At 42.2% G+C, this 144,179-nt stretch overlaps 3 protein-coding genes across 4 annotated transcripts in view; 2 read left to right on the top strand and 1 right to left on the bottom strand.

Moving 5' to 3' along the window:
- Window positions 1-4,315, top strand: part of PPP2R5E (protein phosphatase 2 regulatory subunit B'epsilon) — a 74,257-nt gene extending 69,942 nt beyond the window's left edge. For both annotated transcript variants that reach the window (XM_069856879.1, XM_069856877.1), the window contains exon 14: window positions 2,133-4,315. In XM_069856879.1, coding sequence (XP_069712980.1) covers window positions 2,133-2,232 — 100 coding nt within the window. In that variant the 3' untranslated portion in view covers window positions 2,233-4,315. The remainder of the gene's footprint in view (window positions 1-2,132) is intronic.
- Window positions 4,316-27,738: 23,423 nt separating this feature from the next.
- On the top strand, window positions 27,739-30,035 carry GPHB5 (glycoprotein hormone subunit beta 5). Its single transcript, XM_069857105.1, has 2 exons — window positions 27,739-27,942; window positions 29,793-30,035. Exons 1-2 carry the CDS (start codon window positions 27,739-27,741, stop codon window positions 29,979-29,981), a joined length of 393 nt encoding a protein of 130 aa, XP_069713206.1. The 3' UTR covers window positions 29,982-30,035.
- A 5,728-nt stretch (window positions 30,036-35,763) lies between these two features.
- On the bottom strand, window positions 35,764-100,353 carry RHOJ (ras homolog family member J). The gene is made up of 5 exons (XM_069858986.1): window positions 99,572-100,353; window positions 53,120-53,178; window positions 47,082-47,246; window positions 45,674-45,769; window positions 35,764-44,708 (listed from the first exon to the last, which is right to left on the bottom strand). The coding sequence occupies exons 1-5, from the start codon at window positions 99,747-99,749 to the stop codon at window positions 44,565-44,567; spliced, it is 642 nt and encodes a 213-aa protein (XP_069715087.1). The 5' UTR covers window positions 99,750-100,353; the 3' UTR covers window positions 35,764-44,564.
- Between the last annotated feature and the right edge of the window lie 43,826 nt (window positions 100,354-144,179).

Below are 144,179 nucleotides of genomic sequence, written 5' to 3'. Positions count from 1 at the left end.
AAGCAGAGGCATCTCTTAACCTTTTCATTTCTTATTCAGAGGTCCTGCTGTATCCAAGTCTTTTAGCTTGCAGAATCTATTAGATACACCACTCATAATCGTTAGTTCTACTTTTTGTTTTTTTCTCCTATGTTACTTAATTTTCTAGTCCTACTGGAACATCTTTTCTCTAAAGTTTCAGGTTATTGAAAGCGCAAGGTGAAAAAAATGAGGAAGCTTCAGGAACTCTGTTGGGCAGTTTGCCACTTCATTTAAGTCATACCTATTCTGTGACTCAGGGTCCCCCAGCGGACCGTGTGCCATTAGCCCTTGTTAGGTTACTGTAATCTCTACAGGCTCTTGGAGGCTGTATTTTTTCAGTTGTGTGACTGGAGTTGCATAGTCCTTTTGTTCTGCCTAGTTGCAAAATACGAAGTGTTAGACAGAAAAAAAACTTACAATATTAATGAACTAACCTGCTGCTTTTAGAGACTTGGATATATATTTAAGCTAAGATGCTAGATGAATTCTAGAAAGACCTTGATAAGTAAGACTGGATGTGCTAGTGCAGTCAAGACACATTTTCCTAGCAGAAAAGGCAGAGAAATAGAGGACTGGTCATCTAATCCAGCCACTCACTGAGGGACCTCAATGACTTAAATGAATTTGTGATTCCTTGTTGGCCCTTAGAACGAGGAGCTCTGCTCTTACCAGGACCATACACTGTAGGGGTGTGTCCCATGTCTAGGTAATGATGAGGTTTATTGACTGAACTGCACAAAGTATTTTTCTTGCACCTGCTGACACTGTATCTCCCATCACAGCTGGTGCTAACATTTTCAGCATTTTTATTTACTACTTAGCATTTTAAAAGTTATTTTCCTTAATGTTTACAGAAAATCTTGAGCATCTTAATAAACCCACATTTCAAAAGGGTAGTTTTGATATTACTTAAAGCTTGAAGAGAAACTTACTCAATATTAATGACTATGATAGGTCAAATAGGTAAGTTGGATGAGCTGATCGTCCTCTAACAGTCTTTTAGGTAAGCAGGCATATATTTCATAATGATTACAAAATAAATATCCGGTAAGTAGCCTGAAAATGTCAGGCTATTTCACTTATTCTTATATTGAATTTTAAATTCTTTCTACTGACAGCGAGCTCTTTATTTTTAAACTGCTCTTCAGGGATTTGTCTGAAAGTTGTTTGTGTTTTTTAATATTTTTAAAATATTCTGAGGGAAATTAAAATTTCAAATGAGTGAGCCAGATGTTGGTGCTTTGACCAAATAAAGATGTGTAGGAGTGTTTGTAATCTACTGAAATATTTTTCAAGAATTCCGTATCTCTTTAATGATTGGATTTCTATTTCATCTGAAGCTACAGGGTGATGTGATAGAAACTGAAAGCATTTTGTACCTTGCAGTATCTAGGAGATTTATTCAAAGTAAGATATAGCAGAGACAGGAAATTTGGAAAGCAAATAATGCAGATAAAGTAAATGTTATGTTAGGTGTTTAATTATATCACATTGGCTGTTAAAATCTGTTGGTAAGACAAATGCTATGTAGATCCTGTGGGAATTGGGTAAGGAAAAGTAGTAAATCATTGAACAAAAGTGGCACATTTTGTAGCTTGAACTGTCCCTTGGTTGGCTAATACCTAAGCTATGTGAAGGTCACCAGTCAGTGGAAGAAAAGTGATTCTGAAAGAGTAAGGGAACACTTGTTCTAGAAAGTGGCTGATACAAGATTAAAAGAAACCTTGCTTCAAAAAATAAAGTTGAAAACAATTAAAGGCAAGCTAGTCCTGAAATTAAATTTTATAATCATGATATATTTGTTCAATAATAAGTCCACTGCTTTTTTTTCTTCTCCACTACAAGCCAGTGTCCAGAAACACTGTCACTTTGTTGGCTTATGTTTTATGTTCTTTCCATACTGCTTCGTTTAGTGATATTTATGTAGGTAACAAAAAGCAAAAAATAAATAAAAAAATTCACAGTATGAAATATATGTTAGGAAGAAAAGAAACTTGCAGTTTTGTTCAATGAAATCAGTGCTGCTAATTATGTTAACTATGTATTTTTTTTAACATAAATATTCCACAGCCTTCTTTCCTGCTAACACCTTGTTTTATTTTGTCTGTCAGTGAGAAGAAGAAAGAGAAGGAGCGTGAAGAACTGTGGAAAAAACTGGAGGATTTGGAATTAAAGAGAGGTCTTAGACGTGATGGAATAATTCCAACTTAACAAAAACACAAAACAGCATTATTAACCTGTGGAGTCACACATTTATGTAGTAGAAGATGGAGCAACAGTTTTCTGTATTGTGCAACTTTACAGTAGATTTCACATTTGTTTCATTATTACAACAGCACTGTATATACCTGTCTCTAAGTAAAGGAAAAAAATAAGGACTTTCATCCAAAGTTTGGACAGCAGATGGACTTCTCAGAACTTTGCAAACATAATCGTTATTTTAACCCTTCTTTAAAACCAGTCTTCAAAGATCTGTTGATGAAAATTGCGATGTCAAATTCCATTGTCAGGACCTGTTCCTTATTTATCGTTAGCAGAGAGTATAATACAACTTTCAAATGTGAACAATCTTAAAATTTAGCTTGTCTTTCTGCTAAACTGTTAAGTGTATTTATAGTAAAAGAGAAAAAAGACTGTCATTTCCTTATGAGTTTGTGTAACATCCTCCTTCTCTGGATAACTTTACTGTAATTTGACTTCTTTTCCTTTTGCACATCTTCATGAGTTGAATGTCCATTCAGATCAGGGCCATGAAAAACGTAGGTCCTGAATAAAAGTTTTGTTTACTGGTGTGAGCATTTTTTTAGTACCAGGCTGTCTCTGGTGCTTCCTTGATTTGAACATTAGGAATGAAAAGACAAGTAGGTGATAAACATAGTAGGAAAGGGAGCTTTGGATTAATGCATTTATTTGTTGCAAATCCAAATTAGTGTCCACAATCCTTTAAAAATGGGCAATGGTATCACCCTGGACTTCAGTATCTAACCAGTATTAGTGATACAACATTGGTCACACATACTGGAGTTGTTTTAGAAGTACTAATTGCTAAATTATTGCAGTATGTTTTTATTGGACCATTTCAAAAGATTAAAGAAAAACGCTAAACAGCGCAAGCATGAAATTGATCTCCAGTGGTCGTGGATCTAATTGGAAATTGAGTTGAGGTAGCAGTTTGGACTGTTTGGAGTTGTTGCCTTACTTTATAATATGTATTTATAAAGTGTTCCAGCAAAAGAGGATGTAGCCTCTAAGAAACATATTATAGTGTTTTTGTGGTTCTAGTACTCTTACTCGTCACAGTACCAGCCCTATGATCTTAGCTGGAAAGGATTCTGGATAATATACTTCTGCATTCTCATCTGGATGCTCATTCCTAACTACTGTATTTGTTACCAAAAGTGGTTCTACAAATGCTACTGAAAAAAAAATATGGAAATCCTAATGTTCTGAGTATTAATAATAAAGTTTAAAATGCTTTTATATCAAAGGTGCATTGTGACCAAATTGTTTAAAACAAAAGAAAAAATACAAAAACAAAGAAGAGGGCTGTATTGTAAGTATACATTATTGGCTATCTGCTTTGTATTTGGAAGTGGAATCTTACATCTTTGGTAGGTAAAATGCTGATAAGACTTATGTACAGTATATATTTAGCTAATGCAGTTGCATTATTATATACCGAAAGGTATGTGTTTCGGGATTTTTCTTCAGGATGCTTTTGAACTGTTATAGACATATGACAACAGTGAATTGATAATCCGAAACCATCAATCCAGCAGTATTTACAGTATAAAACAGAGTTGGTGTTCATGAGTCTTTGTGATAGTTGCAAACATGAATTTATGACCTGTTGCCATTGATAGAAATACAGTATAAATACAAGCTTGTATATTTTTCTTCCTACCATTTAAACATACAGTAGAATTTGAAGTTTTCTTGTTTTCAGGCACAGAAAAGCGGTAAAAAGTAATTCCCTCCTAGACTACTGACTGTTTCAGGATTATCGGGTCAGTTTGTACTCCTTGGTCTGTGCACACAAATGTTGTAAACTCAGCGATTTTGTAAAAACTTGACACTGTTAATTCTGGAAAAAAAAAAAGAAAAGATGGAACTAGTCATATGCAACACCAAACAGAACATGGTTTAATGGGATTAATATGAGCTTCTTTTAAGAACACTGACTGGGACGCAATGTAAATTAGGCAGTTACTGTCATAGTTGAAACATTTTATTTTAAAGTGCTGAAGCAAAGATGCAAGCTGAAATACTGAAGATTAAATGAATTTATAACAAACCCATGTCCCTTGGCCCTTTGATTTTGACAGTCTTTTATTTCTGTTACCAAAACAAATGTTTGCTAGTGTGATTTCTGTGTGAAATGATCATGCTTTACAAGAGAGTGGACTTAAACTCATACTTAAAGACTATGTTCAATTGTGTATAACTGAGATGGAATGGAGGAAAAAGGGTTAATATTTTCCACCTGGTGGAGTAAAACACAACAATGTGAAATCAGAAAAAGCACCTTGTCCTGTACTTAGAGTTTAGGTGAGTGTTGTTTGTTCATAACTATTTTTGGTTTTGACATGATGTTCTGGTATTGATCATACAAAACTGAGGAGAACCTGATGGGTTGCAATATTTTGTTACCTCTGATGTTACCTCTGTTGTGGGGGTAGCAGGCAGTATCTAGAGTTTATAGATGATTTATCACTTCCGAGAAAGAATGTTTCTTTAAAGCGAATAAGACGATGTGGTATTAGTCACTTGACTCTAAAAGGATGACACGACACTAGGTTGCACTGTGCGATGTACATGAAGAAGCACTTGCCGCAATGATACAACTGTACCCCCAGGATCCACCGTTTGGTGCAATCCAAATGCAGTGTCCTGCCACTCTGCAGAGCTCCCATGGGTGTCAGTTGGAGTTGTAGGCAAAGAAGGCAGCAACGAATGGGCCCAAGTGTGATCAGTGTGTCTATTTAATTTGCGTTTGTTTGCTTCTTGAGTTAACTACCTTTATTTGTGTAAATGTCTTTATTAACTGCTTGTACAGCAGTTGCTGAGTGGTCGCTGGCGTCCTGTACCATATTGGTTTCAGGAGAAAGGATTGAATGCTCTCTGGTAAAAGGAAAGAGCTGCATTTTCAGTACTAGGGCATTGCATCAGGTCATGGGGATATAACAACTGTAGAAGTAAAGTTCCTCTCGTATACTTCAAATTGAGCGCACATTGCTTTTTTCATCTTGCAACTCTCCCTTATAGTTTTCCTTTCATTGCCTTTAAAGGGTTTTGTCTTTCTTCCTAAGCTTTGGATGCTTTAAATAGAAGTATTCTAATGCCATTGGAGCCTTGGCTAGCAGGGTTACAGTAAATATAATCTTGCTTTTGTTAGCATAAATAAAAGGATTTAATTTATTAGTTTATCTCCTCCTATATATGGGAAAATCGAGGGTGTTTGAGCCAAGAATTGCTTGAGTAAGAAATATAACAGCTGTACTTACATTATAGATGTGGAAGTACAGCCTCAGGCTCTCTAACTCTATGGAAAGGAAGAATATATTAGGAGCGTTAAAGAATTCTTTATTGTTTTGTGAGGAGTGGGAAAGACCGGATCCTTTTCCTCTCACATAAAACGGAGATACCTTGCTTTTAGATCTGTCTCGGAAGGCAAAGATGACCTTTTCTCTTAACTGTGTAACGATATCCTCCTAAAGCAGTTGCCCTACAAGACAAAGGTGACAATGCGCAAGATTGAAGAATGTTTTTATTTCCACACATCTTTTTTTTTGGTTTTGCTCACTTGCTTCCTTTAGCGGCTCTGCAGTGAGCCATGAATTAATTTTTCTAGTGGGTGTGTGCAGCAGGTTTTGTATAGCCCATTTGTTTTTTTTTGTTTCGAAGTCTATGAAACAGTATCTTCTATGGCACTAAGTTTGAAAACTTTTATCCTAGTGTTGCTTCCCATCCACAGAAGCATACGCTTCTATCGTGACCTCTCTGGATACAAGTTTTTGTTATTTGGATCACTCACTGTAAATATGTTGTATTCATAACCTCATGCGACGATGAGGAGTTTTCAAATATAAATAGTACCGATACATTTCTTGTTGTTGTCCTATTTTTGATTGTAGTATAGCGAATGGCCTGTCATGCTTTTTGTTTAAAGGTTAGCATTAGATTCATAGATCTTAATATTTTAGCATTTCATTGTTTAAGCAGGAGAGGGCAGCAAAAGTTCATTTTTCCCCATAGGAATGCTCTGGTCCATTACTGTTTTTAAACTTAGATGCATTTAACTCTCTGTGGGTAGGGGGAGGGAAAAATGAAACATTTTTTTATATATATTGAAAGGTGCATATGAAAATATATAGACTGGTCCAACCAGACTGTGAAAATGTCTTCTACTCTACATTGAAGTAATAATAAAAGAAAATCACCTTCCACCTCTGGATAAAATACAAGCAGGTCTTAAGTTCTTGGATTCAAATGTCATTCTTTGGAAATAGTTTACTTTCTTAAAAATGGTATCAAAGAAACTCAAACTCAGTGGTGCTCCCAGCTATAAATGTGTAATCCTCCTCTTTTGCACATGCTCAAGAGGCTCTGTACTGTGGGTGCATCTAAATAAAGAAGCAATGAAGTGTTTTCCAGGTGCTTGGCTTTTTTTTCCACCTCCTTCCATCTAGACTTCATGTAGCTATTCAACAGTGAACTTCCAGTGATCATGTACCCGTTTGTGTGTATGAACTGTAAGGATGCCTTTTTGAGGAAAAAACCCACCCAAATGATGAGGTGGTAGCTTAAGTTTCTGCTTGGATTACTGCAGTGAACGCTCAAGTTTCATTAAGTTTACTTTTTAGAAATCCTTATGTGATAATGAGCATCTTGATGCTGCACGCAACCGTCCTGGTAAAGGAGGTAAAGAGCAGAGGATACAGAAGAGACATTAGATCCACACTGCTCTTCATAAACTCTTCAGTCCTTACAGTCCACAGCTGTTGAAGGAACTTGTTCTTTTATAGCATCACTCTACTGTTCAGCCTTGTGCTGCTTTGCCTTGAAGTCTGGAAGTGAGGACAAAGGCTTGAGATGGTTAAGTGTGTGGGAAACTCCTCTGGAGAGAACTGTGGATAGAGCCTGGTGAGGGTTAATGCTGATAAATGGCTTTAGCAGAAGTGCAGCAGGTACAGATGCTGCAATAATACTGGAGACAAAATATATTCAACATCTACTTTGATTTTAAAGTAGCGGTTGCCTCAGCAATTTATTTCAGTATCCGAATTCTTAAAAATGCTTTCCCTTTTTATTTTCCCAAATTAAATTTTCAGCAGTTGGATCTTGTGTGCCTTTGTTAGAAGAGCTAATTATCACACATCTCTCTAAATATTTGTAAGTGATCTGAATGTTGTCTTACAAATAGCACGTCTCTACTTTTCATAGTGCAAGGCAAGTATCTTCCAAAGAAGTTAACAAAAAAAAAGAGAAGATGCAGTAAGTTGGCCTTTAGGGCACAATTTGTCTTCAGAACCTGCAGCTTAGAAAACAACCTCTAAAGGACTGGTATTAAATTAGTTCCCTACTGTTTGTAATGATAGTTGCTTCGCTAGTTTTTCATCTTTGTCCTTCCTTCATAGGAATGTTTTGGATTCTCTTATTGTAAGAGCGGAGCTCCTAGTTTATCTTGCATGAAGTTTAGACCCCATCCCAAGTATGTATTCAAATATTGTTTCAATGTACAGTAAGGCAATATCTTGAGAATCAAACTGGAAACTGATACAATGTCTTGCCTTGTGAGTTTGGAGCTATCTATGGTTTTAAAGATAAAATGCTGAAGCCAAAGCCAATGTTCTCAATTTGTTAGTAAAAACCTTGGAAGGAAATGTAGTAACCTGCTGTGAGTAGTGACAGCAGACTTCTGGAAGTCTCCACCATGTGAGAAATAGTCATACTGAAAATTTATCTTACTATTTTTATGGTTTTTTTTTCTTGTTTTTTGGGGTTTTTTTTTTTGGTTTGGGAAGATCTTCCAAGGAGAGAACAAGAGAGGGATATTCTATATAGCTTCTGAAAATCCTGTTTCTGAAACTCTTACTTTATCACCACCCGGGGCAAGTTTTTGCTTGCGTACAGAGTCTCTACGCTTCACCAACAGAGAAAGTGGCAACCCAAGAGGCAGGATTTATGGAGAGTATGGCGAGTGGAGCTGTGCGCCAGGGGTACGTACAGCAACTGCAGCCAAAGCAGAATGAAGCTTGAGCATAATTACCTTGGCTGCAGAGAAGGAAAGGTGCTGTGTTTGTACAGGGATGTGTGCAGACCTCCAGCAATGACAGGCAGAGGTTACCTGCAAACCTCTCTTCTGAACTGCGTGGGCTTGGGTTGAATTTGAATCTTCACCTTCTGGGGAAGCAGATGTTGTGGTCTAGCTGTCTTATCAAACTGGTCAAACAGTCCAGGTCAACTTGGGCATCTTTTAATTGTGTCAAATGCACTGAGTGGGACTATAGATGGAGTTCATCAGTCATTCCTAAGACTATGTGATGACTGCCATGCATTTCTAGATATTACTTTGGCTTGGTAGATAACGTACATAAGTAGAAAATTGCTGTATGCTTAACTATCTTGAACTAAGATGGGCATCTCCATTAGACAGTCTTCATTTCAGGCTTCTTAGAGGCAGCAGGGTAAAGTCTGCGGTTCACAGGTGGTCAAGTAAACTGAAACTTGGCAAAACACACTCTTGATTTTTGGAGCAAGGAAATGTGGATTTCAGACAGTGGTAATTACTTTATTAGCCCACAGACTATTTCACAAATACAAAGGGGTATTACCGCTATGTGCTGTCTGTGACACTCGGCGGACAGTAATTGTTCATATGGTGAGTGATTATATACCAGATTTTGAAGGTCTATTCTGGCCAGACAAAAATTACCCTGAGGGATACAAAGGGAAGAAAATTTCCTACTAGTGAGGTGCCCCGTGCCACCCCCCTTCCTCTTTGTGCTGCTGAGTGATGCCAGCTTCGAGCACCAGGCTCTGCAAACACAAGCATGAAGACTTGCAGTGGGTTGAACATAAGCAAAATATTTTGTTCTATTCAATAAATTATAGTGAGGGGACAGGGCTGGTGATGAGGGACCAGTGGGTATTTTAGCCTTATCCAAGCAAATGCCCTTCTTTGTGTTCAGCTAAAGAACTGAGGGGTTTTTCAGAGGACCTGTGGAGCCTTGTTCTCACCAGACCTCACAAGGAAGCTCTGCTTGAGCAGAAACTGTGCTGTAAGGCTTTTTTTTTTTTTTCTTTTATTCAGATGCAATTCTGTTTCTGTGATGATTGAATCTCTCTCAAGATTTCCAATATGAATCATTAAATGGCTTCAAGCTCCACCAGGGGAGGTTCAGGCTGGACATTAGGAAAAAATTTTTCATGGAAAGGGTCATAGGGCACTGGCAGAGGCTGCCCAGGGAGGTGGTTGATTCACCTTCCCTGGAGGGGTTTAAGGGACGGTGGACGAAGCGCTGAGGGACATGGTTTAGTGTTTGACAGGAATGGTTGGACTCGATGATCCGGTGGGTCTCTTCCAACCCGGTGATTCTATGATTCTATGATGGTTACATTGCTTTTGCTGCAGCCCAGGATACGGTTGGCTTTCTGGCCTGGGAGTGCAATCTGCCAGCTTATGTTGAGCTTCTCATCCATCATCACCCCCAAGTCCTTCTCTTCAGGGCTCCTCCCAACCCATTCTCTGCCTGGCATTGCCCTGACCTGGCGATGTGTGTGCAAGTCAGGACCTTGCACTTGGTGTTGTTGAACTTCATGAGGTTTGCACAGGCCCTCCTCTCACGCTTCTCCAGGTCCCTCATAGATGAAGGGAACAACATCCCGTCTTGTTGCTTGGGAGGCAGGGAGGAAAGTTCTGCTGTCTGGGACAGATAGCATGTGAAAGTCTCTGTGGTGTCTGCTCTTCTCATTCTCTTTGCTGTATTGGGTGTATCTCTTCATTCACCTCAATCCAGCACAGCAACACTTCATAATGAGAGCTGCTTTCAGGTTAGAAACCTGGCCACGAGTGGCCTCGAGCTGGAGCCAGAGGCTCGTGTATTCCACTGTGGTCCTGAAGAAGCAGAACAAGTGAACGGCTAAAGGCGTTCTTGCCCTCTCCAGAACAACGTTCTTCCATTGTCTGTAGCTGGGCCCTGGTCTTGTTAAACCAATATGACCTGGGGAAGAGAGAGTGCCAGCCGTTTCCAAACATTTGGCTACCCCAAATCACACCTACTGCTGAACAAAGGATGAGGGTCACCCATAGCATGGTAGCAGAGTTTTTTCCTCCTCTCTAGCAGCTTTTTCTTTTTTTTTTTTCCCTGTGCTGGTGATGCAAAATGCAAGACAACAAGAAGAGCCATCAACCAGAGTACAAGTGAGGTCACTGAGAAGATCGGGGGTTAATCCATTAATCCATTGCAAAGGACAGGGTAGAGTGGAACATAACTCTGCTGAGCATGGAGAGCTTTAACAGGCCACGGCAACAGCGGCATGAAAGATGCGACCACTCCAGCAGAAGGAAGGAGTGAAGCACACACATGCGCTGCCAAGGTCTTTTGGTCACCACTGAGTCAGTCCCACTGGAGGTGCGATTGGCAGATCCCACGGACAAATTCGAACCGGACCGTGATCTCTGGACTTTGGCAGGGTGGCAAAGCTGAAGCCTGGCCTGAGAGCAGGCGCTGTGGCTCAAATTCCTCGCTGTGCAAGCACGACTCAGCAATACCCATCACGGTGCTATACTGGGCACTGGCATCTCCACAGGGTTAAGTTCCGGCCAAAGCATTCCCCCACCTCGGATAAAATGTCTTTGTATTTCTGCAGAACACTATTCAAAGCACTGGCTGATGGCACTGCCGAAGCTTTCCTGAAGAGTTTCCCAAGCTGTGGGTGAGAACCAGAGGCACAATGGAGAACAGGTTGTGACCTGAATAGCACGTTGTTGAGTCGTTTCATAAAGTCATTAGAAGAAACTTCACGCTCCTGCTAGAGCTTTTGCAGTTCTTTTTCCACGTGCCTTCCTCAATCTGGAATCTGCCCTCACCCTTGGGGCAGGAGACGAGGCTTTAGGGGGGTCAGAGACAGTGGGAAAGCCTCATGCCAGGGGGCGGAGGGCTGGTTACTTCTGTCAGGGCTAGAACTTATTCCATAAAAGGTTGTGATCCCTGTAGCCCCTCTTCACGTGCTTTGACTGCCCCAAGAGGAGTTACAGGCTGCAAGAGATGTTTGGCAAGCTGAATTCAGAGAGCAGAAAGCACAGATCGAACAAGTGGCTGAGCAATTGAATGGGTAAAGTCGCTCCCTGCCACAAATTGCAGCCGCTGTCTGACGAGCGGATTAAAATGACATGTCCCCAAAATGCTGGCAGAGAACGGTGGACAAGTTGTTATTTCCAACCAACGTCCTTCCTGGAATCACGCATGTTTCGTGAAACAGTTAATGGAACCTGCTGTCCAAGCGTTCTGACCCGGTATCGTCACAGTACAGTTTATTATACAACAGCGGCATTACAAGGCCATGATTGTGGATTATTAGTCCTGTTACAATTATTACAATATCACACAGGGTAAGGTTTGAGAAGCAAAAGTGTCATGGGAGACAGTACTTAAGGGCAAGGAAGCCCATGAGGGCTGGGAGCTGTTCCAAAAGGAAATCCTAGCGGCTCAGGAGAAAGCTTGGTTGAACAGAGAGATCTTGAGTGATATCAAGAAGAAGAGAAACATCTATGGGCTCTGGAAGAGGGGACAGGCCTCTTGGGAAGACTACAGGAGGGAAGTGAGATTGTGTAGAGAAAAATCAGAAGGGCTAAGGCTCAACTAGAAATCGGATTGGCAAAGTCTGTGAAGGATAACAAAAAATCTTTCTATAAATATATGAATAATAAAAGGAGGACTAGAGAGACCATACAGTCCCTGTTGGATGCAGAAGGAATAACAGTGACAGGGGATGAGGAAAAGGCTGAGGTACTTAATGCCTTCTTTGCCTCAGTCTTTAATTGTAAAGAAAGTCGTTCCATCTGTGTACAAACCCAGGAGCTAGAGGAGCAAAATGAGGCTCCTGTGATCCAAGAGGAGGTGGTCAGAGCCTTGCTTGCCCAGCTAGACACCCACAAGTCTATGAGGCCGGATGGGATTCATCCAAGAGTATTGAAGGAGCTGGCGGATGTGCTGGCCAAACCCCTTTCCATCATCTTCCAACAGTCCTGGAAGACTGGGGAAGTCCCACTGGACTGGAGGCTGGCTGATGTTGTGCCCATCTACAAGAAGGGTCGTGGGGAGGATCCAGGGAACTACAGGCCTGTCAGTCTGACCTCAGTGCCAGGGAAAGTCATGGAGCAGGAGATCTTGGGTGCTATCATGAAGCACATGCAAGAGAACTGGGTGATCAGGCCCAGTCAACACGGGTTCACAAAAGGCAGGTCTTGCCAAACTAACCTGATCGCCTTCTATGACAAAGTGACTCAGCTGCTGGACGAGGGAAAGGCTGTGGATGTATCTTCCTGGACTTCAGTAAAGCCTTTGACACAGTTTCTCACAGCGTTCTGCTTGAGAAACTGTCACCTCTGGCCTGGACAGGTGCACACTCTCCTCCTTCTCCTTCTCCTTCTCCTTCTCCTTCTCCTTCTCCTTCTCCTTCTCCTTCTCCTTCTCCCTCTCCCTCTCCCTCTCCCTCTCCCTCTCCCTCTCCCTCTCCCTCCCCTTCCCCTTCCCCTTCCCCTTCCCCTTCCCCTTCCCCTTCCCCTTCCCCTTCCCCTTCCCCTTCCCTCCCTAGGCAACGCTCATTCCTTATTGCAGCCCCAAACAACATGCCTCTTACCTGGAGCTCATACAGACTCCAGTTGTTTTGTTTGAGCCTGCTCCTCCTGCCTTCCAGAGCTGATGCCCTCATTGCCCATCCTTTTGTGGGATCCCTGGTAGATCAAGCTGTGCCTCTCACCTGGCTTTTCTCTCCTTTGCTAACATGAGTATGTGAAAGTCCTGGACATACTTGGTAAGTCAGTAATGATCCAAAATCATTGCTCAGAGAGAAGGTTATATAGAAAAGTTGTGTGTGTTAACCTGGAACAGAGTTTGTCCCCCTACAGATGGGGATTATGTTTTTATCTCAAAAATAAATCCATGTTTTTCTATCCACAGCTAAAATTTTTTTAAAAAAGAACATTTGATTTTTTTCACCTTGGGTGCACTCATACTCTCTTGAATGATGGAGGTCTTCCCTCTTCTAACTACAGAAACATGATGAAACAGATTAAGTACAGCTCTTCTGTAAACTGCAGGACTTAATTCTCTTCCTGCCAGAGTCAATGCTGGAAGTCCTGTTGCAGTTGCCAAAAATAAAATAAAGACGTGCGAGTAGATTGGACAAATCTGCTGTGTATATATGGGAAACCGGTCAGTACTAACAGGAGTGATGTGGACTCATTTCCTCTTCCTGCAGCAAATTTATTCTATTAATATCATCTACTATTGTGTATATATTATCCAGGTGACCTCTAGAAAGCTTTTTATGGATATAAGCTTCAAAGACAATGTGCGATCTCAAGCTGCTTCCTTCCTGTTTTGCAATGATGCATGCATCAGCTCCAGAGAAAACTTGAATAAATGTGTGCTGCATTATTTGTGAACAGTACGTGAGCAGACAGGTAACCTCTTATGCACGTACAGTAGAATCCAACACCTTGATGTTAAGTAGAGGCAGTTTTTCTGGACACGATCTCTGCATACAAAAGATCTGGTTATAAACAGGGCATCATTGTTCAAAAGATTATATTCTGCTACTGGGGAAATAGAAAATAATTCTTTTGCTTTCAGTAGCAGGAGATTGCTCTTTGCTGGTGCAGTTGTCATTTCGCGAGCAGTGTTACTAACATACTGTCTTATCTGCTCTGAGACTCTCTATTATTGTTACATACCTAAAAAAAAACCCTGCTTATCTAGTCTCTGATATAAAAAAAAATGGAAATTAAGCAATGTAAATGCATTTTCTTTCTTTGTTTGGAATGCATACAGGAGAGGTATTTTATACAGACTGCAGTAAACATTAGTGTGACGCTGAGAGGAAAGGTACATATTGTTGTTTTGGCACCTGCAATGGAAGTGGACTGACATTTTGTAGACCATAGAAGAAGGTACCTTGCATGAAGTGCGCTGATGTGATCCACACCTGCAGAGGAGAAGGAACTCTGGGGAAAAATATGGGTCTGGAATGAAGTTTTGTATTTGGGTGTACGACAATGAGGTAAAAACGAAGACCAGGCAAAACCTGTTCCAACATTTATCTTACTTCAGAGATGATCAGAAGTTTAAGAAATTAGAGAAATGAGTAATTTTCGAACATGTCAAATCTGTCTATACCTGGGAAAAGACTTTACTCAAATCCTTCCAGCGTATCAGGATATGGTTGTCATAGCTGTGTCAAAGGCTGAGTCCGGATCTCTCGCTCTGACTGTGCTGTTCTGGTGGTTGGACACTATAGTTTTGTATCTCAAGGCAGCAGTTCCTTAGGTATATGGATGAAAACATCAGTGACGCAAGTTTAGTGCATCTGACATAGAATCATAGAATCACCAGGTTGGAAAAGACCCACTGGATCATCGAGTCCAACCATTCCCATCAATCACTAAACCATGTCCCTCAGCACGTCGTCCACCTGTCCCTTAAACTCCTCCAGGAATGGTGACGTAACCACCTCCCTGGGCAGCCTCTGCCAGTGCCCAATGACCCTTTCCGTGAAGAATTTTTTCGTGATGTCCGGCCTGAACTTTCCCTGATGGAGCTTGAGGCCATCTCCTCTTGTTCTGTCCCCTGTCGCTTGGGAGAACAGGCCAGCACCCTCCTCTCCACAACCTCCTTTCAGGTAGTTGTAGAGAGCAATGAGGTCTCCCCTCAGCCTCCTCTTCTCCAGGCTAAACACCCCCAGCTCTCTCAGCCGTTCCTCATAAGGCCTGTTCTCCAGCCCCCTCACCAGCCTCGTTGCTCTTCTCTGGACTCACTCCAGAGCCTCAACATGTAATGCCACGTGATAGGAATTTGGAGGGAAGGGCACCCTGAATTGTTACCTATTGCGTATCTCCATAGGTGTGCAACCCCCTTAATCTGGCCTCGGAGTGGGGTTTAGAGAAGTTGAAGTGCTGAAGACAGGTTTCCTTGGTTTTCTTCATAGTAGCTGATATGAGGCTGTGTTTTGGATTTGTACTGTAAACGGTCTTGATAATGCAGTAATGTTTTAGGTTTTGCTGAACAGGGCTTACGTACAGTCAAGGGCTTTTCTACCCCTCCCCCCACCCCACTAGCGAGTAGGCTGGGGGAGCACAAGAAGCTGGGAGGGGACAACTGGGACAGTTGACCCCAACTGACCAAAGGGACATTCCACACCATATGACAGCCTGTTCTGCCTATAAATCTAAGGGAAGAAGAAGGAAGAGGGGGACACTAGGAGTGATGGTGTTTGTTTGTCTTCCCAAGTGAGTGTTATGTATGATGGAGTTATGCTTTCCTGGAGATGGCTGAATGAATTAATTACTTGTTTTGTTTTGCTTGCATATGCAGCTTTTGCTTTACCTAGTAATTACCTATTAATCTGTCTTTATCTCAACCCCTGAGTGAGCAAGTGGCTATATAGTGCTCGGTTGCCGACTGAGGTTAAACCATGGCTACAGAGTAACAGAAGGAGTGGGGAGCTGTATTTAGCGCCTCCAACCATTTCCTACGCCCATGTGTGAAACAGGTTTGGCAAAGGAGAGATTCCGAATAAAACAATCTCTAGATGAAATGCTACAAGCCTTGTTCAGGCACATATAAAGATTCAGTGCCCAATGGCTTTAGTGACAGAAACATCTTGATGATGGTGATAATAAGGCCAGACCCCAAAACAGGGATTCTTGCACCTTGGTTTGAAGTTTCTGCATCTCTGTGGTGTGGAGAATCCTCATTCCAGAGTTGCTCTTGGGTCAGGCGGGGAGACTGAGTGGGCAAAACCTTCGCTGCTCATCTTAGAGTCACTACCTGTTCCTTATGTATTAGAAGGGGGTTTGGGAAACCCTTGCCTTAAACAGAAACCCTGCACAGATGCAGTTCTGCACATGCAATCAAAGAAATAAAATGGCACAGGAGAACAGAGGAGCCAATTTAAATCAATCTGTCAACGCTGTGGCTCCTTGGATTAAAAAAAAAAAGGTACTTTCTCAGTTGAAAAAGCCTGTGCAACTGTGATGTACAGAAGCTGCCATTGTTGCTGATGTCTTTACAGATATGTTGTTAGTTCCATCACAGTTCTCTGAGTCTCTGAGCTAGGCAGTGTGTCACCCAAAGCTGAAAATTGGTAACTGTTGCCCTGTGGCCCTTGGTTTTTTACTAGTACCTGTGTACTAGTGTACTAGTACTGTGTACTAGTACCTTTTCAGCACCCTGAGGCCAGTCTCTGTGGGGTGGATTTTATAAGACGGGTGCAGGCCAGCATTGCTTTTCCCTTTCAGTGTCAGTGGAGGTTTAGCCATTGCTGGACTCCTGAAAATTTAAGCTATGACGTTGAGCAACACTAAGGCCAAGGGTTCAGAAATTCAGTTTCATACAACCAGATCCTGCAGGATATCTGATCTCTTTGTACAGTCATCATTGGCATTAATTAAGGAGGCAAACCTTAACTTTAGTTTCCTAGCCTAATGTTTAAGGTCAAACTTAACATTTTATTGTCTTTTCAGCTTGATCTGTGAGTAATTTGTAATGCATTTTCCTTACAAAGCAACATCTGCACGTGGTATTCTTTACATATTGAAGGAGTTCAGAGCCTTGTAGTATATCAAGTTGGGTGGGAATCCCTGGGGTCCAGTTTGGCACACTATTCTGAAAATATACCTTTTAGCTGTTTCACTGGTGGGTTTCAACTCAAACAGCTGACTGAGGGTTTTAACAGCTGGGTTTCAGCATCTGTTTGCCACATGCCACTTGCCAGTAAAGAAAGAAATTATTATACTGGGCCATTATTTACATGTTTGACCTTTGAGCATGAGAGGACAAAGCAGACATTGTCAGAATCAAATATAGTATGAAGCCCTGTGAAGTATGAAACGTATCTTGTTAGACTGTCAGATCTTTATAAATTAATCTCATTTTATTTTTTTATCAGGATTTGTCTATCTAATCTAATTAAAGTAGACATGCCATGGGCAGGGACACCTCCCACTGGATCAGGTTACCCAAGCCCCATCCAACCTGGCCTTGAATATCTCCAGGGATGGGGCAGCCACAACTACCCTTGGCAACATGTTCTAGTGCCTCCCTTCTCCCATGGTGAAGAAATTCTTCCTAATGTCTAGTCTAAATCTGCCCCTCTCCAGTTTATACCCATTCCCCCTTGTCCTACCACCACAAGCCTTTATGAATAGTCCCTCTCCAGCTTTCCTGTAGCCCCTTTCAGGTACTGGGAGGTCGCTATGAGATCTCCTCTGAGCCGTCTCTTCTCCAGGCTGAACAAGTCCAACTCTCTCAGCATGTCCTCATATGGAAGGTGCTCCAGCCCTCGCATCATGTTTGTAGTCCTCCTCTGGACCTGTTCCAACAGCTCCATATCCTTCTTGTGTTGAGGATTCCAGAACTGGACACAGTACTCCAGGTGAGGTCTCACAAGAGAGGAATAGAGGAGCACCTCTACCACCTCAATCCCCACCCTTGCCCTGCTGGCCACGCTTCTTTTGATGCAGCCCAGGACACGATTGGCCTTCTGGGCTGTGAGTGCACATTGCTGGCTCATGTTGAGCTTCTCATTGACCAGCACCCCAAGTCCTTCTCTTTTTGTGGTACTCTTACTGCTAATCTGTATCAATTAATATATATGCAGAAAACTACAGTCTCTAACCTCAGTGTTGACTGAGATCTACATTTCCCCAGAGGGTAAAGAGAGTTCAGACTGAAAGATTTGGTTCTGCTGCTGAAACTTCTTACTTGTTACTGTCTGGGTCTCTGCAGTGCTGAGGTTTGGTTTGGCCAAGGGCCCCTCTGGGGTTTGGGACTCTTGCCATATTTGTTTTCCTGGCTGGATTTTGATTAGTTCAATATTTCTATGAATTTATTCTGACAGGATTCACAGGAAGAGATGGTAGCTTTGTTTCAGGAGATGTAATTTCCAGGTTTGTTTAATTTGCAAACTTCACTTATCACCAATGCAATGCTGGGAATAGACCATTAGCACTGGTGGTGATGCGTGTTGAAATGAGGTGTCTTTTTTCCAGTACGTTGGACATGAACAATAGGGAAATAAATCAGTCAAGATAATGTATCTTTGAACTTATGCAGTTTTGATTGAGAAGCTTCATCTTCAACTTCTGAACCGAGTTGGGAGGATTAATGGAGCTATGTCATAACCCACAAATTTGTCATAAAAGCCTGAGTTGTCCTTTCAAAAGACCATTAGATGAAAATCGTGGAAGGCAAAAGTGATTTGAGTTAAACTGGTTATTGTCAGTCACATACGGTGTGCAAAACATCTAGTTTTATTGGAGAATCTTTTTTTTACTTTGCAACAACCTCAGAGCAGATCTCCAGGCAATTACCTGATGTACAGTAAGAGAGCCCAGTTATCAGCCACGTCAATGTTTACCCAACTCCATTGGATTTGGAGTCTTGAATTACACTTGTCTGAATGGGATCAGCATCAACACTATCAATGGACAGTTCAACAGGCAAAAGAATGTGGCCGTAGTGGAGAACGGGGTAAAGGTATAGAAGCTTTCAAAAGTGGCTGTGAACACTGAGAAGCACCTTATCAGTAGAGTGTAATATACACAGCCACTTAATTAATACAGGTTCGATTAAGGTAAAAACAATGTGCAAGACTAAATTACTGCAGTGTTTAAAGCTTCCATTCCAGATCTTTAAGAATATGAAGTGAAACAGAGTACTAAGCAGAGTAAATGTCTACTTTTCTGTTGCTTGTAGCATTTCTGTACAGGTCGTCTAAAAACAAAGTGTATTGCATATGAGTCTATCAGTTTATCCGCCTTATTTATTTTTATTTCTGTCAATCTCCTTGTCTGTTTATAGCAAGTTTGACAGTATGATAATGTGTAGTATTTTTCAGGTATTGAGAGCATTGTGGATACATGCCCATGTCACTGCCCTTCTGAGCAAAAACTGCAGTACTGCTGCAAACCCTACCAGACATCAGGGATCCCCTGTGTCAGTGTTGATGCAGATGTCCATAGGACCACCGATGTCATGTCTCAGTGATCACAGAGAAACCCCTTTTTGTTAAAAAAGGCTTAATATCAGTTAATATTTCCCCCGCTGCACTGTAGAGACACATCAATAATTGTTTACATCAATAGTTGCTTTGGCTCCTTGGGTATCCTCTTTGGCACTAGTTCTGCAGGTGCTGCGCAGGCTGTTTTCCTGGTTGACTTTCTCCTAAGACAGGGTGAAGCGTTTTATGGAGAGGAATACTAACCTTGGAAGCTCCCATATAGAGGGTGCCATTTATCTTCACCCTCAGCCATGCATTGTCTTGCCTTGTAGATGTCAGAAGGGCTCAAAACTTGGCAGGAATCTATGAGTTACTCAAGGACTTCATGCCAAGGAAAAAAAATCTATGCTCTCCTGGAAAGTTTGGACATCTCTGTATTGAGGATGAGTTTTGGTTTCCTTGCAACAGCAATGCTAGTAAAGCAGCTGGAGCAGCTATGATGTTACTGCAGTGAGTGCAGTGCTGTTTCACAGCAATTCAGATCTCCTGGGCCTGATTTTGCAGGTCTGTTCATTGGTCTGTTCTGCCACCCCTAACACAGGTAACCCTACAAGCAGCAAGAAGTAATTATCTTCTCTGTAAGACAGGTCATCCCCCCAAGTACTAAGTGTGGCATGATTTACTTCCACAGCAGCCTCAACAAATCCTCTTTTCTGACTTCATTCTTCTCACCCCAAGGCTCACCCAGCCGGTGCCAGTTCGTGTTGTGTTAAGCTCAGGAAGCAAAATGAGCTGAAAGGCTTTTAAAGAAGGGGGAGTGTCTTTGCCTGCCTGAGACCTTCAACTAGGGCTGGTGCTCTGTTGTTAGTAGGGAGAGTCTGTGTTTGTCTAACTACCATCTGAGAAGACATTTCCTGAAGGCAGCATTGTGCTTTCTGTACTTACAGTTAGTAATATTTCTGTCAGAGGGTTTCTATGAGCTTTACTCGCTTCCTATGATTTTAATTTACAGATCAATCATGCCTCCTCTCAAGGTTAAACCTACCTTGTCCCTTTGCAAATGAATTCTTCACATTCTTCAGAAATTTAGCAAATGATAGAAAGTCACAGTCCAAGGCAAATACACAGCAGCTGCGGGGACAGATTATTGAATCTTAAAGTACTTGTTTGTAATGCTGTTGTCAGGATGCAAAATTTATCTTTCTTTCAGAACCACCAGCAAAGATCAATCAACCTATGAAGACAAAGGCTCATAGTAACTTGTAGAAGGAAAAGTGATTCTAGTGCAAATTACATCTAGCATACACAGTGTCACCTCCTACCTGGTAGGTTTACAACTCACTCTGTTCTCACCTGAATCCTAACATCTCTTGGATGCCCACTCCTGTGAACTTGGCCAGCAAATCCATACCACCTTATTTCTTCAACCATTTTTCCTTCTCTCTTACTTTTGAACCTACTCTCACCTTACCTGCAGTGCAATAGGTATCTCGCATTCAAGCCTTTGCTTGTCTGATTTGTTACCAGTTTCTTCTTGGCCTGCCAGCTGCCTACATGATTTGCTGCAATACTTACTCGACACTGTTATTTCCCTTGGACTCTCTCATAAGACAGTAATTTCTCATGACCACTACAGTTCAAATTCTAGTGCATTAACTCCCCATTCCTTATTTTACCTCCTTGCTTATTTCTGCAGTCTTCCTTCTCCAAACTCTGTTTGCACAGTATTGTTAGCTCAGCAATCCAAAGTTCTCTCCACTCCACTTCTGCTGGAAAGACACAGAAACCTAGGGCAAACCTAGTAATACTAGGTTGAAAGAAAAAACCCTACCCTAGGATGTTTTCAATCTGAATCCAGAAGTTTGACACCTGCTATGAAAACCAATATCTTTTCATTGAAAATATAATGGGTTTGTTTTATTATTTTATTTTAAAAGAGTGCTTAGAACTACTATAATCACTGTCATAAACACTGCTTCGCCTGTGCATGAGTTCTCGCCTCCCCTTCTCCAATATTTGTTTCTCTCTCTTTCTGAGTCGTGAATTAACCAGGACACAGAGAGGTTACACATAGTACCTGGAATATCTTGAGATCTGTTGAAATATAAATACTAGGAAAAATAAATGTTTGAAGTTGAGCAGCTGATCACTGAAAGACAAAGATGCAATTAAAAATTCCCTAAATGGTTGAGAATTTGGGTGTTCATGTTAGTTAATCTGTTAGGGTAATTTTAGTTTAGGTATTCTATGTGATGTTGAAGAGAACAGTGCCTGGTATTGCTTTGTTTCCCATGCACAACAACCCTGTGCAGTGCTACAGACTAGGAGAAGTCTATCTAGAAAGCTGCCTGGAGGAGAAGGACCTGGGGGTGTTGGTTGACAGCTGACTGAACATGAGCCAGCAGTGGCCCAGGTGGCCAAGAAGGCCAATGGCATCTTGGCTTGGATCAGAAACGGTGTGACCAGCAGGTCCAGGGAGGTTATTCTCCCTCTGTACTCGGCACTGGGGAGACCGCTCCTCGAATCCTGTGTTCAGTTCTGGGCCCCTCACCAGAAGAAGGAGGTTGAGGCTCTGGAGCGAGTCCAGAGAAGAGCAACAAAGCTAGTGAAGGGGCTGGAGAACAGGCCTTATGGGGAACGGCTGAGAGAGCTGGGGGTGTTTAGCCTGGAGAAGAGGAGGCTGAGGGGAGACCTCATTGCTCTCTACAACTACCTGAAAGGAGGTTGTGGAGAGGAGGGAGCTGGCCTCTTCTCCCAAGTGACAGGGGACAGGATGAGAGGGAATGGCCTCAAGCTCTGCCAGGGGAGGTTTAGGCTGGACATTAGGAAAAAATTCTTCACGGAAAGGGTCATTGGGCACTGGAACAGGTTGCCCAGGGAGGTGGTTGAGTCACCTTCCCTGGAGGTGTTTAAGGGACAGGTGGACGAGGTGCTAAGGGGAATGGTTTAGTGTTTGATAGGAACGGTTGGACTCGATGATCTGGTGGGTCTCTTCCAACCTGGTTGCTCTGTGATTCTGTGTGATTCTGTGATTCTGTGAAAGACATCGTGAAGCTGCATTCAGAAGGCAGTGAAGAGCCTATACATGTCCAAGGCCTCTTGCAGCTATGGATTTCCCCATATTTTAGGCTGAGAGCCCAGAGGTCTTTTGAACAAGTGAGCTGTTTTTCAGAAAGCCTCTTAGAGGGCAAGGCTTGTATATTAGGACCTCTGCCAATGACAGGTCAGTAAGGGGCCAGTTCAGGAGCAAAGCATCCTCCCTACATATAGCGGATATAGTAATCTTCACAGATATAGTCATCTTTAGAAGTTTTATCTGTATGTCACCTTTTATTTCAAATAAATTTAAAAGATCCAGGGAAAGAAAAACCACACTGCTTTTAAATTTCCAATGCACACCATGTGTACATGTAGGTGGTATTTTTATTAATTAACTTAAATTAAAAAAATAAACCCCACAAAACAATAAGCCAACAAAACTCTGCCTGGGGAAAAGCCAACACATGCTTTTCATGAGACGTGATGCAAATCTTTCGGAAGTTAGTGTCTCTCCCATGAATAGACAGGATTTTCAGAAAGTACATGCCTGCAATTTGTCTTTTGTTTTACTTTATTAGGTTATTAAGTAGAAATGGAGACAAGAGAACAGGATCTTGGATAGCTGAAGTCAGGGAATCCAGACTGAATTACACAAACTGAAAGTCCAGCACCTGTTTTTCTAATCCATAGAAGAAAAGGGATCTGTCAAAGCTGGCTGATCTGCCTTCTGGCATGTATTTCCTGTACCCGTCTCTAATCATGGGCTGATTTTTACTGGCACATTTCCAGAATCAAATAAAGGGAACTTATGACCAATATTTTAACTTTAACTTGCTTTCTCTGCAAGTCAGAAACTTTTAAAGTGCATCTTTTTCAAAAGCCTTTGAAGGTTTCTTTCCACCTTTATTCTTGGTCAGTGAAAATCACAGCTAGGAAGTTTTAGGGTTTTTTTTGAGGCAAATTGCTGATATTTTTAGAACAGTGGCAAGACTTTGGCTGTTCCTCTTGATCTCCCTGTCATTTGAATTGACTTTGAAAGTCCTGCTTTTCCCTGTTGGTTTGAATGGGAGAAAGACACGTCCAGGTCATGCCTGGTGATTACATCTATGGAGATAATTACAATACCTCCATTCTGCATTCCTCCTCAAATGTCCCACCTGATAGGTCTTCACTTGAAGCTGGAGTCTTCTGCTGCTAGCAAGACAGAATAATAATGAGCAAGAATACCAAGAAAGATCTTAAACATCCCCTTCCTTCCAAATTCAGGACATTTTTCAATTTTTTAGTATTTGGTGAAAAATGCTGTTCCTTTTTTCTTTATTCTGCCCTACCTTTTGCAAAAAGAAAAACAAAAAAAAACCCCAAAAACCAAGACAACCAACCAAAACCAACAAACTCCTTTTTTAAATTTTTTTTTTTTTAAGTTTGGTTTGGTTTTCTGTGAAATGATCTTATCTTCTGAAGGAGTGTCATGTTGGCAATATGGCAATAGTACTTAATGTCTGCTGCTTTTCTGTGTTTCAGGAGCTGTTTGTGAATGTCTGGAAGCTGAGGTTGGACAGAGGGTCTCCTCACACCTGGAGAGTCATGGCTTGAGAATTCCTAGTGTTTCAGTGCCAAAGAAAAGTCTTTGTGTGGCTGAGAAAGCCTGAGTCCTGACATGGACCTCCTGTGCTGCTGCATTAGGAGTACCTGGCTATGAGGAGTAACTGTGGGAAGGGAAAAGGTGGAAGCAGGAGAGTAGCTAGGATGGTCTGGTTTGTGTACACACCAACATGTCGTGTAAGCTTAGGTGACAGTGGCTCTTTGGTTAAACAAAGCATCCCAGGATGTTATTGTGAGGTTTGCTCGATTGTGGACAGTTGATTCCCTCTTTCACTTCTTCCAATCACTGTTGGATGATTTAGACAGAAAAGGCAAATCTTGAGGATGAATAACTAGTCTTTTACATTCTAGCTTCTGCGCCAGAGTAATTTACTGAAAAGGGAAATCGCAGGGCCACACAGTAGCCAGGAAAACAGCCAAGCAGTGTCTGCTCCATGCTGATCAGTAAAGTACGGCAAGTGCTCTTTGGGTTCCCAGGAGGTGTTACCATTGCTATGAGTCCTCCTGCTGCTCTTGACCTTAGAAGTAAAACAAGGACCTCGAACCATGTTCACCCTGAGACCTGTTCAACCTGAAAAAGGGAGAGCACCTATGTAACTTGCTTTGTTTGGTCCTGGATGCTTTGATATCACATTTCCTCGATGTCTGTTTGGTGTTTTCCGTAGCTCATACTGCAGAAGGCCTAAATGCAACCCATCAGGTGTATTTACTTGATACTTGTAAGGCAAATTAGCAAACTTGCAGCAATAACTTTCATATTTGATAAGAGACGCATTTTCAACAGATGCTGTTATGTTTTGTTTTCTATTCTTGGGCGCTGTTGCTGTGGTCACTGCTAACAGCGTCACCCCAAGGGGTCCATAATCACCGACACTAGCCCTGCCTTTTCTGGATGTGTTGGGTAATGGAGCAGTGAGGGCTTGGGAGTCACTGTGCAGGCTGGTGGCTGGGAAGGGATGTGATTTTCCCGAAGTTGCTGCAGGAACTTACACTTCTCTCACCTGCTTGTCCTTTAAAAACACACTACCCAGCAAGTTTTTTGTAGTACCAAGATTCCTTGGCTTCTGTCTACCCTATGAATAGCTAAAATTATTTTTTGCATGGCGAAGGCAATGGACATGATTTCCAAATTTCCTTTGCACAGTGATGCTTGCTTGTGTGACAGCTTAACTGGCTTGTCAAGAGAACATTTGCTTTTCTTGCAAACTCACATCTCCTCCCCCTATCCCTTGCCCTTGCTTGTACAGAGGAGTTGAATAAAGAAAAGGTTTAAGCAGTTGACAAAAATTCAGGGGTTTGTTTGCATAAATAATTGAAAAGTCTCGCTTCAGGGTGTTTACTCAAGGCTTCTTAAATGGGGAGTAATGATTATTTCAAAGCCAATCTCCAACCTCCTCACAAAGATATCACAATTCCACTTTGGAAAAGATCTATTTTGCTCCAGTGAATGCTCATTATTTCACTCACCAAGCTATTCCTTTTGTTCCAGGGCTCATGTTATGAAACAGTGCTATTGTCATGGTTCAAACCCAGCCAGCCCCTATGCACCATACAGGCACTCCCTCATTTCCCTCAGTGGGATGGGGGAGAGAATCAAAAGAGTAAAAGGGAGAAAACTCATGGATTGAGTCAAAGAGTTTTATAGGTAAAGCAAAACAAGGAATTAATTCACTCCTCCTCGTCAGCAGGCAGGTGTTCAGCCACCTCCAGGAAAGCAGGGCTCTGTTGTGGCTACTTGGGAACACAAATGCTATCACTCTAAATGTCCCCCTCTTACTTCTTTCTCCTCCATCCCCCCAGCTTTATATACTAAGCATGATGTCACATGGTGTGGAATATCCCTTTCGTCAGTTGGGGTCACCTGTCCCAGACGTGTCACCTCCCAGCTTCTTTCCCCTTATCCCCCGCCTGCTCAATGATGGGGTGGGATGGAGAGCAGAAAGAGCCTTGACTCTGTATAAGCCCTGTTCAGCAGTAACTACAACGTCCCTGTATTAATCAACACTGTTTCCAGCACAAATCCAAAATTAAGCCCCATACCAGCTACTACGAAGAAAATTAATTATAACCCAGCCAAAACCAGCACAGAAAAGGATTCCTTTACAGTCAATGACTTTGATGCCTTGAGTGGTTCAAGTCAGGATCTGCCTCTGTCTTGTCTTGATTGACAAGACCCTTTCTATAAATTTGAGCAATTAAGCAACCCAGTAGTAGCTGCTAAAGATATCTACTGAGCACAAAGCTGACAAAGGTTGCCGTGCAGGTCTCCTGCAGCACAATCTGACATCCTGAAACACCATCTGCAATTTAAATCTGCAAAAGGAGATCTGACACCCACAGGTTAGGTGAGTGCGCTTCTGTGTTTGCTCCATGTCACAGCTACAGCTCATTCGTTAAGCAGCAAGTTTTGCAAAGCATAAATGTTCAATTTGTTTTGAAGTTTGTCTCTTCTGCTTTCAAATTTCTGCTTTTTAAGATAACGAATTTTAGCTTTCTTTCATTACTCCGTTGAAGATTATATATTAACATACACCTATTTAATCATGTATAAGACTATAGTGCATGCATGGTGACATGTATGAAGGGTTCACTGTAGCAAACTTCATGTGCTGATCTAAAACGCTGATTTAGTAACCTTAAAGCATTTGGTTTAACAGGAGCCTAGAGACTCAACCATCTGTCAGGAAAAAGGTAGGCCAAGCTTATTCAACTTAAGTCTATCCAGCTGTGGACACAGTCCAGTGCACTGTGCTCCCTATTCAGTTGCTGACTTTCTCCGGGTTAAATGTCAAGCCTGGAGTTTCTAGGTGGTCATTTTTAAATGCAGTGCAAGTATGTGAGGTATAAAAAGGATCTACGGTTTACAGCTATTTTTCAGCTATCTTTTTCTGTGTCAGAGTTTTCCAGAGAGGCTGGTTGCTTTCTTTCCTGGTAGTTTGAGATAGAAGGGCAGCAAATAACTCAGGGAGATGGCAGATGCTGCACTGCTTAGAAGGTCTGAGGAGTTCAAGCCTCTTCTGGTCCTTGGCCATGTGTCCTCCCATCTAACCAACTCCATTCACCAGTTTAGCAGCCTTGAGTAGTTCTGAGCTGGCTGGTAGGGCAAGAGAGACAACCAATAGCTGCGTTTGTCTCTCTGACTGCAGCCCTGGGAGTGGACGGGCACAAGCGCAGTGCTCAGGGTTTTGGTGATGGTATTTCCAGTAACATTTTTGATGTTGCTGATGTTTCTCCAGAGACGATGGCAGAAATTCAGGGATACTTGGCTCCTAAAGGGTGAATGGGATTAAGTGCTCTTGTTGAAATGCTGGTGCTACCTGCTGAACGCATGGAAATCCAGCTGCGCTGCTTTCTCCCTGTGCAGCAAAGTAGGGAATGTGCTACCCTCCACAGTTGTGGATGACAGACAGAGCCCTTCCAGACCACCAGGGCCAGTACTGGAGGGTCATTAGCCAACAATATCTGTGGGCACTGAGAGAGCAACCATTAACCTGGTGCAAGCTCAGGGCAACCAAGCTGGAGTGGTAGGAAGGTGTTTGCTGCCAAGTCAACATGAAGTATGGAGGTTTCAGTGGGTCTCAGGCACTGGCAATTGGCTTTTCTTCCAGGCAAATCCCACTGCTCTGCAGGGACAGTCTGCACACTGCTGCTTTTGGTTAGACCTTTTCACTAAGACGTTCCCCTTCTGGGATGAGGTGACCCTAATTTGTATGTCTGCTCAGATTTTCTTGGGATGAATGAGGATGGTGTGAGGGGAGAAAGGGGCATCCCAGTTCTACAGCTGATCCTGTGCACTCGCACTTCTTGCCTCCTCTCCTTACCCTCTCTTTCTCTCCCTTCTGCCGCAGCATGAAGCTCCACTCGGTGATCCTGGGTGCTCTGCTTGTCCTGCTGCTGGCTGGCTGCAGGGGTGCACTCAAGACCTCCGCCATCGACCTGCGCACCTTCATTGGCTGCGCTGTGCGTGAGTTCACCTTTCTGGCCAAGAAACCTGGCTGCAGGCCCCTGAGGGTGACCACAGACGCGTGCTGGGGACGCTGCGAGACCTGGGAGGTGAGGCTGCACCCAGGGCTGAGGGTGGCTGGCTGGCAGCAACATCCCTGGGTGGTGCTACCCCTGCTAAGAAAAACCCTTGAAAGAAACCTGCCAAACATTCCATAGCTTGTGGCTGTCTATGAAACAGGAAAGGGCTGTGCCTGGTTCCACGACCTCCTTGGTGCCACTGTTAGTGGTGGAGCACTTTGCTCTAAGTTGTTTCCTCTCTCCTTCCGCTCCCTCAAAAGGGTATGCACATCATGTGATGATATTAATGAGGCACTTATATAATACACTTATTATGCAATTTGAAAGCCTCTTACAGCTTAACCACTTAAGGATAGGAGGCCTGTATTACTTTACTGGCAAAAAAATCCTTTGAGATTAAGGTGGAGCTCCCAATTGATGGGTAATATATTTTGTTCTGAAAAGCAAATCCCAAAGATAATGTCTGTTTCTAATTTGGTCTTGCTTTAAGTCACAGGATGTACAGGGGGAGAGAGAAAGTGTAAGTATGTCTACACACACTTCAGAGAACAAGTTTCTGACTGTCACCTTCTTTCTGTCACTGGGAGGCTCCAGGGCCAGTCCTAGTTCAATTTATTCAGGGAAGATTTGAGTGACTCCAGGGGGATTTTGACCACATCAAGACAAGAGGTCTGTATAAGTGACCAGTGGAGGAGCTGTGGTCTGTACGCCAGCCCTGACTGCCTTCTTTATTTGCTTGATGGGATGAGGAGAAAAGCCACTGCTTGTTAGTTTTCCTTGGTGGAGATAAGGTTCCTTCAAGGGACCTCTTGTTGCCTGGTTCCCCCTACTCTCAAGCTCCTCTGGTAACCCAGACTTTGCTGAAATTCTTATTGCACTGCAATGCAACTGGGACGTAGTTAAGCTGGATGCATCTGGTTGTAGGTTCAACAACTTCTAGAAAGCACTGCAATGTACGTGGATGAGGGTGGGGACTAGTGGTAAACGGGAGGGTGTTTGGATATCTTCTCACTGAAATATTACATCTGTTCTCTTCCATGCCATCGTTCTTAGTTCCCAGGGCAGGCTTTTTACACAGCACAGAGGGAAAGAAAGAAAAGAAATGAAATGTGTCCTGATTGTGTTACATTATGCTCTTTCTCATCTGTGTAGGCAAGGGGGATGACAGTGGGCTTCCATTCCTGTTTGCACTGACCCTTCTTGGAGTTGGTGAAAAATAACTGCCCCTGTCAAGTAAAAAAATCTCTTTATAGCAAAAGCAATGCCGTTATGATACCACATGGGAGTTTCAGTGCCTTCAGGCTCCCATCTCCTTCTGATGGCCGAGGCCTCTGGCCAAGCTGTTTTTCTTATGAGGAACAGCAGACTTTGATGCTGGCTGCTGTGCCAGCATTGGGCTTTGTGGGATGGGAAGACTTGCACTGGTCTGGCTAGGAAAAAACCAGCCATTTGGCACCTGGAAGCACCTCTGTTTTTAGGCACCTCGTACACATGGAAAGGTTTCCAGGACAATGCGTTTTCTTTGATGAAAATTCAGTCCTTTTGGAAGAAAGCAGCTGCTTTTGGCAAATACGCTCATTTGATTGAAACACTGGTGTTCTGTTGAAAGCCAATTTTTTTGGATAGGCTTTTGTCTCTCTTCAAGCACCTTTAATTGGAGCTTTATGCTTTGAATAAACAGAAACACGCACATATATCCACTCCCCTCCATGGCAGGGCTTCAAGAAGCAGGTGTTGAAGGATGTAACGTAGAATTATTTCCATGGCCCCTTCCACCTTGGTCCAGTGGCTTCACTATTTACACTAAATCCCCTTGAGGAAATTGGGACTCCAGATGTTTGTCTTGCTTCATGCCTGAGGCCAGCATTTCTGCCCCACAGAAGCCAGTGCTGGTGCCGCCTTATATCGAGTCGTACCACCGTGTTTGCACCTACAACGAGACCAAGATGATGACGGTGAAGCTGCCCAAGTGCGCCCCTGATGTAGACCCCTTTTACACCTACCCGGTTGCCATCCGCTGCGACTGTGACATCTGCTCCACTACCACAACTGAATGTGAGACTTTTTGAGATCTTCTTTCCCAGCTCAAGTGAGGAGGCTTCACATTCTTCACTGGCTTCATAGCCTTGATACCACCAGCATTTGATCTTACCCTCTAATGAATGTAATAATTGCTTTTTCTGGACAGATGAGGCTTAATCCCCTCCCCTCATACTGTTCAAAGCATTATTGCTATAGAAATGTAGTACACAGCCTTCCAATAGCAAACCTTGTCATTAAAAATAATAAAAAAAAATGATGCACTTTCCCTTCCTTACAGGTGTTTCACACTGTGTGACCTTTCTTCATGCACAAAGTGCACATGGAGTAAGCAGTCACTGGTCACAAAGGCCACAAAAGCATTACAGAATCACAGAATCACAGAATAACCAGGTTGGAAGAGACCCACCGGATCATCGAGTCCAACCGTTCCTATCAATTAGTGCTTCCATAAGAGCCTCTGTATTCATGCCAGGTTTCAGCTCCCTCCCAATAATGTAAATGCAATTACCAGCATTTCTGCCACCTCACCCCTACAATTAGCTCTTCTTACCCTGAAGTCTATCAGGAATAACCACCAAAGAAAAGGCCTTAAGGCCAATGAAATGGAAATAGGTACCCAAATTGGTACCTTGGTGAATGCATACTCAGCCCTGACTCTGCAAAGTACTTAAACTCATGATTAAGTGTTTTGCTTAATATGAGTGGACTTGTACAGTTAAGCACGTATTTCAGTGATTTGCTCAATTGGAGCTATTCTGTGGAAAACAAATATCCCTCACAAGAGGCAATTCCTTAAAAGGAGAGAAACACATTAAACATGTAAAACCAAAACCACTTATCTCATCTGCTTTTGGATGGAAGGGGAACTGACTTCACGTAGAATCAGTGAGACTCTGCAGAGCCCAAGGCATCTCTCTCTATAATCACCAGAGCCAGAGGGACCAAACCAAAACACAATGATTGTAGTTTGATTTCAGCAAGTCCCTGGCTGAGGTGGTGGGAAAAAGGAGGCTACGAAGGGTGTTCCTGCACTTCCCTGTGCTGCTCAGCTCCAATGAGACCTGCTCCTCTGAGGATGTGTACAGTGCTGGGGAGCAGCCAGACGTGCTCGCAGGAAACCTGTGGGGTGCTCAGTAATGTGACCAATGTGGGTGGGACAAGCCCAGGATAGGAAACAGAGTGGACATGCCGAAGGATGGTTTGTGCCTCCTTAGACCCATTATTTACAAACTAAGAGATGCCTTGGCACAGCTGCAACAGTCTCCCAAGTGCCTTTGTGCTCTGGCTCCCACCTTCAGGAGGACAGATCCATGTTCATCCCACATTGTTCCCCTGAACAAAATGGGAAATCGTGTGGATGTTGGAAGATTTGCTAAGTGGGAGAGGGCTCACAGGAGACTACAAAACAAAGACACATTATCGTAGAATCCTAGAATCATAGAATAACCAGGTTGGAAGAGACCCACCGGATCATCCAGTCCAACCATTCCTATCAAACACTAAACCATGCCCCTTAGCACCTCGTCCACCCGTGCCTTAAACACCTCCAGGGAAGGTGACTCAACCACCTCCCTGGGCAGCCTGTTCCAGTGCCCAATGACCCTTTCTGTGAAGAATTTTTTCCTGATGTCCAGCCTAAACCCCCCCTGGCGGAGCTTGAGGCCATGACGTACCATCAGGTAGCCATTAGGAGAGAATTGCTGCTGAGGGTAGTATCTGCACCTACCTTTCCCCTGAGTTAGGTGTCTTGTCTTCTGGATGCAATCGCCTTCATTCTCAGGGTTGCATGCTTGAAAATTCCTCAAGTGTCCTGTCCTCACCCAGGCAGATTTAATTTAACCTGTAATTTATAAGTTAGTGTCATTTTTTTTGTCTGTGGAACTGTAAAATCTACACTGCGTTTGAGTAAGAAGGAGGTGATTTTATTGCTCTGCCTTCTGTAATTCTGAATCAAGACTGCTGTGTCAAGCAGCAGCAGGAGCTGTTTTCTGCTGATGGAGACTTTTATTGCCCTTTAAAAAGTCCTTGTGTTTTAGTTCAAGCTGCACCTCACAATCCCTCTGATCGTATTATTATCATAACTGGCTTCATAACTATTATAGGAAACCTGCAAATTCCTTGGTGTTGTTAAAAAACCTCAAAATGGTAGTATGAAAGCAATTTTAAAGCAGTGTGTCTCTCTTTATTTACATGTAGAGATTTCTCATGTAGAAAATGTGTAAGATTCTTCTCCCTCTGTACTCAGCACTGGTGAGACCGCTCCTCGAATCCTGTGTTCAGTTCTGGGCCCCTCACCACAAGAAGGATGTTGAGGCTCTGGAGTGAGTCCAGAGAAGAGCAACGAAGCTGGTGAAGGGGCTGGAGAACAGGCCTTCTGAGGAACGGCTGAGAGAGCTGGGGGTGTTTAGCCTGGAGAAGAGGAGGCTGAGGGGAGACCTCACTGCTCTCTACAACTACCTGAAAGGAGGTTGTGGAGAGGAGGGTGCTGGCCTCTTCTCCCAAGTGACAGGGGACAGGACGAGAGGGAATGGCTTCAAGCTCTGCCAGGGGAGATTTAGGCTGAACATTAGGAAAAAATTTTTCACGGAAAGGGTCATTGGGCACTGAAACAGGCTGCCGAGGGAGGGGGTTGAGTCACCTTCCCTGGAGGTGTTTAAGGCAAGGGTGGACGAGGTGCTAAGGGACATGGTTTAGTGTTTGATAGGAATGGTTGGACTGGATGATCCGGTGGGTCTCTTCCAACCTGGTTATTCTATGATTCTATGAAACTCTTTGCCAGAACTATGAACACCTGCGAAACATCTCCTTGATGCTGATATGAGGTCATTTCCTTTGCTGGATTTCTTTCATGGAGTTTGGCTGTGCTGTAGTGTCAGGATTAGAAATGGGGTTAGGAAGTGGCAAACTTCCTTCCTTTGCAGCCAAAAGGAAATATGGGCTGTACCCAGATGGAGCGAGACAGTAGAAACCGTAGCAAGTGTTCAGAAGAAAATACTGAAGGATGTGGATGAGGGTTTTGACCGATGAAATAGCAGGCAGAATGGGAAGCAGAAGAGGAAGAGGGAAGGGTGTATGGACTGGAACCACGCTAACACTTCTAGACAGTGTTTTAAGTGAGAGAACAAAAGTGAATGGAGATGCTGGGGATGTGCTGTCAGTGGCAAAAGTACAATCAGCTCTAGAGCCCATCAACCCTCGTAACTGGCGCACATACCTAGTTGTCCACCCCTGTGGAATTCTCACAACTAGACACGCCACTGTGAGTTTCAAGGAGCCAACTTCATTTCCACTTTTGGTAGTTGAAAATCTCTATTCTGTTGAATTCCCATCCATTTTGATACTTGCAACCAGGTCTTCTGGCTTTCGTATCCTTTATGCTGCAGCTGGGATAGCTATTCAGAACCTGCAGGCAGGTAAAATAGCTGACATTTAGCATGTGGATAACTCCTTACCAGGACACATTTATCTTCTTGGGGGCATTTTAATGCCCCTTAAAGACACAGACTTAAATCTTGCCATTTCACCTGTCCAAAGTAGTTAAACAGCCCTTATATCTTCTGTGCACAAGTTTGCAAGGAGTGTTTGTCACAGAGGCTGACATATTGGCTCTTCCATGAAACCCCTTCCTGCTTTTTTGTAGCACATCGGTTGTTCCCTTCACCTGAACTCTGACAACCAGCACCAGATTAAAATCCTCATGGACTGCAATGTGGATCTCTCAAAAGCATCGTTTGACACTACACATTTAATCTGGCATGACTTTCACCACCCTTAAGACAAGGGAAAAAAATTTCTCTACGTAAATAAGGGAAACGACTTCTCTGAGAGAACAGGGCTTGCAAAGCAGGGAGCAAGAGAGAGGCTCCTTCACAAAGCCTCAGTGTTGAACCATCCACAGTTCTGCAGCCCCTGCTTGAAATACCTGCTGCAGTAAAGGGCTTTCTGTAAGAAGGGAGGTGGCTGCATCTGCCTGCTCAGAAAGGAGAAGGTGCAGATATGCAGAAGGCATGACTCTGTAGCTTCTGGACTGCACGTTGCTCTTGGATCTACCACAAACATGCTAGGTGTGAAGGTGTAAATCAGTGGATTTCTTTGTGCCTCAGTTTCTCTTCTGGACACTGGGAGTGATGATACAACTGATTTTTTATTTTTTTCCCTCCCTTATGTGTTTTGGAGCATATATGCTGTAAAGTATCTCATGATGAGCCATATTTGTCTGCTACACAGCACTTGGTTTCTCAGGTTTGTTGTCGCTCTTTTAATTTTAAAAGCAATAGTCACAGTCATGCAATGCTTTGATTTTTGACATACATTCCTGTTACATGGTGGTTCCAAAAGTCCACTGGGTATTGAAGTTCAGCTCCTCTCATTCTTGTGCTGTAGCATTGCGTGGGGTTGTGACCCAAGTGCAGGACCTGACATTTAACCTTGTTGAACCTCATATAACTGGCCTTTGATCTTGGCAATTGACCCAGCCTGTCCAGACCCTTCTGCGGAGCCTTCCTGCCCTCAGACAGATAATGCCAACTTCCCCTAGGGGCAGGTAAATCAACCGCGTGTTGTACCATCTTGAATTGTCGTGACTCCTCTGTGGATGTATCCATTTATAGCAGCCAGGGATCTGGGCTGCAGTGCCTTTTTATTAGGAAGAAATCTTGCCACCCTCTGCCATTGCTCTGCAAGTAAGTGCCCCAGGCAGGACCTGGTTAAGCCTGCTGAGATTCACAAGCTGCAGGAACATGAAAAGAGCCGTTCTCTGATGAAACTTGTGTTAACTCAATCAGTACTAGGGACATTGTTCAGGAACAACGGGATTTACAGTCTTAATTTGAGGATGAGACTAGATAGTCAATGGCATTGCTTCTGGTCTTGAAATCAAAGTAGTTAAAAAGATGGATAATAAAGGCAGAAACTTTTTTTTTATTTTAAATTTTAATATTTTTTAAAGCAAGAGCCACGTCTCTGCACTGAATCCCTGGAAGGCTGGAGCCAGTCATATTCTTGATTCCACTCCAGCATTTAAGGGCTGTCTTTCCTAATGTAACTTCTCTAACCCTTTAAGCATTTAACTCTCTCTCCTGACTCTCCCTGCCCTGCCTGTTGGACTGAAGTTACAAAGTTTGTCATCTTCTTTACAATCAGCAAGGACTGGGTGGAGATTTTTGTTATATTTGTGTTAGATTTGTCAGGAACTAACGAACTCCCCCCCAAACTCCTAGCATTGGGCTAATAATTTTCCTAGTGACCTTACCAAGAGAGCTTCAGTGCCTGCTAGGCTGCTGCATGCTGGCTTCTCTCCAATGTGCTTTAAATAGTCATTCAACAGATAAAAAAAATCCTTTTATGGTGCTGAGATATCGCAGTGGAGACCACAGACTGTGAGGTCAAGTAGCCCTTAGTAAAATGAAAAAGAGCAACCAACCACCTTAATATTGGTGGAGGATGGAAGACTAAATAGCTCCATGGCAATTATTGAGGGGTAGTCCGGTTCCAGAGTGAGCTGAAGGCTGAATGCCAGCAGGGAGCCAGACCTGCACATCCCACATCTCTGTCTACCCACATTTCCAGGCTGCAGAGGATTTGGTCAAGCAGCAGCTTTGCAAGAGGAACATGCTGGAGATGAGCAAACCTCTGTGGTGCTACCTCCTGTTTGAGTTTCTGCTGGGGACACTGGAAGGTGCAGGCAGTTCCTGAATGATCCAAAAGCTATGTTTTTTTTGTACCTGCAATGTCCTGCAAAGGTGTACATGATTAATATCTGGGAAAATAAACACAACACCAGACCCTCAAAATGATGCTGTCAAAATACTTAGTAAAACATTTATTTTGTTAAAATAAACTATGTACAATAGACAATATTAATGTGCAGATACAATATACAATAATTACATGTTTAAAAGAAGATAAGCAAAAGAGTACAGAATCATGTGTTGTAAATAGGAAACTAATATTGCTTACATGATTTTTAAAATACGCAAAACATAATTGTTGGAAAACTTAATTTCCTTGGTTTGGAATTTTATTGCTTTGGAATTTTGAAGATTTGGTTAATATTTGAAAAAAGATATACCACTCAAAAGTCAAACTTAATGTTTTAGTATTCATCCTCTGGTTTTCCCATGATATTGCACACAGCAACTTGTAATGGAGAAAAATTCAGTTGCTCAAATCAAGTAAAGTAAGTGACTCTTCTTAACCTGTGAAGAACTGACTGATGATGTGGTAAGTCCTGATTTGTGCTAAGGTCATTATATCTGTTTCACAAAAAAATTCAGTTAGGATAACTTGTCGCACTCTTTAAGTGTTGTTGAAGTATTATGTAAAAAGAAAGGAAAGATGTTTTCTTCATGTTCTCAGGGGAGCAGACACTCTTATTGCAGCTTGAACTTGACTAATATATCAACATCATAACAGGTTAAACGGGATTCAGTTCTCTTTGCACGGAAGGACGCTTCAGGTCCATCTCTCTTCCCATCTTTGCATCTTTTGAATCCCTCCCATTCCCAAGGTGCTGCAGAGCACCAGGTATCCCAGTGTGACTTCATGGTGGCACCTCTAAGCTTTTCTGCTGGGCTCACACCATACTTGCTGGGGGCAGTGTGGAGACCGTGTCGTGCCCTGCTCTGCAGCATTTCCCACCTGACAACCTGGGGTCACCACCATAGATCACTTCTACTCATGAATGAAGAAGGCTGCCAATGTCTTTCCTTTCTCACATAGCTTTACATTATTATATTAATATTTACAGGTTTGGGGAATGTTTTGGCTCATTTACTACATACTGACAAGGCAGTTCTGTGCCTGCCAGTTCTGTAATGCAGTTAGAACAGCTGCCTGTTTTGGGGAGAAGTGTTGGGACAGATGATATGACAGTCACACTATGCATATGGCTTACACCCCAAAATACTTTAACAAACATTAGACAAAAATTTCTACGTATTATCAGTACAAATAACTGTTACGGAAACTGCAGACTGCCAACAACTCTTTACTCTGAATTTATTAACTTCTGATCAAAGTCAAAATTCACCAGAGTTGATATCAGCAAGAGCTCAAACTTTGGCAAAACCAAATGCAAAATTAAATCTGGCATCCTGAATGCTCCCACTGGGGTGGAATGATATTAAGTGACAGCAATGAGTACAATATCAAACTCAGCAAATATACCCATATTTCTTGAATATTAAATTGTCAATGTAATAATTTTTATCTTCAGCCTCAGTAGTTGTTGAAATCAGGAGTTAAAAATCCTGTATCCAAAGATCAGGCTAAAGATTACAATAGCAAAGTCTCCAGATGCTTAACTTCTCTCAGGAGTCTGCAACCAGCAGCCAAAAGATGTAAAAGATTCTTGGACCCGGCTCAGTGTATCTATGTGCTCAAAGCTCTGTCAGCCACAATAAAAGGCAGAAAAGGAGGAAATGTAAAGACTCTCAGACAGTTTCCACATTAGACATGTGTGGACCCCATTGAATTTTTCCATCGTCTTCATTGAAATCAAGCCAACATACAGCACCTTTGAAAATCTCACCCTAAAATTATAGTCAGAAGAAGCAGCCAACACTGCATTATGGTCTGCATATTCTGGAAAGAGGGTAGGGTTCGTGAGCAGTGTTATTTTTGTAAACAGTTTCAAAGCTGTAGAGATTTTTCACCTTTGGTAGCAATTCATATGATTTTTGTCTGTTGCTTTTTGATACAATGAGTTTGTGAGCTCATTTTCCTCTCACAATGAGTTTCTGACTCTTTTTGTTCTTCTGGTGGAGTCTGAGTAGCTGTCTAGGAAAAATATATTTGTGTTCACATGTTTCTGAAAGCTTTAACTGAGACAAAGAAAAAAGAATTTGAAGATGTTTTTCATCCTAGTTATGGGCAACCCCTTAGCATCTTAAAATTAGATTGAAGGTTTAGCATCAAATTAACTGTGGCTCTGGGCCCTGATTTTGCAGATCTCCTCTGAAGCAGAGGTGTAGGTGTCATGCTTCTATTGCATTCATTGCTTTTAATCAGTGTTTCTGTTACAGCTTTTTGCTGCAGAAATACTTCTATTTGTGTTTTGTTTTGATAGGTGAAGACAGCTGAGATCAAAAGTCACTACTGATACCAGTGGAAGGCTTTTTCCTGCTTTCAGATGGTCTTTATTCACTAAGAGGAAAATAAACATTTATAGTAGGGATTTGTCTTCATTTTTACATAGAGCTTAAATGTGCCTAGAAGTTATCTGACATACGTCACTCCACGGTCACCTCCTGTCCCAGCAGATGCTCCTCGAGTCCTTTTGAGTTGTGAGACAAGGAAATGTTCTGTTATTTCCAGGTTGGTTTTTTTTTTTTAAGTGAGAAAAAACACATCGCAAATCCTCTTCAAGGAAAAGGAAAAGACAGGGAGGAAGGCATGTGCAGTTGGGTTCCTGTATTCTACTTATTTATTGAGCAAAGAGCAAATGGTCCCTAGGCCAACATAGGCATATGTTGATTACTTTGCTGGAGAATGCAAATGTGCTTTTAAACAAGCCTGGCTTGAGACAGATTGATGCCATTGCAATTTATTTTTAATCCAGATGAAGCTTCAGTACAGTGAATCAAGTGGTATTTGCTGTTCCACTAGGGAAAAAAGCTACAGAAAAGGTCGTGGACTGTAAGCAAGCTATGTAAGCAAACAGGCATCTTTCACGTCAGATTTAGAGGAACATATTTCTAAGGACATGGCAGCTCACGTGGTGAAAATACATCTGCGAGACATATATCATCAGCATAATTGGCCACTGTATGGCTTGCTGGTATAAGTTTGGGTGTAAGGAGGGGAGGCAGTGATAGAAATAATTTGCAAGAACTTCTGCAGCCTTTTCCAAGCCTCTGTAAAGGGTTCTCAGCTCAGGTCTCTGTAGTCTTGTGACAACATCTTGGATGGGATCTTAACAACTTGCTGTCTGTGTGGAGTCAAGCCAGTGCATCCTTGTCAACAGCAGTCACTGTAGTGAAATGTTTGTTCTGTTGCTCTCTGTTTGCTACAGTGATTTTCCCACCCTCAGGGTGGGTTTTTGGCCCCTTGCCTAGAGTTGTGATTGTTTATGGGAGAGTCCTGCTCAGTTCGTGTAGCAGCGTGCTCAAGGCTTGTCTCCTTTCCCGACTCTTTTCTTGATTCTTCTTTACCATGAGTCCTTAGATGGCAGAGACCAGACAGCTTATGGTGCTGAGCACTACAGGGCACCAAGTGATTTGTACATGACATGGGGAACGGGAAATAACTCCTTTTTGAGGTACACAGGCCACCAAGACTAGAGCAGCTAGAAGACATTTTGTTATCCAATAACTGCAAGAGCAGGTCACTAATGGCCATATTCAGACTCCCTCATTTACATGAGCAGTTTCATTGGGATTGAACGAGACATGAAGAAGTTGAGGGTAATTCCTTATGCAGCAAGATGCTCATCAGTGTAAGGAAGACTGCCAAAATCTGACCCCTTGATAGAAGTATTTGGAATATCTTTATTACGTTTTAAGATGCAGCACTATATTTAAGTCTGGGTTTATTTTGAACTGAAGCAGTGATTTAAAAGAGAAAAAATGTGAGAAATATCAATGACAGCTGCTGAAACGATTGTTTTGTTTGTCATGCTGGACTCTGAGTGAATTCTGCAGTTTCCACCAGCTAATTCAAGACAGTGCAAGACAAGAACTTGTAACTGGTTGTTCTTCATAAGATGTATTCTACTGTAACAGTAGATATTTACAGAGTAGAGAGAGAAGGTCTGGGAGCATCTGGCCCATAGGACAACCAGATGGAATTCCTTTTCCTAGAGGAAATAAATACATAAATTTTTATACCATTTGAGCGAATACTCCGGGATGGATCTGTGTGGGGTCAGATCCTCATTTCTGCATTCTCCCCAGCTACTCCTGCACTTTGGGAGCCACAGGACAAACTGTGGCAATCTCTGTGGAACTGGATTGCCCAGTTCCACTGGCCTGGTGTTTTAAAAGTGCTCTGAAGGGCAGTGGCATCTATAGGTTATTTTAACGTGAAAACAGCTCTCCAGTGTATTGTATCCCCCTAATACTAAATGTCTCTACTATCTCCTTGCAGGATTTTGCATGAAAACCCTTTGGGATCTTAGTTTGAAACTACATCTTCAGGTTAACAACAGCTGGTAGAACACTGAGGTTTCAGAAGAGGACAAAGGAGATGGGTTTTTCAGGGTCTAGCAGATTTCTTGTAAGCTGTGAGAGCTTTTGAAATGACAGCGGACTATTAGCAAAGGCAGCTCTGCCAGGAAAGATTTTGATATCAGTTGCATTAAGAGGACATTGTCGAATAGGTTCCTGGGGTGGTTTATAGACTTTATGACTCCTCGAACTGCATTCCTTTGAAGGTGAAATCAGCATCTGACTTTTCTATCTAGCTCATCTTACAGTGAGAAAACCCATCTCCTTTCACCTAGCAATCATTTATTGATTTTCTTTTCTTGTTAATAATGGTGCTTGAAAATAACTTGAAGTTTATATCTGTTGCCTTCTGCCTGAGTGTGCACTGTGTCTGGTGTTTTGGTATTTCTGAAAATAAGCTTTGCTGCCTGTTCACACACCATCTGTTGGCTTTTAGAAAAGGTACTAGGTACGACTTGCCAGAGAGTCAACGATACTCCTTACATCTGCCTACAATCCCTTTCTAAAGCCTAGTGGCCTGTGCTACTCCTGCCTCCTCAAAATAACATAGCATAACAAGGCAGATCCAAGTACCACGTTCCATAGGTGTGTGTATATAACCTAACACAGGAATAATGTTTATGGGACATGCAATAACTATGACTATTTTTAAAACATTTATTTTTGTTGGAAGAGAAATCAAAAATAAATGGAGTGCAGAGGCCATTTCTCAGTGGGCTGTGAACATTATCCCTTGATTGCAGCTCTCAGATGTCAAATTTTGGTCACAATCAGCATGAAGAACTTGAAATTTCAGTGCCCCACAATCATGATGTGCTCAGCTTTGTAAGTGCAAATAAGATCCTAGTTCGTCTTAACATTTTTTTTTGTACATGTATTAACACCTTTCTATCTGCTTTCCCTGCTATGCAATTTGTGCAGGGTACTGCAGTTTGATACATAGACTCATAGGATCATAGAATCACCAGGTTGGAAGAGACCCACCGGATCATCGAGTCCAACCATTCCTATCAAACACTAAACCATGCCCCTCAGTGCCTCGTCCACCCGTCCCTTAAACACCTCCAGGGAAGGTGACTCAACCACCTCCCTGGGCAGCCTGTTCCATGCCCAATGACCCTTTCTGTGAAAAATTTTTTCCTAATGTTCAGCCTAAATCTCCCCTGGCGGAGCTTGACGACATTGCCTCTTGCCCTGTCCCCTGTCACTTGGGAGAAGAGGTCAGCACCCTCCTCTCCACAATCTCCTTTGTTGCAGTAGGACAAGGGGTAAAGTTCTTAAACTAAAAGAGGGTGGAATTAGGCAGGTCCTAAGGAATATTTTTTAACAATGAGGGTGTTGAGGCACTGGCACAGCTTGCCCAGAGAGGAGGCAGATGCCCCATCCCTGGCAACATTCAAGGTCAGGTAGATGGGGCTCTGAGCAACCTGATTGAGTTACAGATGTCCCTGCTTATTGCAGAGGGGTTGGACTAGATGAACTTAATCCAATCTATAATTCTGTGATTCTATGATAGTGGCAATTTAGCTTCTACATCACCCTATGTTTTTTAGTTATTTTTTCTCAGACCACTGCAGTTACATTAGTGCTACAACTTTCTATTTGATTTTCAATATTATGAGCCTATCCTATGCCATCTCATTAGTATTAGTAGACAAGTAGATACTAGGTAGCATGCAAAAAAAAAGTAATGTGGTGGCTTTATCTGATGCATGCTGGGAATGCTATATTGCACTTTTCCAGTGTGCTCATTATTTTATGATAAGCACAGCTGTCAGTCTGGTTTTCTATTTCTTCTGTATTTTCTGAAGCTCAGAGAATATCTGGCAGCTCCAACCTGAGTGTTTGCACTGAGCTTCAGCAAAAACTGACTGCACTTACTTTAACCAGAGACTTGAGCTCTATAGCAACTCTACATGAGTTAAACCAAAGTTATCATCTTATTTTGTTTCCACTGAAGTAAATGGCAGCATATTGAAGCTCTGATTTTCTCTACCATCTGTTGAAAGCATTTTTTTCTGGCCTCAGTGAACTTCTGGTCATGTTGTAAGCCAACAAACATCACACAAATATTTATTTATTTAATCCACTTCTAGTTTTCCTGATACTCACTGCTATCTCTTTACACGTTACAGTTCAGCTGACTGCCAGTGTCCCAGCTGTGTGATTACTCACTGCTCTGCTTGGGGTTTGCAACACAACCTCTGTGGCACAACACGAACTCCCTCACCAGGCTTCAACAGTGTCCTTGCTCTGAGCTGTGCGTTATCAGCCAGTCCATTTGAAGCAAATGGTTGGGACATAATAAAACCAGATATAAAATATGCATGAAGGATGCCAGCAGTGAGGAAATCTTTCTTTTGTTGATCTTTGATTTAGCACAACTTTGTTTTCATCTATTCTTGTGTGCAGCGGGAAACAGATGGTGAGTGAAAGCCAGGTGGGTAACATTAACAATGCATCTGCCTTGAACTTGGTCACCTTCGTTAAAGATAATTCTTGATTTGTACCTGGAAATGTTTTGGGGTATGATATCTGGCTTCTGTAGGTGTCCATGCTAAATTGCATTTGTGCTAAAGGAGGAGCTTGGATCCATGAGTCTCAGTGACTGCAAGATTGGGCACCGCATCACGCTTGTTCCCTTCTCTGCACCAACACTGCAGTTCCTATGGTCCTACTGAAGTTGCTAATTGCTCTAAGTAACACTGGGTCTTTAATTCACAACTAACCACAAGAGCTTTTCTGGTTGCTGTGGGTATTCAGCACATTCCTGTGCTCCTGGAGAGGAGTGAGCTGGCAGTCCCCTGGGCTGCAGGGGAGGGCAGGGCACGTGTCCCCAGGCTGCACTGCTGTTCTCTGCTTACTCCTAGCACTTCTGGAAACGCTGACTACAGACACGGCTTTTGCAAGGAATTACATCAGAGGCCTGGAAATCTGTATTTGCTGGCTCTGTGATTTTCTGCTTGAGGAATGAAACCCATAACAAGGCAGTCCCATGGCATTGCCAAGGTACCCGAAGACAGATGGAAGTAACAAGACATCCTTTGAGTCCACCTCTGAGCATTGGTGTTGCTGTGATGTGCAAAAGTACAGGTTCCCTGGAGAGGTTTTATTGAAAAGGCACTTATATTTTTTTTTTCCAGGAGCAAAGATAGCTAACAGGCAGCTTCTCCTCCCTTGAGGTCTGGACTTCCAGTCTCTGTGCTATAGACTGCAGCCTGTCATCTGCCACTCATGTGAAAGGCCATTCCTGAGGACTGCAGCCATACGGCAACTTGAACAGCACTCAGTAAAGAAGAGGGAAAATTAAGAGCAAAGAAAGAAGTAATGGTTTGGAGGAGGGACACTACAAGTCAACATGTTTACAGATCCTCTTTGATGAGGTTTTTTACATGAGAGACTCCGTTAAAAAAAAATAATCTTCAGGCTGTTTTGGATCATCTTAAAGCACTTGAAGTCAGTATGACCTTTGGCTTTTTGGTTTTTTTTGCTGTATTTGTCTGCTGGGTGAGATGTAGAAATCCAGCTGATCTATAAAGTATATTTTCAGTTGCCATGGCAATGTGTCTCATTCATGTTCTCAGTTTGGAAGGGAGATTGTTCCACGCTGCTATTTCATGTCAAGGGCGATAATCTTTGGTGGCAAATTTCTTTGTTTCGGTAAATTAAGGCTACATTTCTGTTCTTCCTTTCCCAGCTTATGGAAACATGGCTCAGCCTGAACATTCCCCTGTAGAAATAGTTACTTGCATTTTTTTGTTGTAAGAACATTCTTTAAGTCTGGAGGTAAATGTTGATCCATTTTGATAGCTTGGGTGCAGCAACATCCTGACGCTGTGAAGTTTCACAATTAAGTGAAAACAAATTGGAATCACTCCATTTTTTCTACCACGTGGTTTGCACAAATGAAGGTATATCCTGAACTAGCAAGTCTTATAAAAGAAATGTAATTTAAAAGTACATCCTACCTATAGTGTTTATCTTACATATTAGATTTCTACAAATCTCCATGCTCTTTTGATCAGTTCAGATTCAATTCCTATGTATTGCAGTTTCCTAATTTTGATCAATTCTTGCTTAAGGCCACAAATGGAGTTTCTCTTGTCTGTTTTACCAGCTTTAGTTTTTTCCATACAGCACCTTCGCCTTATTCCTAAGGTGAGGAGTCAAGCAGGAGCAGGCATCCTGGTTTCTGTTGGTGCAGTGCAGTTTGCAGTAGTGGGAACAGGCTACGTACAACTCTGGAGGGTTAGGAAAGCACATAGACATGAGTTGGTCTAGAGTGATACAGCTTGGAGGTTTCAAAGAACAGGGGGCTCCTAAATTTGGGGAGGAAGGACCCCTTTCTGGTCATGTTCCTCATTTCAGTCGCATGTGACCTTCATTGCCTTTCTAACCTGCTTGGTTTCATGGAACTCATCTCACTTTTCTTTCCAAGTGACTTCACACAAGGGTGCAGCACCTGTGGCACTTCGCACAACGCTTCTTCTTCTTGGGATGGAAGATGGTCAGGATTGCTTCATCAAAGACTGTCTTAAGGCCTTTCTGCGTGAGAGCTGAGCACTCAAGATAGCACTGTGCTCCGATCTGAAAGTGAGGAGAGAAAACATGAGTAGTCATTGCTGGGAGAGACAGAATGACCCTGTTCCAGCATCATTCTATGTGCATATTTGTCCTGCCACAGAGGGAAGCCTAGACTTTTAGAAAAGGGGGTCAGGTCTTTATTCTGTTTTGTGTTAGGCTGCCTGTGCAACTAAGGGACAAGTTCAGGTGGTCATCCTAAGCGAGGAATCAGGGACGAGCATCAACACAAATGTGTCACCACATGGGGCTAGTGGGGAGCAGGAATTCACAGAATGACCTTCCAGAGAGATTGGGGAGCTGCACCCAGTGCTGGAACAGGAGCTTGGCCTCATGTCTGTGCAGCTGAGGGGCTTCAAGGAGGTGCTGAATTGTTAGCTGAGCTCCCCATATACTTGGCTTTTCTCCCCTGACCTGTCACTTGTGTGTCCTGCCTCCTGCAATGCCAGGAAGCTGCTAGCTGGGAGCGGGCTTCCAGCTGGCTTCTGGGAACTGGGAAGCATCATCTTGAGACAGGAGTCTCCTGGGTGTGCTGGTATAACACAAACACGCACAGTGGCCTGGGCAAGCTGCCTCAGCTTATTCAGTGACCTTGTTTCTTACTCAGTTTATTCTGCTAATGGATGCTTTCTCTGGCCTTGGAGGGCCGGAGTCTGTAACAGCACCTGCAGCATGCAAAGCAGAAAGAGCTGGAGTGCAGATGCCTACATTTCAGGGCTTGGGGGAGGATTTTATCTCCCTACCTTCCCTGGAGAAAGATGCAATAGCATCTTTGGGAGCTCAACTGGGTGTTGCAAAACTGCAGGCTCAGGAGCCCCAGTCTGTGTCTACGTCCAACCTGTTTGAACAGAGGCTTTAATCTCTGGCTGGGACCAACAAATGGGGCCCAGAGGAATTCACCTTGAATGAAATAAAACTCAATGGAAAGCTGTAATCAATCAATTTAATGAGACCTCAGAAAAAGCTATTACCTCTTTCGCTAGCTTCACTCCGTGCTCATAGGTGAGTGGTTTCTCCTTCATGTAAAGCAGCCGAGCCAAAGTTTTGGGGTCATCTCGCAGATCAATCTGATAGAAAATACACAAGCCTTGTGCTCAGTAACACCTTGCTGCAATTCTTGAGGAAGATATTTGTAGCTCTATGAACCCACAGTCATGTCCTCGTATAAGGGCACCTGTCCTCCTGGCCTCAAATGATACTTCAACAATTAATTGCATGAATTTTCCTTCCCCTCCTCCTCCTTCCTTTTTATTTTCTTTCTGTTTAGTATGAATTCATCCTCACTGGTGGTTTACTGGGCCTCAGCTCAGATAGCTGTGGTAAAGGAAACATGCTGTTCTCAATGGCTTTCACAACGTGTCTTGGAAAGCGTTGGTGGAAGCCTGAGCCACGTTGTAAGGAGAGGCTGCTGCAGCCCGGCACTGCATCACCCGTAAAACACCCTGACAGGCAGAGACAGACACAGCTCAGTATGACTGACTAGAAACAAAATCCTTTATTTACATGGAAAACATCAAAGTGAAGCATTCTGGCATTTCAAACCCATCCATTTTCAGAGTGTGTGATCCAAAGGGTAATACTTCTATTTAAAAATGGGTGTTTTAGACTATTGCAGAGCAAATAACAAAGCTAGCGTTTGAACAACTGAACTTTCTTACGGCACGAAGATTTTGGTTCTGATGAGAGATTGATCTGTTCCTCTAACTTGGCTGAGGTTACCATTCAGTATTCAAACTTTTTCCAGACTCGAATCCCTACTTCACACAATCTCTAGCTATTCTGTGTCTTGGAAGCAAACCCGTATTTAAGGCATTTTCATTTGATTGATAGATTCACAGATCTTAAGGCCAAAATAAAGTGGATTGATCGTTTAGTCTAACATCTACTATAACACAAGCAGGATGGTGAGTCACTAATTACAGTGTTGATGTAAAGCTTGAGGGACGCTATTTCCTTCCCTTGTCCCTAAGTAAATAATTCGCTTAATTATTCCCATTCTTAAAATTTAGTTTGAAGTTTAGCTTCTGCTTCTAACCGTGGGCTTTGATGGATTTTCTTTTTCCCGCACTAAAGGCTTGTCAGAAATCTATTCTCCCTATAGGTATTTATGCTTTTTTGCCACATTAATATGCATTTGAGTAAAAAGATGGGATGAGTTTTGCCAGTCGTGACTAGTATGATGGGACATCTGCATGTTGATTTCCATTCCCACCCCCTGAGTTTTCCTCTAATGGGAAATTCTCGCAACAATTCACATAAGAAATTAAATAGGAAACTTTTCCATAGAGCTCAGCCTTCCAGCCACCCCTAGGGTGGATTAAGAGCACCCTTGCTCTGAAGATCCATGCTATGCCTGGCGGTGTCCTGGAGGAGCATTACCTGTGTTCCTATAAGGACGTAAGGCACGTTGGGCATGCAGACTTTCAGCTCAGGCACCCACTCCTCCTGGACGTTGTGGTATGAGGCAGGGTTCACCACTGAGAAACAGATCAAGAACACGTCTGTGTTGGGGTAGGACAGGGGTCTCAGCTGGTTGTAGTCCTCCTGCCAGGGGGTAAAACAGCAAACACATTATGTGGCGGGGGATAATTGAAGATGGGGTCATCACATCATGAACTGTTCAACGCTGTCCCTCCGTGCTCGTGTATAGTCATAGCCTCTAGAGAGACGCTGAGTGGTGAGTCACGTCTCGTGGACCAAGAGTGCTGTTTTGTCAGCATCTTTATGCAAAAGTCCTAACACATTTTGTTTGTGTGTGTTATCCATGACGATACTTATGTAGAGGGTAATGCTAAACAACAGCCATCACTGGTGGTGTAATAAAAATTGATCTTGAGGCTGCATGTACCAACTTAATCCCTCTGGCAGTGTGATACCATTCTAGGAAGTATTATTTGAATGTCACTGCTAGCTAACTTTTGCTGATGACAAACCTCTAGGCTTTTTCTGTTAATATTAAGGGCTTTCTGTTCCCTAGTAGGCATTATAGACATGACCATACACAACAAATATGGGTCTCCAATTTAGTCAGTGCTGTTGCACTCAGCTGTGGTACATGGCAATGTGTCAGTCAGCAGAAGACACTTAGCTTAAAAGCACAAAGCAGGTCAAACCCAGCCTGCAGAAACTGGGTAAATCATAGGGGAGTGTGTCATATCACAGGAGTGTGTGCCTCAAGCTCTGCCTGCGAGGGGAGGTTCAGACTCGGCATAAGAAAAAAATTCTTCACTGAAAGGGTCATTAGGCAATGGAACGGTCTGCCCAGGGAGGCGGTTGACTCGCCTTCCCTGGAGGTGTTTAAGGTGCGGGTGGATGAGGTGCTGAGGGGCATGGTTTAGAGATTGGTGAGAATGGTTGGACTCGATGATCCGGTGGGTCTCTTCCAACCTGGTGATTCTATGATTCTATGATATTATGTTTCCACAGGCCCTGGACTGGAAAAGGAGAGATGTCATCTCTTGAGAGTGAGCAGAGGTTTTGCAAGTCATGTGAAAGGGGTAGACTGGCTCTTTCTGATAATGAGAGCATCTATAACTTTGTCTGGTAGGTGTTTTTCAATGAAGCCTGTTAGAAAATTCAGTGCAAAAATGCAGATTCTTTTAGAGGGGATATACATGTTCTGAAAACCGACAGAATTAAAAAAAGGGGGAGAGGGACATAAAGTTGGAGTGTGGGTAGTGATAATACATATTGCTGTCAAGCCTGACTGAGACCTAGGTCTTTAGTTCACAGTTTCTGCATTCAGGGCAAGCCTCAAATCTATGCAGTACGGTCTTTTTTAGTTATAATTGTCTGAAACTTCAACTGGTGCAGTTCTGCTTTGCAGATAATGAAATAGTTTATAACTCAATAACAAGGAAAAAAGAAAAAGATATCCAGGACCTGCTGCTCAGGCTTGAGAACATTTATTTGAGGATGGAAAATCCCACATTATGGGTAGGAGCAATGCAAGCTGCTGTCTGTCCTACAGGAGAAACTCATGCAGAACTATATCATTGTATGTACTGATGAGAGGGTGTCTTCATCCAGCCTTGCTTCTGTCTTGCTTTGGTTGGGTTAAGGGCTTAACTATGAGTTGAGACCAGTAAATCTTTTTTCCGAAGTCTTTTTTTTTTCACTGAGTATGCAGTGATAAGATGACCCAGACTGCTTCTGAATCAATGTTAGATTCAAAAAAATTACCAATGGATTATGCAAAAACAGTCTACTCCATCTTTTTCTAACAACAACAACAAAATCTCTTAATTATTTATTCTTAAAGGAAGTATGGGGCCAATTTTAGCTCTCTCTCATTAAAAAGAAGTTTAAAGAAACATCCTAAACCACAAACAAAATGTTTTGTTTTGTCTAACTGAATGTTTGTTGTCCCAAACCAACTTCAACAGGAAGAGCAAATTCTCAGTTACCACCTCCATTGTCAAAGTCACAGTATTTGGAGTAAAGCCAGAGTAATTGTCAGCTGATACGTTTTACCAGTGTCACAGAAAGTATTGATCTGAAGAAGCATTTACGTGACAAGAGAAGTTATTTGGACATATCAGTCCACGAAAGAGAGGATTCTTCATGTTCAAGGAATGGGAAGAAAACTCAGAGGCACTTTGGGGACATCAGAGATACAGGCCACGAAGAAGCAAAGTCAGTGGAAGGAGACTTATATGAGGCTCCGGAGATGAACTTCCACAGATGAGTTAACAGAGACAAAGTGAATGCCAACATAACAGGATCAAAGGAGAAATTGTATTATAGATACAGCTAAGTTTTATGTGGATGCAGTGGGTGGCCTGGCCTGAATCCTGCTGAGGGGAGACCTCATTGCTCTCTACAACGACCTGAAAGGAGGTTGTAGAGAGGAGGGTGCTGGCCTCTTCTCCCAAGTGACAGGGGACAGGACAAGAGGGAATGGCCTCAAGCTCCGCCAGGGGAGGTTTAGGCTGGATATGAGGAAAAAATTCTTCACAGAAAGGGTCATTGGGCACTGGAACAGGCTGCCCAGGGAGGTGGTTGAGTCCCCTTCCCTGGAGGTGTTTAAGGCACGGGTGGGCGAGGTGCTGAGGGGCATGGTTTAGTGTTTGATAGGAATGGTTGGACTCGATGATCCGGTGGGTCTCTTCCAACCTGGTTATTCTATGATTCTATGATTCTATGATGATGGGACACTATTTTAACCCAGAGCATCAAATCTGATGACTTCTCCGAGATGAGATGTGTTTTCGCCACAGTCAGCATGAGCTTATGTGAGGTGCTTGGCACTGTTTTTTAGTGCTTCCAGTTAAAAAACAGACTCCCAAAACAGCCACGTGGTGGCAGCAAGCCCTTGAGGAAATGTGATTTAGGAGTTTTGGAAAGAAACTGGCTAAATATAACCAGTTTCAATATTCCAGACGTGCATATTTAGAGGGGCTGGAACCTACTGTACCATTAAAATAGCAAACTAAAAGCCACGAGCGCTTTGCCTGGCGGTGACAGCTATGGGAGTGTGCATTTCATTTTATTTTGCTTTCCAGAGCTCCTAGAAAATCCATTTTTCAGGGGGAGTGTTCCTGATTTGCGTTAGCAGCGCAGGGCATTATATAAGCTGTAAGGAAGGACAATCATGCATCACATAGCAGGGGTCTCATCTCCTGTCAGGGCACACAGAAATTTGCATGATCCTGTTAGAGCACAAGCACATCTGTCATGGGTAAGAGTTGATCAGGGCTCCTGTATAAGCTTAAATCTGAGGGCTGGTAGAAGCCTTCAGCCCTCATTGGACAACCCCACCTCTCTTCACGCTTCTGTCCGGGAGAAGGCTATAAATTCTTGCAATGGAACATTATGAGATGTGCAACAGGATAATTTTGCATTCAGAGACGTTTGAAGTCAAGTAAATAAATAGTGTAAAAAAGAGGCTGGACATTTGCAAGGCTATGGAGCATACCCAGAGGTGCTGCAGCTAGTGATAGTGGAACTTGGGAAGTGACATGAGTCTTCATGGGGTAGGGCTGTAGCTGATTTTTAATTCGTTCCTCTGGCTCTCGCTTGCATTTTGCTGCCTGATGTTTAGCGAGTGCAAGGCTTCCCAGTTACTCTGCCTGGCCCCTGGTTTGGCACGGAACTGCTAGCACCAGGCGTGGATTTGCTGAGTTACGTGCCTATAACTTGCTGGGGCCAAGAAACATCAACCAGTGTTGCTCCTTCCCCCCTCTCTTGCCACCAGCATCCTTGCACTACTTTGGCCCACAAAGTACAGGCAAATTTGGATTTTTTTAATGTTGTCTCTATTCTGATCTCATATATGCTCCTTCCCATGTAAGCCTGTTAAACAACTTTGCACTTGGATCCATCCCAGGGGAAAAAAGACCACGTTTTTTAACTCCTGGGAGTGTTTATGCCAAGGATGCAGAAAACCAGATAGCCCAGATCTGGGGTCCCTGCCAGCTCTTTCTTCAGGCTGACAGAGGGTCCTGCTGCAGGAGTACCTTTTCCAATTGTTATTTCATTAGCGTATGTTTTATAACATCGTAATGTCAAGTGCTATTTTTGCCTATGACTTCACACTGATGCCTTTGGAAAGCCACACAATACGAGACGGAGGGAAGAAACAACCCAGATGATGTGTCCTTATAGCTTGAACATGTGGAAGCATCACCCTTTCAGTCTTCGTGGAGATACGATCTAGTTATTAACAAGTGATTCATGCTCTGAATTTTGAATAGCTGGCCACATCCTCTGGATCATCGTCTGGAAGGGAAATAATCCTGATGAGTTAGAAATGGTGCTTCAAGGCAGGTGATGCTCTGGCCATTTTGAAGCAGGAGATGGCAAAATAGTTGTGGAGGGATGAATGGAAGGGTGAAGCTTGTCAGAGAGACACATTAGTGTTTCTTCTGGCTCAGGAGGACAAATAAGAGGATGTGTTGTTGAGAAACTGGGTGGCAAGTGTAAAACAAGTAGAGATATTAAGGCACTGGGTAAAATCTGAATGAGAACCTAATATAACACTAGTCTGCTTTGCAAAGGCTTGCAGTGCTGCTGGATTGGGATAGACATGCTCCAAGCTCTGTGTTTGTGAGTGCAGAACAGAAAACTGAATGTGCATTGAGCATGGAACAAAGACTGTGGTAATTCTATTTGGACTGGCTTTTGGATGATCTGTTTACACCACATGAACAGGAAGGTTGAGTGGACTGTAAGTGACACCAAGTGAGCTACAAAGCAGCCACTGCTGCCTACAGACACATCACAAGAATAAAATGAAAAAAGTGAAATCCAAAGTATAAAAGCCACACTCGTGCTAAGTGAAGGTTTTTCTGGATACTATCCTCTTGTTGGTTTTGGCCCCTCTGCACACTGCTGTAAAGTATAATCTACAATAAGTGGCATTCTGCAGACAGGATGGTCTCCTTCTGTATGTTTATGTATTTCATAGCAGTCAGTCAAGGTGAAAAAAGAACATAGCCAAGAAGTGCTCCTGAAAGCAAAGCCCAGCATCCAGAGCTGTTGTGTCCCAGAGAGTCCCAGGTTCCCAAATCTGCTTTTCATTCTTGCTACCTCCAGTGCCAGGTCTGACCGGAGAAGCCAGTGGACTTGGGTTCTCCAACTTTCCCAGGCTGGGAGCAACCTGGGACCTGCTCCTTTCCCTCTTGGCAGGTGATTTTCTGCAAGGTTTCTGTGCAGATTGTGGTCCTTCCTCTGTTCTGCCAGTCATCATTTGGATGAAGGAAAGGGCTGCTCCTTGCACCCTTTTCTGCCCTTCTGCTTGCAGAGCAAGGCAGTGAGAAATACGTTCCCCTCCTCTCCAGGAGGTGAAATCAGCCCCTAGACCAGAGCTCTTTGGCCAACTTTTAGTGAAAGGAGACTGTAACAGACTGTGGACAGCGGGAACATTAAAAGTATATGTAAGTTAACTTGGAGTACCAATTCTCCTGTAATGGACATCCTTATCCTAGGAGAAGGATCTTGGGATGAATGCAAATCTCACTGGCTTACCATTTAAAATTCAATAGCTGGTGACAGACTGCTTCTGTATTATCTTAATTTTCTGCTATTTTAAATGGGAATTCTTCTCTGCATCTTCAATGACACCATGCAGTAAATGTAAGAAAATGTTGACTTTATACAAAATGCCATATTTGCAGTAGGAGGTGGATATACAGGATGCTGAATAGCTTAATCAGGCATTAGATTTTTGCTTAGCCAAAACTCAGCCTTAGGGATGAGTGTATTTGTGTGTGTTTTCCTGATGAACCAGAATGAAAGCTTTATGTAGAAAGCAAAAAGGCAGTTCAACCATTACAACTCACAACTGACTGTTATTATTTGTAAACACCATTCCTTACCCCCCAACCCCCAAACAGTAGGAACAACAAAGCTCAGTATATGGTAATAACAAACAAACCATAAGAAAGGAAAACGATAACTGTTTTGCAGTAATTTACCTGCCCTGCAGTGTCATAAAGCCCCAGCAAATGTTGTTGTCCTCCCACAGTCACAGTTACTGGAAAAGAAACAAGAAGTGTTTATGCACAAGCTAGTGGCCTCTTTTCAGTGTGTTTCAGTCAAAAAATCCAACAGACCCTTGTACTGGATGCATTAGCATATGTCTTAAAATGTGCATCTGAAACCAAGCACATCTATTCAACACAAATTGAAGTCAACCTAAAGTCACAACAGAAACATATGCTTTATGCCAAGTTCTTATTTCTTCATACACATCCAAGAGAGATGAGCTTTGCACACTACTGCCATCAGGGACCCAGAGACCAGAGGATATTTCCCCCTGTCTCTGCAGCTACTACCTGACCCCTATGAGGTGCTAGGACTTGAAATCACAGAAGTGCTGCCTTCCCACCATAAGCATTGGGGTAGGTTTGTCATGGATCATTGAGAAAGTTTTTTTATTACTTCATTTGTTCCAGGTTGTAAAATGACGAAGCATTCAGCAGTGGCGGATGTTTGGTGGCTCTCAATGGAGGTGCAGTGCCTCTTTGGCAACCTGTGCTCTCCTGTGTCATCAGTCACAGGTCAAGTGACAGCACTTAATATGTGTGGCTCTCAAAGGATGGGGAGGAAGAGGACCACTAATATTTGCAGGGATATTGAACAGATGCTGTTGTAAATCATAGAATCATAGAATCACCAGGTTGGAAAAGACTCACCGGATCATCGAGTCCAACCATTCCTATCAAACACTAAACCATGTCCCTCAGCACCTCATCCACCCGTCCCTTAAACACCTCCAGGGAAGGGGACTCAACCACCTCCCAAAAATATGGCTTCATTTATTGGCAACACTCAGCACATTTACTCCTTTAGCAGAATTCACTTCGAACTTCATTTTGACTCCTTTGACATGGATGAAACTTGTTTTCTCATTACCTTTGAACGAACCTTATTATTAGTTGATCTCTGTAATCAGTGTTATTTCTATAAACAGTATGATCCGTATTAATTTATTTAACCAGCTAATCTGCTTAATTGATTTTTACTCATCTGGAAAGTAAGAGGGGGAATCCAGTTCCACCCATTATCCAACAGGAATTCTTTAATTATTTACTAGGAAAGTTGTTTAAAATAATGGTATTCTCATAGCCCATTTATATTACTCTAAAGCATAAAAGCAAATGGCTGGAATGAACACAAAACTATGGCTGGAGTGGGATGAGGCTAGGACTGGTGCCCATTGGCTGATCACAATTTGCAAATGACAATGGCTGGGAAAGATTAATAGTTGCTTTTGGGAAAGAAAAGGCTTGAAAACACCACATAGGGTATTGTTGTGTTTTTTTTCTTTTTTCTTCTATTTTTCAAAGTGGTAGGACTTTTGTCGGAGAAAAGCACCTACACATTTATAGGAGTTAACTCCTGCAGTGGGGAACAGTGTCCTGTTTGAAATCTCTTAGACTTGAAGTCTCTGTCAGTGTGTCTGGACAGACTGATTATTCAGCAGCTTTACTCGCTTGCAAAGCGACACGGTGATTTTGCTAGTGTATAAAGAGAACAAAACTGACATCCTGAAAGTACGAGGTCTCAGCAAGGACTGCAGTAGATGCTGAGAGCAGGATGAGCTGCTCTCACCCTCTGTTGGGGCTGCCTTGTGATGTACAGGAGGGGAAAGAGGGGATGGGAAAGGGACTGAGAGCCCTCCTCCTGCTCCTAAGTTCAGGAGGTGGCTCATTTACGGTGCAGTTGCCAGAGGAACTCAAACCACGACTAGCTGTTGAGCATGGATGTCCATGAGTGGAAGAGCCCAGGGAAGAGGTACCTGGGTGGGGAGATGCATCCCAGTGCAGACAGGCGACTGCCCAGATGCCCAGATAAATAAACTAAAAAAAAAACAAAAACAAAACCAAATAAACAAAACCTGCCTGGTTTTCAATTTTTTTTGTGGTGTAGGGAATCTCAGCATGTCCCAGTGGAGGTATGAAGCATATTGACAGTGCTCGCTTTTATTAGGTCCCTTCTCAGAAGTAGTGGGACTCACGGGTTCTGCACATCTTACCAGAGGCAGCTGGGAGCTGTACGCTTTTTCCAGTGCAACCTTGGCCAGCCTTCACCCTGCCTCTGTGCCAAGAAGTGCAGGAGCCAGACCTATTCTGCTGATTTTACTCTGCTCAAGGACTGACTGTGGGAAGATGTTCCCCTCAGCTGAAGGCAATTTCCCAGCTGCGGCACATTATCCATGCAGCGCTCTTTTGGACAAGGTGGTGTTTGGGAGTGCAGATGACCATCACTTGCACTGTCAGTCCTTGTCTGAATTCGTACGGAGTCTACAGAGCACCTCCAAAACGTGATGCTCATATGACAGCTGCGTGGCCATGGGGTACGTGGAGCTGATGTGTCTGATGAAATGAAAAGGCATTTGCCATATGCCAGTACTGACATAGTTAATCAGCTTTGCCTCTAGTGCTGGCTAGCACTGAGCACAGGCAAACTGCACTGGGTCCCGCTTATGAAAGATCAGCTCGGGTCTTCAGTGTTTTAAAATCTTGGAAGTCACACCGAGCTTCACTCTGCTCAGGCTCAGGCTGCTGTGAAGCTTTTCTGGCTTGTGTCTTGGTGGCATCTGACTGACACAACCACACTGGCAGAAAGCCCTGGTGCAGATACAAATTGCTGTCTTGTTCCAGTAGTTAATATGATTTGGAGATAAGCTTTTTTTGGACAGATGTCCAGTCTTTCTCTGGTGTGCAGCACTTTGCCAGAAGGATATGCTGTAAGAGCTCTTGAAATATTACCTGTGCTCTGCAGTCCATGAAGTCATGCTGGATATTTTGCAACTGGCCTGTTTAGCCACACATTGAGTATATATTGATAGTTTGTAAAGTTCAGTTTGGCTCTTGGTGACCTCTAGGATGGGGAATAAAGAGGTTGGGGGTGTCCTGCCATTACTCTCCTCATGCACAAGGGTTAAGAAATGCAAGGGCTTTTGGGAAAATACACTCTGAGCCTACCCAGCTTGCACATGACAGTTTAATTCTCCTTATAGCATCTTGCCTCTCACAGGTCCTGCTGTGAATGTCTGCATGGCACCAGTCTTTTTGTCTTATTCATTTTTTCTTTTTCATTTTTCTTTTTATCCTTTTCTTTTTTCCTTTTCCTCATCAGCCTTTGTATTTTCTTTCTTTTTGTTGATTTTTCTAATCTAGTCTCACCATGAGAACATTCCCTTCCTGTTCACATTACCTCTCTAAAGTTACAGCTACCACACCAGCGAAACTGCCTTGTTGGCTAAAATACTGCAACAGGCAAACTGCTGTCTTTGGATTCCTGGCTCTTGAAGCAGTGGGGACCAAATGGCTCACACTGACAATTCAAATAATCACTGGCTCTTGACGCAGTGATGTCTAGATTTATGTATTGATGCTGAAATTTCAACCACACTTCCATGCAGGCAAACCAGATGTCAAAATAAATGGCTTTTGCCCATGAAAACATCATGGTATTTTTATACCGAGAGTTTATTAGTCTGCCTCTGTCAGGCAAAAGGCAGTTTAGCATGTCCTCTTGGTAGGTCGCATTGATGAGCTGAGATTGCTCTGCTAGATTTGTAGGCATTAGTTTTGGCTTTATCTCAGTTTTCTTTGACTTACCCTGTTACTATCTTTTCCTGTTTTCTCAGTGGCCAAACCAATGGGAAACCAATATGGAATTCCTTCCCAGTTACTGGAGGTAATGCAGGCTCCCCGACAGGCTTGTTAATTCAGCTTTATGAGCAGTCTTGGAATAACAAGATAAATGCAAACTCTCCTTGCCACTTACTGGCTGTATTGATACATTGATTAAGTGCTGAAACTGCATGGACTTTAACACCAAGTACAGCAGGGGCAGCAATAAAATGTAGCTGAATACTAGCACAGTCCTGGCTCTCATTTGGCTCCAGTCTGGGTTCCATCAGATGGTGCGATGGAGCAGACATTTTCCTACTTTCACTGGGTGATTTTAAGCCAGGGCAGGATGTGTAAAACCGAACTGTACTCTTGGAAGAGCCCTTCAGCCACACAGCAGAAATATTCATGATCTGCACTGATAGAAAAGAGACATAAATTTTCTGCTGCCCTCCCTGAATCTCTTTATGTTTGATCAATAACACAATGCAACACACAAGTCTCTGGTAGGACACCAAGCTAGGATGAAGTAGGTGAGATGTTCTTAACTGTGGTTCAGAAGAGTGGGTGTGCACATCATGGGGAATTTTTCCATGCCTGTGAAGAAGTGCTTATAGAACCAAGTGGCTGTGAAACTACTAGCCAGAACATACGCAACAGCTTACACAATGTCTAATGTGATACCACATGAGAGAAGTAATCTATTTATTTTACTGCCTTCCTGCCAACAAATAAAGGCCCAGCTGCTTTAGAGAGAGATTCCAGGAGCCTGATAGCAAGCAGAGATGGTAGCACCTGCCTGGATGGAAAGGCATTCTCATTTATTGGGGCAAATTAGTCTGTATCAGCTCTCAAACTTTCACAAGGGCTATCTTCAGCCCTTGTCAGTAAGCTCTGACTATTAAGTTTGTGCATTTTTTTGTTCACTATAATTATATGTACCAGATGCTTGTTAATTAACACCACTAATGGCCGCTAGTATAAGAACAACTGCTATTCTGGTTGACCTGCTGGCTATAGAAATGCACATATATGCTTCCTTTCCAGTTGGGAAAGAGGGTGAAATCAGATGGACAGAAGAGCAGTTTTTCATCAGCTGCAGTGGAGTTTAGATAGAAGTTTTGGGTTCTTACTGCTTTAAGGGATGGGTAGACACTTGACCAAATTTTAAATTTCTCTACAGAAAGGGCTTTATATGCATGCTTTATAGCTTTCTTTTCCTTTCCAAATGTGCTCGTTCATACAAGCCTCACTGAAGAGGGAGCATTAGTGTTTTAAACTCCTGGCTTCAGCTTGTGCTCAGTTTCACGATGTTACTTCTTTGCTTCTCCATGTATATGTCAGGTGAAACTCTATGTGAAATTATAACTAGTTCCAATTGATGTTAAATACAGATCATATACTAATGAGGGAAGGTAGCAATGAGTAATAAACTAAGCAATATTCTTTTCTTCAAAATACATATGCACATGCATACACACATGCATTTTATATATAAAATACTCATATGTAAGCATTTTTTCCAGTTTCTAGTTGAATGGAACATTCAGTTGAAGAGTGAAATTTGGACTCAGTTCCTGGAGGTCTTTTCCAGTGATTCTGTGTGAAATATTCTGCCTTGACTTGGGGCACCCAGATCATGCCCAGGACATTTAGAAAGCAGAAGGATTCAAATTCACAAAGGAATATAGACTTTATTGGCAAAATAATGAGTGAACTGCTCCACGCTCAGTCAAAGAGACCGTCACCTCGGAGGACTAGAGCAGGTCCCAGAGAGGTGAGAACAGATTCTCCTTCTCCACAAGTCTCTTGATATATTAAGAAGCTCATATCCCTTCTCCTTTGTGAATATACCTTAAACCCACTGCAACACCAGCCTATAAAATCAGAACATTTTCAGCAATGCCAGAACCATTTGTTCCCAGTTGACCCTATGTTTTTTACCAGAATAATTGTAAAGTAATTAGTATAAAGAATAGAGATCAACTGCAATTAAGAGCTTATTTTTTGGTTTTCTTTTGTGTTTTCCTTAGCACAGATTTGAGGTTGAACACTTCAGAAGGGATCACCAGTCAACGATTTCCCATGGGGTTTTACTTGCTCTGTAATAGAGTGATCATACCAAGGCATGACTCAAGTCCAGACTGAATCTTGAAGAGCAAATGCATTGTCTGGGGACAGCAGCAACTGCCAGGGTGTTTCAGGGACCCCAAGTTCCTTCCTCTGCTACATTTCAGAGTAATTTCTGTTAAGTGAAGTTATAGACACACTGAATATGTTGTATTCTCCAGTAGCTGATATCCCTGGGGATACTGATGATAGTTTTACTCACTGGGTAACATTTTCCTTCCTTCCTGAATGCCCTTTTATGAAAGCTTTCATAATGAGCTGGGAATCCCCCTCCTTTTCACAGATGCTGACTGCTCTCTGGGGCTTACTCCAGGCAGGACAGGAGTGTTTTTGTAGGAGTTTGTTTGAAGAAGAGTGATTTTAAGTCTTGTTTATAAATTGTCTTCTTTTTGTACTGCATAGCTCCTAAGTAAGGGTCTCTATGGCTAATTGTGCAGATCCCTGTTATGTTCCAACTCTGGACTGAAATTCAAATATGCCTCGATGACATTTAGGTCTCTAAACCCTTTGGTTCCTGTAGCAGTCAGGCATCTAAGTAACTGAACTTAAGCTATATATCCCAAGCTTTAAGACACAGCAGACCTGAATAGTCAACAGGAAAACAAAGTGTGCAGGCAGCACATTTTTGAAGTACCTTCTAAGCACACTTCCAGGTGCATTTATGGAAACTATTTTGGGTTGTATTTGTGTTCACAAATATCTTTATTTGGCTGATCCAAGTGAAGAAAACAGGGTTAGGATTGCAAGGGATTAATTTCTCACACACTGCTTCGATTTTGGTTGGGTCAGTATCCGGGGGACTTATTTTAGTTGTTGGGAGTCTATGTTCAGGAGATGTTATGCTGTTGCAGCTGGGAACACTTCAGAAATCTGCAAATGAAAGTCTTAGTGATGCTACAGTCTCATATACACCAAAGGAAGTTGATCAAAAAAAGAGTGAGAAAGACCTTGATTATATGTCCCCATCATTCAGGCCAGGAATGACAATCAACTCCATTGAGATCTTACAACTGTTTACCAGTTTAGCCAGAAGACTATCATGGAATAGTTTTAAATCATAGAATCATAGAATAACCAGGTTGGAAGAGACCCAAGTTTTGGCTGGAAAGGACCTTAAAGATCGTCTGGTCCAAGCCCCCTAGCCTTTCATTGTATCATTCCTTCTTGGAAATATTCCTTTTGCTTTGACTGAATGCAGTGCTACAAGACAGCATGGCCACCACACTCAGTGGTGGTGTTATGGGACCCCTGGCTCAGCCTGTGACTCAAGCTTGGACTATTCTTCACTTCCACATGTGAGGGTCATCGCCAGGAAACTGAGTCATGTTACTCATGTCATGTTCCCCCGTTTCCTCCTTCATGACAAACAAGATTTGATAACAGCCAAATTGATTTTCCACCTGATTTATCTTGCATCTTCTGTCTGAAAGGAAAATCAAAAGTGTGCTAATTTGACGTGTAATTGACCTAAATACCTCCTTTTACATGTAAATTGTACTAAATGCCTTTCTTTAATTGCTCCTGTAACCATCTACCATGAGCTTGTACAGACCCCCAGTAGCCAGCATTTTTCAAGCAAGGGCTTGGAGTAAACCTCACCGTTTTCTGTCACCTCATCGAGGGGTGAGATCTATGTTCTGCTAGAAAATACTTTTGCCCATCTGATATTTACTGTATCTGAAAAACATTTCCAGTCTGCTCTCCACGGTCAGAGCACAGAGAGGCCTCCAGGGTGGGGATTCAGCTGATTTCACTTAGTGTGGCTCTTGGTCTAATGAGGTGGGGAGGAATTCACTGCTTTGACTTTAGGCCACAGCCATTTTGTGATTTAAAAGCCAGATAGGATTCATGGCATCATTTATTCTGCTCTAAATAGCTGATCTAGTGTCTTCCTACAAGGCATATTTTTTTGTTCTTGTATCATTCCTGCAGCTCTTTTCCAAATCCTTTTTCAAGCAGCTGCTAGGACTAGACAGTGTGGTCTAGCAATGGTTTCATTAACAATCTAGCCAGAAGTAACATGACTTTCCTATTTCTACCTGTCATCCCTCAATGGCTGATCTAAAGCCCACATTGGTGAATATTCTCATTATTTAACGGGTCTTGCAGTACTTTATGCTTTTCTTAAGGACAAAGTCAAGTAATTCTTGGCTTTTGTGTTTGTAAGCCTTTTTATTATACTCTTTTTAACTCTGTGGTTGCATGGAAAATCTGGAAACTGTAACTCAAATGCCCACTGAAGGCATCTCAGAAAAGGAGAGGAAAATAGTCATGGTCCTGCAACACTCTCATGGAACGGAAGTCAATGTTAAAGGCTTTTGGAAGTCTGGGATCGACTATGCAGAGACAGGATTTTTCAGCAGGACATTTCCAGTACTTCTGGAAGCATGAGAGAAGCAATATCTAAACACTTTGCAAAGCTTCCTTTCCATATGTCTCTCCACTGCCTCTATAGATTGCTCTTCACCTTGGCCTCCTATTTCTCACATGCAGCAAAGGGTACCTTGTCCTCCTTGCCTCATCTGTATGGGTTTAAAAATTCCAGTGGAATTGGTGCGAAAACGGCCAACTCTGACTCACATTGTAGCTGTTTTGGACAAGCAGGCGGATGCCAAATGACAGCTCTATTGTCCTCTTCTGCAACAGGAACAGATTCATCTAGACAGTGTTACCTGATAGGAAGATTCATGACTTGTACTACGTGTTTTTTTAGCATCCTGAGAGGAAAAGGGCTGCAGCTCTTCACAGCTGGGTATTTGCTACACAGAGACAGGAAGAGATGTACCAGTCCAAAAATCATTTTTATTCAAGCAGCTGATATGAAATGCTGTAAATCTTTCATAAAACATTGAAAAGTCAGGCTTCAGTGCTGGCCAGCTAACATGACGAGGAACACAAAAGCAATGGAGGTGGATTAGGAAGATCAAGCGGAATGAATCTGGTCCAGAAATGGATAAAAGAGAATAGAAATTCCCAAAGCTTTCAGAACAAACACAACATTAAAACATGAGCCAGCTTCTTCCCAGTCTGGGACATTACTTATTTATAGACAGCATGAATGAAGTTGATTTATCAGAATCATTGACCTTATTGTTTGTAAAATCAGCACTGGAGGATTTCCACTATATCTCAGTGAGTTATTGCTGTACTAATCAATCCTTGAACAAATTCAGTTTTGCTGATAGTGGAGACCAAAGAACTTTGAGGTCTCTGTTTGCAAGGAAAGCCGCACCCAGTTTCTCCAGTAATACAGTCCTTAAGGAGCGCTTGGGACCTCAAGGTTGTGCAAAGCTGTGCTAGCTAGAAAAGGCTAACATGATTATAGTGCTTGGGGAACTGAAGAACAATTGACATTGTGTCTAAGAGAGTGTTTTGTTAGATTTCATTCTGTCTTAAACAGGAGGCTGAGCACTGCAGGGAGGTGCTTCCTGAGTATTTCAGCTCACTGTGCATGATCAGCTGTCCCTATGGAACACAGCTCTGCTCCTGAGTTAAAAACTAATAATATCTGCCTAGGTAAATGCACTACATTTGCAGGCAAATCGACTCTGATGTGTTCATTTCAATGATACGCTAATTGAGGGTCTTTTTACTGCTTACTGAAAGTAATAGCACTAAATCCAAGCAGAAGCTAGACAGAAGAACAAATGAGCATTAACTAATATAAATAGATAGAACCAGAACATATTATTAAAAATACTATGAATGTTCCTAAACAATGATGAATACTAGGTATCTTCTTAACCCTGATTGTGGGGAAGTGCCCTTTCTGAGACCACGTGGTCGTTTGTGGCATTGAGAGGAATGGAAGAACAAAAGGTTGATTGTGACTGTACTATGACCCTATCCAAAAATTGGAAGTCAGAATGTAGATTATTATCTATATCTAAATTTTTAGCTCTTCTAAATATTTTTAAGGCTTTTCTCATGATAACACAGTATCCAGGCATATATGTTTCTCTACAGCTGGGCTCAAGTCAGTAGCAAAGAGAACAGAGTTCTGAGAAATAGTAACTGATAATTGAAGTAATCTTATTAGTATTTTAAAATATTTATACTGACCTGAACTGAAACAGACCAGAAACTACTGCATTTTCAGTTTATTCTAACACAGATAATTCAGTCAAGGCTCTTTAAATCAACTGTTTACTGAAACCCAGTTTTGTGAAGGATGTATTTGGAATCCCCTAACAGTGATGCTGAAACTATAGTAAGCAGCTCAAGGAGCGTGAATTTTACTCCAAGGAGAAAAAGTGGGAATAAAGGGAGCCTTTGACTGTTTGCCACGCTCCTCTCTTCTGTCTTTGTAAGTCAACAAGTCATTCCTCTAACTGTTACTGAGTGCTGAGGAAAAGACTACCTCCAAAGTTATGTCAAGCATCTGGTTATCAAGACATGGTAAATAGCTCCAGAATAAATGGAAGATTAGTGGCAAAATGAGACAAATCTCACTGAAATGTGTCCAGGAAATCCACAGTTTGTTTCACAAAATAACTCCAGAGCATGGGAAGACAAGTCTGCATGGTTGAGGGGAATTAAGGCGGCTCTCTGCTATTCTACTTTTTGCACTGCTCAAGGATCAGGTATTTTGCATGTAAGGGAGAGGAAAGCAGTCTGGAGAGGCAGTGCAGCCTAAGAACATTGGCTCCTTGCTGCACCAGTGTCTCCCTTAAAACTGATGATCTGCCCTGGTCTGGGTTAGATGGCAGTGGAAACAGATAATGCTGACAGAATGGCATGGAATCTCTGCTCTGCAGTGGATAGTCTGTTCTCACTGTGAGCTGGATCTCCAGATGATGGAGTAGCCATATCACAGTGACTGACACTGGCAGAAGACCCAGTGCTCTGAACTTTACAGAGGTCCAGGTGCTTGCTGAGAAAAGAAAAAACCCAAAGCCTACAGCAAAAGCATTTTAATCTTCAGCAGCTATGGTTTCAGCAGATTGCATTCTTTGAGGACTTTGAGGCTGACTGGAGATCTTATGTTTCTCACGTTCTTGAAGATTTCCTCTTGAGCAGATGGCCTGTGCTGGCCATGCTAGTTCATAATATTGACCCACATTAACCAGCATTGGTAATCATGGTAAAGAAGCCAAGAGATGAGGGGCATGGAGCTAAGATGGACCTGTCCTGGATGCTGGGTAAGGGTGGTGGAGAGATGTTACTCTGATAGCATCATTAGTGATTATCTTGTGATACATCATGGCATGTCCTACTGCTGCTGGACACAATTCAGTGGAAAAATGCCTTTTTTGTCTACCAGCATGTTCAACAAAAAGTACAGATGCCAAAGCTATAAAGGAAGAAAAAGTTATCTATGATGTACACAGAAGGGGACATGAATGTGTTTTCCATAACAGCCTAATATCAGGGGAACTATGATTGACGTGCAGGAACATAAACCTGGAAGCAGCCACTAGCTTGGCTACCATCTCTACAAAGAGCCTGGGTTTCCTATTTGTTGCATTCTTTGCATTCAGGTGTCAGGCAAGCTGAGCTGGCTGCTCTGTGTAACGCAGAGATGTGCCTCGTGATAGCCCGGAGTGTTTTGGCTGCTGCATTTGGGGTTCGTGTGTTTGTCCCCTAGGCACTACCATGGCCATTTGAGCAAGACTCCTGCAGTCAGACCTGCTCTCTGGCTCAGTGAGCAGTGTGGTGCTTTAGGCATCATTCCAGAGTTATGATAGCAGAGCTTAAAATAGCATCTGATCCTCTGACCTGTGAACCACAGGGGTAGAGGCACCTCTGGCACACTGAGGTGAACCTGGCTGTCTCCAGCATATTGCATGACATGCTAAGATAAGTGTGAGAGCATTAGGTTTGTTCAAACTCTACTGCTTCCATAGCTGGCATTTTACATACTATCAGTCCTGTTTGGGGAAGGGAAAAGATGAAATGACATCTTGAGGCTACTTCCAACATCAGATTCTCTGATATTTTGCCTGCATCTTGTTTAAGTTTGGCCTTAGTGCTGACTTTTCCTGTGCATGTTTCCCTGTGAGGCATTAATAGGGCTTTGAAATAAAGTACCTGTTCCTTAACCCAAGGAGGGCCATGACAGAAACTCTCTGTTGCATTTCCCAGAAACAGAATCAGGACTGCTTTACTTAGCACCAGGACAAAAATTCAGCTGCTATTTACCTTGCAGCTTAAAGAGATTAGCCAAACATTTGAGCAGCAGCTCTAAACCTATATGACTTAGGAAGCAGAAATGTTAAACACTGTAAACAAAAATCTTGGAAATATTTAAACTTTCTGATAAGAAAAACTTGAAGTTAGGAATTATTTTTTTTCCTTGGCTACCACAAAAGTTTTAAATGCTGTTAATATTTTCTTTGTGTGCTGCTGAGAAGCCTTCCACTTCTCTCTCCAGCGTGGCAGCCGTTTCAGACAATGAAGTGATTGTGATGTTGGAAAAGCAACAGATGCAGTTGGATGAAATGTCTGATCTTAACCCCCTGTGCGTCTGTGTGTGCATGTGAAAGGGAGAAAAGGTGAATGCAAATCTGAGTATTGGATACTCTTATCCTTTATTGAAGTGTGATTGCACTCACATGGCAGAGCGTGATCCAGCCCTCATGATTTAGAAAGGGCACTTCCTACCACTAACAATGATTTGGTGTCCTTTTCAGCACAGATTGGGTCTTGCAGGACAGCAAGAGGCTGCATGTTGGCTGCAGCTCAGCCCTGAATGTACAGAAGAGGTGCTGAAGTGCCTCATTGAGCTGAGGCCAGAGGATCTTGCCCTTTGGACAGAAAAAACATGTCCAAATTCCCATATAGAATCATAGAATCACCAGGTTGGAAGAGACTCACCAGATCATCGAGCCCAACCATTCCTATCAAACACTAAACCATGCCCCTTAGCACCTCATCCACCCATCCCTTAAACACCTCCAGGGAAGGTGACTCAACCACCTCCCTGGGCAGCCTGTTCCAGTGCCCAATGACCCTTTCTGTGAATTTTTTTCTCTGAATGTTAGAGCTGGACAGGAATTTTCAACCAGGGAACATGGTTTCTACAGCATCAGAAATTTCCATGGAAGCAGTAGCTTTCAGCAGAAGAGTTCAATATTTCCACTGGGAGAAAAGAGCTAAAATGATGTGAAATAACTGACCCTGATCTGAATAGTTCCCCTTTGTGGAGAAGACCTGAACCAGTCTTTTTGCCAGTGGCTTGCTGGGCAACAGGCAGTGCAGCCTGGATGGGAAGTGTGGCAAAACACAAGAATCCAGGTCTGGGCTGTCAATTGTCATAGAATGCTTATCATGATGGTGAAAATAAAGTTTATTACGCAGGCAAATATTTTGAGGTTTTTGCAAACGCATTAAACCTAAGGCTGGCACAGGTAGGTGTGACCACCTCTTTGGTTTAGAAGTTTTGAAGTGAAACTTTTTACGATTAGGATGGTGAAACACTGGCATAGGTCACCCAGGGAGGCAGTGGTGGCCCCATCCCTGGACACATTCAAGGTCCAGTAGATGGGGCTCTGGGCAATCTGATTTAGTTAAAGATGTTCCCTGCTCACTGCAGGGAGCCTGGACTGGATGACCTGTAAAGGTCCTTTTCAACGCCAAGCATTCCATGATTCTATCATTCTATGAAATAGTTGAGTTTTTTCAGGAGATCCATTTATTTACTGTTTTATTTACAGAATGTTTGCTTTTCTGAAAATGTTATACTTCTTAAACTTTCATCCTAATTTACAATGAAAATCAATTCTGAAATGCGTAGTTTTTCCAAGTGACACAAATTTGTAATTGGTTTCTGCTCTAACCAAAGCTCTTTAAATTTCTAACTCTTAAGGTAGCATTAATTAATTTAACTTTTCTGTTAATAATTCCATCTTGAATTTACTTTTTGAATCAAATCAAATGTTCTAATTTGGCTGAATTTCCAGGAATGTCTTGTATTCCCTCTTAGGTATAGCTGCATTTAGAGAGTATTTACTCTTGAAGAGATTTATTAGATGTTGCCACCTTTCCTTCCACACTGTGATCAGAGGCAGCTTTGCTGAACTCAGAGAAATTACTTCTGGTTGTAAGAAACATCAATAATGATGGCTTGTCACTGGAAAAAAAACTGAACTAATTTTGAAACAAGCAGCATATATTTTTATGTAAATTGCTGTTAAAATATTTTGATCTTTAAAAACAATGGCCACTAGTCATAGAAAAGAATAAATTTATAATGAAATAATTATTTTTATAACATTGCCTTTCTCCCCTTAAGCAAGAAAGGAACATAGTCAGCAAAATACATGACAGCAGCATATACCTCAATTAGAAATATCAAAATATTAGGCGATATGAAATTTGGCATCTTTGCAAATTATTCTTTCATCTGGCAGGAAATTTTCCACCTAGCTTTTTTTGAGGCTGCATTTGCATAATAATTAACTGAAAGATGCATCTCTTAAAAGAGGTTCATTTTGAGAGACTGTTTTAAACATCATGCCTAGCAATTTTTTCTATTTCTCACTGCTCTCCTGAGAGCCAAGAGGTTCATTCCCCTCCTTGTTTTCTGGAGCTTTAATCTGTATTAGAAAATGTTGACACACTTCTTCAGCTGCATTAAAGTCTCACTAATGAGGATCACATCTGACTTCAGAGGAAAGGGACTTTGAAGAAGAATCACAGAATGCTGCGAATAAAGGAAAAAGGAACCGAGATAGAAAATCCACAGATACTTCCCACAAATGATAACAAAGTATGTTGTGAATCATGCCTTTGATTTGATTTACTGGTTACTACTGCAAATGGATTTTAAGCAGCGTATTTTGCACAATCAGATACATGAAAGCCTTGTTTTTGAGTAAGACATTGTTCTCGATTTCTATTTTTACAATGGCAACACCTCGGATTAGGACTCCATTGTATTAGGATGATGCAAACAGGCAGGCTGAGGCGAGCCCAGCAAACACGCCAACAATGAAGGTGGAGAAAGAAAATTTCCTGTTTCATAGCAAGGGAAACAAGGTGCACAGAGAGGCCGCAGCTCTTCGGAGCCGCACTGGGCAGCAGGGGACAGCGGGGTGCAAACCGCTTAGGCTTAGTCTGCAGCTCTGTCTCCTTTCCTGGAGAAGAGGAGGCTGGGGGGAGACCTCATTGCTCTCTCCAACTACCTGAAAGGAGGTTGTGGAGAGGAGGGTGCTGGGCTCTTCTCCCAAGTGACAGGGGACAGGACAAGAGGGAATAGCCTCAAGCTCTGCCAGGGGAGATTTAGGCTGGACATTAGGAAAAAATTTTTCACAGAAAGGGTCATTGGGCACTGGAACAGGCTGCCCAGGGAGGTGATTGATTCACCTTCCCTGGAGGTGTTTAAGGCACGGGTGGACAATGCGCTGAGGGACATGGTTTAGTGTTTGATAGGAATGGTTAGCCTCGATGATCCGGTGGGTCTCTTCCAACCTGGTTACTCATTCTATGATTCTATGAAAACAAAGGAGCTTTGGGGTCTGGACATTGTTGCAGGCAGCACATTCCCCTGGGTGATGCTCAGAGCGTGGCCACTATGTCCTGCTCATCCCTGTGGGACGGACCTGGGTCCTTTGCACCCGCAGATGCATGGAGCAGCAGAGAACAGGGTGTGTTGCCCAAGTGTGCTTTCAGAAAGTAAGAGTGCCTGCAATATTTTATTTGAACTGATTTCCCTGACAACAAGATTAAAGCAGCTAAACATCGCTGCCGCTGGAAATTGATTTTGAAATCAGCAGGGTAAGTGCTCACCTCGGCTGCAGCTGCCTGGTAGGGATTGTTTCTCTTTTGTGGCTGGGTCATTGCTGAGTTTTCAGGAATGCTGTAATTTTCCATTGATTTTTAATGAAACAGTGCTGATGCTCATATAAAAAGGCACCTTGGGGTCTCACAATGATTTTGTCCAGAGCTGAACTCGCTGGATAAGGCTTTTTTCTCATTCCTGCCTTGTCAGAGCAATGTCTGACAGATGCCCAGAAATTCATTCAGAAAGCACATCCACAAAGAAATCAGGCTGCCAGATTAAGTAAAACACATATTGACTCAGACACCTCTAAGCTCAGCTGAAGCCGACTCTTCCACGTGGAGAAAAGCCGAGTTGTGGAAAAAATGATTTTTTATTTCTTATGCATTTTTTAGCAGTTTAAAAGGGGTTTGAGCATCTTTGTGAATCTTCATAGGGACAAATTTAGAAAACATTGAGAAACCCTCAACTCTGCTTTGGTGCCACAAACATGGAGAGAACAATGCACGGAGCGTTTCAAACCAGGTCCAGCAAAGAACCAGCAGCTGTTTTAAGGGCAGCAGGAAACCAGGCTGGCTTGTGGCTGAACATGTGCATGTCCATGTGGTCATTGCCCTACAGCAGCAGATAAGCACTGTCTTAATTGACCCCTAAATGTCTTCATGGTAAAAGCAGGTAAAAAAAATGCATGTAAAACCAGGCTGTGCAAATCTTGGGTGGGTTTAGCCATTTTGCTCTGCACCTCTTTCTTGTGCCAGTGGGTGTGAGCAAGCGCTGGGGCTGAGAACTGTTTTAACAAAGCTGCAAGGGTGGGAGATCATGGCTGCATGGGTTGTAGCCGTGCTAGGGCTCTCCTGTACTGATCCTAGACTTTATTTTGGAGGCCTGTGCTGCCGCTGCAGACTGACACTATTAAGGGTATCTCTTGGGCTGCTTTCAAACCCATCCACATAAGGAAAGCTGCCACTGAGCTGCATCAGGAGAGAAATGCAAGGGGGAGGTTGATGCTAGTTTTAAACCCTCTCTGGCACTGCCTGCATGAGGTGGAGGGAGCACCCTATATATCTGGGATATGTAAATCTGTCCAGCCACCTGCCTGCTAATTCTCTGATGCAACAAGATTCTCTGCTCTGCAATTAGTGACCACATCATGTGCTCGATTATGGCTAGTGGCAAAACAAAGTGGAAGGAAAGAGGAAGCAAGCGTGGACCACAGAACTTTGTCCAGAAGCCCAAAGTCACAGCTAAAATATGAAAAAGGCATAATTCTTGTTTTAATTGCTGAAATTTTTAGTGCTTTGAGCAAAGCACCTTTTATCTTTTCCTTCTTTCTGTGTTTTTGTGTTCTTGTTTCAATCCAGTGTTTGTCACAAGGAGGCAGAAGGTAGAATAAAACCAGTTGCTTTCACCTAGCACAGTTCCTCTGTTCGTGTTTTTCTTTGATCTCAGGGTTATCCAGAACTCCCGTAACCAAAGAAGGACAAACCCATTGCATAAATGGTATCTACACATTTGCTGGAGATTTTATGTAACCAAGCAATTCAAGGAAAGGATTGTGCAATCTCAACCAAATAGAAACCAGGAGCAGAAAGGCGAAAAATGATGCAGGATGCATTTATTTCAGGCTTAGCCTTTCAGCCCCCTCCGCTCCCTGTGCCACTACCCCTCTGCCAGCTCTACCAGCAGCCCTGCACCTGGCAGATAAACAAGCTCTGCCTCTACCTGAACTGACACAGCACTGCTGGACAATGACCACTTTACGTAGTCCTTTCATGAGGATCACCAAACAGCGTAGACCAGAGAGGACCCTTTCCTAGAGCAGCTTGCCAGCAGCAAGCTCTGTTAGCGCACATGCAGCATTTGCTTTCGTGTGATGTGCTCCTTTGCCAAGCAACATTTTCCACAGATGCTGGATGAGATCAGCTTGCACCTGCATATTTGTGTGAAACTGAGGCTGCGATTAGTCAGTTTGTTTGAACAACTGTGGTTTCAGCCCTAAGCTCTCCCCCCCTCCCACTTCCCATACGCTTACAGCTCCCATGTCTAACAATTTGATCCCCTGCATATACCAAATCTGTGCTGCGATAGATGCACTGTGATTACTGCTCTCTCCTACGTACAAACTTACTTGTTTTCTCTTTCCTTTCTGGCACACTACAGCCACTTTGTGTGTTTGTTTAGCACCACAGCCAAAAAGTAAGCTGTAATATCTAGGACCTATACCTACTTTATTAATTATTAAACCACAGTTGAATTTCATTTTGCTGCAGTTCTTAGAGGGATACTAGAGTAAATGGGCAGCTCTTTCAGCAAATATAAATCTGGCAAGTTTGAAAGACTTATTAGTCTTCCTGGAGAATGACCATTTGGAGACAGAAGTCTGGAAGTGGCTTCCTGGGTTGCTTCATCCTAGCAGTCAACTTAGATTGGAGTTAGGGCTGGCCATGTAAAGTAACTGGTTGTGTGACTGTTGAAATACATAAAGATTAAGGATCCTTTGTAAATTAGAATAAGGATTTGGAGGAGGACAGAAAAAGGACAGCACACATAGGACTGCAGCATTCTGGCACTGCAGAGTTTCCCCCTGTCAATTAGCATAACTGCACTATGTGGCATAGCCATAAAACCAACATAGGGAGCATGAATTGCAAACAGGGGTGGAAATCTCTCTGCCTGAACCCAAGGGAGAAAACATCTATATATGCAGAGGGCAGAGGTACGTGACACTGCAGCCCAGCATGGGCGTGGGATGGATGGAGCTGTCTCACTTGCTGAGATGCACAGCAATATTTTTGTCAATTTAACTGCGCGGTCAGTGATGAGTCTGGTCTGATGCTAACTGGCACACATCACTGCTGAGGCTCATATGGCAAACACTGCTGCTTGGCACATACTGTGGAATCGTTTCTCTTTTAACTTGCCATAATTCTGTCTTTGCTAGCTGTTTTTAATCCTATCTCTAGTTCACATACAGTGAAATTTCTGCAAGGCAGTGCTGCCTGTAGGAAAACAGGAAGGATGGAATGACACCTGGACCTAGATATTGAAATATTGGCACACCTCCTGCCATCCTAAATAGTTATGCAGCAGTTCAGCCTGGAGATCAGGACCCGGCTGCTACTCTGTGTGTCTGGACAGGCTGGTAAAGGAACTCTAGTCCTGGTTTCTACACACTCTGTTTTTAGGAAACTCCCACTGTGGTATCTTTCCCCTGCCAAATGTGAAAAGGTAACACATCTCTAATCTAGTTATTGCAAGATCATTCAGCTTCACAGGTCGATGAAGAGTCAAAGGCATAATTTAACACTTGACCTTTGCTGCTGGCCCCTGCCTGTGGTGCTTGTGGGGAATCCAAAGCAGCTGCTTGGAGAGGAGCTGCGATGTATCTGCATGAAAGGCGGCCAAGGGCCAGAGACCAATTTTTTCTCTGAGTCGGTGACATTTTTTTCTTCCAGGAATTTCACTATATCATGACTTAAAGGCCGTCTTTCTCATGGCCAGGGAAAGAGGCTGACCCTGATCCCACCACTGCTTTGGGGTCCTTGCTCAATGGGGCTGATCCCATGATCAGTGAGTACAAGGATGGGGGGGACACAGCACTTCTCTGAGTTTAATCCTATTTCAAAACATTACCAGCAAAGGCCTGATGAATCCCTTCTGAGGAGGTTTCTCCTCAAATGCTGATGACTCATTTCCCCCCATCAAATTCCCCATGGGCTCATCATCAGCATTAATCTTCCTCTGGTGGTTCACGCCGCCCTGTCCTGCACTCCTCCCCAATGGGGTGATACTTCCTGCATCTGAGTCAATTTGGGAGTAGGACTTCAGTGAGCAGATGGAAACAGAAGCGAGCTCTGCTCAGGCATCGCGTCTTCCTGATGTGCACTGACTTGAAGTGAAATTCTGCCCTGTTCTATCATCCACGCTTATCTATGTGCTGCACACTCGTGCCCCAGCGACCCAGCCTTTTCCAAACACCTCTGCTGGTGCTGCCTTTTGGCACTGAGGCTTGTGCTTAGGGAACAGTGGGCTAACTTCCAGCTCAGGGACTTATAAGACTCATATTATGGTACTTAGGAAATACCCATAAAATATCAGCTCATTAGACACACTCGGTAATGGAGGTATGTCAACAATGAGTCAGATTTGGTGTTTATCATTGCAGCTCATGTCTAAGATGCTCTGCTTGGCTTCCTTGGCTGTGTTGTGTTCAATAGGAGAGGAAAACGGGGAGGTGGTTAATGTGCTTATTGCTCAGCCTAATGCGGTCCACTTCAAGCAATGTAGTTTTGGTCCCTTTGACTGATAAGATGCCTGGAGTGTCAAAACTAACTCAGCCAATGAATGGTGAAAAGAAATCTTTCTCTACGTCTTACACTGACTTTTTATAACATGTTCTTTTAAAAGAATGGCCTTTTCCTAAGACATTTCCATTTAAATGAAAGTCTATAAAAGGGAACTTGGTATTTGAAAGGTGAAACTGGTTACTTTTCTCTAAAGACAAAGGAGAAATTTTATATGTTGCTTTGGAAAATATTGAATTGAATAAAACTATATGAGAAAAAAAAGGAAACTTGATTTTAAGCAGTTCTTTTAAGAATTGAGGCTAATGCTATTTCTTTTATCCATGCTGCAGAAGGAAGAACATCCTTTGGTCCTGGATGGAATATATACAACATTTTCCTCCTCCTGTGACACAAACTGCAGGTGCAGTCCAAATCGAATTAAGCTGCAAACTGTTTCTGTGGGCATAAACTTCAAAATGTTCATAGGAAGGTTATTTACACATGGGAACTTGCGAACAGCTGACACTTGGGCTGACAGGAAAGTTAAAAGACATCAAAACGTATCTGACAGGCATGCGCTTTCCTTGCACAAGACACTAGAGATAACAGCATTTATCCAAGTGGATATGGTGCTTGCATCTCTGGAGTGACGTGGTTCCACTACAGCCTCAACAGTTGCGTGACTGGCTGTGTAGCACTGTGTAAAAAGATCTTTTGTCCCTTTAAATGTCACTTGCCGTCAAATGGTGGAAAAGCTTAGAAGCCAGTGTTGACGTTAATGCAAACAGATCTAAAAATAATTTTGGTGAGATTCCACTGATAAACACTTTGACCCTAATCTTGTGGTTGGATGTGTGTGGGCATATGCGTGTATTCCTGCAGAGCCTCTCTGACTGCCAGGAGAGGACATATGTGTTTTAAAGTCAGCTATTTGCCTTGGTTTTTTTATTGGATGAGGTCTTAGTGAAGAGGTTTGAAAGGCAGCTAAATGACTGAAGAACACAAGTCCAGTGGTTCTCACTGAGAATTGTACTTTGAAAGAGGCTTGGACTCCTTTGAAACTCTGTCATTGTTCTATTATTTAAAAAGTATTAGCTAAATATTTCTAATTATATTTTTTTTCCACAAAACATTCACACTCTTCCATCCTGCCAAATCCTACCTTGTTACTAATCACTGGGGCCTGAATTTTGCGCTCAGCTATTCATGTAAACCCTTCATCTTCACCCAGCTAGAGACAACCAGATGAAGAATTAGGTTTGCATGGAAATATAGAGATCCATAGGGTTTGCATAGCATGCTGCATATGCAGTGAATCTGGGAAAATGCAAAATTGAATGAATTACGTAAAGATAAAACTGAATCTTGAATTTCACTGAATCTTTTCAATGGCAAACCAGGCATTTAAAAAATAGGTGGACACTTCATTTCATATATTAGAAGCTGCGGAGTGTGTGCACGCAAGTTTTTTCTTGCCAGTAATGAGAACTAAGTGAACACAATTTCTGTAAGTTTTGTGGTAGTGACTTTTAAGTGAGAACGCAACACTTCACTCTTTTTAAAGATGCTGCCACTAGAAAATGCCCTAGAAGTTTGTCCTGCCAAAAAGGCTGTTTGTCCTTCTGTCAATGATATGTGTAGGAGCTGTGCTCTCAAGGATGTCTGTTCCTAGAAGACCTTTTCCCTTCCAGGCTTTCCAGCTTCATGCTTCAACACAAGACTTTAAAATGTCAGCAAACAGTGAGACAATTGGTTAAGCATGCTCAGAGTCTAAGTAAATTGTCCTTTTTTTCCATCACTGTCTAAGCTTAAAAATGTAGAGTAATTCCATTAACTTTGCTACCAAATTTGGTGTTACCCAGCTCATTCTTCGCCTGTTGTACTGACTTTTGCATACATCCTTGGAGCAACCAGCCTATCACTCAGGATATGTTTTCTGTTCTTTGATGCTTTTAGTACTTCTGAAGTCCTTCTTGGGTTGAAACCCAGTGAATCAATGGAAAAGTTTTGTTGACTGCATTGGAAGCACAAACTGGCTTATAAGAGTCTCTTCCCAGTCTCAACTTGACTGTAATTCACAACATGTGCAGCTAGAAGGGTAATAACAGCCTAATAATGAGGGTTAACTGTCACCTTTAAAAGCGAAATCCGTGTGCATATGTATGTATACACCCCCTTCAATCCACTGTGGTCTGATTTTAGAGATCCTTCTTTCAGATAGTAATGATACTTTGCCCAGAAGGTTTAAAAGCTGCCACTTTGAATATGAAAAGAAATAATAAGCCTTGTCAGATGTTTTAAACTAGTGTTTGAGGTCAGCCAAACCAGAAGAAAATATCCCTCTGGAGTTCAATCCTGTTAATAAATTGAGGCAGCTTTACACTCATTAGGTACCAGCCTGATATGGGCTCATGCCCCTTCTGTTGCTGTACAGAAATCACCTCTCAAGTAGCGTATGGCTGGTGTGATCCAACACCAAATGACAGCTGAAGTATAAGGGCACTGCTTTGAACGCTCAAACCACCAGGGCAAAGTTTGCCCTTGCTAAAACAGCAAGCTCACAGGCTACACATACTGATGAATATAGATGATTTCAGCTAATCTTGCTGGCTGGATTGCTCTCTTGGCTTCAGCCCAGGTGTAAGAGATGTTGCTCATCTCATATATGGCTGAAGAAAGTAGGGGAAAGGGGAAAGAATGCTCCAGGAAGAATCTTTCAGAAGTATTAAGTGCTGGAGAAAGTGAAGACTCATTTTCACTTCAGAAAAGAGACAAATCTGGGCCATTTACTGTACACAGATGTGCACGTACTGCATCTGGAATATAACGTGGACTCTGGCTGTGGAGAGCAGTGCGACTGAACTTTGTGAATATGAACACCAGCCAATGACTCCACTGTATACCACGTACTTGGGAAAATGTCTCTGTTGTACCCAGCTTTCTATATTTCATAAAAAAGACTGCATTGTCTTTTCCACGCATAGCCTGAATGCAAATTCATAAATATGGTTAATATGGTTAATTTGCTTCCATGAGTTTTTTCTTACAGTCCCTTCTTAAAATGTTAAAAGTCCTTCATTGAAATTCCACCTCCACTGGAACAGCTCTCCATCAGCTGTCCTGGGGAAAACAGAGCAAGCGATAGCAGCAAAAAGGTTTTGATGAGCTTCTCTCTGCTTTCTTTGTGTTTTTGAAAAATTTCCCATTATTTTGGATAAGAGGTCAGTGCTGCTCTGGAAACTCAGTTATGATTTTAGTTCTGTATTATCAAGCAAAATATAACATAATTTAAAAAAAACCTGCCCAGATCACAAACCAGTCGTTGGATAGCTTGGGAAGGGCCTGTTTTAATAATTATTTCTTTTTCAGTGATTCTGTGACTCAAGCAGCAATGAGTTACCATACCCATCTGGCCATGTATATTTAGATATAAATTGTTTTTCACAGAGGAGAAGGTTTGCACTTAATTTTACAGGAAGGGGTGGAAGCTGTTTACTTGTTCTCCTCTCTCTCTCCCTTCCTTGTCTCTTTAGAGTTAATAATTATCTTTTGTCCTTATTCCTCTGATTAATAACCTTTAATAGAAAGCAAATGCCTTTGGTGCTGCACTAAAAAAGCTCTCAGCTCACACAGTGTGGTTGTCTAAAGAGAATGTTGCAAGTCTAGAAGATAACTTTTCCTGTGTCTATGAGAAGTCATAGGGTAGGAACAGGGTCCTAGGAAGCCTCTTGACTGCTTCTTTACCTGCCAATTCAGGGCAAGCCATTGGAAATAGGAAAATGGCAGATGACAGGAAAAAACCAGCAGATATTTCTCACATGCATTGGCAGCTGATTCAGGGTCTAACATTCTGGACACATATAACATCTTGTGATGACATGAATGCCTGCTTCATTTCCTCCTAGAAAAACAGAATCTGACATAGGATCTGCCATGGATCTGGTTATCCTCGTTAATGTCCTTAGGGGACTCATTTGCACCAATAATTAGTATTCTAAAATTTTTCAATTTTTTTTTAATAGGCTTACATGCACATACTCATCTACTCATACAGAACGACGTGCAGACAGGCTCTGCAGATTTGCAGCGCTCTATTCTGCGTTTATCAGCATCATTAACACCACTTTCCTGTGCTTGCTGCTGGTACTGGCCATAGTCACCAGGGCTATTACTATAAGCTGGTTTTGACCTATTCTCTGACTCTGAGAGTCTCTTATGGACTGAAAAGATCCACCTCCCCCAGGTCTGACTTTGGTATAATTGCTCCTGGTTTCAACAATTTGAGGCAGGCAGTGATATTTTATAGTTCTGAAACTGATTAAGAGGAAGAGAGAGAAAGAAAACACAAAAGCAGAGGAGGAGGAGGAGAAGAGGAGGTAGGCAATACAGACTGTTTTCTAGCACCGTTTAACGTGAAGTTGAATGGCTGAGAATTGACACCAGAAGTTTTACAATGGCAGAATATGTGTTTCTATGTATAATTACATGGTTACAATGTATTGATATAGATAATTATCACAATTTAAAAAACTCCTGTAATCCGCTCTATCTCTCTCTTTTTTTTTTTTAATAACATCTACTTCATGGATCATGAAGTATTATTGACCTCAGATTTGGAAATCACTTGCTGTGTTTTGTTCAGTTTTTCTTTTTTTTTATTTTAATTTTATTTTTCATCAGTCTCTACAGGTTGTCGCTGTATATTTGTTGAGAACAAGTCACTGACAAATAATACAGCTGAAGACCAAAATATTTCTATGCCAGATCCTGATGCAAGTACCAGCCACAAACACAACTGTAGTCCCAGGACAAGCAAATGTGAGTAAAGCCATCAGCCTCTCACCCTGTGTACAACATTTCTTTTAATGAGTGGCAAATGTTCATCTCATCAATGTGGACATTTTGTGAAGCATAGTCCTAAATTTCAAGCCTTGTAACTTGCACATATGTTTCTGCCACCCACCAGGGACTAGTAAGATTCCAGTTAGAAAAAGCTCTCTTGATTTTGCTTGCCTTGAATTGGGAGATATACGAGTGTGCTTGTTTATGTGAGATTTGGGAGAACAAAGGCTAATTAAATCCCACCCTTTCAATAGGATATATATTTTTTCAACCCTGAAGCAAATTTTCTATGTCTGTATGTTTTGGCTTTTAAACTCAATAGCCTGCAGGCATCAACCACGTCAGCAATGAAATGGAAAGCTTGTTTTAACACTATGAGAAGGCTATAACAACAGCAAATGAGATATCAAAGACTTGCCCTTCTACTTGAGCCTTTCAGTGAATTCAGACTGGAGGGATGTTGTGAAGGTTGTTTTACCGTGCCTGGGCACTCTCCAACCACCACAGTATGTTGAGGATATAATGATTTTGTTTTGGATATTACTGTAGATTCCTATTCGACCAGATAAACAGAACAAACCCAGATAGTATGACTTCTGGAGGTAAAGACTGTTGGGTTATATGAATGAGCATTCAGTCCCTGCCCAGACTTGCTTTGAACGCTGTACCTGCAAGGATCTGACCACATGAATTTGACAAGGCAGTTTATTCAGTTTTACAGATGGCCTACAGATTACAGCATGCACTTCATTTAAAAAAAAAAAAAATTAGTCTAGATTTTGGGCTGTTGGAAGTCATTTAGGCTATTCTGTATTTATGCACTCCTGAAAAAGAAGGTTCCCTTCTTCTGCCCTGAATTTCTTATTCTGTGCTCCTCCCTGGTCCATCTGGACCGTTACCTTGTTGCTCTGTATCACTTTTTTTTCACATAATCCCTAGCCTTGATGTTTGCTACACTGGAAGCTTTCCAACAGACCTTATTTTCTAAAACTTCTGTTACTTTTGTGACCTTCTGGGACATTCATCATTTCAGGACTGTTCTTTGGAAGGCTCTTTCAACATAGATCAAAATATCTTACAGGACATCTTTTTCTACTGGGATACCCTGCCTTTTTAATGCTGTGGTGTCCTTCCCTGTGCTCACGGAGGTGCTATGTGCAGCCCTGGTTTGCACCCAGGTTAGGATGGTGCTTTCTCCTAGGTATGCAGGTTGCAAATCAGACAGCGTGGGCTGTTTCTGGACTAGTGACGATGCTGCCACCTAAACCAAAATTCCTCTGCTATGCTGCTGTTTCTACACCAGCAAGAGTTTTAAGGCTTTATCTGAATTTATATGCAATGAAGGAAGTCTCCTGTATCCTGCACTGTGGGATAACAGGAAGAAGTTCTGCTTGGAACAGATACTTTGGGGGATTCAAAGTTCCCTCGAGGAACGCGGCCCTGAGCCAAAAGTGTCAGGTGCAGCTGATCCTAGTAAAGCTTATGGCTTACAAAGGGCTGAGTTGGTTGAGGAGGATGGAAGGATTTCTGGCTAGAAGCCAAGGCAGGACACGCTGGAGGCTTGGAATGGTCATCAAGATGTGTGAAGGGCGGTCAGTGTCTTTGGGCCCCTCATCACAAGAAGGATGTTGAGGCTCTGGAATGAGTCTAGAGAAGAGCAACAAAGCTGGTGAGGGGGCTGGAGAACAGGCCTTATGAGGAACGGCTGAGAGAGCTGGGGGTGTTTAGCCTGGAGAAGAGGAGGCTGAAGGGAGACCTCATTGCTCTCTCCAACTACCTGAAAGGAGGTTGTGGAGAGGAGGGTGCTGGCCTCTTCTCCCAAGTGACAGGGGACAGGACAAGAGGGAAGGGCCTCAAGCTCCACCAGGGGAGGTTTAGGCTGGACATTAGGAAAAAATTCTTCACAGAAAGGGTCATTGGGCACTGGCAGAGGCTGCCCAGGGAAGTGGTTGAGTCACCTTCCCTGGAGGTGTTTAAGGAACAGGTGGATGAGGTGCTGAGGGGCATGGTTTAGTGTTTGATAGGAATGGTTGGACTCGATGATCCGGTGGGTCTCTTCCAACCTGGTTATGCTATGATTCTATGATTCTATGATTCTATGAAATATATCCAGACCTCCAACTGCTGGGCCTGGATATAAAGGAACTTGCAACGTTTTGCATGATTTCTGTGAGATTCAGACAAGTATACTGCTGCAGTCCTTTAAAAGGCAAACCCTAGAAAGCATGACTGGCTGGTGTGGCTTGAACATGCCTGCCAGTGGTCTTTTCCAGTCACAAGTGAAAAACATGGCTGGTGCTTTGGACACTTCAAGTGTAAACATCAGCAATGCTCCTGCATCTTTGATTTTGAGACAAGGCAGTGGTATTTAAAAAAGCTTTGGTCCAAGTAAGAAGGACCTGCAGGTCAAGGTATTGTCTTTCAGGGTTTGTTTCTAACCCTGCAGATGTTTTTTTTTCAAATTGCTATGTGGCTTCCTGAAGTTTCCAGTTTAGGTCTGATGGGGTCAGTGATGCCAGTAGGTGTTTGAGCCCACACAGAGGGTACAATGCTGGGTTGCTTAAAATGAAACTTGCTGGTATGAAACAGCATAAGGATTTTGCATCATCTGTTAAATATCAGGATTTAATTTGCTTTTCAATTCTGCACCAACACTGAAAGAAATTTATACGTAAATCTTCATTCAATGGTAGTCCTGGTGGGTAAAACCTCTATAATTCATGCAAAACCGAAGGGGGGGATGATAATTTCCACTCCCTGTAGGCTGACAAACAAAAGATTTGGATTGCTTTAGCGTGCCTTGATGAGACAAAAGAACAGCATCATTACATCTGTGCCCGAGTGCTTCAGCACAGACACAGCATTGAATTGATAGCAAAAGTGTGTGGCAGCAATTACTACCATGAGAGTTGCTCTAGAAGGAAACACAAAAAATCCATTTAACTTCCACACTTGCCACTGTAAGTTAATTTGGACATATTATATCCCAGTGCAGTTATAAATTTAAAAATAAGCAGAGCTATGGCTGTAGCTGAATTGGGATTGAATAGTGTAACAGATCAAAATGTGCTCCAGAATAGACTGGAGCATAGTTTACAAAAAGTTGCCATTTAAATCTTATGCCTACCATCTATTTCTTTCTGGAATAAAATATGGTGCTTCCAGCCTACAATGTGAAGTGAGTCATAATATTGCCATTCTGCTAACAGCACAACTGGAACATACCTATGGTATGAAGTGGGAGAAATACTCGGCCAAGAAGAAAGCTCCAGCTTTTTTTTATATTTTGTCAAGACATGCTTAATAACTGCAGAGTATTATTTTCATATTGCATAATTCAGACTTTCCTCATTCTGAGGTTGTTTCAACAAAACACGCAAGTGTGTGCTTATCTTGAACTAGTGTTTGAGCCCAGATGTCTGTTAACATACTTATGGGAAGGACTTTCCTAAGGGTTGGGCTTCCTGACATGCCTGGAGGCAAACAGATGCTTAGTCCTACACAGGGGCTGAACGAAGTCTTGCTGGTTGGTATGGAGGGTGGATGTTAGTGGCAGAAAGCATGTGAGCTTGCCCTGGTCTGTGATCTGTTCTCCTGTATTTCTGCTGTTTCCCTCAGGAAAGATTTCAGTGGTATTCAACATCATTCGTGCAGGCATGAACTGAGCCAGGCTGTGAGAAATAGCCTGAGGAGGAGTAAACAGAAAGCCTGGCTGCCCAGCTGGAGAGGCTTTGGGGCAGAGGATGAAATCCTCATACCAACCTCAACAACAGGCATGTTGCCTTCAGCAGACTGTGGATGAACAGATTCCAAAACAGAGGAAAGCAACCACGATGTATATGGTCACCTGGGAAGTGTTTTCATAAAGGAAACAAGGCTTAAACCTTGGACTCTTCCGGATGAAAAATAAAGGCTGAAACAACTTATGTGCACACGGACAGGAGGCAGGGTGGCTTGTGGGTAAAGCTTTGGTTCATGACACTGATGATTTGGCCTTGATTCCTGCCCTGCAGCTGTGGGACCCTCCCCATGTCAGTATTTCCCTCCAAATAAAATATGAGTATTGACATAAACCTACTTTTATATAAAACCCATGAGCTCTCATGTATTACTGTGCTTACACTAGAAAGTGTTTATGGGTTGAACTTCATGTTTACTTAATATACCCTTCTCCTTGATATTAAATACTGTTACGGTTAACTGCTGTGACGCATGCTGCCTGCAGGGCTTTAATGATCATCTAAAATAACTGTGGTTCATTTTACTTTTAAGCATTCAATAATGTGCAATGAATTGTTTAACATTAAGTAGTGTATGCATTATATGCTGTGCTCATACATGATGTGTGTTTTTTAACCAAACAGCCCAGAAATCTCTCTTGCTCTTGGTAATGAGAGCTCACAGAATAGGAGAGCTGATGAACATTTGAACCCTCCAGAGTGTGAAATAATAACAGCCAGCTGGTGCCATTTCAGTTGGGAAAGCAGTGAACAAATGGCAAAGATATGAGACTTAAATCTTGTTCATGCCACACCACTGAGGACCATTAAGAAACTGGTTTGGATTGGTTTTAAGAAGAATTTAGAACAAAAAAAGTTTCTCGAAATCTCTACCCTTTCTGAACAGCAACATTCCACTGTACATGCAGGATGGCTTTGAGTTTGGGAGCAGAAAACAGATGTGTCCATCACTTCTGAGACCCTCTGGAGAAGTTAAGATGAGAAAACTGCTAGGAAATGTATGCCTATGTATATCCCCAAACCCGTTTCCTTCTGTTAAAATGCTAAACTGTTACTGCTATGTTCCTAAGGCATCTTGAGGTGTTTTAATAGACTCCGTGTTGTTTAACAAAGAGATGTACCTGGTCAATGATGGGTTGGTGTCAGGAAAGCCAGTACTAAAGTAATCTGGAGGCTGATTATGAAAAAAAAAAAAAGGTGTCTTCTGTAATCACAGAAAAACACTAGGGACAAGTTAATTTGATCCTATGTATCACTTCATCATTATGAGCTTACTGTTTGCTTTTTAATTCTTTATCAAGGTGAAATACTTTTAAGAACAGTTGCAGGGACAAATCCTTTTGAACAGTCCCTGTGTTGACCTGGTCACTGACTTCAAAAAACCTCTTTCCTTACCTGAGGGTATATGCGTGATGTAAACTGCAGAGTTTTTCCTAGCAAATTTGCTTTCCTTCATAAACATTTTTCTCTGGAGTTTTTCCTACTCTTGTTCCTTCAGATATATTAATCTCCATAGGCTAGGATCTTCCTAATTTAATAACTGTTTTCTTTTAAGTCAGTTATATGTCTGGGAAATATACACTCTGGTGTTTCAAAAGGGCACAGAGAGGTATTTCTAGGCATAGCAATATGACGAGCAAATAGAGAGAAATTGTGTTCTTGGCTACCTCACTATAAACTCAACCTATAGATCTTTTTTTTTCAGAACTGAGGTTTCCCAACTGTCAGTGGGTGGGTAGAAATCACAGTGGACATAGAAGAGACATCTGGAGTGTATCTATTGCATTCCCAGTGTCAATGATCACCCCTAGTTTCGACGAATTTTTGTTGAGCTAAGGGAATTTATGGTCTCCTCTCCAAATGGGTGATTGCAAAAATTGCCATGTGTCTAACATCATCTTCTACAGCTACTATGAGTCTCTGATACCGAGACTCCTGCTTCGTTCTTGTCTTTCCATAGCCAAAGGTTTAATGTGCGTATGAGTGAGGTATTTTATAAACTAATGGGGTGGGTGCTGAGGAGTAGGATTGCCGCCATCCAGCAGAGAAGACCTTGATGTCTGCAAAAAGACTGTGGGCAATGGAGGAACCAGCACCCTCAGCAGCTCAGGAAGCTGAACAAGGGGGTTTGAACCTCTTGGGAAACAAAATGATGGGAGAGGATTTTCCAAGGAACTCAAAACACTTATCTTTATAGTAAATTTGAATGGGATCTTCAGCTCTACAAGGTAGCTTTAAAAACTCCAGCCTAAGTTTTCATAAGTGCGAGCAAGAGAGATATTTTCCATCCTCTCACATCTGGCCACAGCCTGAGGTGCCCAGACAAGACAGCAGTCTTCCAGCCAGCTACATCTTTTTCCACGCCAGGAATGACTCTATTGTATAGAGTGAATGCCAAGGTCCAGATTCCTTCTGGGCTTTGCACGTTTTCTCAAGCTGGTGTTTATCTTGCCTGATCTGCCCTGACTTTCTGGTTCCTGTTACTGTTTTCTCTTACTGTTGCTGGTGAAATCTGGCCCTTACTGGGATTATGGTTGAGGTGCTTTTATCTGAGCAGGTATATGGGACATTTTCCAATACCTGAGTGCTCCCGCTCGGTACCAAGATTGCATTTGTATTCCCTTGCTGTTCAGCCTCTTTTTCTTCTGTATATACTACTAAAAAAACATACAGAGAACCAAAGCTTATTTACTAGCCTCTGTAATTAACAGGGGTTGCATCTGTGAAATGGTGAGTGGCATCAGGACTGTTGTCTCTGCTTAGCAATAGGTATCAGTACAAAGGATCTGGAGGAAAATTCCCTGATGTGGAAACTATAGGAACTTCTTTAACTGCTTATGTAAATAAATTAATATAGCAAAGAAAAAAATAGGGAAAAAAATCCCCAAACGTATGGCTTCTTTGTAATCTAATAATCTTTCTTTGACAAAAGCAAACACCACAGTTATTAATACAAGGACATTTCCTTGCATCTCTTGCAAATATATAAGGGGAAAATTGATACTTCATTCTGGAAATCTTATCTGTTGTGTGTCATAAATATCTTCATTCTTATTTCCTGGGAGCTTAGTGGTTTGCACAGAAATGCATTAAGGAAATTACCAGCTTCTTTCACTTATTTTACTAATCCACTTGTTGGCCTTTTATTGTATGCCACTCAGTCCTTCACTTCAAAGGTTTCCTGACTTAGATTTGCTTGGACTCAGCTCTGTGAGTCTTTCAAAACCATATGAACCCAGCAGATTGCATGAGCATAGCTAACCTTGAAAAGAAAATCTAATCTTGAAAATCTGTTCTTTCCTCCATATTCAGTATCAGAATGGTTTTACCGTAATTTCCTCATACTGAAGATCATCAGACTAAATGCTATGTATTGTGTCAATAGGTATAAATATTTACAACTAACAGAGACAATATCTATTTTTAGGTATCCACACCCACCATGCTCCCTGGGAAATGAAACCAGTCTCTTTCAGCTTATGCTTCCTGCTCTTCTAAGGAAGAAAATTCATTAGGCACTGTTGTTTGTGCCTTCTCATTATCACTGATTGCTGTTTTTATTCTTGCCTTACAGCTCACAATAGTGGTTCTCAGACATCTCATATTAACTTCCTTAGGTCAGATGTAATTCATACTAAGATAGGATTTTGAATTCTCTGTTGAGAAGCTCCTAGGAAGGACAGATCATTTTAGCTTCTGGTGAATGGAATGAATCCTTTTCTATCATACAGCAGTGTCTTGGTTCGTTAACGTGACAAATAATTGAAATACAGCTATATATGGGGGGGATTCTGGAAGTGACCTGACAGTGAATGATCCCAGAAGCTGGAACATAGATTGAATTTCAAACTCAAAACCTAATTGCTCTCATCATGTCCTCATGGTTGGTCTTGATGATTTTAGAGGTCTTTTCCAACCTTAATGATTTTATGATTATAGAATTCTATTTGTCCTTACCCTCTTAACTTAGTATGTATGGAGTCTCAGTCAGGTCCTATACTGCATATTTCCTCCCTAATCTACAAGTAACATCACTAGAATGTAGTCGCAGACAGCTCCCTCCATGTCAACTGCTCATCACGTCTGAAGCCCTTGTCCCAGTATCACAAACTTTGGGGACCACTCACTGGAGCAAGATTGTGTCTGGCAGAGGGAAGATGCTCTTGAAAACCTTTGAGAACACTTGGGCTAACTTTCTGCTTCTGGAATTCAAACCTATTTGGTGTTATTAATTAGAAACGTGGATTTATTAGATAGTAACGTGTTGAGAAAAGACATTTAAAGAAAAGAGGAATAAAAACCGCTCTGTAGGTAGCCTGTACCAGAGCGATTAAAGACACAGTGAGTGACACTCATTTCAAAGGCTGTCTCTTCTCCTAAGCCCTTGCCTGGTACTGCCATTAGGTTTGCCAAGGTTTGCAAGCATCACCAGCTTCTCCCTGCAACCATTGCAGCTCTTCATCTCGAGAGAGCCTAAAACCACACCTGAGCTTATGCTATTTGAGGCATTTTCCTTTGAAATATTTGTCTTTGTTGCACAAACATTTATTTTAGAGGAAGTGGGAGTAAGCCTGCCCTTGGATTATAATGATTACAACACAGTAACTCTAAAATGGATAATAACAGTAACCAACTAGAACTGACCAGGGGGATGATAATTCAGATTTGCAACAACTTCTGAGGTTTTACAATTTGTTTTCGTTTTACAATGGAATGAAAACAAAACCTTCAGACATTATGTTTTCAATTTAGGTCTTTCTTTCTGCACTGTCAGGAATAACCAGAGAGCCCTGGACCTCAAGAATTTGTCCTTCCAAGTATTTAAAAAATGCTTCAACTTCCATGAATCAGCATTTTCTCCTGGTGGGATACTTCATCAAAAGTGCTCTGGCCAGAACTTTTGCTGACCTCAAAAATTCAAAATCAATATCCCCCAAAATATAGTTGTTACCAATCACTTGTTTTATGATTTATGGATTGCGTCTGGAATGTCTTCTCTTAATCATACCTTTCCCCTTCATCCACTAAGGACGTAGGTTTCTTTCCCACGCTCCTCCACTTCTTCTCTCACATTTTCTTGAGCTTTTATTGTTTCTCATGCAGGCCCTTGGCTTACATACCTTCCTTAGCTTACATACAAGAAGCAACGCTGAGACAATCTTTTTGTGTTATGCGGTAGCAGGGTTTTGCCAGGGAAGAAGTGGTTGCTGGATGGTCTCTGCAATGGATAGTGGTCACATGGGGATGGTCCCACGACTGTCCTGCAAAGCTCTGCCTGGCTGCTGGTTGGTTTTCGCTCCTCGAATCCTGTGTTCAGTTCTGGGCCCCTCACCACAAGAAGGATGTTGAGGCTCTGGAGCGAGTCCAGAGAAGAGCAACAAAGCTGGTGAAGGGGCTGGAGAACAAGTTTTATGAGGAACGGCTGAGAGAGCTGGGGTTGTTTAGCCTGGAGAAGAAGAGTTTGAGGGGAGACCTTATTGATCTCTACAACTACCTGAAAGGAGGTTGTGGACAGGAGGGAGCTGGGCTCTTCTCCCAGATGACAGCGGACAGGACGAGAGGGAATGGCCTCAAGCTCCGCCAGGGGAGGTTTAGGCTGGACATTAGGAAAAAATTTTTCATAGAAAGGGTCATTGGACCCTGGCAGAGGCTGCCCAGGGAGGTGGTTGATTCACCTTCCCTGGAGGTGTTTAAGCGATGGGTGGACGAGGTGCTGAGGGGCATCATTTAGTGTTTGATAGGAATGGTTGGACTCAATGGTCCAGTGTGTCTTTTCCAACCTGGTTATTCTATGATTCTATGATCTCTGATGGCATTTTCCAACAGGCAGAGCTGAAATCTGCCAGAAGGCAAGAACATCTGCTCTCATGCCCTGTCTGACTGCAGCCCTCACCAGTCCAGCAATGCTTGAGGAAATCAGAAGAGACACACAATAATAATTATCACTCAATGCTTGTGGGGCAGCCGCTATTTGTGCAATGCCTGTGGTTTGGTTTTGGACCCAGCTGGATCAGAGATGGCTCTGCAGGAACCATAGCTAGTTCTGGCCAGCTCCATGTCCCACATAGACATGCTTTGGAAAGACAAACTATCCTTTTCACTCACATCTCAAGTGGGAAGACCCTATTATTTGAGAAGAAAACAACATGGAAAATAAATAGAGAGAAAGGAAATGAGGCTATTCATTCTGGAAGATAGAGGAAATTGCAGAACGGGGATCAATATCTGGAAGGACTTAATGTGATGGAAGGTATAAGGTGCTCTCTAGTCAGGTGGTCTTTGTCTGAATCATCTCACGCACCTCACCATGACATGTTGTGAAGACACTCATGGACAATGAGTTTAGTCTCAAAATACAGTTTGACTTGCAAAATTGTTGCAAGGCTTCTTCTTTTTTTGTTTTTAAACTCTCACATCCATGCATTTAAATAGAGGGCAGGGAGAGAGAATCCCAGTTGAGAGCGTTGTAAGGAGACAACATGAGCTATTCCTGTTCCACCATTTTCTTGGCACAGATTACCTCTGCCAAACATTAATTTAGGTTGGGGATCTCATTCTGCATTCACACTCCCCATACCTTCCTCCTTCCTTGGAAGCATCAGGAGGGACTTAAGTTGTTTCTACAAGCAGCTCTTTACAGGAAAAGAAATAAATTGGGCAATATGCTTCAAATAATGGAAGAATGAATTATTTCACCATGTTAGAAGTTTCCCAGGAGGGAGAGTGGAGAGGGAAAATGCACTTAACACTCTAAAATATTAAAATAACAGGAACCACAGCAACCTCACCCCTCTGGACTTGAACCAAACTGAATGGTTTAGGTAAATTCCCATCAGATTTCCAAGTGGCACACTCCATCAGAGAATGTTGCTATGCATGGCAAGGGAAATTCTCCATATTAATGATATAATGAACTGGCTTAGCTAATTTGGAATTGTTCCATAAGGCCTGGTTTCTGGCAGATTAACTGAATATTTTTTTAGAATATAAATTCTTTTTTTTAATATAAAATTTGATTCTATTTTCATGGATGGTATTCCTAGAATATTACTTTCTTAAAGCTGAATTTCACACATCTTTTTAATAACTTTTTTAATTTTTTAATGTTACTTCCTTGTATCCCTAGAACAGGCTTAAAATATTACAAGTAGTAACTGGAAGGCAATGACATGAAGGGAATAGTAATTTATTTTTGAGGTTTATTGGTTACATACAAAGAGCAAAGCAAAGAAGCTCTGTGAAGGTACAGGATCTTTGTAAGAGCTTTAATCAGGGTATACAAATGCCCTCCTAGATGTTCATGATTTTTCTGAACATTTTAATGGCAAGTTTTCAGAAAGCAAAAAAGAGATTAAGCTAGAAAGAAATTACGAGTGATTCTATAGTGTACTTTGTACTTTGATACAGATTAAAAGTTCTATGCATAGTTAAAACCAACCAAAAATAAAGACACAATTACGCATTTTGCAATCTATATGAGCCTTCAGTGAACTTTATGTGCCCATATGGGAAGTGGGATCATATAACCCAACCTGTCAATAGCAGCATTTTTATCCAAGCTTGAAAGGACAACACAAGTCCGGGACATTACTTCCATTAGTCATTGCTTTTTATATACACATATAAAATAAAACAGAAGGTCTCAAGAGGCACTTTTGGTGTGTGTTTATTACAGAGTTGAGATTCCCTGGTGGTAGTGCCTCACCTTTTAAATAAGAAATCAGATTTCTGCATTTCTGCTGAGGGGTCCCCAAATTAGAAAAAACTTTGACTCTACATCTCATTTTTTGAGGAAAATACACTGAGGTAAGCTAACCAGTTCTGAAACAGAACTGGGGAGATCACTCAGAAACCAAGAGTCTGAGACAAGGAGGGTCTAGCCTTTGAGGACAGAGCTGCTCACAGCAGCTGGACGGCTGCCTGCTCTGGATTTGGAGCATGAGACAGTTTGTGAACTTAAAACACATTTTCCAACCTTGTGGGATTTTCCTTATGGTCTGTTCTCAGCAAAGCAGCATTATTATTGTAAATAGATGCTCTTTTTGTCCCACCTCCCAGGGGATAAAAATTAATATTATGTTTGAACATGTATGTTTTCCCACTCATTGCTGAAGCTGTTCTTTTCTGCAGAAAAGTCTGCAGAAAGCCGAGCATTAGCAGATACTGTTAATATCATTACTTCAGAGTTATAGCTGGATGTCTCTGCCAGAGAGTCTTTAATAAGAGACGTGGCCTCCGTCCCCTCAGAATTGTAGGGGCTGGAAAGCAGCATTAGTGAGTCATCTCAGGCATCCTCCTGCACTGTGACAGGCCCTTTCTGTTCAGCCCCTCTGCACAGCCCTCTTTAACTCTTTCAGATATACAAGTGCTGGCTCCTGTGCACATCAGTGGGATTTCTATTTCCGTGATACACTTGCACACTGTCCTGAACCAGGAGCGATGATCCTGCTACCGTGCTGTGCTGCTTTCCTTCTCCTGCTCCCAAGACATCACCCTCCTGACTGTACCTCCTGTGCCACTGTTGTGAATATTTTTACAGCTGTCCACCTCGCTCCTTTGGGAGTTTGTGGGGTTCTTTTCCCCTCCTTCTTTTTCCCAGTGTTTCTTCTGCTAGTAGATGTTTTTTTCCAGTCTTCTCTTCCCCTGGGGCCAGTGTACACCAGTTGGTGTATTTTGTGGTTATGGATTCATTGCTGTGTTGCAGAAAGGCAACCCCGCACTAATTCCTGAGGCAGAAAGGCAACCCTGGGGCAACGCCACTGCTAGATTTGCTGGTGCACTGGACCCACACTAAGTACAGGCAACTATGTCAGCTGAAACATCAAGTTGCCATGGACTTTCATGTCTTCCCCTTCCCTGGGATCCTGAATACACCACTTGGGTTATGGGGACTAGCTGGGGACACTACTTCCCAGCAAGTGCCACAGGGTGCAGATGGCCCCTGTACCCTTCTGAGCCATCTTGCCTACTCTCATATGATGATTTTCCATGCCCACAGCGATTTAGAATCATAGAATCATTAAGCTGGAAAGGACCCACTGGATCATCGAGTCCAACCATTCCTATCAATCACTAAACCATGTCCCTCAGCACCTCATCCACACATCCTTTAAACACCCCCAGGGAAGGTGACTCAACCACCTTCTGTTTAAGAAGAGGGTTTTGTATGTATGCTACAGAACAAATACTAAGGAAAAGCCATCACTACATAATAAGATCTGTATTGATTTCAGCCAAAGGTGGTAACAACAACATGGTTAGGTTGTACGTATCATTGGGTCCTCCTTCATGCTACATTCACCTTGCCGTGTCCTCACTGCTGAGACATCATGGATGGTGGTTGTGATGCAGTGAGGTATAATCATTCGTTTTCAGATCTGGGAGAGCTTTCCTGTCTACCTGGGCACACGGGGAAGTCATTGGCTGATGAATGGCACTTGACTGTTTTAGCACACGTAGAAGTTGTGCATAAAGTCTGAATTCAGTCAAAACTGCTGGTAGCATGGCTTGTTTTGAGTGAGAGATTTCTGAGTTTCAATGTGAGCTATGCTTGGCAATAAATAACCTTTTTTAATCTATTAATTATTAGACATTATTTTAAAACCCCATTTTTTCTTAATCTTATTTTGAGAGAAAAGAGAGACAAATACTAGTTCATAAATCCAGTCTACAATTCATTCATTCAGTACCTCCTGGAATAAAACTTGGGTTGACAATTGAGAAAGTTTTCACTCATTAGTAACTTACTCCCTTACTTTTCTGGAAGACCCACAGCTTGGGATGCAAGAACAATATATATGGCAGGAGACTGGTGAGTGATCACTCTTAAAAGCAGACTAGAAATGGAATAACTTGGATTTTTTTTCATTACAAAGATAAATAATTATTTGACAGTAGATGTCATTACTTTTTAATGACTTCGAGCAGAACAATTGAAGGAAATATGTTTGCTCTTCCTCATTCGTTGCCATTTCCATGACATCATTAAGTCTGGCCATAACAACTGGAAAGTTAGAACATAGGAAAGTCACTGCCTGCAGGGTAAAGTACACACAATGATGCACGGTAGCAATGACATCTATCACTAGATAGACATAAAGATATCAAATTTATCAAGAGAACAGAAAATGAGAAGGAAGTTTTAGTGGAGGTATTTTGCATTGATTTAACCAGTAACTAAGCTATTGTAACGAAGACTTAGTAAAACCATTGCCACATCCTGCAGAAATTAAGAAGTTTGTACATGTCTAGGAATTTTGATTGCTTAGATCTCTCTACTAAGTTTTTGTTTTTCTTTTCTCCACGTGGAGCACCTGCTGTTGAAAGGCATCCTCCTGGTTGTCAACATGTGCCTGGTCTGGCACCACCTTTAAGTGGTTTCTCTCTCTGGGGTAGCTGGCTGGCCGCACATACCGAGTCAATTATTGATTTTAAGATAGTGAGTATGATTTTTAGTTCAAGTTGTAGCGATTGTCCTTCAAGACTCAGAGGCTAAGGTTTCAGTTTTGGTTTCTCCAGATGATGTCACCTCCTGCAATGTTGCACTGATGCGAAGGGGAGGGAAATACTAAGACTAGCTGTCTTGGAGCAGTGGAGAAGAAAATGGCTATTTTCTCTTCTCTTCACTTACCCTGTTAATCCATTTCATGCTCCAGACAAATCCCACCACGTCTCTTCTCAATAACCCATTGCTGCATAAGCAAAATCCGAAAACCTGTTTGCTTGCCTATTCACGTATCGGAAAAATCATTCCAAGAAGTCCCTTTCTACAGCACAATCTGAGTACAAGAGTGCTGGATTTGGCCAGATGCACATCCCAAGAGGTCAAGTCTCCATCTCTAATATAGCAACAAACAGATTTAATATAACTTGCCATTCATCAGACCAAATTCATGTTTTATCCTTAACCAAAGATGGTGTCAGCTCACATTTTATTCTCTCATGCACAAGCCTTTTTTATTACCTTATGATAGCACTCAATCTCCCTGCTATCTGATCCAACCTTCCTTTTTGAAAACCTTATTAAAATTTTGTCCTCATAACTTTAGTAAAGTGGTAAGCTCCTTGGGTAAATCACATACCATGCAAAGAAGTATTTCTTTTTACACTATTTGACTTTCATCTTTCCAACCATTCCCTTGGGACTGTAGTTGACTTTAAAAAGCACCCATCATTCTACATCCAAACCACCAATACACACTCAAATAGTCTAATTCCTTGCTTAGTATTCTTTTTGTTTCCTATTGCCCTTTAAATAACATATAGGCAATACAATATAGCAGACAAAGGGGCTTAGCTGGAATTTGGACTGGATAAGGCTTGATAAAGTAACACGGCTGCTTCATACACTCCTCTGATTCCTGGCACTATCCTTCCTGATGGTTTTTGTAGTTTGCTTATTCTCTGCGTCTTGTTTTTAGATCGTAAATGTCATTCACGTTGCAGTGTTGTCCCCTGCTGTGCTTGACGCACAAAGATATCCACTGGCTGCTGGTACTGGATGTAGAAATTAGTTCTTTGCATTGGACTGCAGCAGCTTCTGGGCTGTCACTTGCATCTTGTGTGATCAGCACGTTGCTGGTGGCTACAGGAGAGATTGGTGCAGAGCTCCTTGTGTCTCTTTGTAGCAAAAAACTTTTGTCAGTGTAAAACTAAACAAAAAAACCGGCAATAGTACAAGCAGATGCTATATGACAGAGCCAGAGGCAAAGGTAGAAAACAGCTCAGGTGCCATGGGCTCCTCCCAAGCCACAGGTGGATTTCAGTAGTGCCAAGGGACAAGGAAGACTTTGTCATCACAGCACTCAGAGTGCTGCTGCAGAAATGATCTACCCTTAGTAAATAGGATCACAAAGCAGGCACACATCTCTGTCTCCATGAGCTTCAAGTGGATTGTGCACCCTCAGGACAATACGGTGATGTGTGTGAGGAAGAGAGATACGAGTGATAGTTATCTTAAACCTTCACATACTATGAAGCACCTTCAGAAGGAAAAGGTCTTAAGATGCTTGTGGGTGTATATGGCACCTGTTTCATCTGAATGTATAATAACCATGGTGGTTCAGGTAAAAAGCACCTTTTTGATAGAAAGACTGTCTAGGAACCCTGGGTATGAAAAAGCCTGAGGGTCACTAGATGTCCTCTGGCTTATGTGACAGAGGACAAAGAATTAAACTTTTTGTGGAGAGCCCAAGAATTAGTGGTTCTGTAAAATTTATCTTCAAAAAAGGCAGCCTTGAAAACCTTTGAGTTGTGCTGGTGGTGGCAGATATGAAAATTTGGTGAGTGGCAGAACAGAAACCTGTTGTGTTGTACCTTGAATGTTTTATTGAGACTCCTGATTTATTCTGGATTATACTAGGGAAGACTGGCAGAGTTCTTTTAGATCCTGAGAGACAAAATGAACACATCTGTTCTGTCTGAAAGTCAATGCTTTCTTGTCTCAAGGACAAAGTTCAAATCTGTATGATCAAAATTGGATGAACATTAAAAGGAAAAAAAATCCACTGCAAACATCCATGTAAATAAACATAACAGCTCTCTTTCAGTGCTATTTATAGCTCTCTTAGTTTAATGACCCCAAACATCTCACGAAGGGTTTCTCTAATGTGTTACCAAGACTGTTTATAGGAGACAACTGCCTCAAGAATGTGGTAGTGTGAAGACTCCCACAGCAGCAGCCATGCAGAAATATCAGATATACTTGGGCAGCCTCTTCCTGTCTAATAAAGTTTCAACAAGGGAAAAAAAAGTGATGGTATGGGGTTTAAGTCATTGCTTACATACCATGGAAGTCAGAGGCAGGTTGAAACCAGTGTGCATTAGCAATCAAAAATAACTGGCACATCAAAAGTACAGACAGATGTGCTTTTGTGCCTGTAGATGGAGAAATCTGGGATGTTATGGCTCCCATCTGGTTCCTGCCATGTCTTGGCTAGTGGTTCCTCCCCCACGTGGAGAGGCTGCAAGGGAAAGCTGCTTGGTGCATGGCCTGTCAACAGTGTCAGGGTGGTCCTGGTCTCCTTTGGGTGCTCCTGCCTGCCCCAGGACTGACAGTGGCTCCATGATTGGTGGCAGCCCACCTCAAACCGTTTTCTTTTGTAGAGGACATGATGAACAGGGGTTTGAGTCAGCACTGTGGCATATGGACAGGAAATAATAGATCTATGGATTTGCGCAGGTACAGGCTGACTGCTCTCATAAGAGCAGTAGTACGGTTCCTAAGCTAATAAAAATGCCAGAGCAAAAGACTCTCCCTTCCTGTACATCTTGCCTGGCCAGCAAGATTGGAATCACCGCTCTGTGAGACTTGTGAGTGCTCCAGGCCACTTCAGTGCAAAGTCAGACAGATTAGATTAAATCATCACTTAAGAACAAAAAGTATGTCTTCTAACAGTAATAAATGGCTGTCTTCTTCTATATTGCTTTTAATTTACAGAGCTTCAGTCATGGCTGAACTATTCTGTATGCTATTCATTAGCTGATCACATGCCCCTGCTAATTTTTTTCAAATGGATTCACTATTTATAAGTGTTCAGCAGTTTGTCTTTAGTGCAGATGCTTTGCAGTTCTCCTTTGGAGGGACTGACATCTCTCATTTACCAGTGCTGCATCTTCGGCTCATAAAGCTGTTTGTATGACATTCACACATGCGCTATGCCTAAATTAGACAGTTTAAGACTCATCACTCTCTTCTCCTTGGAGTTCCATCATCTAATGAATGCATTCACCTTTGACTGCACAGTGCTAAGTTAGTTAACCATAAGGCCTTGGTACTGAGATATTTTACATTAAAAAAGACACTTTTTGAATAGGATAGTGTAGTTCCAGTTGGAAAGGACCTACGGTGATCACCTAGTCCAACTGCTTGGTCACTGCAGGTCTAACCAAGTACGAAAGCATATTATTAAGGGCATTGTCCAAATATCTCGTAAACATTGACAGGCTTGGGGCATCAATTACCTCTCTAGAAAGACTGAATATAAATTTGGGGGTGAATAAATTTCATGCTAAGAATTGCTGGCTTTTTTACAGTTCATGAGTATAGAACAGGACTCTTGATGGCTCCTACATCACACCTATCCCTTTTCTCTTCTACAGAGTAAGCCAGTTAATTTTTGTTCTACTCAGGCAACTTGTCTAACAGTTGAATTGAATTTTTTTCGTTGGTACAACTTCAATCCTAATTAAACATTTGTAACCTCACATAGTTCAACACAATACAAGTCAACCTGGCTGAGAGACCTTTGCTCATGGAAAATCAGCATTTGATGTTCAAAAGGCAGAATGGAACCAGCATGTTAAAGCAACTACTCACTATCCAAACAGTCCCTATTGTTACAGTTATTGCCAGTAATATCCTGTTTGTCACTCGGATATAGCACTTTGGTTCCCCTGCCTTAGAAATAGCCATTTACTTTGTGGCTAAACCCTTTCAGTGTGGGACTTGGAATTTCACCAAAGGTAAGGAAACCTAATCAGGGCTGTGTCCTCTAGCAAAACCTCTTAAAAATGCCTTGAGAAATAAGCAGACTCATAATGGTTGGACTCGATGATCCGGTGGGTCTCTTCCAACCTGGTTATTCTATGATTCTATGGTTCTATAAACTTTCATGCATCAAACGGTTTTGTATCCAAATAACAAATTTGCCTTCCCCATCTGTCTGGCACTGCTGCTGACCCTACTTTACATCCATCACATCCCTACCCTGGCAACAGGCCCCAAATAAATTCATTTTTGTGGACTGTGGGTGAAATCTGTGGGTGAACACTACTAGTATGGAGCTAATAACTGGTTTGGACTTTTGTACAGCGCAGCTGAACACTCAGTGAAACACCAACAGCCTTCCATCCCAAGAATCACTGTGCCTGAGCTGTGAATGCTGTGTGAGTTATCTGCAAGAAGCCTATTTCTTCCCTAGGTGAAATTCATGCATTGCCTTTGATTTTCTTAGAGGCTGGTTGGGCTCAAATTTTATGAAGTGGTTTCAAGTCCTTTCGTGTGAAGGGCACCGAGCAAGTACTGTACAGATCTAATACTGTTGGCACACAGCCCTGTGAAAAGGCTTCCTCTGGGTCACCCTTGTCAGTCTACTCACCTGTTTCACCTGTGCCTTTGAAACCTGCCCTATTTATGCAGCTAAAAAGATGCAATGCAGCAGGGCAAGTAAATGTAACTGGGTGCCGCGAGGCCGTGAACAGTTAACGCCTTGGCCACAGCAGTAGTGCATCTGGAGCTTTTCTCAGTGCTGGGCTGGATAACATCACTGTCTCCCCTGAGCTGCTGGAGTCACGGCAGCGAGAAACTGCTCTGAGATCACCACTAGAATCCTTGTTTTTCAGTGCCCCCTCCTCCCTTCCATTAGAAAGAAGGAAATTGGTAAATGCCCTGGGACTCACAACCAGGTTGTGACCTGGTGAAGTAGGAGGAAGAGCTCGCTAACACACCACTACTGGTAATAACACCTGGCTGAAAAATCTTCAATGAAAAGTGCAGCTTTGCAAAAAAACCTGCAGCAATTAGTTGCTTTTGAACATTTCCAGCAGAGAAAACTGAATCAAACGGTTTCAGCTTGTTTAGGAAAGTTTAAATATTCGGTTGGGACAGGGGAAGGGGTACGGCCAGACAAAGCAGTTCCCTGGGGCAAAGTCAAATGTGATTCTCCAGAGCCTCAACCACCCTGCAGGATCTGCCCGTGTATGAATCCCCCCCTCTATGCTGTGGTTGCTGTGGTATCACCATGTCCATGGTACCACCATGCACCTCTTCTCTTTTCTACAGGCTGTCATGCAGATTGATGTGCAAGGGGCTGTCGTAACAGAATATCCTGAAGGCTGTAAGCCCAGGGGTATGTTTGCCCCAAGTGAGCTCTTTTCTCTTTCAATACTCACAGCATTGTAAATTGGTTAAGTTACACTTTATGCCACGTAATTTTTTTCTATTTTATGAGTGGGATTTTTTCCAGCCCTCTGCTCCAGAAGTCATTTCCATTGCTCAGTTCTGTGTGCAGTTTTCTAGTGAATTTTATTTAATAAGCTGTGGAATTCCTTAAAAAATGAAATTCTATTTTTGATCAATGCTAGCATGTTAATATAGAGAACTATTATTTCCCTTATATTTTCTGAACTTTCTCATTGAAAACATTCTTAGTTTATATTTATGTGCTACAATGGTTAAGAAGCTAAATAAGAGTAGCTGGAGATGTTTTAGGGATCTAATTCTTCAAAATCTGAAAATATAGCTTGATTTAAAAGTGCATGCGTACTGCTTCTACCTGGCAGACTAAGGAAATAAGGATTACACAGTGACACTTTTTACTGTCCCATCCTTTTCTCAACCCTCCTCTCCCTCTGTAACTTTTGAGCCCACTGGCAATTTCTACCACTTCTGACAGAAGAAATAGAAAGAAAACAGTTCCCTCGAAGTCACCTGCAGCTGGGCAGGGAACAGCAACTGGCATCAGTGCCTATGTGTGTGCTCGTGTGCCTCCACGCTCACACCAAACCCACTAAGCCTGCAATGCATACATGGTCTGGTATTGGCTATTATATGCGTTTTTCCATATGCAGAGGTATTTGCAGGGCATGGGAGAGAGAGTTGGGTGGTGCATACTGGGTCCAGCATAATGCTGAGGGGCGAGGCTGTAAGGGGCAAGCAGGTCTCAGCTTGTCATGGAATATAAGACATAAAATCATGCAGCCAGGCCTCATTAGGGTTTTTGGCTTATGGAAATACTCATTTACACCATGCAGTATTCTTACATCTTGCCTGTGTAAAGTTTCCTTTCGTTTTTTTTTTTTTAATGGTATGGTTTATTTTTTCTCAAATGGTCATTTAATCTGTTTAGTGGGAAGGGTAGAGGAAAGAGAGTGTTGCTTGCATTAGAAGTGATGCTGCCCACTCTTGTGGAGGAAAAGGTCTTCACATTTCCATGGATCAGATTCTGCAATTACACAGCTTTCTTGTTTGGCCAGTTCATCTGCTAAACCTGACATGAAGCCAGAATGAAAACAGAGATTTTCCCATTACAGAATACCAAATCTATGATAAGCTACGCCATGAAAATTAAGTTTTTAAGGACGTGGAGAGAGAATGAGCGACATTCCAACTGCTGCAGCAAGACGAGCAATCAGTTTTGCAGCGCTTCTAGAATGTTTTTCAGGGATCTCATAAACAACAACAACCATGAGCCAAAGGAGCAGTGACAGAAGAAAACAGCAGAATCTGGGATAGGAAAATTTAAGCAGAAGTTTGAGCAAGAGTTTTAGCCTTTCACACCATCTGTGTAATAACTTTGGATAGAGCTGGGTAAAGTAACAAATTGTTACAGAAAGAGCCCTGTGAATATTGTACTTATCTGTGGGTCTGTTTTGCACAGCTGTGCAGTGAACATCATTGATCATCATTATATCAGTACTTTTTTCTTTTACCACAAATTCCCTCACAATGAAGTACTCAAAGCAATCACCACTTCTGCTTTCTCTACCATCAAGTTATAGTATTACATTCTATTTATAGATGAAGTAACAAATGTTTCTGAAAGGAGAGTTATATTCTGACTGCACTGGAAGAGGCTATGCTGGTTTTCTCAAAGATTACTCCTTTAATAGGATATAAATATCATAATTTATGCATCATTTGCCATGAGGTACAAGGTCACCAATAGCATATATTTTTATGTGTGTGTATATAAATATATATAGACTTCATCACAACTGCAGCCTGCAGAGTTCAGAATTTCAAAAATAAACAAAGCAGTTGAACACAACCCAAGGGAGGCTAAATTGTTCTTGTCGTCCCCCAAATTGCATCCCTTATTTGCCAAAACCAAAATAAAAATTGGAAGGAAATAACTAAGTTAGCTGAATAAATCCTGCACTGCCCCAGTTGTATGAGCTGCTATCTACGCTGCCTGGCTAAAATCCAGGCCTGAACCACATTCCCGGACAAGAAGTAACCCATGCACCCCCTTCAAAACGTCCTCTCCTCTCCTTTAACTTCTTTTACCTCCCACCTGACCATCCTGCAGCTCTCAATTCAACTGTTTTTAAAGCACTTTCTTACCTGCATAGTGGTCAAACACGGTGGGCACGTACTCCTCCGGGAAGGCATCGTTGGCATAACTCATTAGCAAACAGGTTTTCCCAACTGCACCATCCCCAACCACCACACATTTTAACATCTTCTTTGTGTTATTGCTGCTCCCATCAGTGCAGTTGTCATCTTCTTTCTTGCAGTTCATTCTTGCTGCTGCTGCTGCTGGCGCTGCTCTTGCTGCTCCCAGGACTTCCAAGTGCACATGAAGGAAAAATGAAGTGCGATTGTATTGACTTTTCCTGAGGTTGGGGAGGGGGGGAGAGAAAATCTCAAACTCAGGAAATCATACTAATGTTTCCAGGCTGTCACAGCCTCTTCTAACAATTACCAGATCAGTCAAGAGAATCATTGAGGTGAATAAATTAAATATACAGAGAGGAATATCCTAAAAAAGCGATCTGTCCTTTCTTGTTCGTCCGAGTCAGGAAATCCTCATCCTGCCCTGGAGTTCTCAGTATTTATTGTGACTTAAAAAATATCAGCAGCCTGTGGCTTTGAGTCGCGTCTCCCTTCCTCCAGCTTGGCCGCAGGAATCAGGGATTCCTGTTAAATCCACTCCATTTTCCATTTCATTTCTAACATGGAGGAGAGCCTGGAGGTTTTTAATGGAGTTTTTCCTTTCTTTCTCTAGCTTGCTGTGTGTCAGGAAATCATGGGTTTCCTGCTGAATTCCATATTAGGATCAGTGGGCTTGTGAAGGGCTGCAAACAATGGGAGCTCTGTGTGTATTTGTACTTTGGAGGAACTCTGCCAGGACATGGAGAAAGAAAAACACTAGAGGTCTCTCTGCAGACCGAAGTTTTTAGGCTTCTTGCTCCATCCCTCACTCGAGCTGCTCTCTGGGCTGACAGCACCGAAACGGGCGACAAAAATTTCGGAGAAGCTGTGAAAGATGCAGGTGCGGGACATGCATGGCCAGGCAGGGTCTGAGGAGGCGACAAGATGTGTCTCTGGCTCAGGGATGTCTGTTGTTCCCAGGCGCGATCTCTTCTGATCTTGGGATAGGTATTTTCTTCCATTTGGGAGGGGAAGAGGGGAGGTGGAAAGGCAGACAGGAGATACAGTGGGCAGAAAAAGTTTAATGTGAACTTTCCCTGTGTCTATAGCTCTTTAAAGAACTTTGCTAGAAAGAATACATAATTGATTTTTCAATCCAGGCACCCACTTTGTCTTGCGTTCCCCCTCATCTACCTCCCTCCCCCCCAATATAAAGAAGAAGAGGGCTTTTTCCCTTCTAAGTGTAAATATATAAAGACAGAGATAGAGAAAAAAAAAGGAATTGTGTTACAGGAATTAAAAAAAAAAAAATAAAACCACTGCATAACAATCTGTGGAAACCCAGCTCTGAACTATCTGACTTCTGCCTCCTCATCTCAATTTTGTTCAGCTATTTCCTGTGTCTCCTAGGTCTTCTCTCAACAGTCTATATGTGCATACAGGGCCAAAAGCCCTGCTCCTTCCACAGGAAAGATTTTGCAATTTGCAGCAGAAATGAGCCAGACATTAACATAAACCTCAGTGCAGCAGCTCAGCGCATCCTGCTGGCTGCGTTTCCCTTCCCTGAGACTTGAAGTCCATGAAAAGGGGAACCAACACCCTGCTGGGGCTCCACAGGGAAGCACACTGGTGCTAAACTCACACTGGTGCTAAACTCACACTGGTGCTAAACCGGTTGCTCAAACTTAGGAAAAAAAGGAGAGTTTATGACCTTTGGAAGCAACTCAGGAGTGCTACAAAGATGTTGTGAGGTTATACAGAAAGATTAGAAGGACCAAGTCTAACTAGAATTTAATCCTGCTTCTGCTGTAAAAGACAATATAAAAGATTCTTTAAATACATTAGCATTCTAATATCTGATGTATGAGACACTTTCTGGGGAAAAAGTTTTAATTAGGATGCATCAATAAAAGACCTTGCATCCCTTAGCATGAATTATGGAAGTGTAGCCACGCTGTTAGAGTCTATCTAATGGCTTGCCTGGAAGAGGCCAACAAAATGAGTTCATATGAGGAAGACAGGCATGTTGAACTCAAATTCAGTGCTATTTTTGCTTTGTCTATTAAATGATGCATTCAGCTTTAGAGGACTTCTTATGCACTTATATAATAAGACCTGTATCTGGAATAAAAGCATATATTTTCTTTAATCTCATTACTTTATCTTGGTTTGGCACCATTCAGATCAGCTGGACCAAAACATCTTAAGATCCAGTTTAGTTGCAGCGAAATATAGTCATGTTGTTTTACACTTGTCTCTCAGGAGTCTAACACAACCCCTATGCTACTCGGGGGTGGTATCTTTTATTTGCAAAGTTGGCCCTGAACCTGTTGTGTCAATTATCAGACCTGTTATCTAGCAGTCTAGGAAAGTTTGAGGCAATCTTGTTATGTTTTACAAAAGATTTCTTAACCTGCAAATTGCAAGTCACAATGCTTTAGGTTAAGCTGACCCTTCTGCAGCTGCTGTGCAAGTTTCAGCTCCCCTAAGACTGCTTCTGCACAACGGAGATGCCTATGAGCCCCACTGTGGAAGTCACAAGGTTATTGGTAATGATTAGCAAAGCTAAGAAGGTCTGGTGATTTAATCTGAACCCAGGGCCTTTTTTCTCATTCATTAATCAGGATAGAAATGGTCAGATTAGCTCTCAAGATCTCACTCGTTCCCATTTCATAAACCCAATAAAAGCTGGCTCGTTCCAAGACTTGAAATATGGAAAGACGTGGCTGAAGTGAAAAAGAGAACCCAACTAGTTTGAATACTTGGAAAGCTTGTTTAAATGTTTGTGGTTTCCTGGTATCCAACCCTGTTTGCTTCCTACTTCTTTTACAAACTTCTAGCCAAGACACTATGGCAAGGAGGGCTAAAATTTACCATAATAGATATGGGCAGGTGTTATTACATTCTAGAGTGAAGCTGCTGTGCTCTAGATGAAGTGCCTCTGAGCATTTGTTAATTAACAAATTAATTGGCAGCAGATCTCTTCCTTGGATTGTAGAGTATGTCCCACTCCGAAATGTCTGTGTGGAAGAATTAGCTTCAACCTTAGCAGCACAGGTCTGACTGGGTGGTCCCTGGAGTTGCTTCCTTGTGGATTAGCAAATTGAAGACTTAAAGAAATCTTAGTGAGAAGACCTGTAGGAGATGAAGGACTTGCAAATTTGTCGATTGGCATTGCAAGGATCAATATGTTTCCAAGTTAACTCTATTATATCCTTATCTGCAGGCTTGCAGATGGAAAAAGAGAGTATGATGCTCTCCCTGCTTTGTTGCCTTGGCCAGGCCTGCCTCTTTCACTTTTCTTCCCAGTGCCTCCTGCAATGCAATGGTCTTCCTTACTGCAGTCTTAAGAGATAAAACTTGAAAGTCAGAGGGACTTTCTCCATTAACTGTTTTTCTCATGGCATCTGACCACCTGGGTTTGACAGTGGACTTATCTTTCCCTGGGCCTTGTCCTCCTACACCATACCTTTCATCATCCCCTCTTGATCTAAACCAAGCAGATCTGTCTCTACGTTCTCACCCATAAGAGGCAGCTCCACAGGGTGGGGGATTTTGAAGACAACTGCATGACCATGAAGCTTTTCTCCCCACTTCCAGCTGATAGAAACAGCTATGTCCTGTTTCCCTCCTTCCACCTGCCAGCATTGATGTAGGATTGAGGCTTCTGATACTGTTACTGAACCGTAAATTGACTTCAGGCAAATCTCACATTTTTTCTTATCCTTTGTCAAATCTGTTCACATTGTCAGAGCTTTTTGAGGCAGGGACCGTGTCCTTACTGGAATGAGCATAGCAGAACTATACTAAGCCTGACTATCACTGTGCTGTTCAAGATCAGGTTTCCCTAGTCATCAGATTCAGGGCCCTTCCTGAACTATCATTTAGTAAGAACAAGAAGTTAAATGAACTTGGGACTTTAAGACACCCCTCCAGTCACCATATTGTCAGGGGAACCTCCTGGACCCTCAGCCCTAGATACAGTAGCCTTGGGGTTGCTCCTCTTTGTTCTTGGGTTACCTGTATGCCCCTCCATGTTGTGCTAAGAATAACTGAAATAAGGACATTTTATCCTTATTCCCTTCATCCTTTCTTACCTTTCCTTGCTGGCAGGCCCATTCATCAGCCCCCCCCCAACGAAACAGTCATTGAGACCTCAAGTGAGTACAATATACTGAAAAACAGAAGTAGCAAATGAGGAGGAAAAATAACAGTTTAACGTCGACCATAGGGGAGGTGACAGTGCTCTGTGTGAAGCCTTGCCTTGTCTCTAAAAGTCTGGGTGATAAGGTTCAGCTTTGAGGCTTATTGAGTGACAACAAGCCTCTCCACAGCTGTCATACACAATCAGTCATGCTGCCACCCATACCATCACCATGGTGGTCCATGCCAGTAGCAGGGGGATTACTGTTTCATGCTGGTGCTGTGGATATAACTAGCATCATTGGGTTTCCCTGTAGAAAGATAAACTTGTAAAACAAATGACTTCTGGGAGATGAGGTCAAGCAAATGATGACTCATGACATGTCCATCAGAGTCCTCTCTTGCTTCATAGAGGCAGCTGCTATATAATGAGAGTTGCATAGGGTGTTTTTGTGTTTTTGCATATGGTAAGGGCTGTTTTCAAGTAGGAGAGATAGTGATCAGCTAGTCACATTACAGTCCATTCTGCATGACTGACAGTAGATAGTGCTGTTACTTGCTTATCCATGCAGACGGTGGTACTTGTCCAGAGACTATATTTTCAGCTGTTCTGTTCATAGGTATTTCTGGTTGACTTTGAGTATGAATTTTCCTTGGAGGTATGCAAATTGCCTCTGAGAGGCAGAATAAGTGCATTTGGCAGCGTTGTGTGCCCCTTTGCAGATAAACAAAAGTTGCCTTTGCCTTCTTTCCTTACTGTTTTTGTTCTTCTACGGCTGTCTCACCATAATCCCTTCCCTTCCCTTCCCTTCCCTTCCCTTCCCTTCCCTTCCCTTCCCTTCCCTTCCCTTCCCTTCCCTTCCCTTCCCTTCCCTTCCCTTCCCTTCCCTTCCCTTCCCTTCCCTTCCCTTCCCTTCCCTTCCCTTCCCTTCCCTTCCCTTCCCTTCCCTTCCCTTCCCTTCCCTTCCCTTCCCTTCCCTTCCCTTCCCTTCCCTTCCCTTCCCTTCCCTTCCCTTCCCTTCCCTTCCCTTCCCTTCCCTTCCCTTCCCTTCCCTTCCCTTCCCTTCCCTTCCCTTCCCTTCCCTTCCCTTCCCTTCCCTTCCCTTCCCTTCCCTTCCCTTAGTTGACTTAGATAAGCCTTCAGTCTTGGATTAGCATAACTGGAAAAATATCACTTTAGGCGATTTATTCCTTTCTACTTATGATATTTGCCATGGAGGATTGACAGCGACTGAACATGAGCCAGCAGTGGCCCAGGTGGCCAAGAAGGCCAATGGCATCTTGGCTTGGATCAGAAACGGCGTGACCAGCAGGTCCAGGGAGGTTCTTCTCCCTCTGTACTTGGCACTGGTGAGACCGCTCCTCGAATCCTGTGTTCAGTTCTGGGCCCCTCACCACAAGAAGGATGTTGAGGCTCTGGAATGAGTCCAGAGAAGATCAACGAAGCTGGTGAGGGGGCTGGAGAACAGGCCTTGTGAGGAGCGGCTGAGAGAGCTGGGGTTGTTTAGCCTGGAGAAGAGGAGGCTGAAGGGAGACCTCATTGCTCTCTACAACTACCTGAAAGGAGGTTGTAGAGAGGAGGGTGCTGGCCTCTTCTTCCAAGTGATGGGGGACAAGACAAGAGGGAATGGCCTCAAGCTCCACCAGGGGAGGTTTAGGCCAGAAGTTCAGAAAAAATTTTTCACAGAAAGGGTCATTGGGCACTGGAACAGGCTGCCCAGGGAGGGGGTTGAGTCCCCTTCCCTGGAGGTGTTTAAGAGGCGGGTGGACGAGGTGCTGAGGGCCATGGTTTAGTGTTTGATAGGAATGGTTGGACTCGATGATCCAGTGGGTCTCTTCCAACCTGGTTATTCTATGATTCTGTGATTCTATGATTTTTCTCTACATTACATTTATTTTAGGTTGAGTAATACAGCAGGAGGTTAAACAAGGGAGAAACTCATCTATTCCTCCTCTGCATCTTCAAATGCAATTTACCTCTGCAGATGGTGGACTGCTGGGAATGTAAAAGGGCTGCAATCAGGAAATCAAGCTACACTGAGGGCACCAAAATTGTGACCGATTAGCACTATGTGTGCATGCACTCAGTGAATTTATTAAAGGGACAAATCTCTTTTGTTCATCTCTGTGTAATGCTTGACACATAATTTGCAACTTCCTTAAAAGCAAAGAAACTTTCCTGAGTTAGATGTGTAGTGTTTCCAATTGAGGGAAAAAGTTCACATCTAAAAACATGCCAGTTGGAATCTGTAGGTTTGCAGTTTCCCCCTTTTCAGGCCAAAATTGCCAAGCTGGCGTTATCGTTAAAATGAATATACGGCTGATTCATAAAACATTCATGCAGAGTTTTTACTCTCTTTGAAAGAAGGGAGCAGGCTGCTTCCAGGGAGGGAATGTGCTTTTGTGCTTCATGTGATCTTCCTCCCTCTGCTCAAAAATAAGCAGAAGGCTGACACTGCCTCCACATTCCAGGAGCAGGCAGACGGCAGGAGGACTAAGCCAGAAAGCAAAGGGATGTCAAGCTTGCGATGGGTGTTTTTTCTGCTGTGTCCCCCTGCAGAGCCTGTTCTCAGCAAAGCCTTGTGACAAAGGCGTCGCACTGAGATTCGGGAGCACCCTGTTCCCAAACCTACTGCTCAAACTTGCACAAGTAGCGTGGAACGTTTAAGCAATACCCTTATCTCATGTATAAAACAGGACTAAGGAATGCTTCAGTTTTTTAAATTTATTTTACTAACCTTCAGGGTAGGGACCAGCACCTGTATTGTTTGAAGGGTGTGGGTGTAAGACAGCTAAATCAACTTACTTGCTCACATCAAGAGTGTTTTATCTAGCCCCACCGTGAGCTTGTTAAAGGAGAAGACATGCAGGAAGTTCTTCAGCTTTATTTTTTTTTCTTTTTTTTTTTAATTCATGTTGGTGTCCTGCAGGCTGAACATGTTATAAGGACACCTTAGCTTTCTACCAGTGACAGAGTTATAGGAAGAGTGCTGAAAACTACAGAATACTTTGCTTCTTTTGGAGGAACTGGAGGTTCTATTTACATCACCAAATCATCCTCCTGCTTTAAAGGTGTCAGGGTGTGATGGTAAAACATGAAAGGAATGTGGGCACTCTAACTAAGCTGCTAAAATATATGTCCAAAAGTGCACGAGGCCGAAGATTAGAGAATTAAGTCAATGCCTTGGGACCTGCAAGTACCTGAATGTGCAATGGAAGTGGGGGGGAGAGGTGGAAAAATAGTCAAAGCCTTAATTTGCAGTGTCTGCTGCCTACTCTCAGATTATTTTCGCAGCCAAAGCAAAGGCAAGACTTCTTAGCAACTCATCTCCTGGTGGAAAGAGGGGTCAGAGCATGTGTGGGGATTGGCTGACAACTCAGCTTACCAGCTGGTAATCTTTCTGCTCTAATGAACCAAATGTAAAGATTTTCTTGTGGCTAAAGGACATCAAACACAAGTTGAGTACTGTGAGTTGTTGGAGAGGGATATAGAAGAACTCCAGGGAATGGCTGTGGTGATCCTCCAGAGCTCCCTGCAGAGGGGACAATCATAGGCCATCACCCTCAGCAAGTCTAGGTGGCTCAGTCTCTCTCTGTTCTGGATGCTCATGTTATGACCCACTCACACCAGGATAGCCCTGCATCCCTCCTCAGCTGCGTGAAGGGTTTACAAACTGCAGGGCTCCAGGGCTACTGCTTGGGCTCTCTGAGCTCGTGCCATGACAATGTGTTCCTATGCTCTCTAGAGCGTATAACCCAGTGCTTTCCAACAGGTCTACACAGGGTTTGTAGCACTCAGCAGAGCTTCTGCTGCAGGTAACACACCTGTTAATGTACCTATGATAGCATACTTGCTTTGTTTGTGGCATAAGCTGAAGTCACAGCTTTGCAGACCTACCACAGTAGGCATTCCTGGTTTTCTCAGGCTGATTTAGAAATTATTTGTGCCTCCTCTTTCTCATCGCTGTCTGGCTCAATCCTCCTCTGAGAGAACTCTAACATCTCTCAAGAGGAAGCTCTTCATACTTAGCAGTGGCCATTTGTGAAATGTAGGTACAGCGTATCGTTGGGGAGCTGTGACTATTAAATACTGCAGCGTGGTGCTGTGCTCTGCACTGTGCTGCAATCAAGTAATGCAGCCCCCTGAAGCTTTTAAGGGTCAGGGCTCCCTCTCCCTGCTCCCTCTTCTTCCACAGTGCCATATTTATGTAAAACGATGCTGGCTGCACATTGCTGCTGTCTCAGAGCTGTCTGGGTTTGCTTCCACTGTCTGCCATTAAGTGGCAGTAATCCCTGTGGGTTCCTTTCTTCAGTTCAGGAGCACTTGAGATCATCCTGGCTTCATTGAAGTGTTTTTTTGTGATATCTCAAGAGATTTAGTGGGCAAAGCTAGCTCCTAAGAATTTCCAATTTTATTTTACTTCATTGGAGTCAAAGGTCCTGTAATACTCCAGAAGGGTTGTGGATCCTCTATCCTTGGAGGTGTTCAAAAGTTATCTGGATGTAATCCTGGACAACTGGCTCTAGGGGCCCCTGCTTGAACAAGGGGTTTTGGACCAGATGAATTGCAGGGCTCCCTGGCAGTCTCGGCTACTTCGTGGTTCTGTGATCAGGTGCATCATGCTGACGTTTTCCTCTGTCCCAGTGGACATGTCCTAGTGAACACATCCCAGTGAATTGCTATGCACACGCATATAATTTATGCCTCTTCCTACATGCACCTCTGAGAACCAGCATTGCAGTGTATTTCAAGAATTTGTAGAGACCCTTATCATCAAAAAGGAAATAATGACTTTTCTGCCATTAGGATCTCATGAATACAATTTTTTTTCTGTCAGAACAAACATTATGTAGACTGCAACTATGGTGAATAATATGGGGATCAGCTCCCAGGGAGCTGTTATTGACCAAGCTTGACTCAAACATAATTTCTTTGCTGTTTTCATGATGTATTTGGTAATAGTCACAACCTGCTGTTACAGCAAATGTCTAGGAGGCGATCAGGGGATCCTTTCTCTTTCTTGTCTCTCTGTTTTACATGCTGCAGGCAGCAGACCTGATTATTTGGCCTACATTGGATGAACTCAGTATTTTCAGATACACAGACAAGCATGTAACTTCTTGCCTGTGGAAGTGGCTTTTGGGCAGAGGCTTCTGTGTTCTCTCTCTAGAGGGCTTCAGTACGGTATGGAGACGAACAGACGTCTCAAAACAAGTGGGTTTATTTAACATACAAAGCAAAACAGTAGAGGAAACAACTTGAAAACAGCAAGTAGCTTATAAGCATCTGTAATTTAAACTTCAGACTTCTTTGATGGACTTTGCTCATCAGTGTCAGGAGCAGAACAGCCCCAATTTACGTGCTAGAACTAATGCAGGCAAACTGGAGACACAGCCTGATCTCAGTAGCCATCACCTAGTAGGACATTTTCTTGGAAAAGCTTTTCCCAAAGCCCTGCGCCTGTTATGCTCATCTGAGCCCTATGACCGTGTGTTGCACTGACGTTTTTCAGCAGATCCAGCTGTGAAGCTTTCCTTTTGTCACAGACTGATGAATTCTTGTTTCTACTCAGGCATCCAAGCTGCCTGAAAGCACACTGCTGCAGGAACCTTCAATGCCATCATGAGCTGAGCTAAGAACCCCATGTGGTGGGTGCTGTTTAGGTGTGCAGTAGCAGAGAAATCTGATGGATTCCAAAAGCATTCCTGTCCCCTCTGCAGGTCTATCTGCCATATGTCAGCCATATCTGAGAAGGGAAAGCACTGAGATCCTAGAAGATGTCACATCTTTCCCTCTATCACAGGTAAGAGACCTCTCCTCTGGTGACAAATGAACATCACAAATAAGATGCTTCATTTCAACCTGTTACCATTACGGTTTTGAAATTACCATTACAGTTTGAAATGATCCAGTGATTTTTAATCCTTCCTGTAGATAATCTTAAGAGTTTCATCCACTTCCAAATGGCCATTGAGACCAATTTGGCTGTGTTAGTTGCTGGATAAGTAATACCAATAACAATCCCCAGTTAAAGTAATTCACTAAGCATCTGAATGATTGCGTGGTGCGAACATACATTTCTCCTCTTTCTCAGGTGTACAGCTCACATTATCACCAGACCTTTCAATACCTCTTGCAAATTAATCTAGACCACTTTGGACCACATATTGATTATTTGTTAAAAAAACAACAACAACAAAACAAACAAAAAGAAAAGAAATAAAAAAGAAAAAGAAGAGGGGAAAAAAAGAGGTTTTCCCGGAGAAAGACCTCCCAAGCTCCTTAGAAAAATTGTTCCCATGCGACTTCCCTACTTTTTGGACCGGATTCAGTTATCAGTCCTTTTCCATATTTGCGCTGAGGTAAAACAGTCCACTGGGAAATCATATGAGAGTGGGTTCATGTGACAGATCTTTCTGCGGCTTGTCAAGCTGCGAATAGCAAAGCAACAGCCTTTCAGCACTCACCCATGTCATTGCCTGCTTTGCTTTTGATGGAACTGGGGTGAGTGTGTCTTTGTGGAAACAAGGAAAAAGTTAACTAGTGCTTTTTATCACAGTAAAAAGTCTGGTTTGTGTTCTCATTCAATGTTTGCACTGATTTTAATTTACTTGCCCTCCTGTTATTGTGGCCCCTGCTCCAGTTGTTTTGTGCTGCTATATAGGATTAGCTTTCAGCAGTGCTTACAAGACCACAGTGGAGACACACTCCCATTACATTATGCATTGTACAAAATACAGGGAAACTCAGCACCACCAGCCTAATGGCCTTTGCCATCTAAAGGTGCAAACGACAGTGGTGGAACTAGAAGGGAAAGGGTTGTCCAGCTGATGCGTGAGGTAGTGGCGCTGCTAGACACAGCACCCCATTCCATTGATTCTTAAATCAGTGGTTATCTCCTGGTAAATTAAATGACTTTGAGTCGTGTGCTGTGCCTACAGCAGATTGCTGAGTGGCAAACTAGGGTCTGTTTATAAGATTTTCCTGCTGTGGGACCTGTCATTCCACAGTATTTGTGGAGGACTGAGAGCAAGGTGGTAAAACTGTCCTGCAGGTATCACTTAGCTGCACTGCAGACAACCCATGGGCTGAGACTGAGGCTTCTCTGAGTCTCTCCATAAACGACAGAGAGGTTTGCTTGGAAATGTCACTTGGAAAAGTATATTCCCCCTCCCAAAAAGACTGTATAGATGTAAGCAATGAAAATCAGATGACACAGGGGCCTTTCCTTAGGTCAGCTCTTTCATCTTGCTGTTGCTGCCTGTCCCCACTGAGACCATCCCTGTTGACTGGGCTTGAATTTGGATTTGAAGCTGCTGCAGCAGACGGCTCATGCCAGCTGCAGCTGTTCTGCCCCAAGGGACAAAGTCCAAATCTGGACACTTCTCTTCGACTGCATTTCCTCGGCAGGCAAGCCCGTTGGCTCCCAGGAGACACAAATCAGTTTGGGATCCAACATGTTAGCAAATTGTGGGTTTTGAGACGAGTGGATTCAACATGGGTTAGAAACACAAGAGGATGTGACAATACAGCTACGAGATCTTCTTAGATGCACAATGCATCCTACATCTTCTCGTGCATTCCAGAGTGTAGAAACTACCTTTACATCTGATCAGGATGAATCTGATCAGGCAAGAAACTTCACATAACTGTGAGGTTACCTCTTGTCGTAGGCAGCTTCTCACAGCTGTTGTTTCCCACTGTGGATACATACAGCTTTGTTTTTCTGATATGGGGGAAAACTTGGGCTTTCAAATCCTTATAAGGTATTTTCTTCACCTTCTCTGGCTCTTCAGGCAGCTGACCTCTGCATCCAGCTGCGAAGGCATTTTCTGGTTTAAGAGCACCATTGAGCAGAGTGCCAGCAGGTGATATCCCAGCTTCTCCTGCTGCTCTGCAATTAGCAGCCCCAAACATAGAGCAGTGTCTGACCCTTTGACATTTTTTGCTAAGTCTTTTATTAATTTGACACTAGTTTTCATAGCAACTCACCAGGGAGCTGTAACAAATATTCAGCTGTACCCAACAGAAAATGATGGGTTTATCTGCTCTAAAGGTTGTATCAAGCGTCAGAGACCAACTGTGGTTTGAATCCTGGGGAATGCTCCGACTGTTTGATGGAAAAAACATGGAGAATTAAAGTGGGAACATTACAATTTAGAAGCAGAATTTGTGTTGCTTTGAGCTACTGAGCTCTGCTATTGTGATCTATCAAAAACTCCTACCCTCTGGGGAGCAGGCAGGTAGGAGACTTTTAACACCTCTAATGTCACTTTTCCTGAGGGGACACTGCCTTATCACCTGTAAACTAACTTAAAAGATGGGATGTTTCATTCCTTAGCTGACTGAGATTTTTTTCATCTTCTGAAGTGACCTTTTCCATTGTTTCCATGGAAAACTGTTTTAGTGCTTTCATGATCCCTTTGCTCCTGCTCTGTGCATTTCTGGTGTGAGCACATTGTTGCATAGTAATACTTGGACACCTCAAATTGTCATTTTAGGTTTTCTCCAGACACTGTGATGATGGCCATGGTACGTGCAAGTTTGGGTATTGGCTTTTTTTAGTGGATTTAAACTTTTGGTTTCATGTGGTGTTTTGTCTCAGGGTCCTTCACCCTAATGCAGTTTGGTGGCAGCATTCACCCACTGTATATGCTATGCCTGGACAGGGGGATATTCTTTCAACCTGTACTTGACAAAGCTGAAGTTCTCTATTGGGAAATATATCTTCTTTCACAGCGAGTCTCTTGACTTTATCCCAAATTCCAGTCATGATATGGTTGCTATAATAAAGGACTCCATCATCCCCACATTGATTCTTCACTCTTCAATAATTTACAGCCTCTTCTGTCTTTTCTCTTCTTGTTGCCCAGTTTGCAAACACGTCACTCTTCTGTTTCCCCTTCAGCGTGGAAGCCAGAGTTATTCAACTTGAATGCATCATTCAGTGCTATCTAGTGACTCAGTGTTGTACAATATGAACCTCCACCCAACAGTGGATGTTGTATAATATTAACTAATTTGTTTCATGCATCCATGGCAAGGCTCATTTCTCCAACCCACCAGCTGAAGGTGGCTTTAAGACATCCATTGTACTACCAACATTTTCACCTGTTCTTGGCTCATAACTTGGTTCTGCCTAGGAACTCCTCTTCCTGCATAAAGGAAAACCTTGAATTCTTTTAGTCTGTTTTGTTCTGTGATGTTTATTCTCTGAGTCTTGAGTAAAAATTTGATGGTTTCTGAAAAGCTTTGGAAGCACTAGGCAATTAGGTGACATAGCAGGTCAGCGGTCAGTGTACGTTTAAGAAGCACTCTAACTGCTAATGCTGCATTGCCCCTGTGCAGATTTAATGGTGGTGGCCCAAAATCTTTGTATCATATATTTTTACTATTGTTGAACATGTAAATATTCCATTTAAATTGTCTTAAAAACTCACAGAATCACAGAATCACCAGGTTGGAAAAGACCCACCGGATCATCGAGTCCAACTCATTTATTTCTGTTTTGGAGCCACTTAATATCTCAAAGAAACTTCCATAAAATGGGTTGTGGTTGAGGCAGGCTTTCTTTTCTTTCTCACACCTTGTGGGAACAGTGTATATGATTATGGGTGCCTGTTAACTGCAAGTGTTCTTACAGTGGTTTTCAGCTCACTAACACCTGCTCCTCGTCCTGGTGAGTAGGTAAATACGTCCATGCTGCTACTTTTCCCTGGTTGCTTCCATTTGCAGTGAGGACCAGAGTAAAATCATTCTAAGGTGCAGGCAAATTTTGAATGAAGGAAAGGACAGAGAATATCATAAAGCAGCAATCTGTGTCCAAAGCACACCTGATGCAGTTTCACAGCTGTCAGCAGAGAGGGGTAGCCAGCCATGTAGACAACAGTGGCATTGCCAAAGAACGAAATTAGAGAGCCAGATGTTCCTCTTGGAAGTACATTGCACTGAACTTGGCAGATGAGTGAGGTAGCTGCCAAGCACATCTCTTTTTTGGTCATAGGTAATGATCCCTCTATCAGGGAATGTGGAGGAGAAAGACCACGCAGAATATCCTCATAAAAATGTTACAGTTGAAAGTTTAGCGTCTCCTGGACCAAAGAGATTTGGGAGTTCCATGGCAACCTTCACATGGTGTTTGAAGGATGATGTTTACTACCAGGCATGAAGTGAGAAACACACAGTAACTGAAGCCAAGTGCTTTCAAGGTATTTGTTACTGAAAGGTGACTAAGAGACTGATATAATTTTTATAGCAACCACAGTTGTTTGTGGGTGCTGTTGTAAATCTCAGCTAAGAGCGCAAGTGAGAAGGAGAACTTCTGGTCTGTCGCTAAAGTAAATACCGGGCCTCTGGGTTTCTGAGGACACGAGTATGCTGCAGTCACGACTGTGATTGCAGACTGATTGAGACAGACTCAATCTAACTTTAAACTAGCCAGCTGGGTGTGAGCAGAGACCTGCCATGGCTATATGAGCACCTTCGTCAACTCATTGCTTGTGCATCTACCTTCTCTGGAAATTCTGAAGCCTGATGTTACCTGTATGACTCTCATGAGCTAGGGTCTGCAGTACTCTGCAAAGACCCCAAACACCCCTGTAAGTACTTATGGAGTGAGAGCTTCGATGACTGAATCTTTGGAAACTGATAGTATTAACATCTCTGAGATAACTGGAGAGACAATCATGTCTTGTATCTCTTCAATCATCTTTCTTAAAATTTTTGAATTTGATCCTCATGTCCTGGGACTCCCAAGTTGCAAGCCCATCTTTCTCTTTAAATAGCTTTGATTTAATAACTAAATAAACAAACAATAGCCCAAATCTCTCTGTCAAATAAATTTCTCAGTCACTAACTTACCCTTAAAAATTACTTTGGCCCAGCTTTTCCCGTGTGTGATATTAAACTCACTCTCGCACCATCAACAAATTTAAGATCTAGTATCTCAGGGATTTCAACAGAGCTCAGAAAAACTACAGATCTTGAGTGAAACTTGCAGTTTAAATTAAGGGATTTCTTTTTTTTCTGATCACATCTAGTTCATGGCCCCACCACTCGTCTGCAGCTGGGGGAGGGAAAAGGTCAGGTTAAAAACTGTGCATTTGGAGCAAGAACATATCCTGCTTGCTTACGTGTTTTCCAGGGACTTAGGGACAATAAGTTTCTCTCTCCACCTAGTGGTCATTAAGAAACTTCTAATAGAGCAGCATTCTAAACAGGAGGGGTTTAACAGTCCTCCGTGAGTGGTAAGTGATGCATTTTGCATTTTTTCCTTGCCAGCACAGGGAGGAGATGGTTGCTCCCTTTGCTGTATATTATATAACTGAGGAGAAAGAAAAGAGAAGGATTTCTGGAGGATTCCCTTTGTTTCCAATACACTCCTAATCAAAATATGACAAGAACAATAAGCTGAACTGATGGTGGGAAATTATTGTAACCAACAATCACACAGTGGCCACTAACTTTTCTTTCCTCTCTAATCCTCCTGCTGTGGGTTTTGCACTGAGTGAGAGCGCAAGTTTGAAATGTGATGAGAACAGAAATATCTTCAGTACTTAACAGCTTGTTTGGCCTGGCTGTGGTTAATTCTTTCTGCAAACAACATGAAAATGGGTGAATGCGGAACGTGAAATTAAAATGAATCTCAGTGTTACGCGAAGCTGATACCGACTTGTCTAAATTTGAATAAGAGAGCTTAGGGAGTAAGTGGGAAAATCAAATGGAATTGTTTGAATTCTTTCCATTCTGGAGCCCTAAATTGTCATTAGTAACATGGGAAAAATACAAATGAAACAAAAATATGGTCATAGTATTAATACAAGTCATTCCACTTCCTTCCTTGGACTGCTCATACAAACACAGCCAGCAAGACTGTTAAATGAGGAGTGGTCCTTTCTGGGGAAGCGTTGGGGTGTTTTACTACTCCTCTTTCAGAGTGGGTCATGAAACATAACAAAGAAAGCAGCCCCAGTGGTACTTTGATCTGATTCTGGGTTACCCATGGGTGGCTTCCTGCCTCAGGGCGAGATGATCTCTTGTGTTTTCCAGTGCTTCACTGCAGTTTTATTATTCTGTAACTGTGAAATGAAGGTAATGATATTTTTCTTTCCATGAATAAAACTTGGAAATCAAAACTGAAAAGTATGATTAAAGACTGCAACTACATCAAGTATTAGCTGAAGCTTATTGTCTGGAGGAGAGCTCAGGTGTCCCTTCCCCCAGCTAGACACGTGCAGGTGAGACCTGGTAGCTGAGTCCTCCTGTCCTGCATGTGGAGCCAGGACATGCTGCTGTTGTTTCCCCTAAATTACAAACTTCCAGAGGTCCCTTATGGAAAAAACCCTAGAGCTGAAGCCTGTATTGAGCTTTTTATCCACTACTTTTGAATGCAGACCCAGTTTACCCATGGGTACTCTGGGTGGAGGAGGGAGTCAGAGGCTGCTTGCTCATGATGCCACTCGACCACCTCACTCAAGATATCCATTTCAGCCTTCATTGATGAACCTTCCCCTCCTTCAAACAAATGAAGTCTTTTAATTGTGATTTGAACTGCTATGAGCTTAAGCAGAACAGAGCAAACTTCCAAGATTCCTGGCGTTCAAGGCCAGGTTGGATGGAGCCTTAGGCAGCCTGATCTAGTGGGATGGTCCCTGCCCATGGCATGGGTGTTGGAACTAGATGATCTTTAAGGTCCCTTCCAACCCAAACTATTCTATGATTCTACGATTCCCTGAAGAGGAGATGGACATTTTCCTTGTTAGAAAAGGAGTCCCCATTGCTATGGACTCCCATGGACTGCCTCATCTATCTGAGTTTGTTATTAATAAATCCCTAAAATAGGAAGGGAATCTGAAAGCCCTGTGGCACAATGGGAAAGGATCAAATTGTCCTGTGGGTCAGGTGAGGAGGAGACAAATGCTTGGCTGAGGGCTTCCATATGTGACACTACCTTTCTGAAAGGTGTGATGGGATTAATTTGGGATGGAAGTAGTGTAAGTTAAATTTCTTTCTTATCTTACTTAGTTATTATTTTCTCCACTTGATTCTACAGAGACCTCCCATGCTGCGCCTTACAGAGCTGTAATAAAGCAGATGGAGAGAAATGTGCATCTTCCCTCTAGCTCTCTTATCAATACCTCTGTACAACACTAAATAACAGGAAAACAGAGCTTGCTTGTCAATGTTACCAGCTGCCTTTGCTTTCTATAAACATACAAGCATATATTTATTGCTGACTTCTCTGAAATAAATAACAGCATGGGACAGGGCTATGGACACATTGTCTTACCTAAATAAAATCTTAGTGAAGGCCAATGTTAGATATCCTGGGTTTCTTTTATATTTTTTATTTTCACTGGTTGTTTCCTTTTCAGAGGGTACCAGAGGAGCTAGTCAAAGGCAAACTAGCTCACTAATCACTCTCAAATTAAGTTAGGTTGACAACTAACACTCATTTACACCTTGACGTTTAGAAGGTTTATTTATAGGAGTATATAGCTGATGATGCATCACTGATCTGGCATAGCTCTATAAGCATGGTAGGGGAGTGCAACCCCTTCCCCATCAGCATTCTGTTTCCTGCCTCCTGCCTGGTCACAGATTGTTCTGGTTTGCCTGTGGCCTTTGCTTGACCAGGCATCACACTTATGTCCTGCCCTCCTCGGTGAGTGTGACCTTCTTAATTGAGGCCACCTGCATGTTCCACCATTAACAAGATTAATGGAAATATTGTCTACAATTGAACTAGAAAAACCACTTCAGGACCCCAATGGCAACATGTGCTGTTGGTCTTAGGACAACTTGTTGGAACATGGTTTTGCAAGCAGGTGCTTGTGGAAACTATGTTTTCCTAGTTTCTTATGACTGAAGTCAAGACATCCAATATCCACCACCTCCTCCTTTCCCAGTCATCCTCTCAAAGAGGGAAATTAGTTTGGGTTTGGTACAATGTGTTCTTGATGCATTCACTCTGTTTTGTTTTTTTTTTTTCTAAATCACTTTATTTTTCTCTTGGTGTTTATAAACTGATTGTTTAATAATTTGTGCTAGTCTTTTTCCAGACTGACAGTTTTATGGTTCTCTAGATTCTCATTTTCCACCTTTAAAAGGGAGAGGTACTCTCTTTACCCTCCTGGTATGCAACACAAGTGATTTCATGCGAAGGAGTGGCAAAATGATATTGCATTATGACGACTATTCTGAGTCATCCTGAGAATTATTCAGAGATGACAGGAGTGACAGGACCTGAACGTTCAGAGCGATAAGAAAGCAGCAGGGAGAAGCTGTGCAGGTAGTGTTGTCCCAAATTTTTTTTTGCAGAGAGTGTGTGGCAGCAGCAGGGGTGGAAGAGAGCCAAGCAGTGGTGGCTCAGTCAGGAAAAGCTGCAGAGAGAAAAGCAGCTGTCGGACAAGAATTGCACACAGAGGAGTATTGCTGATATCCAAACATCTGGGTATTTGGCTCCAGGTATTTTGCTATTTGAGAAGTGCAATATTGACTTGGTATGCATCTGTCCTTCTCCCAGTGTGGAAAAGCCAAACTTTCCTTTCCCAGAATGCACTTGACCTGAAAGAACTGAAAGGCCAATGGACAACATGTAGCTTCGACCACATCCATATTAATCCCTGGTGTTAAAAAACCTGAAAGAAAGCTGCAGCTTAATAAAAAATCAATTAACCTCCCTGAACAGCCTATTTTAAGAAAAGTTTCTTTTTCTCTGGCATTTACTGGCGTATTTTGGTGGATTAGGTCCCAGGATATGATGCTTATATAAAGTATGTCAATAAGCTATGTTGGCACAAACATCCCTTAAGAAAAACATTCTGTTCTTGCAGCTGATAACTATATCCTTTCCATTATTCAGGAAGGCAAAAGATCAGAGAATCCAGAAGATACTAATAACTTTAACATTTCCCCTTTGCCCATCTTTGCATTTAAGAAAAGAAATGTTTAAATCCAAGTTGTTGTGGTTTTGAGCCCCTCCAAGCTGGCAACTAAGAGCCACATGGCCTCTGGCCTCAGTGGGCAATGAAGAATCACACAGTGGCTCACTCATACCTCCACCTTCTAGGGAGGAGAAACAAAAGAAACAAAGGTACAGCTTGTGGGTTGAGACAAGGACAAGGAAGGATCATTTACCAATTGCTCTCGTGGGAAAAACAGATTCCAGTTTAGGGAACCTCTGCCCCCAACAGTATCTCATTTATTGCCAATCAAACTAGGGCACAATATGGACAAACAAAACCACATTCTTCCCAGAATAATTTTGCCCCATCCCTCTCTTATTCCTGGACTTAACTTTTACTCCTGAATTCTACCTCCCTCCCACTACAGTGGCTCAGAAGGGTGGGGAATGGGAATTTCAGTCAGTTCATAGTACGTTCTCTGTGCTGCTTCTTCCTTCTCAAGATGAGGACACTCATCATTCTGGTGATAATGAATTTCAGTTTCTAACACCTTTGATGTGTAACACCACATGCAATAGTTGCTTTCATTTAACACTGCACAGCTGCTGTGATGGTAGGGCAATTACCTTAAGCATGTTTGTATCTATCTTTGCAGTGTAGTGTTGTGGCTCAACCACAAATCTCATAGCAAGGCTTCCCCTTGCTATGAGATTTGGGTGCTTTACATGGGCATAAAAGTCAATACACTAAAGAAAACAAAGGGATGACTGAATTCCTGAAGGCAGGTGAATATTTAAGTGTTCGCAAGATCAATCCCTTAATTTGACATTGTCCTTTTAGGGTAAGAAGTTAATGCGGCACCGTTAACTACAGTACACATTGCAGTGTGTTGGGCTACTACATACACGGTGAAGAAAGCCATTGAAAAGTTATTGTAATTTGTAATTATCAGTTTTATCTGTATAGATAAAAAAATCATAGAAGAAATCCTGTTTCAGAGTGGAACCTAGATTCCCTTTTTCTTACTTACTTACTAACAAAAAGAAAGGAGCTAGTTCCTTTCATACTGATTACTTGAAATAATATCACTTTATTATTTGCTATTCCTTGTTGGGATGCAACACAGTTTTGTGTAATAGAAGGACTATGGTTTTGGCACAGCCGCTGGAGAGTTTTAATTGTTCCTTCTAAATTTGCCCTCCTGTGTCATGCATTAAAGAGTATTTGGTCCTCACCTCATTTAAAGTGGTCTGGAGAGCTGAGTTTGTGCTGAAGTTGGTGGATGTGGAGTGGTTTATGTGATTTGAAGACCTGCCTCTCTCTTCATCCATCTCCCAAGCACAGAGCACTTCACCGCACTAGCTAACGTCTGTGTCCTCTCTCCTTGGCCCTCTCCCTGTGTCCATTTTCTCCACAGCCCTTGGGACCTCTTGTTCTTTGCCCATTGGCAATACCTGCACCCCATCAGTCCAGTTTGGGTTGCTTAGGTTTGCACTTAGCAAGTTACAACCAGACATCAACAGCTCCACGCAGCTCTCTCCTGAGAGCTGCCAGCAGGAGCATTTCAGAGCTTGTTGAGCCAGCTCGCCTGCATACATCGTTGGATATGTTGAGCTGACAATAAAAAGTGTAAACCTATGCTGAGAGATGATTAAGGCTACCTGATCACATCTCCCTTTTAATTCTGCCATCGCCTTCTTTCCTTTGCACTGTGAGTTTTTAGTAACCTTTGCTGATGGCATTTAGTTTCATTTCCCACTGACTTTCTGCAGCGCTTTTTCACTCCACAGACAAAAGCATTTAAAAATAATTATGTTTTCTCAGTACTAAAGCAGCTGCATCATGTTCCCAAGCCAAATAGCCTGATTATTTAAAACAGATCCCTTCTTCGTTCCTTCAGTATTTTGTCAGCAGAAATTAAGTCAGCAGAAAAAAGTGAGAGTCACAAAGCCCAGTTTCCAATTATTTCCATTACTGAGTGCTCTCTGTCAAATGTCTGCAGATATTATGAACAGAAACTGCAGCCAAGGTATCAGAGATAATTTAAGGGAGGCTCACGGGAGAGACTATAGCTCAGCTATGTACATATACGTATTTCCTCCCTTAAAAAGTACTTAAGTGGTTTGACTGCAGGTCACTAGAAGTGACTTCCCTGAGAAAGGAAAGTCTTTTGGAAAAACCTTTCTGCTTACTGGTGTGCAATAGCTGGTTAGAGGTCAGCAACTGGAGGTTCTTAAGGAAGCAACCCAAGGGTAAACCCAGAAAAATCAATCTTCTGCTGTAAGTGGGAGCAGAGTTACTGCCTCAGTGCTCTTACCTCCTGTTGTTCCCTGGTAATGAAGAAAGAGTGTAGGTCCCTGTGGTTGGGTATGATTGTGATCCTATCAAGATCTATTTCAGCTTTTAACAAACTGTAACTGCGAAGATACCTTGCAAGACATACACAGTCACTTTTTTTTTCTTTCTTTTGTGTCTAATAAAATGGCCCGGACTGAGGAAACAACGTCTTGCATCTTAAGAATGTATCTGCATAAAAGTGAAGTAGCAGTGGGTGATAACAGCAACGTTGCCATGGTGGCACTGGTGCAACTGGGATTTTAGGAATACCCGAAGGTGCTGAACAGCCTTTGATGCAGAGAATCCTCTGTTCTGGTACCTGACCTCACTAATTTAGTGGTGCAACACTTCTCAAAGGACTCAGGAAAACATCTGTCCCTGATAACATAAAATTTCAAGTAGATAACAGAAATTAACCATGTAGTTTTACTTGAAGGTGCTGAATTGACACTGACCACCCAGAAAGAGGAGGGATTGAGGAAATTATGCTTTGTGAAAGACAGTGTTGAAAAAGCTGGAATATATGTAATCTTTCCTACATGGGAGAATCTGCACCCAGATCCTAAGTCAATGAAAGGAATGGAAAGAAAACATAGGGTTTTTTCCCCCCTCTTGGTTAATTGGTTTGTTTGCTCTATCCCATAGAGTTATTTTTTTTTAAATAGATCCTGGTTAAGTGGTGTTGGTAGTTGAGCAGTCAGGCCATCTATAATCCCGGCTAGCAGGTTGCTGGCCTTCTGAAGCTGGCTCAGGAAGGTACTTTTGGTATAAAATTGGCAGTATACAGAGGAAACTGCACAGAAATGCACAGTCCTACAATAACCTACAAAGGACATGAAAGCTGAAGCCTTCTCTTTTGCTAGGGGATGGAAATCCTTTGGATACCTCCTGAAGACAGGCACCAAGCTGTTTGCTGGGACTAAAGCTTTGCTTCATTTTGTTCTTCCTTTGAAAGAGTTGATATCACAGTGAAAACCAAGAGGGTGTGCTGGAAAAATATGTAAAGGAAATTCGAGCATATATTCAAATGTTAAAGGGTGGTGTCTGAGCCAGTATGTGTTTGAAACAGGGAAAGGGGAAATGTATCTAAGAAAATAAATGAGTATTGACTGAAGACTTGAGGGGGAGGATGAAACTCACCCAGGGTGTCATTTCAATGGCTTGTTTAGCATTGCTTCTGGGAAGAATTTGGCTCAAATTTGATAAATGTCAAAAACAGGTCAAAAGATAATTACCTTTGTTATTTGTACAGAGCCTTACTCATGGTGGTTGCTGTTCACAGCTATGGCTCTTGGGTGGTTTAGTAGTACAACTAATGAAGACTAATAATGGAGGTAAATTGGTTTGCATCTGATGTAGGAGACTATTTTTAAAACTGTAATGATGTAACTGGGAAATCTGTGCTCATTTTAAACTTCCAGATAGTTCTAGAGTTAACTCCTATTTTCTGAAAAAACTACTCCGATGCAGCATCTTCAAAACCTCTATATTTAAATTATATCTGCCTTGTCACTTATGATGAGCAAGGTACGTAATTTTCTCTACTCTTCCAGGAAGTGTGATTTACAGTTTTATACTGTGCATGAGAAATGGAAAAAGGAGAGTGCAAATAAACTCGGGAAGAGGCAAGCTTGGGTGCTGTGCAGGGATGGGATCCAGATTTGGTTAATTACTGTACACTGAAGGGAATGACCACTTTAGCAGTGAAATCATTGCCTTGCACACTATTTGGCAAGTCTCCTAACAACCAGTTCATACAAATGAACTGAACTCTTGACACTGCCTGTCCACCAATGACTGTACAGTGGAATTTTTCCCTCTCTGCCCCTGTTTTCTACATGCACATCATGTTCTTGGCTGGTGCTTGCGGTCTTGGTAAGATTCAGGCTGAACTGCATTTCGAGATCAGATATATAGTTCCCCTGGGAAAGGGGAGGCAGGTAAGCAGAGAAGATGAGCCTGCAGAGTAACACACCCTCATTTTCCATCCTTCACTCTTTTTTTCCAGGGGTTTGCTATGGGGATACAGAATACTCCCACATTTCCTTTCAAGACCAGAGTTTTTTCAGCTCTTTTCATGTACAGATTCCAACAGTTTTTCTGTGAAAGTGCATTTAAATGTGCTGATGTTAGTCTTAATCTCTTTCTATCATTTGTGACCCCTTAAAAATTAATCTGCAGGTCCTGAGAAGCAAACGGAAAGCCATCAGCTAGAGTATATCCATATCACACTGCTTGAAGCAGCCAATATAGTGTCTGCAATCTCAGCACACCCTTCCCATATCTGAGCACCTTGCTGCAGCAGACCAGATGAACCAGCTATTGCCTATGTATAAATTGTTCTCTTGGCCTCTTTCTGGTTAGGAAAAGTGTGGACGGAGCAGTGTTTTGTTTAGGTTGGGGTTTTGTGAGTGTATGCATGTGGAGTCTTTGTGAAAACTCTTCTCTGGCAGCCTATGTGTATGATATACATGCAGGAAAGGACTGGCAACAGACTTCCTCATGCTTTATTCACGGAACACAAACACTGTCAATGCTGAAAGAAGGGCTTGATGGGAGCTCTACTTTCCAAAGTTCCTGGATGCCTTTTTGCACTCCTGACTTTAGGTTATGGGACATCTTGGTGTGGCCCTTTGTAGTATTAGGAAGTTGTGTTGATTGATATGAAATACCTGTATGTGACTTATAGTTCAATTACCACTCCCAGTTGAGAAATGGAACACATTGCCACAAAGAGACTAGTTGACTCCAACAGTGTTGCAAAAATGCAATCAATAGGTCACAGAGCTTTTAAAGCCAAAGTTGTGACCATCAGAAGGTAAAAACTCTTGTGGAATAACAAGAAAAAATTCCTGACGGTGTTTTGTACCAGACCTTTGAACTATCCATGTAAGGAGTGTTGCAAGTCCAGTAAAAGGTGTTTGATCCTGGGGGAGAGGAATTCTGGTGAGCAGGCACTCAGGATCAGCAGGGTACATGGGGATGTAGCATGGACCATGCCCCTTTCCAGTGCTTCTGATTTTGTTTGTGACCAATGACTACTGAACATCTTAATCTTTGCTTAATTCTGGTTATTCTTAAATGATTTCTTCTCCATTGTTTCTCCAGGGAAATGTTAAGTTATTCTTTTTCTGCCCATCTGTCTACTGGTGTTTCTCTCTTCCTGGAAAAAAATCCAAATTTAGTAATTAAGGCACTGGGAACAGTAAGAGGTTTGATCAGTAGGTAAAACATAATTATACCAGGTCTGCGAGTCTCTCTGCAGTAAATACTTTAACACCTTGGGCCACATCCTCCAATAACATAAATAGAGTTACTGGAGAGCGCACTGCCTTACACCAACTAAGGATCTGTATAAAACTGCACAAACAGCTCTGTAGTGGCTGTGTAGAAAACTTAAAAAAATTACCTTAGGAAGATGAGTACGTGCAGTACTCTGTGACCAACAGGTTGTTTGGATGAAGTGTGATCTATTTATTTATTTATTTATTTATTTATTTATTTATTTCACATCCTGTGACGTATATGGCATTATCTTTTTCCCATGGCTGTTTTCAAATATCCTGTAATATTAGAATTATGTTTGTATAAGTAAAATGTTCAAAACTAATCTCTTCAGTTGCAGTGGTGATTATGCTCTGTCTTGTACTTGGATTACATATATTAATTAGGCAAGTGTTGAAGTTTCTTCCCTAATTTGGGTGCTTATGTGAGGGTTTGTGGTACAAACAATTCACAGGCAAAAATTAGAAGAAGATCACTTCCTTCTGAAGTCTGGAGCAGGTTTCCATGTCATAGCTAGTGGCAGTCAACATTTCTGGCCTCCTTGACCTTGAAAAATGCTCTAATAGGACATTGGCCATTTTCCCCACGACCCTCCCCAGCTGTCAGGCCCAGGAAAGCTTGAGGTCAAGTATTATCCACTGAACCTGCAAAGTAACAGTTGTCCTGCCAACTCCTCACCTTTCTGAGGTGGATCGAAGACTGTAGAGGGACACGTGAGGTGGTTGCCTTCTGTAAGCATAGAAAGAGAAGGACTTTCTGGTGGAACAACACTGTCACATGCAATGGAAAAGTTTCCAAAGAGGCTGTATGGATGAACCGTAACACAGTTTGCTAAGCAGTCCCCACATGGGCTGTGTTGAGGCACTTTTCAGCTAGTCAAGACTTACTTCCTAAAGGATTTAAAGATTTTAGTGCTGAACAAATAAAGGTAGCTGGTGGGGAGGAGGAACCGTGCTGCCATCCTCACAAGTGGAGCTCATTGTCCCTCCATGCCCTGTGCTAACTGCTGCAACAACGTAGAGAAGGTGGAACGTGAGACCTCTGCTGAAGGAAGAGAGATGAGCAATCAGCTCTCTGCCTTGTCATAGATGGTCTTTATGGGGCTCAGGATCACACCCAGAAGTAGTGATGGGATCTTATATAGAAATAAGCATCTAACCCGTTGGGGAATATACTTGCCTCAGTCCTGCTTCAAGCAGTCATTTGCTGAAATGTCATGATGCATATTTTGGTGGGTGCTATCCATCTGATTGCATCTCACTCTGCAGGGGTTGTTCAGAAACTAAAAGGCAATAAAAGCAAGACAAGAGAGAAAAACGATGTAAATCAACAAGGAAATTAATTTTAAGGTCATGTAAGTCTGTTGACAATTCCTTCTTGCTGAAATCACATGGCACAGGTCCTGCAGGAGGGGTTGTGCAGCAAGTGTACCAGCAGTTAGTTGGGAACAGAAAGCTTATAGCAAAAGAAAAGAAATTAGTTCCTCAATGTTTCTTGTTTCTAAAGTAGAACCAATAACCTAACATCTTCCAAACAAAGACAGTTGAACTAACACAATCAAGAGTTTAAAGAAAGCACTGAATAAGTATGTGCTATCATTATAATATGAAGGAAAACAGTCTCAGTAAAATGTTATGTACTGGGCTGATCCTTTAACAGAGGTTCCAGGGAGCCAAGGGTAAAAGATGAGTCTATAACTCTTCCTATATTAAGATATAAGAATATAATCATAGAATCATAGAACAACCAGGTTGGAAGAGACCCACCGGATCATCGAGTCCAACCATTCCTATCAAACACTAAACCATGTCCCTTAGCACCTTGTCCACCCGCCTCTTAAACACCTCCAGGGAAGGGGACTCAACCCCCTCCCTGGGCAGCCTGTTCCAGTGCCCAATGACCCTTTTTGTGAAAAATTTTTTCCTGATGTCCAGCCTAAATCTCCCCTGGTGGAGCTTGAGGCCATTCCCTTTTGTCCTGTCCCCTGTCACTTGGGAGAAGAGCCCAGCTCCCTCCTCTCCACAACCTCCTTTCAGGTAGTTATAGAGAGGAATGAGGTCTCCCCTCATAATGCAATGTAGCATAATGTAACATGAAAAATCTTACTTCTCTTCTCCAGAACCAGAGTCCAAGGCTTAGCTGGCCCTTCTGGGTGGCCTCTTTTCTTACGTGGAATTGATATGAAAACTCTTACCTCAAGTTTATGTCTGCACTGTGTGTGTGATCAAAGAGCAGACCACAATAATCTTTAAAGTCATTGGAAAGCCACATGTCTATAAAAGAAGTCTTTCATTATGATTCAGAGATGCCAAAAGCATCGTTTCCCTTCAAGGTTTGCCAATTCATTTGAAATAAGACGTAAAGGATGCATCTGTGCAAAGGCTTGGAGTTACGCAGCTGGAAAAGGGGGAAATCAGTTGTTTATCCCTTCAGAAGTCTTGCATTTGTAAAAGTAAACAACGCACAGATTGAAAAGGATGTATCCCATACCATTCAATGACGTCTGTCTAAGTCTAGCTGTGACTGTTCGTACAGGAAAAGCTGTGGTTGTCTCAGACCATAGGCTTTTGGAAGCAGTAATGAGAAAAGCTTGTGGCAGCACCAGCACTTCTATAAAACATGGTGATGTTCCTGTAGAAATATGCTACTGCAGTTAAATACAGACCAAGAAAAAATATGCCCCATACAGATTTCTTGATTAGATGGTTTCTGGCAGGGGAAAAAAAAATAGAAGGAAGTATTTTCAGGCATAAACTAACTTTGTTTAGGCTGAGCAGCATTTGTGAGGTAAAAAATGTAAGGACAAACTATGCTAAATACTCAGCTGTCTTTGGACATTTCAACGCAGTGCAGTGGTCTAGTGGCTGTCCCAGGAGGAGTCAGCAGTTGTGGGTTACCTGGGTTTTGGGATTCCACCAAAAATTCGTTCATTTTGGGAAAATGTGTTTCACAAACAGTAAAGAAAGGTCAGGAAACATGAAGTGACATTATATATCTTACAACCTTCATTTCCATGGGATATTTCCATCCTCTGAAACAAAGCTTGGTAGCGATGACAGAAATGGGATGCTTTTTTTTTTTTCCTGAAACTAAGAAAAAAGAATAAAATGTCTGCAATCAGAATTTTCAGTTGAGGGGGTTTGGGGTTTATTTCATCATTAAACTCAAGGACTATTCTTGGAAATTGCCAGTAGGAGCTATTGAAAAGGGTCTTCTTATTTGCACCTTGTTATTTATATGCATGAGAGTTATCTCTTTGAGAAATGTCTATTGTTTGGCACTGTTCAATTTTTGTTTGCTTTCCTGGAAACCAAATGAATCAATAATGAGATTTATTGTACTTTTATTTCTTAGCGTCAGTCTTGATGGCAGCTGCTGCCCTCAGATTAGTTATTACAAACAAGCAAAACTTTTGGATCAGATACTTGGCTCAATGTTCAAAAAGCAGCTAGACAAACTAATGGAAGAACAACCTGCCTGCAGATAGTAAATGCATGTAGATATTAAATGCAAAGAAAACATCTCTGGCTTAGGAAGCTCCTGAACTGCAAAATGTCAGTTCAGGATATCAGAGTAACCTGAGACTATATCTTCATATGCCTTCTATGGTTTTGTATTCCCTCTCATTCACTTTTTCCTGACCAGTGTTGCAAACAAGATATTGGGTCTTTCATCTGAAGTAGTATTTCAGGTTTGTCCTCATATTTATATCCCATATCATAAAACCACAACAGCTTTTCTGCTTCTAGGACATTTCTCATCAGCAATACACAATTTTTGAAGCTACTTTTTCTCCACATCATGACAGAAAATAAGACTGCTTGCCCAACTGGTTGATAAGGTAATCTGCATGCCAAATGTTACATGTGAAACAGAAAAAGAATAGGGTCTATTGAAATGGGAAGAGATGATGCAGTTAGGTACACCCTACATTTAAAACTGGAAATTGTCACATTTTGAGAGCAATCATTAAAAATTAATGTCATAAAACCTTATGAAAATACTTTTAAAAGCTTAATACTGGTTTACGTATTTCGTTAAATAACAACCAAAGCAGTAAAACATTTGTGGTTGGTTCTGGTCATATGAGTTAATTTGCGGCTTGATTTTTTCTTCATGAAATTCCTTCTGAGAGTTGCTTTCAAAGAGAGAAAAAGCAGCGTGTTAGTTTTATACATTGAAGAGCTTTAATAAGATTAGCCAAATTGTAATTTTTCATTGCTGCCAAGGAGTTAGAAATATTCCTGTATCCTTGTTCTCAGTCTCAGGTGTCATTCTGGCATGCACAGTGTTTGGAACAGATGAGCATGAAGAAGTGTGTGGTAGCAGCAGTCCAGTGGAAAAATAAATTAAATGGTTCAGGCTGCTACAGCACTTACATAGGCTTATCTGGCTATATGTGTCTTGGAAAACTTCATATGAGAAATACTCAGTGGACCCCCAAGAATTTGCAACCCCAGCTGAGGGGACATTTCAATGCTTTTCCAGCTTCTTAGTACAGATAATGGCAGGACAAACGTCTGCTCCACTGGTAGAGCTTCAATAAGAATTCAATTTGGCTAAAGAAGTGCCCATATATTTGTTAGGAAAGCAAATATGTCTCTGCAGATGTCTAAATAATCCTGTTTAATGATACTGAGAGGCTCTTACCTTTACCTGATGCTATTTTGATTAGCCCTGTTCACACTGATAGAAGTGGAGAGATGTATTTGCACATCGTTTTGTGTTAGCCTGTCTAGAAAATAACCCAGCTGTCGAAATGAACCTATGTATCATTCTGTTTGCTTTGTTGTTCCTTTATTTTCCTCAATTTTATAGCCAAAGTTTTAGGTATGATAAGTGAAAAACCATTTAATCAAATCACCTCTCAAAGAAGGAAACTACAACTTAAAAAGACGTGTTGCCTTAACAAATATCATAAGTTAGTTTGAAATAGGCAATGGCTTGAGGAATCCTGGAATGACATAAAATGCCTATTTTTTTTACAAGCACCCTCGAAGCAAGTTTACCAAATTTTCTATTATTTTTTAAGGTCTTCTGGCTCCTTTTATAGAGATCTACTCAGCAGGAACAAGTACTCAGCCTCTGACAGCTCAGGCAGAATTGCATGCTGCCAGTGACAGACTGGTCCCTCAGAGCCTGGGAAAGCTGTAAAAAATCTGAGGTGTCCTGCAGGAATGTGGAAGACATCACATGTCTTCAAACTTCGTGAACTTCTAGTAAAATTTACTTACATTTTGGTTTCATATTTATTCCTCAAAATCTGCCATATGAGAGGCTCTGAGCTAAGAAACCTGCAGGAGATTGAAAATCAGTGCAGACCAGTGTCACTGTTGCACAGAGTTAAACTTATTTGGTGCCTCCTAGCCAAAGAGAAAAGCTTTTGATATCCATTATGAACCTTGTGAAAATATCTCCACAATGCAAACCAGCTGTGAAAAGCCGACAAGAGTATGTAAGATGTGTTAACAAGAGAATAGAGAGTATTAAGGTAAGTAGGGGGGCTTGACAAGTTAATCAAAGCTGAAGCCTCAAAATGATATAAATCAGAGCTCCTCAATGATTTCTACCAAAAGCTGCTCAATAAACAATAGTACTACAAATATTTGGATCATTTCACCTCCAAAGGGATGATGAGTGCTGAGGAGAGGGAGTTGAAGTCAATTTGCAGCACCAAAGGGAGAGAAAGGGTGATGCCCTGGTTCTGTGTACGAAGAGGAGCTCCGGTATGCTGGACAGGGAAGGGGATGGGGAGATATTAGATCATGTGGGAAGATTTATGGGGCTGAAATGGGATCGGGGAAAATGAAGAGAATAAGGTGTAAGGATGTTTTCTTGGAGAAAAGATAAGGAAAGGAAGTTTCTGAAGGCACAAGGAGCAGAGATCAGCTGGTGGTGGAGGAGGTATAAAGTTGCATACAGAGACTGAGGAAGTAGAGAATATGTTTCACAGCCAGTCTTATTTCAGTAGCAAATAACTTCAATAGACCTAGCTCCCACCTCAGCAGCTGGAGAATAAGGGAACATCAGATTTGAAACACTAGCACAGCCTGCCAGCCACAAAGAAGCATTTTCAGGGTTATGGGAGGGGAGGAGAGGAGGAATGACAGGTGTGGATGCAAAGTGGGTGGCAGAGAACTAGATTATGAAAATACTGTGAAAAACTCTTTAAGAACTGGGACCCCTCTCAGATATGGGGTGTTGCAGTGTGATAATTCACTCTTATCTCCAAGTGATATTATACAGGGTCAGGGTTTCTGGGGTTATTACCACAAACAGGGCTTTGGAGCCCAAGAGTGACTTGGAGCTGTAGGATTTAAGAAATAAATCAAGAAGACAAAGTAAAGGAAAACATAGAAAAAGATTTGAATAAAAAGAGTTGGAGTTAATACTTCCTACATGGAGTCTTTGGACTTCACAGGGTGGGATTAGTAAATCTTACTCATTAAAAACAGAGGTGTGTTATTTGCTTTTCAATTAACAGGTGGAATTCAGCCTTCCAAGTAAAGGCAATGGAGTAACTGGAGACATACCTGCTCATGATGCGGTTATGCTTCCTCTAATTTCTTTTAAGAATGTTCCTTAATGATGCAGCTCCTTGCTGATTTGTCGGATTATGCCAGCTCATGAATCATTATGGTGTATTTACATTTCTAAACCCCATAATGCTTTGCCTAAAATCTTCTCATAATTGGTGATATGTAAAGATGACCTCAGAACACGATATTTATTACTCATTATATGCTACATGAAAGACAGGAATGTGTTTCTTCCTTTGGAAAATATCATATCCTTAGGTAAGTTTGGTGGCTCATTCAATTGCAGTGCCATTTTCCGAATCAGTTGTGTTTATCCTTCCAGCACTGGAAGAGACAGGTGGAGAATTTAAGTTCAAGAAGGTAAGTTTAGGAGGCAACAGATCAGGAGTTTGGGTCATGAAAAGGAAGAAAGTTTGATAGGAACGGTTGGACTCGATGATCCAGTGGGTCTCTTCCAACCTGGTTATTCTATGATTCTATGATTCTATGAAAGCAGAAGGAAGGTGGGTTGAGTAGAAATGCAAGGTTGAGGGAGGAGGAAAAGTCTACAAAAGGAGAGAAAGTCAAACATACAGGAAGAGGTAATCTGAAGAGGAAAAGGTTATAAAATCTGTCACCTTACTATCTAATTTCTGGTTTCTGATATTTGCCAAGCATTCAACCATGACTCCTTGGCTTACACCTAGTGGTTTCCTGAGTGCAAAGCAGCTGCAGATCCCTTTGATTCTGAAATCAGATGATATGTAATACATTAGTACCAAACATTTAGATTAGCTTAATACTCACAGAATAAAACACATTTATAAGGGAGGGTTGCATAAGGCTTCATTCATGCTCAAAGAACAAAGTTGGGTTCTTACTCCAGACTTTACCTCAGTATCCTTTTATGAAAGCAAATATAGAAATGCAACATATTGTTTAGTCTGAGCATATTGTTACAGTTTAAGTAACTAAAAATTAGTATTTTACTTTCCAGAAATTACTCTAGCAATGCAAAACACATTTTATCAAATGTTTAAGTGCAAATTTTGAGCAAGGGTATTCATGCTGACTAAATTTTAGGTGCTGACATATCAAAGACAGGAGAACTGTCTCATTGTGTTTGATAGGAATGGTTGGACTCGATGATCTGCTGGGTCTCTTCCAACCTGGTGATTCTATGATTCTATGATTCTATACTGTCTGTGAGCTGGGGAGTCACTGGAGCCTAGCAGAGAGAGCACTGTTCTTGGTGAGGGCCAGGATCCAGTGCTGATCATGAAGTGCAAGAACTCGGGGAAGTATCAGAGACTGTGATGTTAGCCACCACATGCATTCACCGTCTTCTGTTCAGTTCATGGAATTGAGCTTAGGCATCAACTGGAAGGCAGCTGAAATCATGGAAACGCTTAAATGTTAGGAAATGATGAAAGCAGGACAAAAGAATGGTTTAGGATGGTTTAGACAGTTCTGCTTTACAGCATATACCATTTTGATTATATTATGTTTTCTGGTTTTGTTGGCAAGAACCTGGCAGCAGGAGACAACAAATGGCTTTTAACATTGTTTTTTTCTAAGGAAAGCATTATTTCTTAGAGATGTCTCCATTAAATCTTTGTATACTTGAAGCTTGTGGGAAACAATCTGACTGGGGCGGGTGGGGGTAGATAGAACAACTGAAAATCTATTGCTAAGTCCTGCAATGAAGTATATGTATTTTAATGTGAAACAGTGGTGACACGGAGGCTTTAGACAGCTTCAAAGCAAAGGCATCCAGGCAATCAGTCCTGCAGGACTTCAAAACGTTGCATTGAGACAAAGCTTTTTCTACATCAGAGATTGAAATTCAAAACCAAATCAAGCAGAGAGCAAGTCAAGCCAACTTTGGGCATTCCGCATTTCACCTGATGCCCTTAAAGGCTGCAAAAGTTTCTTTATCGTTTGCTTGCATCGTATGCCATTTGCAGTGCTGGTTTGCAGGTGTTTCTTTGCTCATTTTTCTTCCAGTTTCATTGAGCAGTTATATAGGTTTGTAGCGTATCACGGTTTTTTTAAAGTTTTTGTTCAATTGGATTGTCTTTCCTACCTCCAGCCTCCAACGCCAATTTACAGGAATCTTTTTGATATATGATACTATATTATTTTAAATGCTTTGCTCTTTTATCTTCATGGTCTTAGGGGCCACAAGGAGTACATATGAGCACAAAAATCAGATTCGCCAGCATGGAATAAAGACTGGATTACACAAAACATTTGAACAGATAAATCCAGATACACTTCTCAATGTCTCTCCTCTCTACTAGCATTGAATTTATTTTAAAATGACAGGAGAAGGGAGTACGAGAAAGCGCAAGATGATCCCCATATCTTGATCAAAGAATCTGGAATAATATTTTAATTTTATCCAAATAATACCATGTACTTAATACTAAATAATGGCTCTCCCCCAAGGAAAGGCAGCTGCTCCAGGAACAAAAGTAAGAGAAAGAGATGGGATTTATGCTTCCTGCTCTTGGCTGTGCTGTGGTTTCACAGTGTAGCACTGAAAGTTGCTTAGGCTCTGGGCAGTTTAGACACCTGTATGATGGAGATCAGCTGTCTTTCCAGGAAAACGCTGGCATTTGTTGATACCCAGCTCTGGCCTCCCTTCCTGATGGACCTGTAGCATGATAGACTCAAGGAACAGGAGATGGCACCGTGCTTCTCAAAACCATAAGGGCTGAGAGAGCTGGGAAGAAGAGGAGGCTGAGGGGAAACCTCATTGCTTTCTACAACTACCTGAAAGGACGTTGTGGAGAGGAAGGAGCTGGCCTCTTCTCCCAAGTGACAGGGGACAGGACAAGAGGGAATGGCCTCAAGCTCCGACAGGGGAGGTTCAGGCTGAACATTAGGAAAAAAATTTTCACGGAAAGGGTCATTGGGCTCTGGAACAGGCTGCCCAGGGAGGTGGTTGAGTCCCCTTCCCTGGAGGTGTTTAAGGCACGGGTGGATGAGGTGCTGAGGGATATGGTTTAGTGTTTGATAGGAATGGTTGGACTCGATGATCCGATGGGTCTCTTCCAACCTGATGATTCTATGATTCTATTTCAATGGCAGCATTTGCAACAAAATGTGAAAGGACAGTAACTGCTGCTGCATGTCTCCAATTCTGATGCTGTTTCCAAGTCAAGACAAGGGAATGTTCTTGTATTTTGCTGTGCTGTATAGATCTAAGCTATCTATTGCTTCCATACTGAGTGGTGTCTTTCTGAGGGGCAGATGCTCAGCCAGTTAAGAAGGGTTGATCTGGCACCCTCCTCTGTGGATGTGGCTGCCAGCTAGAAGGGACAGGCAGCATTCTGCTGTGGGCAGCTGGCACTAGTCCTTGCTGAAAAGCAAAGGTATAGAGATGGGTACACACAACCTCCTTGCAGAGGAAGTGATTCTTACCTCTGGAGTGTTATTGGTTCTGCTGCTGCTCCTGAGACGGCGGGTAGCAGAGGTCTACTAGCGTTTTCTGCTGTCCAGAGCCAGGCAAACCACTTCACTCAGTCTTCAGTCAATAAAAAAAAAAGTACTCTTGGCCAAAGAACGTTTTGGTGAAAAAGCACCCCTTCATTTTGGTAGTTTTGTTTGTTTGCTCTAGGGGCTTTTTTTTAAAAAATAAATAGTAATTCCAAATTTAGGATAAAATGACTGTAGAAAACTTAGCCAGCTTAAGATCCTGTTCATTTTTAGTAGGGGTGTCTCCTCAGAAACTACCAAAATGTGTTATGAAAAAGCTCCCCCCCCCCCCCCAAGTTTTAAATACCTGGCCCCACATTACCAGTTTTGTCTTATTCTGACAGATAATTGTCCCTGGAGGCATTTAAAACATGGGTGGATGAGGTGCTGAGGGACGTGGTTTAGTGATTGATAGGAATGGTTGGACTCGATGATCCAGTGGGTCTTTTCCAATGTAGTGATTCTGTGATTCTATGATAACATGAAGGCCCTGGGCTATATGACTGCTGATTGCCACGTACAATGTCCGTGCCTGTAGGACAGGTTATGACAGAGCCCTCCGGTGATCAGGGCGAGCTTTTTTATGGCTAACAGAAGCACCTCAGGTACCAAAACATGGCTCCTTGCCTGCAGTGTATGTGAGAAATGCATCCAGGTAAATCTGGAGAAAAATCTCTGTGCATATGCAAAATCTTAAATGTTCTGTACAATGCTTTTTTTTTTTTTTTTTGCAGTAGGAGATGCAGGAATCCCTGTGCGCATAGGCTGCTTTTAGCTATATTTAACCAACAGGGGGCATTAGGTTTATGCTTATTAAATGTGTGTTTCTACTAACAGAGAAAAATCTCCAAGTTGTTGGATTGAAAACAGCAGGAATGGGAACCTTGTATCCTACAAAAGAGAGAAGATTCTGGTTTTGCAGAAGATTTAGTAACTCTATAAATCTGTTCTGTTTTCTTTAGGCCTATCTTGTGTCTAGTTTGAGAGGAAGATAACTGAGATTGATATAATTAAGAAACAGATGATTTTTGTATGATATGTAGCTCAAAAAGCACTTGAAAAATTCAAGTATTTCTGGAGTGGATTGGTTTGTATTGAAGACTTCCAGTTTTCTAACCAGAAATTAAAGTAAGGCTGCAATTTTATCTCTCTGATAGAAATTTGATTCATCAATCCACAGTCAACTGCTGCTCTTCATTATGGAGAAAACCTTGCCCTGAGTAATTTGATTACTGAATGCAAAAGACTTTAGAGAGGGGCTACAGTGCAAGGACAAATTGTGGTCTTTGAAAATGAAGGTAATGTTTATTACAGAGATAATTATTATGACTACATCCACTCATAATCCTGTATGCAGGAGTATGAATATATACATTCTGAGGTAGATGTGGTTTTTTTACATTTACAGACCTGTTTATAGAAGCAACTTTTTTATCTTCACACACAAAGTTGGAAATCTGTAGCCTGATCCGTGCTCCTGTCACAGCCAAGCAAATGGATAACTGTTTTTCGGTGAAGCACTTTCTACTATGTATGGTTAACCTGAGCTGCACTTGGAAATATGGGAATAAGTTAAAGAAGTAGATGCTAAATAATTAGGCAATACAGCTGAGAAGAACTCAGCACCTCCCTTGCCCTGAGCCTCTTTATACCCCTCCCATAAAATAGGCAAGAGGAGTCTGGTTCATTGTTATCTAGCAAGGATGAAGGTGAAGGGGATACAGCTGCATACAGCCAGTCCTGTAGCAGGATGCTGCAGAGGTATGAGAATTTATAAAGTAAAGCACAACGTTTCTCTGAAAAAAAATACATAGAACTTTGCAAACCTGCAGGTGATAAGTGAAGCTATAGTTTCTGGCAGATGTCTTTAAGTGGTGCCTGATGCGAGGAGGACTGGACACTTCCAAGCATTGGTCCTAATGGTAGGTGCATTCAATCAATGTCTTGCTCCAGGTGCTTAACCTCAAACTGCTCTGTTAGAAGAAGGAAATGTCTAGTGATGGTGTTTCTGAAATGCTTAGGTTGCTCTGATGGCCTCACTGATCTTCAGAACAGGCGCTGTACTGCTGTCCCACTGCTCTCCACTGCAGCAGGACTTGGTTCCATTTGGCTTTCTTGCATGCGAATACAGGTCAGAGGGGTTATGGGGCATTTCTCAGCCTGTGTGTGCTGGAGGAAATCGTAAGCAAATTACAAATGCTTGCAAGTCTGATTTGCTGCTGCCTGGTGTTCCTCATCTCTGCCTGTTGCCCAGTTTGAGTGTTCAGTCTTAGTCAACAGCTCTGTATTATTAAACAGGTTGTGGGAGACGTCCCAGAGGACATAATTCCTCCAAGTTCCATATCCACATGAGAACAGTCCAGGCTCCCTTCAATGCACTCTAAGAAGCAGCTTAGTTATAATTGCTTGTATCAGACTGTAGATTTGCCTGCACGAGTAAATGAAATGTTTAAAGATGTCAAGGGTTAAGTTCCTAGCAGGTGATTGCTCCAATATCTTCCTCTTGAAATCTGCTCCTATCTCTGCACATTCCTATCTTCTTAATGTTGACAGTGATTTTTTTTCCAGCTAAAGTTCAAATGCTCTGAGGTGAACTTCCCATTTGTCTTTAACACAGAACCTTGTAATTTGAAAAAGGGCAGTTGTTAGCTGGGGAGAGGGTTGGATGATGTTCATCAATAGGAGGAATACTTCCATAATCATCTCTTTTCTCCTCTCTCTTCCTTCTTCCCTATGTCTATATTTTGGATCTATGTACTGCACAATTTATCAACCAAGAAATAAATTTTCTTTCTGCCCTTCCAGGATGCCTTTCCTGTAGTTTGCATTGCTCATCTCCCACAGAGTGGTAATCATATCAGTGAGTAGATGGTGCTAGTGTGTAACTTGTCTAAAATTTCAAAGCCTAAAAGCTTGCTGTGGGTGTGTACTAGTGCATTTTAAAGTTCTTAGCTGCTATTTCCAAAACACAGATCATAGAATCATAGAATCACAGAATAACCAGGTTGGAAGAGACCCACCGGATCATCGAGTCCAACCATTCCTATCAAACACTAAACCATGTCCCTCAGCACCTCGTCCACCCGTGCCTTAAACACCTCCAGGGAAGGTGAATCAACCCCCTCCCTGGGCAGCCTGTTCCAGTGCCCAATGACCCTTTCTGTGAAGAATTTTTTCCTAATGTCCAGCCTAAATCTCTCCTGGCGGAGCTTGAGGCCATTCCCTCTTGTCCTGTCCCCTGTCACTTGGGAGAAGAGGCCAGCACCCTCCTCTCTACAACCTCCTTTCAGGTAGTTGTAGAGAGCAATGATCATGGATCTGACTTGAGCCCAGTAGCCAAGTAACAAAATTAAATCCCACTTTGATGCTTGCAGGCCTCCTCCTAAGGCAGCCTTGGGTTAGTTGCTCTGGCTCATGCTCAGGAGCAGTTCCCAGTGCTTGTATGCATGCGTTGGTCTCAATGTCTCATTTTGTGCCAGGTGATACCTGTGGTACAGGTCTCTTGTCACTCCTGTGCACTTTTCTGGAGCAGTAAGAAGGTCTGGAGGAATGATTAGAGCACAATAGCCTCTGCAGCTGCAATTTCAGCCCCTGATTGGTGATAGCTCTGGTCTCCTGAGTGCTGGGATGTTTGTCTTGGTCCAGGTAGGACCCTGTAGCTCCTCCAGCTGCAGTGACTTGACTCTGAGGGACACCACATCTTAGACTTCTCCCACAGTCCAAAGGCACTGCAGGCAGTACGAGGTCTGTAGGCTTCAGATTGGCCACCCACTATTAAAACAAAAGTGTGTTTTATCTTACATTACTTACCCAGCCTGTTCGTAGTCTTAAGGAAAGCAACCAGATCACCTAGGAAGATTTTTTTGAAAGCTGCTTGGTCAGCACATCCTTCCTTCTGTAAACCAGAATATAGTGACCTTCTGAACTGCATTTTAAATAGCATCTCATTGGTTGGAACTGCTTCTGTTACTGAAGAGTTTTGTTATTCTCTGTATTCAATAGAAGAGCAAATTAGGGACACTTTTTTTCATGCTAATCAATTAGTCATGTAAGATGTTACCTCTTTCCAAAGAAATGCTGGAGTAGCAGCCATACTACTTCTTATAAGAGGTTCGTGTGTCAGCAGATTCTGTATCTATGTTAAGTTTTCTGCAGAGCCAGCACCAAACCGTAATGAAACTTAATGCTAGAAAACATTGCCAGTGAGGTGATGGGTTGAGATTAACTGCAGTAAAAAAGGCAATATCATGCTAAGGTTTTTAAGTTCTCTGATGGGTCACTATTATAAACATACCAGTTTAAGGACTCCTTTCTACTTTTGTGAAAATCAATATGAAAACATGCACAGCTTTAATCAAAAGAAATAAAAACAGCCAGCCAGCTACCGCTCATCCTAAAACTGGACAGCTAAACTGTGCATGGGCCACGTTAGCACCGGGCTTAGCGGAAGATTTCATTGTTGCAAAAATATTTAGCTGAATTTTATGTTTACTAGGGAATTTGTGTTATCTTGCAGATCTTTTGCATTAGTAGTTAGGAAAAGGGACTCATAAGTAAATTTTTTTCTTTTCCTGCTGCATTAAGGCATAACTTAAAGGATAACCTGTATGGAAGGGGCAAGTTCAGCTGCCTCCCAGAATGACATGAATAATCAGTTCCTGTGTCATGTGATACATCCATGGGTAACTGGTTTTGCTCTACCATAAATTGAAATGAGGGTTTTCACATCAAACTAATCTCTGTGAGGAGAAAGAGTATGTGAGCATGGTTTGGTGCAGATGTGCCTGGTGTCACCCTCTCTATTTGAAAATGAGTTTGGAGCAGGTGCATGAAGCATCAAGCTGGTAATAAGAGGATCTGAGTCCAGCTGTGGGTTCTGCCCTGATTTTTTTGCTAGCACAGTTCTTCTTTCTTAGTTTGCTGTCTATGGAACAGTATTTTCTTTTGCCTGTCTAGCTCAAACTGAACCATGTACCATGTAGGTACATATACATATAGCTACAGTGTCTTTGTTGCTGAAACTTTCTGGATTTCCAGTAATACAAGTTTGAATAAGGGTGCTTAAACTCAGAATTTAGCCCCCTGCCAAGTTTTAATGACAATTTCTAAAAAAAACCCCAATCTATTACAGTTGAGCTAAGCCCTGATGTAAGTAATTCTCTTCTCAAAGACATTTTTTATAAACAAGTGTATATAAATAGGTTTAAAATTGAAAACCCCCTTGTTCTTAACTGCATCACTGTTATTATAACTTTTTAGCCCAAACAAATAAAATGCTTAATTTAGACTGCCTACATTAGAAGTAAACACTGTGTTTAAAGAATTTTTCTAGGATTTTTTTTGGTTTGATTACATAATTTTCAGGGCAATTCAATGTCATCCACCTATGTTGATGCTTCAGCTGCCAGAGTCTCGAGATTTTTCTAGTGTACTTGATGCACAATCTTTAGGCTCTTGGGGGTGTCCCTGTAGCAGTGAAATGTGGTAAAAACAGTGGAGTTCTAGATCTGGAGATTCTGAAGCTCCTGCCTGTTTCAGAAGAGGCTCCAAAAGCTGACATGGTTCTCACACAGACGCAATTCACTCAGGACTCTGGGATGCATCTTATCAGGTCCCATAGATTTAGGGATGTTCAGCCTCCTCAGGTGGTCACAAACCTGTACTTCAGGTCTGTAACTGCTTTGTAATCTCATCTTCACATGATTGTTATTTTGGGCATTAACTGTTTGTGGGTAGAAATATTTTCCCCTTTAAGAAGAGGCAAGAAAAGGAGATTATTTTGTTTTTCTTGGCTTTCTGTAATGAATTCAGTGAGTTACTTCTGTAAAGTCAGATAATAAATCGTTGATTCCTATCACCTTATTTTTCAGGAAGAAGTCCTGGAAGAGGACATTGCCACAAACCCATCAGAGCTCCACATGTCAGCCTTGGTGCTGACATTTGCTGTTACTGGTATGTTCTCTCCCCTTATTTGACATACTGTTTTTACCTACTGAACACTAATCCTTTAGACCTCTGACTTCTGTGACTGTGCCCCATCTACCCTTGTCCCAAACCTTGCTTCTCTGGTAGCTGCAGGCTGCCATCCTGTGGTGCTGGTGTTATTGAGTTACTGGGTTTTTAGGTTAACTCCTAAAAACGCTTTCTCCTTTCCAAGCAGGAGCTTGTGATTCTCACCTCTCCTCTCCTGAAATTCTCAGTCCTATCACTGTATGTTTCTCTACCTATAAATGACCTGCAGCAACTGGTTTCCTTGCAGGGTTAAAAATATGAACTCCATACCCTTGAAAAGAAGGAATTTCTCTTCTTTCCAGTGAGTCCACAGGAGTCTTGGTTTGGATCTTGCAGTACCTACCTGGTGCTGTGATAATGGACTTTGAAAGTTTTGATGTTGTTAAATTGGAGGTGTTATTTTAGGTCATTTCAGAAGCTTTAATGGCTCCCTGTGAATGCACAGCTGGACTGATGATAAGTGAAGCACAGACTTTGCAGGTGAAGGAATATGAAAAACAACGTTAATAAAATGATAATATTTTAAAGGCTTTTTTTCTAAATGTCAGATTCTGGCTTAAGAAAAGCCTGCAGAAAAGTAAAATCGGGGTTTATAAACACTCCAAAATGAGGCAATGCCTACACGATAATTGGATTGCTTCTGCTCTTAGGTCTATTCATTGCAATGTAGTCTTCAGTCACATCCTTCACAATACTTCATATATATGTGTGTGTGTATATATATATGTATGTATATACACACATCTCCCCAGTGGCTTCCAGCTTCTGTGTAACTTTGGCCTCTAACACCTTTAATGTGCTCATTAAAGAAAAAGAAAGCTATGAAGCAATAAGCGAAGATCTATAAAATTCTCATGTTAAAAGCAAATGAGACCTGGAATAGTTAAATCTGTTACCAGGCTCTTCCATAAAGATGTGTAAGTCACTCAAACCTAGTGCCTGCCAGTATCCACTCTTCCTGTTCTTTTCATATGCTCTTGGGAAATGCACAGATTGTGATCTGGTGAAATGCTTTACTCTCACAACTATAATTAAAGTCACTGGACACTGAACATGTAATCTTCTACTAAAGTGGTATTCCTCTGCTATAGGATCCTGGATGTGTCAAGTTGGACACTATGAATTACCAGATGATTTTGACCTTAATCTCACTGTGCCCCAGTTTTCTGCCTGATCCCTGTATCACAAGGTAAAATGCAGAAGACATTCATTGATGCCTTCAAATCACCGGGAGATTAGTGATGAGCACCACAGAGAAATTAATCACGCCGTACTTGAGCAGAGGTTGGCTGGTGTCTCAGAAATACAGATGAATGAGAAGTATAAAGGGAAAAGACTTAGCTGATACCCATTCACTGAGCACCATCCTGAGTGCATCCTAGATGCATGATACATAGGAAGCCTTAACTCTTCCTAATTCCTGTGTGATTGACTCCTCTATCAGGACTATCCAGCCCTCTGTAAATGCCATTTCTTCCTGGAAGCTCTGCATCAATTTGCTTTGGACAGCCAAAGGGGCTAATGAACAGATCCATAACCTTCAGGTCTAGTTGTCTGCTTACTTGTGCACACAACCCGGAATGAAGAAGTGCCAGATCAGATACCAGTAAGTACTTTGGCTCTGAGATTTCACTGTTACTTTCCATCAGTTTTTATTTTAATATCAAAAGCAACAACTTTTGTCAAGTTTTTATTGATTTCGTGTCTGTCAAACTACTTGTTCAAATTTCTAATGGGAGAGGAAGCAAAAGACAAAAAAATACGAAAGAGACTGTAATTTATTTCTTCTCCCCACCTATATTTTTCTTCCAAGTACTCCTTCTTAGTATTATCAACTGTTGCTATAAGCAGAGGTATTTCATAGAATCATAGAATCATAGAATAACCAGGTTGGAAGAGACCCACCGGATCATTGAGTCCAACCATTCCTATCATTTCCTCCTTTCTGAAGGCCACTGTCCAAATGAGGTGAAGAAAAGCTGTCACATGTATAAGGAGATCTGCTGGCATCCCCTTCGTAATTTTTTAACTTAGTTCACCTGACTTGTGAAAGCAACAATGGGCTCAGAGGTGCTTGCCTCCTGTAGATTTATGACGTGTCATACACACACTTCTTGGATAGTGTTTTGGAGTCAGTAAAACAGCACTGAGCTCTTAGTCCTCCCTGCAGTGAAGAAGAAAGTTGCAGTATGAGTTCACTTGTTGTTCCACTCCAGTTTCTGACAACGGGGGTACTTCAACCATGGAGAAAGATTCATTAAAGACTTCATGCCTCATAGATACCAGAAAAATCTTTTTGTCATAGTCTTCTGCGCAGATTGGTCTTTAAGAAGCAAATTCTACCTGCTTTTCCTATAGTTAGTGTGCTTCAAACATCTCCCTGTGGTGCTTGTTTCACACTTGAACCCTTGTCTTAGCAAGATACCTGTAAGTCATAAGACACAAAGCCATTGGAAATCAAACAGTGTTAGTTTATAGGCCAATTTGTGCAAATCACTTTGTTTATAACCAAAGCTTGTGGTCATCTTGATTATGATTTTTAGAATGGGAAGTCTTGTGTGTGTAAAACAGAAGAAAACACATCTGAGCCTTGCCAAGGTTATCGGGTCACTCAGTTCTGCTCACAATATTTTTAGACCTACATAGGTGCATCTCATTGGGTGCCCATAGCAGTCCCAAGGAACCTGACTCATCTAAATATTTACAAACACTGAGAGCAAAGGCAATATTGGAAATTGTTTCAGCAGCTCACGTGTTATAACGACTGGGGCCACTGGGGCTTGTCAGTGCCTGACCTGTTGATACTAACCTGTGGCTCCCTCCTCTTCTAGGAGTCCCCTGACCCCCAGATGATGATTCTGCAATTCATAAATTCATGGAAGATACATTTAAAGCTCTGTGCTGTGTCTAAGAACCAATTCTGAAGTGTTTAATGGTCCCTGAAGTAAAATAATCCTCTCCTGTAGGTTTAGATAGAAAGGGTCAGCTCTTCATCAGACGCAGTTGAACTTTATAGCGTGTGTTGTCTCCACTTGACGTGGGAGTTGATGTTTGCCCACTGCTTGGTGGATATGGGTTACTGTGCCTTTTGTAGAAACACCTGTAAACAGGTAAATCACCCTGAGCAGGTGTTTCACATGTCAGAAGAAAAGCAATGGTGAAGGAGAAGAGGAAGTAGTTGTGATCACTCCTTTGCCCCACTACAGCAATGTGCTTATTCCCTTTTAGGCTTTTTTTTTCCTTTTAGGAAAGGAAAGCTAGTTTCTATGCTTAACAAAATAACCATTGAAAACCAGGAGGAAAAAAAGGACTGGGAATCCTCTAATCTTCCATCAGGAATGCAGTTACACTTAGCTTAGGCTTTATTTTTAATCTTTAAAAAACTATTTAATTCTCCAAAATTCCAACTGTATTGACTTTTCTGTTCTGGGACAAAAAATATAAATACATTTTGAACCACATTGGATTTTCTTTCACATTTAAAAACAGCTCATTGAAACTGGGGATTTTTTGATGTGCACTGAAACTGCTTAGCTGTCTTTTTCCTGCTTACACTGACCTCAAACCTTTCCAACAGCTTCCTGTGTGGTGGCTTGATGCTGTTTCCAAGCACAATTTGAAGATTCCCAAAAGAAGACAAGAGTCCCTTTACTGTTCTCAGTTTGGTTTCTTTATCAGACTTTTCTCTTTAAGGTTATCTTTAGCATCATCCAGTATTTCAGAAAAAAAAAAAAGAAAAAAAAGAGGTGTCCTCTGGAATTTTTTGCTACCTTGATGTAAGTGCTTGGCAGGAGGCAAGCATCCCACTACATGTCCTGCCCTTTCTATCCAACTAGATGTCTGTGACATTTAAAGATACGTTTTTGGAGCTTGTCCCTCTCCATGACCTATTG

Source organism: Phaenicophaeus curvirostris, chromosome 5 (genome assembly GCF_032191515.1).
Source record: "Phaenicophaeus curvirostris isolate KB17595 chromosome 5, BPBGC_Pcur_1.0, whole genome shotgun sequence".
Taxonomy (NCBI): Eukaryota; Metazoa; Chordata; class Aves; order Cuculiformes; family Cuculidae; genus Phaenicophaeus; species Phaenicophaeus curvirostris.
Note: the sequence above shows the minus strand (reverse complement) of the source record. Positions and strands in the feature narration are given on the sequence as shown.

Bases quoted from the DNA above. Each gene is read 5' to 3' on its own strand.
- GPHB5 (XM_069857105.1), top strand. From the start codon at position 27,739: ATGAAGCTCCACTCGGTGATCCTGGGTGCTCTGCTTGTCCTGCTGCTG. The intron at 27,943-29,792 runs GTGAGGCTGCAC...TCTGCCCCACAG, and splicing joins GACGCTGCGAGACCTGGGAG to AAGCCAGTGCTGGTGCCGCC.
- RHOJ (XM_069858986.1), bottom strand. From the start codon at position 99,749: ATGAACTGCAAGAAAGAAGATGACAACTGCACTGATGGGAGCAGCAAT. The intron at 45,770-47,081 runs GTAATGCTCCTC...ATTTTCTATCAG, and splicing joins ACGTCCTTATAGGAACACAG to ATTGATCTGCGAGATGACCC. The intron at 44,709-45,673 runs GTAATAGCTTTT...CCTCACTTTCAG, and splicing joins GAGTGAAGCTAGCGAAAGAG to ATCGGAGCACAGTGCTATCT.